Below are 144,179 nucleotides of genomic sequence, written 5' to 3' on the forward strand. Positions count from 1 at the left end.
CTGGAGGACCTTGCTAAGGTGTGCAGCAAGATCCTAACCTCCGCCTTTGGCCCTGCCCCACCCCCTGTGGTGGAGTCCTCCATCCCTGCACCCACGATGCCTACCCTTCGCCCTCCTGTCCCTGCGGTGCCTGGTTCTTCCCCCCCACATGATGCCCTCACCCCTGTGGAAGGCGACGGAATCTAACTGTGCAGGCAAGCTAGGGGACACGCATCCCACTGTGTCCCCCATCCAGCTGTGACTTCTGGACTGCCCTATGGGCTTTGTAAATATTGAACTTCCTACAAACAAGATTTTTTGGTTCATGCTGAATAAAGCAATTTATTTTTTTCCCTTGGAACACTACTGCTTTGCTGGTATTGCTATTGGTGGGGCTGCTACATGGTTTTGGGTGGTGTTCATGTGTTGGGTGTGTGGGAAATGTAGTAGTGTGCTGGTCATAGGGGGGACCCTGGGATCTGTGTGCCATCACACGGTGTTAGCTAGGTTTCTCTGTTAATGTAAGCAGTTGCTGCATGGTGAAATTGTCCCAAGGTGTATTCCTTCCTCTGTGTACCCTGACATCTTCCCTGCAGGGTGTTCCCAATATTTAGCGCTGAGCTGTGTGTACATTAGCTGGGTGTGTGACGGACTCCTTCAACTTTGCACATGCATGCTGAGCGATGTCTCCACCTGCATCGTTCGTGGCATCCTTGGTAGTCATTGTACTTGTGTATGTGGACTATTGACATGACTTCATGTGGACATGTTTTCTTTTCGGCGCTATGCATGCGTATACTCCCAGCCTCGCACACATGTGGTACATGTACTGCAGGGTCTTTGTGCACCTGACTGACATTTGTGGGCATGGTATCTGTGGCTACTCCACCCTTTGCGTTCCATGGGCACTGATGTGAGTGTTAGGCACACACCCCTCCTGTGTCTGGGCACTGCTGGGAGGACTCTGCACCCACCCCTCCTGCGTCTGGGCACTGCTGGGAGGACTCTGCACCCACCCCTCCTGCGTCTGGGCACTGCTGGGAGGACTCTGCACACACCCCTCCTGCGTCTGGGCACTGCTGGGAGGACTCTGCACCCACCCCTCCTGCGTCTGGGCACTGCTGAGAGGACTCTGCACACACCCCTCCTGCGTCTGGGCACTGCTTTGAGGATTCTGCACCCACCCCTCCTGCGTCTGGGCACTGCTGGGAGGACTCTGCTCACACCCCTCCTGCATCTGGGCACTGCTGGGAGGTCTCTGCTCACACCCCTCCTGCATCTGGGCACTGCTTGGAGGACTCTGCACACACCCCTCCTGCTTCTGGGCACTGCTGGGAGGACTCTGCACTCACCCCTCCTGCGTCTGGGCACTGCTGGGAGGACTCTGCACACACCCCTCCTGCGTCTGCGCACTGCTGGGAGGACTCTGCACACACCCCTCTTGTGTCTGGGCACTGCTGGGAGTGTTAGGCACCCACCCCTCCTGTTTCTGGGCACTGCTGGGAGGACTCTGCACCCACCCCTCCTGCGTCTGGGCACTGCTGGGAGGACTCTGCACCCACCCCTCCTGCGTCTGGGCACTGCTGGGAGGACTCTCCACACACCCCTCTTGTGTCTGGGCACTGCTGGGAGTGTTAGGCACCCACCCCTCCTGTGTCTGGGCACTGCTGGGAGGACTCTGCACACTCCCCTCCTGCGTCTGGGCACTGCTGGGAGGACTCTGCACCCACCCCTCCTGCGTCTGGGCACTGCTGGGAGGACTCTGCACACACCCCTCCTTCCTCTGTGTACCCTGACATCTTCCCTGCAGGGTGTTCCCAATATTTAGCGCTGAGCTGTGTGTACATTAGCTGGGTGTGTGACGGACTCCTTCAACTTTGCACATGCATGCTGAGCGATGTCTCCACCTGCATCGTTCGTGGCATCCTTGGTAGTCATTGTACTTGTGTATGTGGACTATTGACATGACTTCATGTGGACATGTTTTCTTTTCGGCGCTATGCATGCGTATACTCCAAGTGGTACATGTACTGCAGGGTCTTTGTGCACCTGACTGACATTTGTGGGCATGGTATCTGTGGCTACTCCACCCTTTGCGTTCCATGGGCACTGCTGTGAGTGTTAGGCACACACCCCTCCTGTGTCTGGGCACTGCTGGGAGGACTCTGCACCCACTCCTCCTGCGTCTGGGCACTGCTGGGAGGACTCTGCACCCACCCCTCCTGTGTCTGGGCACTGCTGGGAGGACTCTGCACACACCCCTCCTGTGTCTGGGCACTGCTGGGAGGACTCTGCACCCACCCCTCCTGTGTCTGGGCACTGCTGGGAGGACTCTGCACCCACCCCTCCTGTGTCTGGGCACTGCTGGGAGTGTTAGGCACCCACCCCTCCTGTGTCTGGGCACTGCTGGGAGAACTCTGCACACACCCCTCTTGTGACTGGGCACTGCTGGGAGGACTCAGCACACACCCCTCCTATGACTGGGCACTATTGGGAGGACACTGCACCCACCCCTCCTCTGTCTGGGCACTGCTGGGAGTGATAGGCACCCACCCCTCCTGTGTCTGGGCCCTGCTGGGAGGACTCTGCACACACCCCTCCTCTGTCTGGGCACTGCTGGGAGTGATAGGCACACACCCCTCCTATTTAACAATATGTACGCTTAGAACATACACGTGTGTGGGTTCGCTCCATGGGGGTACGTGTCGTACATACACGGTTGGGGTGGGGGTATGCTCCATGCATACGCGGGCGGGGTTACGGGTCGTACTTACACTGTTGGGGTGGGGGGTACGCTCCATACGTCCGCGGGTGAGGGTACGGGTCGTACTTACACTGTTGGGGTGGGAGTACGCTCCATACGTACGCGGGTGGGGTACGGGTCGTACTTACACTGTTGGGGTGGGAGTACGCTCCATACGTACGCGGGTGGGGTACGGGTCGTACTTACACTGTTGGGGTTGGGGTACGCTCCATGCATACGAGGTGGGGGTACATGTCGTACATACACTGTTGGGTTGGGGGGTACGCTCCATACGTCCGCGGGTGAGGGCACGGGTCATACTTACACTGTTGGTGTGGGAGTACGCTCCATACGTACGTGGGTGGGGTACGGGTCATACTTACACTGTTGGGGTGGGGGTACGGTACGTACATACACGGTTGGGGTGGGGGTATGCTCCATGCATACGGGGGTGGGGGTACGGGTCGTACATACACGGTTGGGGTGGGGGTACGGTACGTACATACACGGTTGGGGTGGGGGTACGCTCCATGCATACGCTGGTGAGGGTACGGGTCATACTTACACTGTTGGGGTGGGGGGTACGCTCCATACGTACGCGGGTGAGGGTACGGGTCATACATACACGGTTGGGGTGGGGGGTACGCTCCATGCATACGCGGGTGGGGGTACGGTCCGTATATATCCGTACCCATGCTGTGTAATGCTTGTGTGGGCCGTACCCAGGCCTTTGCCACGTGGGTACAGCCGTCCCGCCATTGTTGGGGTGACGTAGGTGTGGGCGTGGTACGACTCGTACCCACGCTCTTAAGGCGTGGGTACGGGACGTACCTGTATTGTTGTGTTGCCGGTTCGCGTCGTCAGGCACTTCCGTTGTGGCGGACGCTGGCTTTGCTGGACATGCCCCCACCCCCTCGTAGTGACCAGGGCCTGGGGGTCAGGTATGTCCAGGGCATGTGTGCTGTGTGACTTTGGTGGGGGTTTTGTGGCCTGCCCCAGGTCCTGCCCCCCCCTTTCCCCCCTCCCTTTGTTGTTCTGACCTTCTGCGGCTTCTGCGTCCGAACCTGTAGAGGAGGTCGACTGCTATGAGGGCCGGGATGACACGTAGGTTCGGGTCCATGTCTGTCCGTCGCGTACAGGTACTCCTTGGTCGCGTCGTACTGATTTCCCGGCAGTTTTTGGCAGCCGGAAAATATTGTCCGTGCGGGATGACGTCGGTGCGAATCGTAATTCCTGGTTCGTGAATGGCAGGCTGCGTGCGTCCCGATGTCACGTCGGCGCTTTCCCGGATCGCATTTGTATGTTTATTTTCGTCGGTCGGGGTTTTGTACGAATCGTACGGAAATGGAGTTTCCGTGCGAATCGTAATTCCATGTTTGTATATTGTTACAACCGGGTACGCGTCGGACGGACAATATGCTCCGTCCGACGGTTCGTACCCGGTTTTTACCGGATCGTAATCGGCACCAAAGTGTCCAGCATTTGTCACATTTTAGATAGGCAGTGTTGTCCAGATGTGGTGGAAGGACCATCATGGAAAATTATAGCAATTGCTACAAAAGTCCTTCCTGATATTGATAGTTGTGCTGCTACAAATTGCTTTATTAATGTATCCAATTTTCTTCCGTTAGCTGTACAACGCTGCATAATTAAAATTATGTATTTTCCATATTTTGTTAAGAATAATGTGGATAACATTCCTGATTTACATTGGCTACACTTCATGTTTTGATTTGCACCTTTAACTAATTTATTGAAAGACACTGATTTACAGTCTGGTAATGTTAAATACAGAAATCGCTCAGGGCCCAATTCACAGAACTAACTTAAGACAAAATCCTAAACTTACTACAATTTTGGTATTCACAGAAGGCACTTACTCATTTTGGTATTCACAGAAGGCACTTACTCATTTCGGTATTCACAGAAGTTAGGAGTCCTAACTTTAGGACTCCTAAATGCCTTCTGTGAATACCGAAAGTCTTAAAATTAGGATTTTTCTCAGTTTAGTAGTAGTATAGTCAGGACTCCTACCTTTAGGACTCCTAAATGCCTTCTGTGAATACCGAAAGCCTTAAAATTAGGATTTTTCTCAGTTTACTAGTAGTAAAGTTAGGAGTCCTAACTTTAGGACTCCTAAACTGAGAAAAATCCTAATTTTAAGACTTTCGGTATTCACAGAAGGCATTTAGGAGTCCTAAAGTTAGGACTCCTAACTTCTGTGAATACCGAAGTGAGTAAGTGTCTTCTGTGAATGCCAAAATGAGTAAGTGCCTTCTGTGAATACGAAAATGGTAGTAAGTTTAGGATTTTGTCATAAATTAGTTCTGTGAATCGGGCCCTCAGTGTCTACATTGGTGCTACATGTATACATGCAATTTTCACAATGATGTTCCCATTCGTAAGAAAGGCCAAAAATATTTTCTATTTCTACACCTTCATTTTCAAAAATGGTAAGCATATACATTAAAAATTCCTGAGCATCTTGTTGGATATTTTGTGAAAATTGGGTAGAACCAGAACACACATCCAAAACACTATGAACATCTGAAACAGATTGTATTTTACTTGTATCTGTTGTCAAATTTTCATAAACAGAATGCAACAGTGAACAAAATCTTTTTTGCCGATTCTGCATAATTTGTTCTCCCAAACCTTACAGATAAAAAACAACATTGACCACTACATTAGCATAGCAGTTGACACCTGAACTATTTTCAAACTGATCACCAACAATCTCTTCAACAGTGTCCAATTTATTTTTACCTGCAATCACAACAGTACAGATATTCTCAAACCTTCTTATTCGACCAACCACACGCTTTTCAAATACGGGATATTGACCTAAATTGGGAGCATACACCCTTCTTAACCTATTATAGTCTTTTACACAGTTTGTATATGCAGTAACCTTCGTCTCATCAAAATCAATCAAAAACAAACCAGATAATGTTCTGACTCGTGACAAAGCAACATATGCCATACCCTCTTTAAATACGGTAGATCCAATGTTCACCAATGCACTGTCTACACTTAATCCTTGAGATTTATGAATAGTCACTGCGTATGCCAGAGAAAATGGAAATTGTTTCCTACGGACATATAAATCTTTAACAAGCAAAAATCGAACTAAACAACGACCAATTTCTTTAACTTCATCAATCTGATCAAACTTAATTTATAAAAATTCAATTCCTTCTTTTTTCTGATAATTCACAAAATCCACCACTTTACCCATTTCACCATTAACTAAACCTTTCTCTACATCCAAATTACGCCTTAAAATTACCCGACAGTTTACACACGCATATAGTGTCTTTTCTAAACCAGCAGTTTTAGATATTTTTTTTTTCGAAACAATCCAGTTTCGATCTCAACTTTCCCGTCAAAATAATAGTGATTCCGTCATGCTGTATTTTATCGATGGCTTCCATTTTTTAAATTTATTCATTTTCCAGTTTGAATAGTTCTTCGTTGAATATGGAACACTCACGCAGTGTTGGCATTAAACAAATCACTGATTTATTTTTAGCAATTTCCACGTACACTTTTGCAGGAACTGCATTTTCATTTGGAAATACATTGCAAAGTAATCGACTCTCCAAAGCTTGTTTGTCTTGTTTTGAAAGAATTCCAATTCTTATATCTTGAAGAATACTTCCATATTCAGCATCATTTGCCTGTCGCATATTTGTTGTCAGTTCTTTTTATTCAAAATGAGTCCAAATGTTCACATTACCAACACTGCCAAGAGACTTTCTGGTATCTTCATGGGCTAATGTTTTAAATACCGGTTGTCCTTTTACCGGAGTCAGTTGCAGTAGATCTCCAAAAACTATGACGTGTTTTCCTCCAAATAACACGTCATACTCTGTTTTAAGAATTTGCTGCATTCTTAAATGCACAAAGGCAAGCATAAAGTTTGAGACCATGCTCACCTCATCAATAAGGAGAAGTTTCATTTTCTTCAGGACTCTTGAAACTTCACAACAAGCTTCTCCAGATAGCTTGTGGTATTCCAATTTGTTCTCATGCTCTACTGGCAGCATTAGTAAATGATGTAAATGAATTCCTTTAATGTTATGTGCTGCCAACCCAGTTGGAGTAGTGACAACACAAGACAAATGCGAATCAGTTGTTTTCTGAAGATAACTAGTAATTACTTTAATTAAGAAACTTTTTCCTGTTCCAGCTTGACCACTCACATACATTCGGATAGGTTGAAATTATGTACATGAGCACCCTCTCTTTTCATGAAGTAATCCATGGTCAATCTGTTCTTTCACTTGCTGATATATTTGTTTCTGTTCAACATTTAGTTGTTCTTCCAAGTTTCCTAACTGTATTGCATCTTCTTGAGCTTGATACATTGCTGTTTCCACCTCATTCATTGCAATCGCTGCTTCATTTTCAACAATTGGTTGTCCTAGTGGATCTTGACTCAGTGCAACAGAACTTTGACTGTCTTGAGAACTGTGTCTAGCAATCTCAGCTGCAATTGTAGCTTCTTGATCAATTTCATCATTCAACATTTTGACATATTTTGCGAAAGCACTGCATTGTATGCTATCTTTAGAAGCATTAAATGAATCTTCATAGCTGGGAAAATCTCCAACTAATTCCAGTTCTGAACGCCATGGTTTGAACATTTGCAAAAGTGCTAAATAGTAAAATTCCCTTTTGTCAGCAGTGACGCAACTCAGGTTTCTGTGATTAATTAAATTTCCTTTCCTTTGTTTCACCAGACATCCTTCGGAACCAATCACTGCATATTTTCCATCGTTGATGTTCTCTGTAGTATTCCGTTTAAAAGTGAAGTTTTGCAGCACTTCATAGAGACACATGTTCTCAAGATGATGACTTCTATTTGGGTAGTATGTGTCCAACATATTTGTTTTCAAAATATCTGTACTTTCTGGTTCATTTTCTGCTAAATATTCAATTTCTTGAACAGATTTCAGTACCCGATTTCGCATTCCTGCAAGACCTAGACTCACCCAAATGATTCTTCTACTTTTGGAATATAGACTTGCAGATGATAACCGATCTGAACATTCATATGCTCCAATTTCACGATGCGATAACATCTTCAAACTGAAACTGTATAATTTCTTACTTAGAGTCTTCTCATGAGAAATCTCTTCCCACATTTCTTTCAATTCAGTCTTTTCTGATTTAGTAATGTAAGATGTTACATATCGAGCAACAGCAATGGAATTGTCCGCAACATACTGAATATCCATGTTAGCGTTCCACATGGATAAAATAACTGGATTGTAGTCATTTATGTATTTCGATTCTTCGCTTCTTCTTAAGTTGTAGGTGTTTTTCGGAGACTTTCTTGTGATGGTATGTCGCAAAGCTGACATAAAACTGTTGACTCTTCGTTTGGATAATACAGGACGTGGAAATCCAAAACGACATTTCGTATAGAACTTATCCTTTGACTTGTACTTTCGTCGACAGTATTTTCCACACCTGTGGCTTTGAAATCGTAAGTCTTGTTGTTTTAAGTTTTTATCTTCTCTACTATTGGGAAGAGCACATGTAGCATAATCTTCAATGAAAGACAAAACAGTTTCATCTGAATTTGTTCCAAATTTGGGGGTGTCCTTGATCCATAACAATATATGTATGTGAGGAGCACCTCTTGCTTGATACTCCTTTCTCCAAAAGAAATCTACAACTTCTCCAAGAGGAGGATTCTTTTTATTGCAGATGAAAGACATCATAGCTTCAAATCTATGACTGAAATATCTGCATACATTGACAGGATCCAAAGAGCACAATTCTCCAGGTGTCTTGTATTCAATATTTTTTATATTGGAATTTGCTTCTCGAAGAAATTCAAGTAAATCATCCCAAGCATACTCAGCACAGCTTAGTGTAACAAACCATGTAGGAGTTCCCAAGTTCTGTAGCATACATTTCAGTTCTCCATGTCGACGGTACCAATATTCATTATTCCCACGCTGACATGCCATCAGATTAATCAACTGAGATTCTAAACGATCATCTCGCTGATGCACTTTATCCATAAAATCCTTTGCAGTTACATTTTGAAGATGCATTGCAGTTTTTAAAATGTGATTTACTGCATATGAAAGTCCAGACAAGTCACTTTCAAACAGAAGAATAAACATATAAGGGATACTTTGTCAAAATCTTGGATCTTCTGCATATAATCTTGTTGTCCGATATTCAGATGTACGAATCTGCACAGGACATTCATCATATCGTCCACTTTTTCCTGTTGGAAACAACTGCGGGAAACAACGAGCTTCCAAGCTCTCTTCCCATACACTCATGGGACTTCCTGTTGCTTTTTTCATTTGAAACAACTCAATTGTATTCCCCATCACCTCTTTGGAATGAAGAGGATGTACACTGTAATGTGCATAGATCTCTTCACATCTGGACACGTCCACTTTTTCTATTTGTCCACTTATTGTTTCAGTATCTTCTGCTAAATCTATTTCTTCTTCTCCAACAAACACATTTCTATAGTACTCATTATGTTTTAACAGATACAATGACTCCTTTTGCACTTTTCTAACATCCACTAACTCTTGCCAAATGTTCTTATTCTTAGTAGGAACACCATTAACTAGAATGACTAGTGGCTCATTTTCTGCATGGTCTACACCAATAGTTTCAATATTTTTCCTTAAATCTAACGGTAAATACACAACTCTTCCTTTCAATCCTCTTTACAACTCTGATGGAGGTAATTTGCCTGTTTTGGGCTCCATACGAAAAAAAGCCTGAAACGGGTGAACACATTGTATGAGAATAGACTCATACGTATTTAAATCTATCAGCTCTGATGGAATAGAAACCAACTGTAGAATATTATGAAAAGCTCTAGCAGGCATTTTATTCCCATCTAATTTGTATATAACAATATTTGCAAATACGCTGCTCAGATCCCAAATCAAAAAAATCCTCTACCAACAAATAAGTTGCAAATTCCATCCACTTATCATTATCTTCTATTTCACTTTTTAAATACAGATTGACACCCCTAGTCTGATTTTTATAGTGACTTCGCCGACAACAAATACAAGAAACATTTGGTCTTTCACCTGAAATTACCTTAAACTTTGTGATTTCATCCTCAAATTTTTCTGTAATTACGGGTTGTACATTGTCTTCAACATTTTGTTCTACTAATGTGTTAGTTTCTTCACTCTCATGTTGGGGACCAAAGTAACAAAACTCAATATCATCACAGACCTGCTTCACATCTGATACTGACCCACGCAAAAGAGCACTGTTCAACTCACTTAACTTTAGTGCTGGACTTTTTGCATAATACAAGCTTCTCTCTAACTTCCGCATTTGAGTATGATGTACTGCCAGCATTCTGAAATGGTGAAAAACACTTTGACAAACGTTCCTAGAAAGACAAGCCAGAGAATGACCTTGCAAACCAGTATGTTTTCTCACTCTGCAAGGGTATAGTCTTTGCAACAGCTTAATCTTTTGTTTTACACTTTTTTTAGTATAGGCTCGTAAGAAACTACATAATTTTTCAATAGATTCCTGTCGTACACTGCAAATACTACTGCAATCCCAAGTGTACACAGGGTTTTTTAGCACGTCTCCCTAAAACTTCATCAGCTATCACTTCTTCTGCATTTCTTTCAACCATTTTCTCTTTCTCAATTAGACAACCGTCTCTAACCTCATAACCTCTACCACTGGTGTCAACTGCATACAATAATTTTTCGCTCTGTGAATAACTCTCTTCGTTAAAAAAAGGCTCTGAACTGGAATTGTGTTTCCATTCTCCCCAAAAAAAATCAAAATTTTTTTTTTATTAATAACTCTTTTCCTCCTACTTTTGGCCTTCATTACATGGATTGGTTTATCTAGTGATCGAATTCTGTTTAATGCTAAAATAAACAGTTTCCTTTTTATTTCAAAAGCCTTTTCCACAATGTTTTCAATATACTTCTTCTTTTTATAAAATACAGCTCTCTTTTTATATTTCTTCACATCTTTCAGCAAATTATGCACTACTCTCTTGTAAAATATTTTTTGGCGTAATTCCTTATATTTATTTTGCCTTCTTTTACCATACTTTATCTCCTTTGACTGACCATTTGCTTTTTTGCTTTTCCTCTTATTTTGAATTTCTTTCTTAGTTGAAGCATTCTCAGTAGTTACAGCATTATCTACATTTTGTTTGGTCCTACAAACATTTTTAATAAATTGCTTTGTGATCTTACCAGAAGATTTTTTCCTTTTACCCACATTATCTTGTACAGTCAATACTTGTGGTTGATGTTTCTTCAAGTAATCCTCCTGTCTCTGTTCTTTTCTTTTTCTTTTTTTTCTGGCATGATTTCTCTATTTTAACGTTGAAAAACAGTATCTGTAAAAAAGAATCACAAATAAATGTATATTAATAACATTCAAATTTATACTATTCTATTACTGTAGAAACACATGTTATATAAAAACTGACTAAGAAACTAAAACCCTGAAGCACAAGTGTGACAATGGTTAAAACACTACATGCATAGTGCATACTACTTTGAAGCAGTTCATGCCCTAAAGCCTACCTCACTAAAAGACTACATGCTAACTGACTGAATGATTACAGTACTATAAGGAGACAGACTGGGTGAGTGACAGGGTGTTTGCCAGAAGTGTATGAATACTGACTGGGGAATTGAAGGTGTGAAAGACAACTGTGTAGGTGGTTAGAGGACTGCATGCAAAGTGGATAGGCGTTTGAAGCAGTCCATGTGCTAAGGCCTGGCTCACTGCATGAGTACTTGGGTACTGACTGAATGATTAGAGTACTGCAAGGAGAGTGCCTGGGTGAATTTATAAGTGGTTGGCTTTTGGCGCAGTGAATGGATTAGTACTTGGTACTGAATGGGTCACTAGAGGAGTGCAAAGGGAGTGACAGGGTGTTTACTGGAGTGTATGGATACTGACTAGCGAATTGAAGTTATGAAAGAGAAGTATATAGGTGGTTACAGGACTGCATGTATAGTGGATAGGGGTTTGAAGCAGTCCATGTGCTAAGGCCTGTGTTGCTGCATGAGTACTTGGATACTGACTGAATGATTAGAGTACAGCAAGGAGAGTGCCTGGGTGAATTTATAACTGGTTGGCTTTTGGCGCAGTGAATGGATTAGTACTTGGTACTGAATGAGTCACTAGAGGAGTGCAAAGGGAGTGACAGGATGTTTGCTGGACTGTATGGATGCTGACTAGGGAATTGAAGGTGTGAAAGACAAGTGTGTAGGTGGTTAGAGGACTGCATGCATAGTTGATAGGGGTTTGAAGCAGTCCATGTGCTAAGGCCTGGGTCGCTGAATGAGGGTACGGACTGAATGATTACAGTACTGCAAGGAGAGTGCATGGGTGAATTTATAAGTGTTTGGGTTTTAGCGCAGTGAATGGATTAGTACATGGTACTGAATGGGTCACTAGAGAAGTGCAAGGGGAGTGACAGGGTGTTTGCTGGAGTGTATATATACTGACTGGGGAATTGAAGGTGTGAAAGACAAGTATTTACGTGGTTAGAGGACTGCATGCATGGTGAATAGGCATTTGAAGCAGTCTTTGTGCTAAGGAATGACTCAATGCATGAATACTTGGGCACTGACTGAATGATTAGAGTACTGCAAGGAGAGTGCCTTGGTGAATTTATAAGTGTTTGGGTTTTGGCACAGTGAATGGATTAGTACATGGTGCTGAATGGGCCACTAGAGGAATACAAAAGGAGTGACAGGGTGTTTGCTGGAAGTGAATGAATACTGACTGGGGAATTGAAGGTGTGAAAGAAAAGTGTGTAGGTGGTTAGAGGACTGCATGCATGGTGAATAGGCATTTGAAGCAGTCTTTGTGCTAAGGAATGACTCAATGCATGAATACTTGGGTACTGACAGAATGATTAGAGTACTGCAAGGAGAGTGCCTGGGTGAATTTATAAGTGTTTAGAATTTGGCACAGTGAATGGATTAGTACATGGTGCTGAATGGGTCACTGGAGAAGTATAAGGAGAGTGACAGAGTGTTTGTGGGAACTGTATGAATACTGTCTGTAATATTGAAGGTGTAACAGACAAGTATGTAGGTGGCTAGAGACCTACATGCATAGTAGATAGACATTTAAAACAGTCCATAGAGTAACACTTGGATCACTGCAAAACTACCTGAGTACTGACTGAATCATTACAGTACTACAAAAAGAGTGACTGGGTGAATCTTTTCAAGTTTTTTGGTTTTGGTGCAGTGAATAGATTAGTACTTAGTGCCATATGAATCAGTGGATGTGTACAATTGAAGTGACAGAGTGTTTATTGGAGTTTATAGATACTGACTGGGAAATTGAAGGTCTGAAAGACAATTGTGTTGGTACTTAGAGGCCTCCATGCATAGTGGAAACACGTTTGAATCAATCTATGTGCAAAGGCCTGTCTCACTCCATTAGTACTTGGGTACTGACTGAATGATTATACTATTGCAAGAAGAGTGCCTGGGTGAATTTATAAGTGTTTCAGTTTTGGCGAAGTGAATGCATCACTACATGGTGCTGAATAGGTCACTGGAACAGTGAAAGGGGAGTGACAGAATGTTTGCTGGAAGTACATGGATACTGACTGGGGAATTGAAGCTGTTAAAGACAAGTGTATAGTATGTTAGAAGACTGCATGCATACTGCACAGACATTTGAAGCAGTCAAAGCCTGACTCATTTAATCAAAGCATAAGCAAAAACTGCCTTCTAATGCTACTAAAACTTGACAACAAGACAGGTTTTAAAACAGTTATCTGTCAGCAAATACACAATGTTACCAAATGCTTCTCTCACAGTGGTTCCCAAATGCACACAGACTCACAGTGTGATTCTAGACAAGCAACACTATCCCTACCAGTTTATCAAAACTCGTTCACTACTGTGCAAGGGGTAAGGGGACTGCACACAATCTACATATTAAAGTACAGCACATTACTGTCAAAGCACAACTAATTTTATCAATGCATAAGCAAAGACTGGCTTCTAATGCTACTAAAACTTCACAACATGACAGGTTTTAAAACAGTAATCTGTCAGCAAATACACAATGTTACCAAACGGTTCTCTTACAATCCTTACCCAAATGCACACAGACTCACAGTGTGATTCTAGACAAGCAACACTATCCCTAGCAGCTTACCAAAACTCATTCACTACTGTGAAAGGGGTAAGGGGACTACACACAATCTACATATTAAAGTACAGCACATTAATGTCAAAGCATGACTCATTTTATCAATGCATAAGCAATGACTGGCTTCTAATGCTACTAAAACTTGACAACATGACAGGTTTTTAAAGAGTTATCTGTCAGAAAATACATGATGTTACCAAATGCTTCTCTCACAGTGGTTCCAAAAAGCACACACACTCACAGTGTGATACTAGACAAGCACCACTATCCCTTGGAGTTTACCAAAATTCATTCACTACTGTGGAAGGGGTAAGGGGACTGCACACAAGCTACATATTTCAGAACTGCACTTTAGTGTCAAAGCCTGACTCATTTAATCAAAGCATAAGCAAAAACTGCCTTCTAATGCTACTAAAACTTGACAACAAGACAGGTTTTAAAACAGTTATGTGTTAGCAAATAATGATGTTACCAAATTGTTCTCTCACAGTGGTTCCCAAATGCACACAGACTCATAGTGTGATTCTAGACAAGCAACACTATCCCTAGCAGCTTACCAAAACGCATTCACTACTGTGGAAGGGATAAGGGGACTGCACACAATATGCATATTAAAGTACAGCACATTAGTGTCAAAACATGACTCATTTTATCCATGAATAAGCAAAGGCTGGTTTCTAATGCTACTAAAACTTCACAACATGACAGGTTTTAAAACAGTTATCTGTCAGCAAATACATAATGTTACCAGATGCTTCTCTCACAGGGACTCCCAAATGCACACAGACTCACTGTGTGATTCCAGACAAACAACACTATCCCTTGCACTATACCAAAACACATTTCTTCCTCTAGAAGGAGTACTACATTTTAGTGAAGAAACATAACTCATTACACAAATTCATAAACAATCACTGATTTCTAATTGTACCAAAATATAAAAACAGCACAGTTATCTCCCTGCAAACACATGAAAAACACAAATGCTCATCACAAAAGACCTCCTCTCAATTAAATAACTCACCTTGTCAAGTAGTTTTGTAGATTAAGAAGTATATCAGTCACACACCAGATTTTCTTATACAGAATCTCTGCACTGTGCACCTGTCAGCAAAACCAAAGAATGGCAAAGTTTCCCCTCTCTTTTTCCCCACATATACATGTAAACATCAAATCACATTCCTTCCCACATAAATTCAAAACCAAACACACATTTCCATTGGTTAAACATTTCAACCCTTTCCAAATGACATAAATTTGAACCCTTCCCCCAATCTGCCTTCTGCCTGTTACCATAGAAACAGGTCATGGAACACTGTACTGAGCACACAGGTCACAAGTTCAGCACACAATGTTGCTAATCAAGACAGCAAGTGTGCTTGACTTTTCAACATATCAGCTTATCATATATAATGTTCCTTACAATCAGTTTTTGTTAACCAATAAGAATCATGCGCTTAAAAAACAGAAATATGCACCCTACCTTTCAGTGTAGAAGGTTGTCAAACAACTAATGATTTCTTGTCTTTTTTCAAAACTGCATCTTGCCACCATTTTAGAAAAATCTTACTTTCCAAACTGCCATTTAATTTACAGAGACCATCTGAGTGCATCCAGACCTCCTTTCAAGATGCTTAGAGTGTGGATTGTGGGACACAGCTATATTTTCTGTAGCCAAAGGTATGCAGAAAACAAAGGCATTCACAAAGACCTAGTTTTGCCAAATGTAGACATTAAATGGATTGGACAGAGAGGGTTAAAGTGGCACCAATTGATGCCATTGGTGAAATACTTCATGCATATCCAACACCCTGACCTCATAATAGTGCACTGTGGTGGCAATGACCTAGGTACTTTGACTGGGGTAGGTCTGGAAATGCTTATGAAGGACACCTTTGTAGAACTTATTTCACTTTTCCCCAAAACTGCCTTTGTGTATTCTAACATATGCCAAAGGCAGAAATGGAACTGGTCCGATCATTTTTGTCCACAAATTGAGAAAGCTAAGAAACATGTGAATAAATCTGTTTCTGCTTTTCTCCGAGACTATAGAATGGGGTCCATTTTCAATAACAATCTGTGCTTTCATATGCAGAAGATGTATAGGAGAGATGGAGTACACTTTACTGATGAAGGAAACATAGTCTTCCTCAACAACTTTAGACTCTGTATAGGTACTTACTTATACGTACCAAAAACTCTCAATGAACACAACAGCTCTTTTTAGAGCCACTCAAGAACAAAACACTTAAGCTTGATGTTTATCTCCCAAAAATGTCAATTTTTTTTTCCTTGGATCCGTGCACCCACCGCGATAGGAACCGCTCACCCAACGCGAGAGAATCCGTGCACCCAACGCGATAGGATGCGCGCACCCTGCGCGCATTTTGCCGTTTAAAAAAAAATAAAAAGGGGGCCCCAGAGGATCTTTCTAGGACCCCCTAAGCAGATCTAGAGGGTCAGAGTATTTCCACTCTGCCCCCTTTATATGTTTTACACACTTATTTTCCTTGCTTCTTCAGCCTCGCTTCTACCGAGGCAGAAAATGGCCGCCAACAGTTCCTGGTTTCGAATGTAGACAGACACTCGACAGCCAATTAGCATTCAGCGCGTGATCATCAGGGTGCGCGCTCGGTTCGGGGAGGGTGCGCGCTGGGTGCGGGTAGGGTGCGCGGATCCTCCCCGGCCATAGATATCACTAACATTTTTACCCTAATTTTCTAAAGAACTACTGAACAGATTCACACCATTTATGCAAAAGGCACGAGTCTGAACTGAGGACTACCTCTTCGCCAAATTTGGTGTAATTCCGTTCAGCAGTTCGGGCTGTAGCTGCGACAACATATCCTATGGGAAATTGCATGGGGAAAATGCGTTATGGGACCCCCTTTTTTCTCGGCCCCCGCTTGACGAATCACCACAAAACTTTCAGGGTAGACGCAGAGCAGAGCTGGCCAAAAGTTTGGAAAATTTTGCGAAGATTCGTCAATCGGCGCCAGACTTATTTGGAATAGAATGTTGCGGATTTCCTATGGAAAATAGGTCCTACAATAACTATCTACTGGCGACCGCCAATAGATAATATATATATATATATATATATATATATATATATATATATATATATATATATATATATATATATATATATATATATATATATATATATATATATATATATATATATATATTATTTACTGGCAGTCACCAGTAGATAGTTGTAGTTAGGACCGAGTTCCCATAGGAAATCTGAAAATTCTATTTTGAATAACTTTGGCGCCGGTTGACTTATCTTTGTGAAATTTGCAAAACTAATGGGGCGCTCCACTCAGCTCCTACCCTGAAAGTCTCGGGGTGATTCGTCAAGCGGGGCTGAGAAAAAAGGGGGTCCCAAAACGCGTTTTCCCCATGCATTTTCCCATAGGACCTTTAGTCGAAGGTACAGCCCGAACGGCTGAACAGAATTACTTGAAATTTGGCAAAGAGGTAGTCCTCAGGTCAGGCATGTGCCTTCTGCATATATGGTGTAAATCCGTTCAGTAGTTCCTGAGAAAATCAAAAGTAAAATCACATATATATCTGGGTGGAGCCTAACCACACATCTCATTGTGAGATCTGATTGGCTGTCAGCACTTCATCCAAGAAGTGTTGGCAGCCATCTTGGGACCAATATACATGATAGCACCTCATTAAAAAGCATTGCAGTTAATAGAAGGTTTTAAGACTTTAGTTACATTATAAATCATTTGTTGATGGTACCATACTCATTTTAGGAATTGTGGTATGTTCTAAGGTGATTTTACCATGTGAAAAAGCCTTCTGCTGGGATATCATGAATCATGTTTGAGAGAAAACTATTTTCACATGCTTTTCCCACAGAGGTTTGAAAGGTGATCTATAAGCTAAACTGAGAGCATATTTTCTGTAAATTCACATTATCTTTCTCAGTCATGTGAGAATGAAGTCTGACATTCTCAGTAAAACATGTACATCCAACAAGGGCAGAGACTGTCAGTTGATTCCTTTGTGTTCTACTGCAGCTTCCCAGAGTGTTCCAAAGAACAACTAGAGCGCTACCACTCGTACTTATGATAAACGTATGGCACACCTGAAGCCATCTTGATTGGAATAAAGTGGTAACTCTTAAAACATTTAATTTAAAAAGGAACAAAATGAGAAGGTTCATTTTGCCATAGAATGTATGATTAGTGCTGCAGAAAGAAAAATTAGGGCACATTTTGAGTGACTTCTCAAATCCTCTTCTATTTCATTAAAGAATTCTGACATGCAGACTGAACCATGCACTTTCAATACCAGCAGCAGACTTCCCTGGTGAGCAGTAGCTTTACTACAGTGATCTAATGAGCAACTATAGTGCTAACATTCTGAATTTATGGCAAATGTGTGACACATCTGAATGCCTTCTTCATTGAATCAAAGTAAAAAACTGACAGTATGCCTACTGAGGAGACTGTAGTAAATGAGGAAATTAGGAAACTTCATAACAAGTCTCCCAAGATGGCCACCTGAGACAAAAGAGCCCAAATGTAGCACAAATATCATCGAGACGTAGCCCAAGTATAGCCCAATGACAGAAATCCCAGATTGTTTTAAAGAACAACTAGAGCGCTAACAGTCTTACTTATGACAAAAGTATGGCACACCTGAAGCCATCTTGATTGGAATAAAGTGGTAACACTTAAAACATTTAATTTGCAAAGGAACAAAATCATCTATACATGCAGTCATTAATTAATAGAACACTATCAAATGCACTTATACACATATATAGACATTGACACATCAGCAGTCATCTTAGTCAGGTCAGGCATGTGCCTTTTGCATATATGGTGTCAATCTGTTCAGTAGTTGCTGAGAAAATTGCATTTAAAAGTACATAAATATCTATAAGTGCGCACCGTGCGTGCACCGTGCGCGCACGGTGCGCGTACCCTAACGTGCGCGAGCGCAATTCTGATTGGTGGTTACCTGTCAGTCTACATTCGAATCCGTCGAAATCAGGAAGTGTCGGCTGCCATTTTGTGTGTTTGGTGTGTGACAGTGAAAAAGAAAGGTGGAGAATGTGAAAAGGGGGCAGGGTAGAGAGTTCCCGACCCGCTAGCCTTTGTCAGGGGTTCCCTGAAGGACCCCAAAGGATGAAAAAAACATTGTATTTTTTTTTCAAAAATTCGCGGGGTGCGCGCACGGTGAAAAACCTTTAAAAAAAACATTTTAAACGAGCCATTCCATATTACAGGATACAGTCAATCTCTAACTATATTCATAGGTAGTTTATTGTAAAATAAATATATACAAAATATAATAATACATACATAACTTAGCATTTAAAAAACCTTACAACATGTTATAGTTAGCTGGACATTTCACTCGTAAAAAACCAATGACATTCCCCCGTTATAGTTAGTTCAGATAACTATAACTCGCGCGACCGCCACTCTATCACAAGGATGATGTCATCCGTGATGTCATGAGTGATGCCACTGACCATGTCATGAGTGATGTAATATGTGACATCATGAGCAGTGGATTGCGGGCACGCGAGTTATAGTTATCTGAACTAACTATAACGGGGGAATTTCATTGGTTTTTTCCGAGTGAAATGTCCAGCTAACTATAACATGTGTGAAACCTATGGTTTTTTAAGTGAATTTGGAAGGTTTTTTAAATGCTAATTCCTAACTATAACGTGTGTGAAACCTATGGTTTTTTAAGTAAATATATATATATATATGTATATATATATATATATATATATAGATATTACCTACTGGCGGTCGCCAGTAGGTAGTTATAGTTAGGACCCTGTTTCCATAGGAAAACCGCAACATTCTATTTGGAATAACTTTAGCGCCGGTCGACGAATCCTCGCGAAATTTTCAAAACTAATGGGGCGCTACGCTCCGCTCCTACCCTGAAAGTCTCGGGAGGATTCGTCAAGCAGGGGCTGAGAAAGAAGGGGGGTCCCAAAACGCGTTTTTCCCATGCATTTTTCCATAGGACCTTTAGACACAGCTACAGCCCGAACGGCTGAACAGAGTTACTTGAAATTTGGCAGAGAGGTAGTCTACAGGTCAAGGAAGTGCCTTTTGTAGGTCTGGTGTAAATCTGTTCAGTAGTTCCTGAGAAAATAGCATTTAAATCAATATATTAGGAACAATTAATAGATTACCTTTCACAACGAAGCGCATAATATGTCCTCCGTGAGCGGACGGTGCGCGAAGCGCATCGTGCGTACATGGCCCATCCAGCGTAACGTGGGCACGGCACTAACTGCGTAAAGTGGGCGCGCGGTGCGCGAAGCGCACCGCGTGCTCACTGTGCGCGCACGGTGCGCGAAGCGCACCGTGCGCGCACGGAACGAACTGCGTTAAGTGGGCGCGCACGCCACGAACGGCGTAAAGTAACTTAGCATTTAAAAAACCGTACAAATTCACTGAAAAAACCATAGGTTTCACACACGTTATAGTTAGGAATTAGCATTTAAAAAACCTTGCAAATTCACTGAAAAAACCATAGGTTTTACACATGTTATAGTTAGCTGGACATTTTACTGATAAAAAACCATTGAAATTCCCCCGTTTTAGTTAGTGCAGGCAACTATAACTCACGCGACCGCAATCCTCTGCTGATGACATATGTTTTTTTTTGAAAAAAAAATATTTGTAATATATGTATAGCTAAAATCTAATGGAAGAAGACATGGGCAAATAAGTGTCTAAATACAGTATTAGCATCAGCAGAGGATTGCGGTCGCGTGAGTTATAGTTGCCTGCACTAACTATAATGGGGGAATTTCAATGGTTTTTTATCAGTAAAATGTCCAGCTAACTATAACATGTGTAAAACCTATGGTTTTTTCAGTGAATTTGCAAGGTTTTTTAAATGCTAATTCCTAACTATAACGTGTGTGAAACCTATGGTTTTTTCAGTGATATATATATGAGCAAAACTCCAACTTCCACAGAGACTCCATGGAAAAAGGCACGGACTCGAGGCAGTCAAGGTATGGCAAATATTTATTTTCTCAGGTCCTCCCTCAACCCCTGAGATAAGAAAGACGAGTTTTGGCTTGCTGGAAGCCTTTATCAATCTATATATATATTCAGTGAAAAAACCATAGGTTTCACACATGTTATAGTTAGCTGGACATTTTACTCGTAAAAAACCAATGAAATTCCCCCGTTATAGTTAGTTCAGCTAACTATAACTCGCGCGCCCGCAATGAACTGCTGATGACGTCACATATTACATCACTCATGACATGGTCAGTGACATCACTCATGACATCACTGATGACATCTCAAATGACATCACTGATGACCTCACTGATGACATCATCCAGTGAATGTGTGTTTTTCTGAAAATTAAATATGTTTTATATATGTATATCTCAAGGTTGATGGAAGAATAAATGGGTATATTACTGTCTAAATGGATGATTTCTTTTTGAAAAATTGATTATGTAACTGACTGATTAAGTGTATCATAGTGAATACATGGCTTAGTGAGTAATGTTTAAATATGTAAATATCTGTATCATTTTTTCACTTTGTGTATAAGTGGCTGCATGGGTTGGTGAGTAGCTACATGGGTGTCTATATAGGTTATTAGTTGGTTTTTTGAGTATCAGTCTGAGTGTCTGCATGGTTCGGTGGGGGGTATGACGTAGTGCATAGGTGCATGAATGAGTGACTCACTGTTTGTATGTGTTGAACAGAGCATGTGTGCAGGACTGCATGGGTGGATGAGTGTATGTATGGGTGTGTTAGTGAGTGAATGACTCTCAATAGTGTCTTTATGAGTAACTACATATGTTTAAAACTAGTATATGTGACTATTGGTTTATATATGTGAGTATATGTGAGAGTGAGAGATTGAAAGAGTTCCTGTATGAATAAGTATGTATTTCCATAAGTGATTGTTTAAAAGACTAAGTATGTGTAAGTTTCCGTAGAAGTAAGTGTGGTGGTGTGTGTATAACTGTATATGCAAGTAAATGTATGTTTGATTCTTTATTAGCATGAGTGACTATGTGTGTGAGTAGCTCTATGGATGAGTGGCATTGTGTTACAGGATGTATAGGTGTATGAGTACATATGAAAAGTGAGTACATGTATGAGTGACTGTATTGGACTGTTGGTGAATGAGTGGATGTGTATGTGGATCTTAGAATTACTGAAGAGGTTGTTGTAACTGTTATTGGTATGTCCATTGTTTTGTAAATTTTAGTCTCTATTTTTGAATGTGTGTATCAAAGGTTTTATTAGGGGAAGAGGAGGTCTGCCACTCTATCACAAGGATGATGTCATCAGTGAGGTCATCAGTGATGTCATTTGAGATGTCATCAGTGATGTCATGAGTGATGTCACTGACCATGTCATGAGTGATGTAATATGTGACGTCATCAGCAGTTCATTGCGGGCGCGCGAGTTATAGTTAGCTGAACTAACTATAACGGGGGAATTTCATTGGTTTTTTACGAGTAAAATGTCCAGCTAACTATAACATGTGTGAAACCTATGGTTTTTTCACTGAATTTCTAAGGTTTTTTATATGCTAATTCCTAACTATAACGTGTGTGAAACCTATGGTTTTTTCACTGAATTTCTAAGGTTTTTTAAATGCTAATTCCTAACTATAACGTGTGTGAAACCCATGGTTTTTTCAGTGAATTTGCAAGGTTTTTTAAATGCTAATTCCTAACTATAACGTGTGTGAAACCCATGGTTTTTTCAGTGAATTTGCAAGGTTTTTTAAATGCTAATTTTTTTTTTCTTCTATTTTTTCTAACATATTTTTATTTTAATTTTCTTACCTTTTATAAAGACTATGATTAAATTTTTAAAATTCTTAAATATGTTTTTTTTTATATATTTTTTAAAATAAACATGTAAAATTTATTTGCAGTACTTTTTTTCTAATTTTTTTTAAAATTTTTTAGTACGCGTACCGTAAGCTCACGGTAAGCGTACGGTTTACGCAACGTCCGTAATTTTCCTACGCTGCTTGCGTATAGTTACTCAATTTGCGTAGCCGCGCGTACTCCGCGTGGGACGCGTACGCGTGTACGCTACACGCGTACGTTACGCGGAAGTGCCGGGAGTCACTGTTATGCGCATGCGCGCAAGCGCGTGTCTTTTTTACGCGCATGCGCACTTTTGCCGTAAGCGTACTGTAAGCGTACGGTAGGTCATGTGATCATGAAACACAACTTTTGATTGGTTGAAACTACTTTCAGTTCTAGAACTCTCCTACACCACACCCATTCCCCTCATTTCTGCTTGTGATCCCTTGGGAGAAGGAGCTGGTTTGTCTTTGGGATACGATGGCAGAACAGCAGAGCTCTTCTGAGAGTGAGGCTAGCACTAGCAGCACTGTCTTGAGGCAGAGATCGAGGAAACAAAAGCCCTCTTATGTATGGGATTATTTTACTTTTCCTGAAGGCCATCAAAAGGTAAATGCACCCTTAGTGACTTGTAAGCTGTGTAAGCGTGTACTTTCTAGAGGTAATCCTAACAGGAAGTATTCCTTTGGGAATCACACCATGAAGAGACACCTCCAGGATGTACACAGAAGGACACATGGTCATCTTTTTGGAGGTAACTCTTCAGAAAGACGAGCCAGTACATCCACAGTAGCTCAGCCTGGACCATCATCTGCAGGGCTGACTCCTTCTTCTGCAGGTCAGGTGAGCCCTTCATCTGTGGGGGGAGAATCTCCTTTTGCTGGCCCTCTGGAAATGAACCCTCGATTTCGGAAGGTTGATATTCATTGCACATTTTGTAAAGATCTAATTTGCCATAGGGAGACCAGTGTTTCCCTAGTGAACAACAAAATAGATCAGCACATTTGTCGCTTTGAATAATTTTCCCATGCTTCCTTTCCTCTGTCCCTGCATGAACACAACGGTTCTTTTAAGAGCCAACCTTATCTTTCATCTTTTTTTTACATATGTTTTTAAAATCTTTTTTTTATTTTTTTTTACCGTACGCGTACGGTGCGCGTACTTTTTTTTTTTTTTTTTAAAAAAACAATAAAAATCATTTATCACATTACATTGTCCTTGAGAGACTACAATTATTATTATTGACTTACCATACTCACTGAAAAAATATTTATTCATTTGTTTTTTTTAAAAATAGTTTTAAAAATGTTTGTAGTTTTCGAAAATTTTCTATATCTATCTGGAAAAAAAGAAAAAAGTATTAATATTTTTAAAACATTTTATAATACAGTACACATATTTACATTTTTTTCCATAAAATATTTTTGCCTTATTTTTGCTGTTTTCAGAATATATTGCATTTCACTATAAATTGTGAAAGCAATTGCATTCATCATTTTACAGCGGGCAAAAAAAAATAACAATCACAAAGATTGTATTAAAAAAGCCCTGATTCTTTTTTTACTTAAACTTAACATTATAGAAATGCATAATATTCTAAAAAAATATCATCTAATACCAATACTTATTTCTTTAAAATACCGTCTGATATGTTTGTTTCAGAAGTATAATCACAATATTATATCTCAAATAACTCCAAAATACATCTGATTTCATTTCCTTTAGACCAAATAGTAATTTTAAAATTCTTTTTTGATTAAATTTCCAATGGTAATCCAATAAAATTCTAAAGTTTTATTTGTACAGATCTCACCGATTCTCTGTAACAATTCCTTTATTGTATTTAAATATATTACTACATTTCTTTTCACAATAGTCACAAAACGAAATTTCTATGCCAATTTGAATGCACACTAACTGCTCTTTTTTTTGGGCAAGTGAAAATCACTTTTACAAACTGTCACATTATGAAACCACTTTTCAGATTTTTTAAAAAGCCCATGTCCAGACTGCTACACTACAGCAAGGGCAACCAGCCTTAGTGATGCTGAATGTATTTGCATTACAGACTGAAACCTGAAAACCCCACTCGCTTGTAAATACTGTGCATGACTATACATGGCAAGCACATGGGTGTGTGCTAAGACTCTGCTTCTTCCCCCAAAAATTCGCTCCCCCTTTCCATCTAATGCAACTGTGAAATCACCAGAGCAAGACGCAATAAATCTCTGCCTATAATTCCTCTCTGCACACAGAGTCATGTTTTCACATTAGTCACAAAACGAAATTTCTTTGCCAATTTGAAAGCACACTTACTGCTCTTTTTTTTTTCGGGGCAAGTGAAAATCACTTTTACAGACTGACACATTATGAAACCACTTTTTTTGATTTATTTAAATGCACATGTCCAAACTGATTTTTCAGACCACCACCATGTGTATTCTCGGTGACTGCCTACACTCCAGCAAGGGCAACCAGCCTTAGTGATGCTGAATGTATTTGCATTACAGACTGAAACCTGAAAACCCCACTCGCTTGTAAATACTGTGCATGACTATACATGGCAAGCACATGGGTGTGTGCTAAGACTCTGCTTCTTCCCCCAAAAATTCGCTCCCCCTTTCCATCTAATGCAACTGTGAAATCACCAGAGCAAGACGCAATAAATCTCTGCCTATAATTCCTCTCTGCACACAGAGTCATGTTTTCACATTAGTCCCAAAACGAAATTTCTTTGCCAATTTGAAAGCACACTTACTGCTCTTTTTTTTTTCGGGGCAAGTGAAAATCACTTTTACAGACTGACACATTATGAAACCACCATGTGTAACTACAACAAAAACAATTTCCATTTCTATTATTCATTTCTTAAGTTACCACATACATCCCCTCTCAAACTGTAAACTCACCTTTAAAATTAGTTAGTTGTGAAAGAAATGTGACACTCAAACAGCAGATTATCAGAGCCAGGATCTCTGTTGTGTTCACCTCTCTCCTCTCAGCAGAACCAGATAATGGCAAACTTTCCCTCTATTTTTCCACACATATACTTGTAAGTTTCAAATCTCAGTGCTTCCCCCTTTTTTTCAAATGTAATCACACATTTCTATTGGTTGAAAACCAACCCTTTTCCAAAAGTACCCTTCCCCCAACTTGACTTCTGCCTAGTACCCTTCCCCCAACTTGACTTCTGCCTGCTACCATAGCAACAGCTCATGGAACACTGCTGTGTTGAGTTAGGTCAGAAGTTCGCCAAACAATGTTTCAATTCCACAGAGCAAGAGTGCTTGACTTTTCAAACCTAACAGCAAATCCATAGTACTGTTCTTTGGTTACACATTTTTTTTTACCAATACAAAACATGCTTCTATTAATTTACACATACAGCCTAGTTTTTGTTCTAGAATGGTATGAAACAGCCAATCAGTTCTTTTTGTTTTGTAAAAAATATGTATGCCTCCATTTCCAAACTGTCTTTCTTTTCATATTGCCATTCTACTGAAAGACACCTCCTGAGTGCATCCAGTTCTCCTTTGAAGATGTTCACAGTGTGGATTGTAGGGCACAGCTATGTCTTCTGGAGTGAAAAGTTTGCAGAGAAAACAGGTATGGTGAGAGACCTTGCTTTGCCAAATGTAGACATTAAATGGATTGGTCAGAGAGGGTTAAAGTGGCACCAATTGATGCCATTGGTGAAATCCTTCATTCAAATCCAACACCCTGACCTCATAATAGTGCACTGTGGTGGCAATGACCTAGGCACTTTGACTGGGGTAGGTCTGGAAATGCTTATGAAGGACACCTTTGCACAACTGTTTACACTTTTCCCTAAAACTGCCTTTGTGTTTTCCAACATATGCCAAAGGCAAAAATGGAACTGGTCCAATCATTCTGTTTCTGCTTTCCTCTGTGACTATGGTATGGGTGCCATTTACCACAACAACTTGCGTTATGACATGCAAGACATTTATAGAGGAGATGGTGTGCACTTCAATGATGAAGGGAACAGAGTCTTCCTCTTGAACCTTAGACTCTGCATCGGTACTTACTTGTAGGTACCACTTAAAAAAGGACTTCATAAACACAACAGCTCTTTTTAGAGCTCCCTAATATCTAAACTCTTAAATCTGCTTTTCATTTATTTATTTTTATTTTTTTTTACCATACGCTTACCGTAAGCTTACCGTACGCGTACCCCGTGATTTTTTTTAAAATCAATAAATGTTTTTTTTGTACTTTTCTGTCCTTCTTTGACCCCCTTACAAATGTTAGGGGGTCTGTAACTCTCCTCATTGCCCCCTTTCCTTGTTTTCACTCTTTTTTTTCCAGAGTGAAATACACAAAATGGCGGCCGCCGCTTCCTGGTTTCGACCAATTCGAATGTTTACTAAGATCTAAGAGCCAATCAGAATCGCGCTCGCGCACGCCACCGTACGCTTACCGTAAGCGTACGGTAAGCGTACCGTAAGCGGGCTCAGATATATATATTGATTTAAAGGCTATTTTCTCAGAATCTACTGAACAGATTTACACCAAACCTACAAAAGGCACTTCCTTGACCTAGGGACTACCTCTCTGCCAAATTTTGAGTAATTCTGTTCAGCCGTTCGGGCTGTAGCTCGTTCTAAAGGTCCTATGGAAAAATGCATGGGAAAAACGCGTTTTGGGACCCCCCTTTTATCTCAGCCCCCGCTTGACGGATCCCCCCGAGACTTTCAGGGTAGGAGCGGAGCGTAGCGCCCCACCTATTTTGAAAAATTCGCGAGGATTCGTCAACCAGCGCCAAAGTTATTCAAAATAGAATGTTGCGGATTTCCTATGGAAACGTGGTCCTAACTATAACTACCTACTGGCGACCGCCAGTAGGTAATATATAGAAAACACCAGTAGGTAGTTATAGTTAGGACCTAGTTTCCATCGAAATTTCTTTTTTTGATTTTGCTATAACTTTGACGTCATTTGATCAATCTTCATGAAATTTTCCCAAAAAAGTTTCAAAGTATGTTCTGTGTGTTATGGAAAGTTTGGATGTGATCTGTGCAGTGGGGACTGAGAAATAGGGGCGCGAAATAAGGGTGCGTTTGTAATGTTAATTTCCATAGGTATGTGTTGTCGAACGACCAGCCCGAACTGCTGGACCAAATGACATTAAATTTGGCAGATAGGTAGATGTTGTTACGCAGAGTGTGCTTTTTGTTATTTGGTGTAAATCCATTTCAGAGATTTAAGTTGAAAAGTATAGTGATATCTCTGGTTGAGAGTCCTTCACTAAAAAGGTGAGCTCGTGCAGGGAAATGCACTGCTCTGATTGGCTGCCAACACTTCAACCAGGAAATGGTGTCAGGCAAGTGAAAATAAACAAAAGGGGGCAGAGTAGGAATGCACTGACCCCCAAGCCAAGGTGCAGATATTGAGGTGAGCAAATTTAGAGTGTCGCTGGTGTTGAGGGTGCTCTATACAGGAGCTGCTTTCCACCTAAATTTGAGAACAATTCAGAGTTCTCTGCTTCCTTTTTGCATAATGTATGCATCACGCTAAGCCTGAAGGGGTATTGTTTTGACTTACACTGGGTGCTCCCTTGTGTCTTGGCAAAGCTCTACCTCTCTGAAGAGCTCTAATGAGTGCAAAACACATGTCAGGGTGCTTTTATTAATTGCAGGTTGGCTTGGTTGGTGTTTTACCAATTCAAAGCCGTAATACTGTGTCTGGAGTGGTGAAAGGCTTTTGTCATTTTACAGCTCAGCATGGATAGCACTGTGCGAGTACTATGCTTAAATACTTTGCTGTAGACAAGGCAAAAGCCTTTGATAGAAAAGCAGACATTTCAGGTAAGCAAATTTAGAGCATCACTGGTGTTAAGGGTGCTCTATTCAGGAGCAGCTTTCCACCTAAACTTGAGAACTACCCTGGGTTCTCTGCTTCTTTTATGCATATATATATATATATTATATATATATATATATATATATATATATATATATATATATATATATATAAAAGACGAGACACCAGACTTGGAGGCCGCACACGCTGTGTAGTACTTTATTCCTGCAGGCAGCCCTGCTTGACATCGGCAGATGAACAGAAATTTGTTTGCCAGAGTTCAAAATCCTGACGCGTTTCGGGCGTCCTTGCCCTTGGTCACAGGAGATCTGGCTGAAGTGCAACCCAAAACATACCGCAACTCAAAGTCACAAGTTTGTAGTCTCGCCCACTGGGCGTGTCTGCGCATTGCCTCTTGGGACTTGGAGTTCTTTTGTAAGGTAAGTTTTCCACTAATAGCGGTTGTCGGTTACACATTGCAATACTTAACCCCAGTGGGTTTCTGTGAAGCTGCGGGGTAAAGCAGGACTGTTCTTACCCTGTTGCAGAAACCACAACGCTCCTTATTGCGCTGTACAGTGACGACGCTGGACACCACTTCTTTCGTGGGGGGGCCTGCCGCGACCTTGGGTTGGCCGCAATTAATACAAAAGACGAGACACCAGACTTGGAGGCCGCACACGCTGTGTAGTACTTTATTCCTGCAGGCAGCCCTGCTTGACATCGGCAGATGAACAGAAATTTGTTTGCCAGAGTTCAAAATCCTGACGCGTTTCGGGCGTCCTTGCCCTTGGTCACAGGAGATCTGGCTGAAGTGCAACCCAAAACATACCGCAACTCAAAGTCACAAGTTTGTAGTCTCGCCCACTGGGCGTGTCTGCGCATTGCCTCTTGGGACTTGGAGTTCTTTTGTAAGGTAAGTTTTCCACTAATAGCGGTTGTCGGTTACACATTGCAATACTTAACCCCAGTGGGTTTCTGTGAAGCTGCGAGGTAAAGCAGGACTGTTCTTACCCTGTTGCAGAAACCACAACGCTCCCTATTGCGCTGTACAGTGACGACGCTGGACACCACTTCTTTCGTGGGGGGGCCTGCCGCGACCTTGGGTTGGCCGCAATTAATACAAAAGACGAGACACCAGACTTGGAGGCCGCACACGCTGTGTAGTACTTTATTCCTGCAGGCAGCCCTGCTTGACATCGGCAGATGAACAGAAATTTGTTTGCCAGAGTTCAAAATCCTGACGCGTTTCGGGCGTCCTTGCCCTTGGTCACAGGAGATCTGGCTGAAGTGCAACCCAAAACATACCGCAACTCAAAGTCACAAGTTTGTAGTCTCGCCCACTGGGCGTGTCTGCGCATTGCCTCTTGGGACTTGGAGTTCTTTTGTAAGGTAAGTTTTCCACTAATAGCGGTTGTCGGTTACACATTGCAATACTTAACCCCAGTGGGTTTCTGCGAAGCTGCGGGGTAAAGCAGGACTGTTCTTACCCTGTTGCAGAAACCACAACGCTCCTTATTGCGCTGTACAGTGACGACGCTGGACACCACTTCTTTCGTGGGGGGGCCTGCCGCGACCTTGGGTTGGCCGCAATTAATACAAAAGACGAGACACCAGACTTGGAGGCCGCACACGCTGTGTAGTACTTTATTCCTGCAGGCAGCCCTGCTTGACATCGGCAGATGAACAGAAATTTGTTTGCCAGAGTTCAAAATCCTGACGCGTTTCGGGCGTCCTTGCCCTTGGTCACAGGAGATCTGGCTGAAGTGCAACCCAAAACATACCGCAACTCAAAGTCACAAGTTTGTAGTCTCGCCCACTGGGCGTGTCTGCGCATTGCCTCTTGGGACTTGGAGTTCTTTTGTAAGGTAAGTTTTCCACTAATAGCGGTTGTCGGTTACACATTGCAATACTTAACCCCAGTGGGTTTCTGTGAAGCTGCGGGGTAAAGCAGGACTGTTCTTACCCTGTTGCAGAAACCACAACGCTCCTTATTGCGCTGTACAGTGACGACGCTGGACACCACTTCTTTCGTGGGGGGGCCTGCCGCGACCTTGGGTTGGCCGCAATTAATACAAAAGACGAGACACCAGACATGGAGGCCGCACACGCTGTGTAGTACTTTATTCCTGCAGGCAGCCCTGCTTGACATCGGCAGATGAACAGAAATTTGTTTGCCAGAGTTCAAAATCCTGACGCGTTTCGGGCGTCCTTGCCCTTGGTCACAGGAGATCTGGCTGAAGTGCAACCCAAAACATACCGCAACTCAAAGTCACAAGTTTGTAGTCTCGCCCACTGGGCGTGTCTGCGCATTGCCTCTTGGGACTTGGAGTTCTTTTGTAAGGTAAGTTTTCCACTAATAGCGGTTGTCGGTTACACATTGCAATACTTAACCCCAGTGGGTTTCTGTGAAGCTGCGGGGTAAAGCAGGACTGTTCTTACCCTGTTGCAGAAACCACAACGCTCCTTATTGCGCTGTACAGTGACGACGCTGGACACCACTTCTTTCGTGGGGGGGCCTGCCGCGACCTTGGGTTGGCCGCAATTAATACAAAAGACGAGACACCAGACTTGGAGGCCGCACACGCTGTGTAGTACTTTATTCCTGCAGGCAGCCCTGCTTGACATCGGCAGATGAACAGAAATTTGTTTGCCAGAGATCAAAATCCTGACGCGTTTCGGGCGTCCTTGCCCTTGGTCACAGGAGATCTGGCTGAAGTGCAACCCAAAACATACCGCAACTCAAAGTCACAAGTTTGTAGTCTCGCCCACTGGGCGTGTCTGCGCATTGCCTCTTGGGACTTGGAGTTGTTTTGTAAGGTAAGTTTTCCACTAATAGCGGTTGTCGGTTACACATTGCAATACTTAACCCCAGTGGGTTTCTGTGAAGCTGCGGGGTAAAGCAGGACTGTTCTTACCCTATTGCAGAAACCACAACGCTCCTTATTGCGCTGTACAGTGACGACGCTGGACACCACTTCTTTCGTGGGGGGGCCTGCCACGACCTTGGGTTGGCCGCAATTAATACAAAAGACGAGACACCAGACTTGGAGGCCGCACACGCTGTGTAGTACTTTATTCCTGCAGGCAGCCCTGCTTGACATCGGCAGATGAACAGAAATTTGTTTGCCAGAGTTCAAAATCCTGACGCGTTTCGGGCGTCCTTGCCCTTGGTCACAGGAGATCTGGCTGAAGTGCAACCCAAAACATACCGCAACTCAAAGTCACAAGTTTGTAGTCTCGCCCACTGGGCGTGTCTGCGCATTGCCTCTTGGGACTTGGAGTTCTTTTGTAAGGTAAGTTTTCCACTAATAGCGGTTGTCGGTTACACATTGCAATACTTAACCCCAGTGGGTTTCTGTGAAGCTGCGGGGTAAAGCAGGACTGTTCTTACCCTGTTGCAGAAACCACAACGCTCCTTATTGCGCTGTACAGTGACGATGCTGGACACCACTTCTTTCGTGGGGGGGCCTGCCGCGACCTTGGGTTGGCCGCAATTAATACAAAAGACGAGACACCAGACTTGGAGGCCGCACACGCTGTGTAGTACTTTATTCCTGCAGGCAGCCCTGCTTGACATCGGCAGATGAACAGAAATTTGTTTGCCAGAGTTCAAAATCCTGACGCGTTTCGGGCGTCCTTGCCCTTGGTCACAGGAGATCTGGCTGAAGTGCAACCCAAAACATACCGCAACTCAAAGTCACAAGTTTGTAGTCTCGCCCACTGGGCGTGTCTGCGCATTGCCTCTTGGGACTTGGAGTTCTTTTGTAAGGTAAGTTTTCCACTAATAGCGGTTGTCGGTTACACATTGCAATACTTAACCCCAGTGGGTTTCTGTGAAGCTGCGGGGTAAAGCAGGACTGTTCTTACCCTGTTGCAGAAACCACAACGCTCCTTATTGCGCTGTACAGTGACGACGCTGGACACCACTTCTTTCGTGGGGGGGCCTGCCGCGACCTTGGGTTGGCCGCAATTAATACAAAAGACGAGACACCAGACTTGGAGGCCGCACACGCTGTGTAGTACTTTATTCCTGCAGGCAGCCCTGCTTGACATCGGCAGATGAACAGAAATTTGTTTGCCAGAGTTCAAAATCCTGACGCGTTTTGGGCGTCCTTGCCCTTGGTCACAGGAGATCTGGCTGAAGTGCAACCCAAAACATACCGCAACTCAAAGTCACAAGTTTGTAGTCTCGCCCACTGGGCGTGTCTGCGCATTGCCTCTTGGGACTTGGAGTTCTTTTGTAAGGTAAGTTTTCCACTAATAGCGGTTGTCGGTTACACATTGCAAAACTTAACCCCAGTGGGTTTCTGTGAAGCTGCGGGGTAAAGCAGGACTGTTCTTACCCTGTTGTAGAAACCACAACGCTCCTTATTGCGCTGTACAGTGACGACGCTGGACACCACTTCTTTCGTGGGGGGGCCTGCCGCGACCTTGGGTTGGCCGCAATTAATACAAAAGACGAGACACCAGACTTGGAGGCCGCACACGCTGTGTAGTACTTTATTCCTGCAGGCAGCCCTGCTTGACATCGGCAGATGAACAGAAATTTGTTTGCCAGAGTTCAAAATCCTGACGCGTTTCGGGCGTCCTTGCCCTTGGTCACAGGAGATCTGGCTGAAGTGCAACCCAAAACATACCGCAACTCAAAGTCACAAGTTTGTAGTCTCGCCCACTGGGCGTGTCTGCGCATTGCCTCTTGGGACTTGGAGTTCTTTTGTAAGGTAAGTTTTCCACTAATAGCGGTTGTCGGTAACACATTGCAATACTTAACCCCAGTGGGTTTCTGTGAAGCTGCGGGGTAAAGCAGGACTGTTCTTACCCTGTTGCAGAAACCACAACGCTCCCTATTGCGCTGTACAGTGACGACGCTGGACACCACTTCTTTCGTGGGGGGGCCTGCCGCGACCTTGGGTTGGCCGCAATTAATACAAAAGACGAGACACCAGACTTGGAGGCCGCATACGCTGTGTAGTACTTTATTCCTGCAGGCAGCCCTGCTTGACATCGGCAGATGAACAGAAATTTGTTTGCCAGAGTTCAAAATCCTGACGCGTTTCGGGCGTCCTTGCCCTTGGTCACAGGAGATCTGGCTGAAGTGCAACCCAAAACATACCGCAACTCAAAGTCACAAGTTTGTAGTCTCGCCCACTGGGCGTGTCTGCGCATTGCCTCTTGGGACTTGGAGTTCTTTTGTAAGGTAAGTTTTCCACTAATAGCGGTTGTCGGTTACACATTGCAATACTTAACCCCAGTGGGTTTCTGTGAAGCTGCGGGGTAAAGCAGGACTGTTCTTACCCTGTTGCAGAAACCACAACGCTCCTTATTGCGCTGTACAGTGACGACGCTGGACACCACTTCTTTCGTGGGGGGGCCTGCCGCGACCTTGGGTTGGCCGCAATTAATACAAAAGACGAGACACCAGACTTGGAGGCCGCACACGCTGTGTAGTACTTTATTCCTGCAGGCAGCCCTGCTTGACATCGGCAGATGAACAGAAATTTGTTTGCCAGAGTTCAAAATCCTGACGCGTTTCGGGCGTCCTTGCCCTTGGTCACAGGAGATCTGGCTGAAGTGCAACCCAAAACATACCGCAACTCAAAGTCACAAGTTTGTAGTCTCGCCCACTGGGCGTGTCTGCGCATTGCCTCTTGGGACTTGGAGTTCTTTTGTAAGGTAAGTTTTCCACTAATAGCGGTTGTCGGTTACACATTGCAATACTTAACCCCAGTGGGTTTCTGTGAAGCTGCGGGGTAAAGCAGGACTGTTCTTACCCTGTTGCAGAAACCACAACGCTCCTTATTGCGCTGTACAGTGACGACGCTGGACACCACTTCTTTCGTGGGGGGGCCTGCCGCGACCTTGGGTTGGCCGCAATTAATACAAAAGACGAGACACCAGACTTGGAGGCCGCACACGCTGTGTAGTACTTTATTCCTGCAGGCAGCCCTGCTTGACATCGGCAGATGAACAGAAATTTGTTTGCCAGAGTTCAAAATCCTGACGCGTTTCGGGCGTCCTTGCCCTTGGTCACAGGAGATCTGGCTGAAGTGCAACCCAAAACATACCGCAACTCAAAGTCACAAGTTTGTAGTCTCGCCCACTGGGCGTGTCTGCGCATTGCCTCTTGGGACTTGGAGTTCTTTTGTAAGGTAAGTTTTCCACTAATAGCGGTTGTCGGTTACACATTGCAAAACTTAACCCCAGTGGGTTTCTGTGAAGCTGCGGGGTAAAGCAGGACTGTTCTTACCCTGTTGCAGAAACCACAACGCTCCTTATTGCGCTGTACAGTGACGACGCTGGACACCACTTCTTTCGTGGGGGGGCCTGCCGCGACCTTGGGTTGGCCGCAATTAATACAAAAGACGAGACACCAGACTTGGAGGCCGCACACGCTGTGTAGTACTTTATTCCTGCAGGCAGCCCTGCTTGACATCGGCAGATGAACAGAAATTTGTTTGCCAGAGTTCAAAATCCTGACGCGTTTCGGGCGTCCTTGCCCTTGGTCACAGGAGATCTGGCTGAAGTGCAACCCAAAACATACCGCAACTCAAAGTCACAAGTTTGTAGGCTCGCCCACTGGGCGTGTCTGCGCATTGCCTCTTGGGACTTGGAGTTCTTTTGTAAGGTAAGTTTTCCACTAATAGCGGTTGTCGGTAACACATTGCAATACTTAACCCCAGTGGGTTTCTGTGAAGCTGCGGGGTAAAGCAGGACTGTTCTTACCCTGTTGCAGAAACCACAACGCTCCCTATTGCGCTGTACAGTGACGACGCTGGACACCACTTCTTTCGTGGGGGGGCCTGCCGCGACCTTGGGTTGGCCGCAATTAATACAAAAGACGAGACACCAGACTTGGAGGCCGCATACGCTGTGTAGTACTTTATTCCTGCAGGCAGCCCTGCTTGACATCGGCAGATGAACAGAAATTTGTTTGCCAGAGTTCAAAATCCTGACGCGTTTCGGGCGTCCTTGCCCTTGGTCACAGGAGATCTGGCTGAAGTGCAACCCAAAACATACCGCAACTCAAAGTCACAAGTTTGTAGTCTCGCCCACTGGGCGTGTCTGCGCATTGCCTCTTGGGACTTGGAGTTCTTTTGTAAGGTAAGTTTTCCACTAATAGCGGTTGTCGGTTACACATTGCAATACTTAACCCCAGTGGGTTTCTGTGAAGCTGCGGGGTAAAGCAGGACTGTTCTTACCCTGTTGCAGAAACCACAACGCTCCTTATTGCGCTGTACAGTGACGACGCTGGACACCACTTCTTTCGTGGGGGGGCCTGCCGCGACCTTTGGTTGGCCGCAATTAATACAAAAGACGAGACACCAGACTTGGAGGCCGCACACGCTGTGTAGTACTTTATTCCTGCAGGCAGCCCTGCTTGACATCGGCAGATGAACAGAAATTTGTTTGCCAGAGTTCAAAATCCTGACGCGTTTCGGGCGTCCTTGCCCTTGGTCACAGGAGATCTGGCTGAAGTGCAACCCAAAACATACCGCAACTCAAAGTCACAAGTTTGTAGTCTCGCCCACTGGGCGTGTCTGCGCATTGCCTCTTGGGACTTGGAGTTCTTTTGTAAGGTAAGTTTTCCACTAATAGCGGTTGTCGGTTACACATTGCAATACTTAACCCCAGTGGGTTTCTGTGAAGCTGCGGGGTAAAGCAGGACTGTTCTTACCCTGTTGCAGAAACCACAACGCTCCTTATTGCGCTGTACAGTGACGACGCTGGACACCACTTCTTTCGTGGGGGGGCCTGCCGCGACCTTGGGTTGGCCGCAATTAATACAAAAGACGAGACACCAGACTTGGAGGCCGCACACGCTGTGTAGTACTTTATTCCTGCAGGCAGCCCTGCTTGACATCGGCAGATGAACAGAAATTTGTTTGCCAGAGTTCAAAATCCTGACGCGTTTCGGGCGTCCTTGCCCTTGGTCACAGGAGATCTGGCTGAAGTGCAACCCAAAACATACCGCAACTCAAAGTCACAAGTTTGTAGTCTCGCCCACTGGGCGTGTCTGCGCATTGCCTCTTGGGACTTGGAGTTCTTTTGTAAGGTAAGTTTTCCACTAATAGCGGTTGTCGGTTACACATTGCAATACTTAACCCCAGTGGGTTTCTGTGAAGCTGCGGGGTAAAGCAGGACTGTTCTTACCCTGTTGCAGAAACCACAACGCTCCTTATTGCGCTGTACAGTGACGACGCTGGACACCACTTCTTTCGTGGGGGGGCCTGCCGCGACCTTGGGTTGGCCGCAATTAATACAAAAGACGAGACACCAGACTTGGAGGCCGCACACGCTGTGTAGTACTTTATTCCTGCAGGCAGCCCTGCTTGACATCGGCAGATGAACAGAAATTTGTTTGCCAGATTTCAAAATCCTGACGCGTTTCGGGCGTCCTTGCCCTTGGTCACAGGAGATCTGGCTGAAGTGCAACCCAAAACATACCGCAACTCAAAGTCACAAGTTTGTAGTCTCGCCCACTGGGCGTGTCTGCGCATTGCCTCTTGGGACTTGGAGTTCTTTTGTAAGGTAAGTTTTCCACTAATAGCGGTTGTCGGTTACACATTGCAATACTTAACCCCAGTGGGTTTCTGTGAAGCTGCGGGGTAAAGCAGGACTGTTCTTACCCTGTTGCAGAAACCACAACGCTCCTTATTGCGCTGTACAGTGACGACGCTGGACACCACTTCTTTCGTGGGGGGGCCTGCCGCGACCTTGGGTTGGCCGCAATTAATACAAAAGACGAGACACCAGACTTGGAGGCCGCACACGCTGTGTAGTACTTTATTCCTGCAGGCAGCCCTGCTTGACATCGGCAGATGAACAGAAATTTGTTTGCCAGAGTTCAAAATCCTGACGCGTTTCGGGCGTCCTTGCCCTTGGTCACAGGAGATCTGGCTGAAGTGCAACCCAAAACATACCGCAACTCAAAGTCACAAGTTTGTAGTCTCGCCCACTGGGCGTGTCTGCGCATTGCCTCTTGGGACTTGGAGTTCTTTTGTAAGGTAAGTTTTCCACTAATAGCGGTTGTCGGTTACACATTGCAATACTTAACCCCAGTGGGTTTCTGTGAAGCTGCGGGGTAAAGCAGGACTGTTCTTACCCTGTTGCAGAAACCACAACGCTCCTTATTGCGCTGTACAGTGACGACGCTGGACACCACTTCTTTCGTGGGGGGGCCTGCCGCGACCTTGGGTTGGCCGCAATTAATACAAAAGACGAGACACCAGACTTGGAGGCCGCACACGCTGTGTAGTACTTTATTCCTGCAGGCAGCCCTGCTTGACATCGGCAGATGAACAGAAATTTGTTTGCCAGAGTTCAAAATCCTGACGCGTTTCGGGCGTCCTTGCCCTTGGTCACAGGAGATCTGGCTGAAGTGCAACCCAAAACATACCGCAACTCAAAGTCACAAGTTTGTAGTCTCGCCCACTGGGCGTGTCTGCGCATTGCCTCTTGGGACTTGGAGTTCTTTTGTAAGGTAAGTTTTCCACTAATAGCGGTTGTCGGTTACACATTGCAATACTTAACCCCAGTGGGTTTCTGTGAAGCTGCGGGGTAAAGCAGGACTGTTCTTACCCTGTTGCAGAAACCACAACGCTCCTTATTGCGCTGTACAGTGACGACGCTGGACACCACTTCTTTCGTGGGGGGGCCTGCCGCAACCTTGGGTTGGCCGCAATTAATACAAAAGACGAGACACCAGACTTGGAGGCCGCACACGCTGTGTAGTACTTTATTCCTGCAGGCAGCCCTGCTTGACATCGGCAGATGAACAGAAATTTGTTTGCCAGAGTTCAAAATCCTGACGCGTTTCGGGTGTCCTTGCCCTTGGTCACAGGAGATCTGGCTGAAGTGCAACCCAAAACATACCGCAACTCAAAGTCACAAGTTTGTAGTCTCGCCCACTGGGCGTGTCTGCGCATTGCCTCTTGGGACTTGGAGTTCTTTTGTAAGGTAAGTTTTCCACTAATAGCGGTTGTCGGTTACACATTGCAATACTTAACCCCAGTGGGTTTCTGTGAAGCTGCGGGGTAAAGCAGGACTGTTCTTACCCTGTTGCAGAAACCACAACGCTCCTTATTGCGCTGTACAGTGACGACGCTGGACACCACTTCTTTCGTGGGGGGGGCCTGCCGCGACCTTGGGTTGGCCGCAATTAATACAAAAGACGAGACACCAGACTTGGAGGCCGCACACGCTGTGTAGTACTTTATTCCTGCAGGCAGCCCTGCTTGACATCGGCAGATGAACAGAAATTTGTTTGCCAGAGTTCAAAATCCTGACGCGTTTCGGGCGTCCTTGCCCTTGGTCACAGGAGATCTGGCTGAAGTGCAACCCATATATATATATATATAAATAAAGTAATCCTACAAGCCAAACTCAATTGTGAAGTGAGGTAAATGCACATCCATTGTGATTTCGAAGATGTAATGACTACATATTTATAATAAAGTAACACTACAGGCCAAACTCACCTGTGAAGCAAAGGCACATCCAATGTAATTTTCCAGATGTAATGACTATCAGTGTGATGACCTATAAAGTTATTACACACATTCTCCATTCTTGCAAACCATTTTTTAAATCCAAGTGACTTTTACAAGAAAAAAATATCCAAATCTCAGTTAGCACCTCATGGAGCACTGTCAAACCTGTGAAGTTTCACAAGTTTATGCCCCCTTTTGGCTACTCTCAATAATACCCACCTAAGCAATAAAGGGTGAGCACAAAAGGGAATAATACAATAGGCATACACCAGACCCCTTCTTTCCTTTAACAAAAAATCCACCATATGCACACTGAATTTTAGATGGAAAAATGGCTCCCACAATCTCTGTTTCAGCTTGGTGACATTTACTAGCCAAATAATTTAGAACTTTCAAACGTCTTGAGCAGAAGCACAAATTGATTTTCTATAGTCAAAATAGCCTTCGAAATGTTCCACTGAATGTAGTTTTTGTCTATATTAATAATAATTTTGTTCTACATAGCACTTGTGTCATTGTAAGTGTTTTAGTAAGAGGTGCCACCATTACCCAACTTAATAGTACTCTAGTTAATCAGCCTTTCAGGATGGGTCACCCTTGATGTGATTTGAACCTGTGCCCTACAGATCACTACCTTTCTGTGGAATGCATGCTTAAATTAGTCAGCCCTTAGCTGTCCGACAAAAAGTACCAATATTCTATGTACAGGCACATCAATACCTGCTGCCGCAATGTTGAAGCATGGGGAATAAATCAAACTCACAGGGGATCTATTTTATGAAACAAAACAAAATTGTACACCGTACAAAATCTATCTTTCTCAAACAACGCATAGCAATAGTATTTCTTTATATTAATATTGGTTACCACAATATGTCAGACAAAATATCATTTGAATCTACTTTATTCTATAATTAAAAAACTAACATTAACACAGTTTAGAATTATCAAACACAATTCAAGAACACACTTTTTAACTACGACATCTGTCAAAATTCATTATATATTCCAACAACCAACCCTGGTGAGTAGTGCGTGTAAATAGTGGTCATCAGTGATGCCAATGGTTGGAAATGTGCCCTTTCTGCAAGGTCAACACAGATTATTTTGCCTCTGTGTTAGCTATAGAACTCTGTGCACTTTATCCTTGTTAACCCGAATTAAATTCCTTGTGCTCCTCCTTTCAACATGATGAAATTGGTATACATTTAATTGGCAAATGTAACTACCTATAAGTTCATAGTTTAGGTACAAAGGTGTACCCAGGTTCTGTAAGTTAAATGTTATAGGTGAACTGCAGCCCAGTTTTGCTATTTGATATAGTGACAATATGAACATGACTGCAGGCCTGCTACCATTTAAAAAATATTTCCTTTTAAATGACCTTAACCCCTCCTTTTAAATATGTATAAGTTACCTCTAAGTAAGCCTTACTGCCTAATAAGGCAGGATGCATGGTATTTAAAAGAAGGAAATATAAAGGTTACGGTTAATCCTATCTTTATAACCAACACCTCAAACTTATTTTCATTGTCACAGGGTAGGCTATTCTATAAAAAAAGCATTGCAATACAACATTACGTTGGACTTTTTGGACTATGTATTACAAGCCCAATCAAGTGATCAAGTCTGATTTTTTATAAATATTTTGAAAAGTTGACTTTTTCCTGCTAGAATTTCCTGGAAGCTAAATATGCATTTTTCTCCCTCCCTTCTGCTAGCCAGTAATTAGCATTTCAATGGCATGAATGTAGTGTGAACTTACTGTCAGGACAGAGTCAAAATACCTGTGGTGGGGGAAGGCGCTGTTGTGCCACTGACAGGACAGCCTGTGGACTGGGCCTACGGTATTGATTAACTTCAAAGAGGACTACCCTGTCACAAGCTAACACCCAGGCCTGCACCCTTCTTTTGTCCCTCCAATCAGACTGGCCTTCATCACAGTGGACCACTTGTTGACTTCACAGTGACACATCCTGCAGGACTGTCAAAACCTGCTTAACTGTTCTACTGTGGTTTTTCATATGACATTGGGAGTGCACTTCAAAAGTTAGAAACAATTTCTGTATATCCACTGTCTGGTTGCTGAAAGATCATCTTTGTCCTACCAGAATTCTGTCTCTGAGTGTGTTGTGGGTAAAGGGACTGGCTAAAACTGGATTTTAGTGTAAATGATTGGGGGGCACTAGGACTACCATCGTGCACCCCCCACCCTACAGCACAACCTTGACAGATAATCAAAGTCATCTCCAACTGATGAACAAGTACACTGGGCTAGGTACACCTACCTCCTGCTTACACCAATTTATTGCAATGTTTGCTGAAACCATGTTGTACACAGTAGGTGCTAGAGGCACCAGTTTTCAACTAAACTGACTTGAAAAAGAAGGAATCTGCAACCGGCCCACAGGAACCCGAATACAGGACCTGCTGCACACCTCATCTTATATTGCGTTAGGAGTATTTGTAAAGCACACTATCACTCAGAAGGGTATCCTGGCACTGAGAAGGTGAGCTTCTAGCTTCCTCTTGGGCAGACAGAGGGCTATTTGAAGAGCCAGGTATTCGTCTTCTTGTGGAGCTCAAGAAGTGAGGGGGAGACTCTGCTGTGTAATGGTAGGTTGTTCATAACTTCTAGCCTTTAAAGAGGGTTAGGCTGAGGTCCACACCTTGTTGTTCTCCACAGATGAGATTGCAGGCATCTGAAGCTGACTGCTTGTGTCCTGCTGGACAGGAGGGATCAAATCCAGTGGAGATTGGGTCTTAGGATTTGAATTTCATGTAGGAGTTGGATGAGGATAGGGTAGAAGACTGTGTTGAATGCTGCAGAGAGGTTTAAGAGGATGTCCAGAATCATACACGTGTTGTCTGTGGTGGTGATGAGGGCTGTGTGATGTTGAACAGTTGCTGAAATGGTTGGTGAGTTGTCTGTTGATGAGTTTCTGTTGGGGTTTAGATGGATGTGGAAGCAGAGAGATCAGTCTGTAGCTGACAAGTGTAGATGGGTCTGCAGAGGGTTTCCTGAATAGTGATAGATATGTGGTATGCTTCTATGTGTCCAGAAAGGAGGCTGGAGAGCTGTATGCATTGAGGGAGGTGTGAGTGCTTTTCTGATTGCAATAATTCCTCTGGTGAGGGAGTGATGGGGGTCTGAAGATAGAATTCATGAAGGCAACAGTCTTGTCTGAGGTGATGGCAGGACATGAGGTCAGGGTTGGGTTTTTGATCCAGATAGAGAGTTGGATTGTGGTCGTGGGATCTTTAGTGGCCAGTAGAGGTCCAAAGTTGCTATATATAAAGGTTTTCTTGCTGCAGAAAAATTCTGAGAGCTTGTTACAGAGGTCCTGTGAAGGAGTGATACTTTTGAAGGCATCCTCTGAAGAGGTGAAGTCTTTCACAATGGTAAAAATGTATTTACTGCTGTTGGTGCTGGCGTCAATGTGGACGATGAGTGTAGTGCACTTGGTGTTCTGGATCTTTTAGTAGTAGTGTCTCAGGGCAGATTTGAAAGTTGTTTGTCTGCAATGTCTTGGCTCATTCTCCATCTGCACTCTAGCTATTTGCAGTCGTACTTCTTCATCTTGAGTTTCTCCATGTACCAGTTGGTTTGAGGTCTGCATCTGTCACCACACCCCTTTGCACATAATGTAATTTTTTAGAGCTTCTGTGAAGTGAGTCCATTTTGACACATATACCCATATAAATCTTAGATATGAGTGAGGAGTGTAACTCTTCAATTCACAGTATCTCCATGAGGACTTTGTGTTGCCACACACAATCTGCGAGGGGGCGAATGCTAGGCAAAGAATGCCTCCCAATGTCAGCATTTTCGGAAGGCCGAAAACACTGCACTGCTTTGATTGCCTCATGCTTAGCGAGCTGCCAGTGAGCCGTAAGTGCTCCGACAAATAGAGGTAAGGCAGATGAAACATTAGAAGGTTCTTTTTTTTCATTTCCTTAGATACAATAGCAACTCTCCCTCCTTTTAATTCTAGACTGACAAAAGAAGAAATTGGATTGTTTTGACCACATTTGAGCAGACACCCCCTTAGACAACAGGTGAGGGAGTCTACAAACTAACTGAGCTACTTAATAGCGAGTAACCTGCCACTATATATCTTAACCAGTCAATGTATTTTGGGGGCATTTCCAGAAGTCACTCTGCACAAAGGACTCTCTACACAAAATATGTATTTTAGCTTTGGACTTATGATAGTTGAATGAAGCTCTCTCTGGGCACTTTATAAGAAGTCCCTTTTAATCTAATAAATACATGTTTCAATGCACCACAAGACTCCAAGTGAATCATGCCTGAATAACAATACATTTAGTTATACATATGAGGTCTGAGTCTGAATGAATATTTTAAACACAAAGGTTGCTTCAAACCCAGACCTGAAGAAGACCCACACTGATGTTTCATACTAAACATGATCTGAGAAATGTTAATGATTGAGCTAATGTGCCTGTAAGAAAAAAACCTTTGGAGGCAGCTAAAAGGACTTCTGCCTTCTCTGTCACAACAGACTGAAAAACCAAATCATTCTAGACAGGCTAACAACAGAGATATTGATACTCTGTTAAATACACATTGTGAAGCAAAATCTGTTTTATTTGTAGCGTATGGTTAGTCACATTGTTTTCAGTTGATGCACTGCACAAGCACTTTTTACTTTACAGGTATGTGAATCATTACAATCAAAAATTGCTTTGAATATAATAAACACATTGTAATCAATCAATCAAAAGACCTTTATTCGAATTACTTGAATTCATAAAAGTACAGACATAAAAACAATTCATCATTACAATATGCACAACACAATATCTCTAAAAGTTATAATGAACTAAAACAACAGTCATTCAGGGATTTTCCATCATATTGCGTACACGGTTTATTAATCTTAAAAAGGTGCTAGTGCGAAAAATCAGTTCCTCAGAGTCCAGGGAGAGTAACATTTGTCGAGACTCCATGAGAGAGAGGGGTCTGTGTTTTCTAAAATAGGGTGTTAAAAACCAGTTAATATATTTTAAATAAAATTTACAAAAAAATAAAAAGTGTAACTCATTCTGCTTACTGGTGCCATCACAGGGGCAAGGGTTGCGGTCAATAGTAGAGTTGTAACCCAAAGGGAAACTCAACATGAATTTTATGGAGCCTGCCCTTAATCGAAATAACAGAGACCTCTCCCAACTAGTCATAGGAAGAGTAAGATAAAGTGGGAGAGGTTGCCTGGGCAGGTCATTCTCAACATATCTGATAACCGTGGCTTTCAATGTTTCCCTTTCCAACCGTTCTGCCTCATAAAGTGCATATAGTGCTTGTTTGACCTCTACCTTATCTTGACATCCAATACTGGAGGGATCTACAAAGAGATCACCTTTATTCACGGTGCTTAATGATTTTGAAACACCAGCTAACCATGGGATTAAAAGCCCGTGATCACATTTAAGACAGTCTTTGATTATGTCTTGTGTTAGAGAGGCTGCGTTATTCCTCCAAATTCTCAACCAGAATAAAACTGGTCTGCTTCTAATGAAATCACAGACGTAAGGGAGGTTTAGCTCTTTGTGGCAGATAAATTCAGAGGACGAAATTGGGGCACCCAAAACTTTTCTGCAGAAACGTGTCTCTTCTCGTTGGATGCCGGGATTTTTAGCAGTAGCCCAAACTTCGGCCCCATAGGTGGCAACAGGAACACACTGTAATTTAAAAAATTTTAAAATAGCACTGGTTGCACCTAATTTCTTAGGGCGTGGGAGACTCAGTATTGAGTTGATGGCCTTCGAGAACTTGCTCGTGGCATGGGCAGAATGCCCACTCCACGAGTTGTTCGCAGCGAAGGCCACCCCTAAATATATAAAAGAATTTACAGAGTCAAGTTTGTCAGACCCGATATGGATGGTGTTGAGTTTCCGTTTACCAGGTCCGCATGACATAACAAAGGATTTTTTAAAGTTCACGCGCAGGTCTAGGCCCTCCATATGATGTACAAAATTCTCCACAAGCACACGGAGGGCGTTAGGAGTGCGGCCCATAAGGACCGCATCATCTGCGTATAATAGAACTGGCAAGGGGTGCCCCTGGATAGTTGGGACATATCTAGTTACTTGTTTTAAAGCCTTTGCTATGCCATTAATATAAATGATGAACAACAGGGGTGCTAAAACGCATCCCTGTCTGACCCCCCTGCCAATTTTTATAGCACCAGAAACTTCTCCTCCCGACCCAATCCTGACTTGTGCCCTGAGATCGGTATGGAGATGTGCCAAGAAGTGTACTAAGGGCTCGTCCAATCCATAACTGAGAAGCATTGACCACAATTTTGATCTGTTTACCAAATCGAATGCGGATGAGAGATCCATGAAAGCGAGGTATATAGGAGACGATCGGGCGACGGTATACTTATCAATTATTAATTTTAAATTCAAGCATTGCTCGACCGTGCCCACCCCGCTCCTGAATCCCATCTGACATGGATCCAATAGGTCAGAATCTTCAGCCCACTCTACCACCCTGTTGTAAATAACTCGCCCGAGTATTTTTAGAGTATTGTCCAAAAGCGAAATTGGTCGGTAGTTTGCTGGGTCTGACCTGTCGCCCTTTTTATAAATTGGAACAATAATACTAAGAGACCACGTCTCGGGGATGGGCGCTCTTGACAAACTATTAAAAACATTATATAAAATTGGTGCCCATAAATCTGAGCTGTGTTTTATAAAGTCTATAGGTAGGCCATCTGGTCCAGGGGCCTTGTTACCAAGGCTCTCTCTAATGGCTATCGCCACCTCAGAGAGGTCAAACCGTAAATCTCCCAACTGTCTCAGATCCGGGGTGATTATTTCTTCAGTGGGAGCAGCATAAATATTGGAGAAGTGGTCTTCCCAGGTAGGGCCAGTTATATTGCAGCCAATAGGGGATGAGTTTTTACCCATATCGCGCATTTTCCTAACAGCGGACCAAAATTGCCCGCTGCTCTTCAAATTGGCGCTATCAACCAGGGACTCCCACTGTTCCATCAAAAGTGCCGCCTTCCTTTCAGCTATTTTTTGTTTATAAAATTTCCTGGCTGTTTGTACCTCCACTATGTTCCTTGGTTTGGTGGTTAATGCCCTACGTAATTCCCTATTTGCCGTAGAGCAAGCCGAATCGAACCATCTAGGGTCCTTCGTCTCAGGGGGTATAGGGACTAACAAATAGTTTTTAATTGCCACGCATAATTTACCAAAATCGTTAACTATTCTGTGGCAATCCCCATCCATTGATAGACAGGAGTTTACCAATGCTGGGTGATCGATCTTTACGCGGTCAAGTAGGGCTTCACAGTCAATTCTCCTCCATTTAAGACGGAGACCGTCACCCGATGGCGTGATGTCTCTTGCGCCATTGAATTTAGCATATACTGGGCTAGGGCCCAAATACAAGGTGACTGTAAGGGGATTGTGATCTCCATATAGGGTCTCTACCACATTTGAATCAGTGACACAGTCTGTAAGGTGGGGGGATGTAAAAATGAAATCAATCGTCGATTTTGAATCTCTCCCTCTAAACGTGGGGGCGCGGGTCAACCTTGGGGATTGGCTTGCTTCCATGACATTACTGAGAATGTGTTCATTTAAAATCTTAACAAGCTCAGTACCTCTGCGATCTACTAGATCGGGGCAACTTTTTTCCTCTGATTGGTATTTACCTAAGATTTTTGCGTTAAAATCACCCCCAATAAGGATCCCTGACTTCTCGCCTGGGCCTATGTTCATGTTCGTATCAAGGTGTACCAATAAATTAGAAAGTGCTGCGTAGTTCCTATTTGGTGTCGAATTAAAATCATTGTTATAAAAATTGATTAAATAAATCAAGGTCTTTCGTTTATATTCGAGAACCTGAATATTTGGGTTCCCGAATGATAAATCCTTAAAAGTGCCACCAGCCAATATTCTGATCCCAATAAAAAGTCCTCCCATAGCTCGACCGTGAGCGGACTTAGAGGCGGGTACACTAAAACAATGATAGCCCTCTAGGTACACATTCTCTATAGCCCAAGTCTCTTGAAACATAATGACATCTTTGCCGTCCAATAGCTGGACCCACTGGGGGTCAGACAGTCTTGATTCAATGCCTGCAACGTTCCAGCTAAGGATAGACAGATCATAACCGCTTGGCCTGCCTAGATGCTTAACACTGGTGGTCTGCCTGCAGTTAGTTTGTGGCGTTAATGTTACGTCCTCACATACAACTGGGGATTTGACAGTGGTAGGCTGTGTGGCCATGGGTTGAGATGTGATAGTGTTAAAAAGTGTAATTCCGGGCTCCACTGAAATCGGGGATACTAACGTGATGCTAACAGTAGGGGCCGGTAGATCAAAAGGTCTGCTGCGGACATTCTCCACCAATGACGTGTCAATTGAAGTTCCAAGGGCGTTGGTAACATTAAGGGCCAATAAATTATCCAAAACAGCCCGATTGTTCAGTGGCCCGTCCAATTCAACAGCAGTCGAGGTAGGTAGCTTAGGAGAACTGCAAACACCACAATCCACAGCCATTGGCTTGTAACTAGGGAGTCAATCGACCCCGTCCAAGCCATTCAGGCAATTAAAACGATTAAAATGGAAGTAGGGCATGTCCTGCACTTGAAAATTTGGACGTTGTACACGATCCCTGTAACTATGTCTATGTTCCACCCTCACCCACTCATCTTGTGTCGGGATATGATGCATATGGGTAGGGGGGAAGAAAAAGGATACTGGCATGGTCTGGATAGTAGAGTCCAGTGACCTATTTATTCCTTTACAAATGTGCCGCACAGTGCCCGGGTCCTTAAAACTTGTCAGGATGCAGTCCCCTATTATTGATTTCCTAGTTTTACCTAACCAGGGGACCCTTCTTACCATAATAATCTCATTGTTAAAATGGGACGGTAGGGGTCGATTCCAATTCAGCCATTTAATGACCTTGTGTTTTAGTGATTGGTAATCCTCAATCTCCCCTAGTCTTAAACGGGGGACGCCTGCTAGGACCACCGTTAGACTATTAGCCTCTGGTGGCAAGTCTGGTCTCCGTGGACTTGGCGCCGGCCGACCCGGGGAGGGTAGAGAGATACCACCAGCTTCTAGGTTGCCGTCAATAGTCCCCGAATGGGAACTTTGAGAGGCAGAATTCAGTGTCTCTCTGGGCCTGTTGGATACATTGCAGCGCGGTGCATGGTCTAAAACAGCCATTAATGGTTGTAAAGGAGGGGCAGTAGTCACGCTCTGGGGGGAGACTTTGTTATTACCCTTCGTAATTCCCTTTTTAGTAAGGTTTCCTACGGAGGGATGGGGTTCCATATTATTGGGTTGCTTACTAACTAAGGTGTTCAGATTAGTAAAAGCTGTTTCCAATAAGGTGAGCCTACTCTCTACTTTTATCAGACTATCGCTAATGGGCTGTAGAAGAGAACGCAGTAGCGATTCTAGGCTCCCTATAGCTGTAGAAGGGTTAGGTATATCAGCCACTGGGATGTTTAGAATAGGAGTTCTAGTTGGACTAGAGACCTTTGAGAGAAGAGCAGTGGAAGCAATCTTATTATCCCTCCCAGGCTGGGGTACAAGTGTGTGTTTTTTTCCGAAGTCTAGATACGACGGTTTGACTTTCCCCCTGCCCCCCGTTGACTTTTTACTACGTTTACTCGGTGGGGGCCTGTGCAACTCTACCTCAACCCTTTGTTTGTGCTTGCTTTTCTTGGCTGCATGCGAAGGTGGGGTTTGGGTGACCAGATTAACAAGAGTAGGACAAGTCCCAGAAGAGGTTATATCTGGGAGTTTTCCAGGGGCCAACTCAGGGGAGGTGGGGATGTCCCGCAATAAGAGAGGAAAGTCCTCAGGGGTCAGAGGTTTTAAACTAAATGGGGGCGTGCCATCCTCTTGGGTAATAGGATACGGGATGATCTCTGGCAGGGGCGTATTCTTCATGGAATCAATGGAGCGCCGCCGCTCAGCCCTGCGTTTCTCCAGTGATTTTTCCTTACCTACATCTTCTTTGGTAGGTTTGAAGTACTTGTCCAATGTCCCTGCGTTGCAGCCCCTTTCCCTGGCAGTCACTTTGCAAAGTCCTGGAGAGGACATCCTCCTGGGCTGGTTGTGTTTAAGATGAAAGGTGTATGGCCCGGCCCGGCCTCCTTTGGCCCCGGACGGCCACAGACGGCCCGCCCTTTGCCCGAGCTTAGCCCGGCGGTGCCCGCGCGCGTGCCCGCGAGGCGGGGGCGCTCCTCAATTTCAAGCGCCGCCTGGCGCGAGAATCCCGCTGACGGCTTAGCGCCGCTGAGCCTCCTGGAACCTGTGGTCCACCCCTCTCGTCAGCCGCGTTGTTGGAGTGGCGGTGACGAGGGGAGACCAACACAGTGGGCAGCAGCAGAGGACAGGGTCAGCAAAGGATGGCCGGGTAATTCCCCAACGGCAAACAGCAACTGCAACAGGAGCCCCCGCTCTGCCGGGGCGCTCCTCAATTTCAAGCGCCGCCTGGCGCGAGAATCCCGCTGACGGCTTAGCGCCGCTGAGCCTCCTGGAACCTGTGGTCCACCCCTCTCGTCAGCCGCGTTGTTGGAGTGGCGGTGACGAGGGGAGACCAACACAGTGGGCAGCAGCAGAGGACAGGGTCAGCAAAGGATGGCCGGGTAATTCCCCAACGGCAAACAGCAACTGCAACAGGAGCCCCCGCTCTGCCGGGGCGCTCCTCAATTTCAAGCGCCGCCTGGCGCGAGAATCCCGCTGACGGCTTAGCGCCGCTGAGCCTCCTGGAACCTGTGGTCCACCCCTCTCGTCAGCCGCGTTGTTGGAGTGGCGGTGACGAGGGGAGACCAACACAGTGGGCAGCAGCAGAGGACAGGGTCAGCAAAGGATGGCCGGGTAATTCCCCAACGGCAAACAGCAACTGCAACAGGAGCACATTGTAGATAGACCCTAGTGTGTTGCTGTTCTTTAATTTATTGTTTTCGTATTTTTCTTTTCCCGTCCTTTCTTTCTAAAGAGATTGATGCTTTATTGATATAGATACTAATCTACTGTCTATTCAGCACTGTCTTTTTCTAAAGAGATTGATCCCTTGTTTATATAGCTACTAATTAACTTGAGAATGAAAATGTATATTCAGCATTGTGTTTGTACTAACAGAACCAATTGTTTCTATATAATAAATGATACACAGGTTCTGAGGAATACATGGTTACCCCGTTGAAGCTTGATGTGGTTGGGGATCCAGGCAGGGTTAATGAGTCATGAATCGAACCGAGTGTTCCAAATATCTAACTCACCAATAGTAAACACATTATTCAGGCCAGAAGAAAGCACCTGCATCAGCCCTGCCTGCCAAGCCTGGTAGATTCAGGCAACCGTAAGCCAATAATGCGTGATGGGAAGAAAGCACACTGAGTTCGCAAAGAAAATACTTACTTTGATTAGTGCACTGGAACCTTGTGCAGCAGCCAAAGACTGAGACTGCTACCACACACTGAACTGAACCATTCAGCAAAAGACTAGACCAAATCATCAGCAAACCTCGCCTAGCTCAGACAATAAGGGCAACAGCTAGCTCCATATGCCACATGTTGTCTTACCAACGGTGGACCCAAATGACCTGATTCACAAAGTTAACTCGCTTTTGCGTAAGTTTAAACTTTTGAGTAAGTTTACTACTTTTAGGTTTTCACAAACTGCGCATTTTTAGTAACTTACACTTTTGTAATAACTTACAATTTTGTGGTAAATCCTGCGCTACACATGACCAACTACTGGTACTACAACATCCTCCCATAGAAAATAATAGCAGTAGGGACTTGGAACAAACAAGTAAGTTACTAAAAAAGTGTTACTGCAAAAGTGCAGTTTGTGAATACCACTTTGTAGTATGTTTTGTAGTACTACTATAGAACTACAAAACACACTACAAAGTGCAGTTTGTGAGTTAGGCTCCGCAAGTAAAGTCCAGGTTGGACCCAGCCATATGCAAATTAGTCTTGACCCTGCACTCAATGGGAACAGTCCAGCCCGAACTGCCAGGCCAGGTCTTCCCAGGACTGGAAACAAGCATCCTCGGACCAGTTTCGGGGTTTCACCCCTCCTCAGCCAGGATAGCTTGACTCCAGTGGCATGGCAAGCACGGTACCCACGTCTGGGCATACCTGTCCCACTCGGGGTAACAAATGAAAAAAGAACAATTGATGGGCAGAATGCAGAACAATGTCACACATTCACCCAAGCACAAAGATGTGGGCCTAAATTCATTGTTTTATTGCTCACCATGCCATTCCAGTTTGGACCCAGCCATATGCAAATCAGTCTTGACCCTGCACCCAATGGGAACAGTCCAAAAGTGCAGTTTGTGAGTTAGGCTCCGCAAGTAAAGTGAAGACACTTCACAAATCCTGCAACGAAAAATCTACTCTAAAAAAAAGCGGTAAGCCTCCCATGGTCAATATTGTGCAGACAAACCAAGGAGATAGGCACATAACCACTCTAACACGGCACAACACAGCGGCGTCAAGCAACATTTCCATACCTAACAGGGAGATGAACAATAGTCCATCTGGGTGCACAGTAGTGTATAGATTATCTTCTATTAAAATTGTCTTGCCACACCTGTTCATGAAAAGACAAAAAACAAAGGAAGATTCTTTTCACTCCCTCAATATTGTGGGATGCGGTGGGGTTGGAGCAAAGAAGAGGATTGAAAAAAGTAACGAAAAAAACTGTAGAGGAAGTAAAGTGCTTTGAACGTATTTATCTTCGGTGCAGCATGCTTCATAGAGTAACAATTGGTACAAGGAAAAGCGAGACATTATGCAAATTTGTATGACTGAACTTTCATGCCAAAAGAAAATTCAAAACACTTCAATAGCTGTAGCTCGCAGTGGAGCATAATCTAATTCAGGATACTGCTAATCAAGCACAAAGCCTTTTCAGCTATAATCCTTTGATACATCCTAGACCTAGCACCGAACATTGTACCAGATATGCTAACATTAGTAATAGTGATTTCCAAATTGCGATTTTCTCAGAATTGCAATTAGGAAATCGCTATTCCTAATTTATGAGACATTTATATTTAAATTACTGATTCTTAGTGGGTCGCAAATCGGTTGGCCTACCTCATGAATATTAATGAGGTAGGTCGCAAATTGCCATCCATTCGGAATCGTAGCCATCACAGTAACCGTGGCCTGCTGGGGTAAGCAGACCACCATGTCTGTGATTGATTTACATAAGACAGCATTTTTTAAATGCAGCCTGCTCGCCTTATGCATTTCTAAAAAAATGAAAAGTATAATTTTCACTTTTTAGGAGTAGGCAGGCGACCATTGCCTAATCTTAAAAAAAAAAAATGTCAACACTCACAAAGGGGAAGGGGCCCCTTTGCGAATGGCTTACCACCTAATTTGCGAAAGTGGTAAAAGATTAATGTTTTGCTGCCAGAATTCAGCCTCAAAACATTACTACATAACATTCCAAATTGGTATTTGGCCTAAAACCCAAATTGTGATTCTGTACATTATTACTGAATCACAATTTCAATTCGGTATTACTGAATCGCAGTTTAGGTTTGATACATCAGAAAAAGATTTTTGAAGCCACAAACAACCCTATTTGCAGAATCGGTCCATTTGTGACCGCAGTAATGTTCGGCACAACTAGCTCATGGTCTCTAAGAAACCCTAAATGTAGGTCATAACTTTTCTAATGCCCAAGTCAAATTACGATGAAAAAAAAGAGATTTAAATCCTATGGACGACAAGAAATTTGATTGTGGAATGCGCATAATCAGTTGATGAGACTATAAAACAAATGGCACACCTTAAGGAGGGACTGGAGGATTGCTCTGTTCAAGGGAAACCTGTAGCTCCTAGACACACAACAAAACCAACTCTCCTGCTGTTGTAGAAACCTGCAGGATACATAAGACCAAACCTGATCAGCCAGTGCACAGATTCATCTATACAACACATAAACATTCACTTCTACACACACTAACAACTGGGAGTGAATTAACACATGAAAATTCCACGTCCATAGATCTTCCCCACAAACTAATAGAGAGAGCTAATGGATTCATTCTAGTTTGGTAGATCCAGTACATTCATCAAAAATTGGCCCTCATCTTCTCTAACCTTTTTAGAACCTATACTAGACCATACGCTTTAAATACAGCAGACAGAACTTCCACCCAAAAAGTAGAGGCCCTCCCCCGATCCTCTAACCTCTAACGTTCTCCATTACTGTTAAATGGTAAATGATAAGGAACAAAAGCGTGAGCAGAGTGACTTTTAGGTAACAATTGTCCATCTTCAAAAATACATGAACTATGAACTAAATATAAATGATGCCTGGGACACTTTATTCAACCATCAGGTATCATAGATTCTGGGGCTGTTCCCGCCCTTTGTTTTACCGAGAACGACGGCTTACAAATAATAAGACAGTCAAAGAGCCAACTATGGGCCTGATTAGGATGTGGGTCGGACTGCTACTGACAGGCCATCGAAAGCGGCCCCACCGACATCCAGCTGAGAGGTCCGACTGCCCCATTATGATGAAGTCGATCGGGCGACACTTTCGACTGGCTCAAGGAGCCCGTCGTACCATTGGTTGGATCCCTGCAATTGGGGCAGTGCCAGCTCAGGCATCACCATAGGGATATTACACAATTCAGAGCACTACACAGGTAGCGTAATTTCGGTCTGTCAATCTAGCAGATGCAGCATTAATTTTCAAACAATCCAAAGTCCGTTGATTGCACACTGTCCTCAACTAAATACGAGGGGAATGCTAACACTATTTAGTAATGGAAAAAGAACAATTGATGGACATAATGCAGAACAATGTCAAACATTCACCCCAGTACAGAGATCTGGGTCTAAATCCATCGTTTTTTTGCTCACCATGCCATTCCAGTTTGGACCCAGCCATATGCAAATCAGTCTTGACCCTGCACCCAATGGGAACAGTCCAGCCCGAACTGCCAGGCCAGGTCCTCCCTGGACTGGAAACAACCATCCTACGACCGGTTTCGGGGTTTCGCCCCTCCTCAGCCAGGATATCTTGACTCCAGTGGTATTGAGAACACGGGACCCACGTTTGGACATACCTGTCCCAATCGGGGTGACAGATGCAAAAAGAACAATTGATGGACAGAATGCAGAACAATGTCATACATTCACCCCAGTACAGAGATCTGGGTCTAAATCCATCTTTTTTTGCTCACCATGCCATTCCAGTTTTAACCCAGCCATATGCAAATCAGTCTTGACCCTGAACCCAATTGGAACAGTCCAGCTCGAACTGCCAGGCCAAGTCCTCCCTGGACTGGAAACAAGCATTCTAGGACCGGTTTCAGGGTTTCACTCCTCCTCAGCGAGGATAGCTTGACTCCAGAGCCATGGAGAGCATGGGACCCGCATCTTGGCATACCCGTCCCATTCGCGGTGACAAATGCAAAAAGAACAATTGATGGACAGAATGCAGAACAATGTCATACATTCACCCCAGTACATAGATCTGGGCCTAAATCCATTGTTTTGTGCTCACCATGCCATTCCAGTTTGGACCGAGCCATATGCAAATCAGTCTTGACCCTGCACCCAATAGGAACAGTCCAGCCTGAACTGCCAGGCCAGGCCAGGTCCCTCCTGGACTGGAAACGAGCATCCTAGGGTCGGTTTCTGGGTTTCACCCCTCCTCAGCGAGGATAGCTTGACTCCAGTGGCATGGAGAGCACAGGACCCACATCTGGGCATACCCGTCCCACTCGGGGTGACAAATACAAAAAGAACAATTGATGGATAGAATGCAGAACAATGTCATACATTCACCCCAGTACAGAGATCAGGGCCTAAATCCATCGTTATTTTGCTCACCATGCCATTCCAGTTTGGACCCAGCCATATGCAAATCAGTCTTGACCCTGCACTCAATGGGAACAGTCCAGCCCGAACTGCCAGGCCAGGTCTTCCCAGGACTGGAAACAAGCATCCTCGGACCAGTTTCGGGGTTTCACCCCTCCTCATCCAGGATAGCTTGACTCCAGTGGCATGGCAAGCACGGTACCCACGTCTGGGCATACCTGTCCCACTCGGGGTAACAAATGAAAAAAGAACAATTGATGGGCAGAATGCAGAACAATGTCACACATTCACCCAAGCACAAAGATGTGGGCCTAAATTCATTGTTTTTTTGCTCACCATGCCATTCCAGTTTGGACCCAGCCATATGCAAATCAGTCTTGACCCTGCACCCAATGGGAACAGTCCAGCCCAAACTGCCGTGCCAGCTCCTCCTATCCATCATCTCCATGTGTTTACTTTGTTTACCCTAAGTTGGCACGGTATGCCCAGACGTGGGTTTCTTGATCACTTTGCCACTGGATTCAAGCTAGCCTGGCTGATGAAGGGTGTTACCCTGTAACCGGTCCCAGGATGCTTGTGTCCGGTTCAGGGAAGACTTGGCTTGGCAGTTCGGGCTGGCCTGTTACCATGAGGCACAGGGTCAAGACTGATTTGCTTATAGCTTGGTTTGAACTGAGGTGGCGAAGTGAGCTAAAGAATGATGATGGATTCAACCCAGATCTGTGACTGAGGGTGAGTGTCTGAAAAGTGTCTGCGCTCCGCCCATCATCTCCTTGTGTTTGCAACATTATTGAGTAAGCATTTTGATCCAGAGGTCGTTTGAATTGAAGACCTTCTCTTTGTATATATTGGTCCTTGGCACTTACACATGAGGGTCAATTTCTTTACTATTTCCTCATTTTGAAAGATTCATGGGCCTTGAAAAAGTCTTCATTTCGACGAAACATGTGTCAGCTGTATATATCCATCTACTGACCTGCGTGTCAACGGGCTTTGGATTGTTTGAAAATTAACGCTGGATCTGCTAGATTGACAGACAGAAATGACTGTACCTGGGTAGTGCTCTGGATTGTGTAATATTTTGCTAGTATATGGTATCCTTGTTTTCATATATTTATATACAGTATTGAGGTGGCATAGTGTCGGTCCATCTGGGCACACGATAATTTTGCATTACTTGTACTTGTCATAGATTGTTATTAAATGTGCAATCATTGCAGTATTACCACTGCCATCTCTTTTCTCTGCTCACCCTAAGGATTGCGATGTCTCTTTCTGACAGCCTTTCCGTGGCAGTCCGACCGCCATAGAAAGGCTGTCCGAAAGGGCTTTGGGGCCCCCTGTCCCGCCAGGGCCTCCGCTATGAGGCCCGGGGGGCACCTGTGTTGCCCCCTCAGACATCCATGTCCTGTGTGCCAGACAGAGATGTTTTTAACCATGCCATTTGCCATTGGGGCTTGTGCTGCAGCCTTTTCCGGGCGGCACCACAAGCCTCAATGGCTAAAAGCATGTTTATGACCGCCTACAAGGTGGTCAAATCATAATTTGGTGACAAGGACCGCTGACTACCTGTCGGCCAGACCCGCTTCTGCACCGATAGTGGTCGGATACTTGTCTGACCACCATCCTAATCTGCCCCTATATTTGATTGCAATGTGCTCCAATGAAAAACTCAGAAAACACTCTTGTGAATCTTAATCGGGACTTTGAATTGAGTTTTTCTAGCGATGGTTAACACATGCAAAGACAGTGCTCGAGAAGTTAACGCTGTCACGAAGAGCGTGGCATTTCCACAAGACTGTAAGGCCTTTTTTCTGGGGAAATTTTCCATAACAAAAGGAAACATCAATTTGAGTGACAAGCATTTTGCGAACAATGCAAGACATTTTTGGGTAATTAGCTAGAGTTTTAACCAATGTTCTTCATATTTTCTGAGTCAGTGCGTTCTTTTCATAAAAAATGCTCCCAGGAGTAGCTTTAATTATAAAATGATACCTCTTTTTGAAAAATGACAGATCTATCGCTCTAATAAATGTAACCAACAGTACAGTCGAACTCATTCTGAACAACATGGAGCATAAACCACTGGAATTCAGACTGGCACCGTTGACCTACAAAATGGTAATTTTATGATATTTGTGACTCATTTCAAGGTGGTTCTTTTGTTTCAATATCATGCCACGGACCTTGAGTAACACTGCATGAAAGAATAAAAGCAGGTTATATGTGGAGTTTGCTTACTGGCGCAAGCCAATTTTTCACAAAAATGTATAATGGCAGATACATAAAATAGGGAGTGTCATACAAAGTGAAAGTGCAGGGAAAGCAGAGCGTCTCTTCAAGTGTTCATCTGTGCGCTGAGTAAGTAAGGAGTCTGTGTTGCAGAATATATGTGTTTATGCGTGCCTGTACGTATGTACAAGCTTGCATGCATGTGTAATGGATAGAAAGCACTGCCTGCTCCCTCGTCAGCCAAAAACTTATGAAATATTCATTAAAAGAATGTGCTCTGCTTCTCTTAGTAGAATGTTTCCTGTTATTGTCCGAGGGCAGATTAATCTGGGATATTGAATATTGACGTTATTGCCCTTATTGAAACATGGAAGATTTTGTCCTAATGGTTTCCAATCGTGAGGAAAGCAAAAAACGCACAGTTTGATCTGGAATTGTTAATATATGTTTGTAAAATATGTTTGCTGCGTCCAGCAGGAAAGGACTATATTTAGCTAGTTTTGCTCTCAGCAAAAACATCTGTGTTAAGGAACATCAAAGTCGCTTGCCATAATTCCAAGAGAGTATTTCAGAATATTGTTTTAATCTATAAAGAAAGGTTTCCTGGGATATGAAAACATTTAGTAGTTGATAAAGAGCAGGAGGTAGCACTGCTTGCAGTCTTCGTTTAAGCAACTGAGTAATGTTAACATAGGGCCTCATTTATGAAAAGTGACGCATCACTGCGTGAAAACAGTGATGCGTCACTTTTCACTGCGCCCTCCCTGCGACTCCAATGATGCGTCATATTTACAGTATGACGCATCATGTCGCAAGGAGTCACAGATACGTCAGTATTTCTGACGTATCTGTAGGCGCAAAAGTGACGCATTGCTGGAGTGTGTCAAAAAAGTGACGCAACTCCAGCAATGTATCCTTTCACATGGGGTAAACCCCATGTGAAAGGGCCTGCGTCAGTCTTACGCCTGCTGTGAGGCAGGCGCAAGATATTGACGCATTTGCACCCTAGAAGTGGCGCAGTGAAATCTCGTAGATTTCACTGCGTCACTTCTACGATGCTTACTTACGTGGGAACGCCCACCCTGCATACATTATACCTGACGCAGGTATGATGTAGCGCAGGGGTTTACAAAGTGACGCATCTAGGTAGATGTGTCACTTTGTAAATATGGCGCATCATGGCGCATGTTTTACGCTACTGGTGCGTCACAAAAAGTGACGCATCGGTGGCGCAAAAGTGACGCAGGGGCTCATAAATGAGCCCCATAGTCTTTTGCAGCAGTGAGTTTGTACGGCTCTCGGCAGACTGCAGAAGAGACAGTTCCCAGTCAAACATTCTCCATTCTAAATCAAGAGTTTGGGGAGTTCACAAACTACTACATAAAAAGTGCACTTCTGGTAAAAATCTTGTAAGATCCCACCAGAATTCCTTTCGCACACAGGTGAAATCATGATGACGAAACCACAATCAGCCGTGGCCGCTACAGGTAAGAGTGATGAGGCAGTGGGGCCTGGTGGGGGGAGATTTCGAGAGACGATCACAAGGGAAAGTTAAATATTTATATAATTTTCCCTCATGGGGGCATATTTACAAGGGCTTTGTCTCCGCTTTTTTGGCTTAAAAAGCCAAAAAAGCGGAGATAAAACGATCTCCCTATTTACAAGAGGGTGCAAACATGCATAATCGCATGTTAGCACCCTTTCTCCCAGCGCCTCCCTTTGCATCTCGAATGAGATGCAAAGTGGGCGTCACTGGGTGTACCCCGGATGGACTACCTTTCAAATATCGCTGATGTTCACATCGCAATATTTACAAGGCAGCCCACAGGATTTTAGCAGATGTTAGATTTTGGCAAAAATGTCAGTTTTCGCCAAAATCTAACGTCTGCTAAAATCCGGACTTACCTATGTTTGACATAGGGGGTGGGTTATGCTGATACGACCACAGGGTCGAATCAGCAAATTTATTGCCGTTTTGCAGGGAACATCGCTGGAAAACTAGCGATGTTCCCTGCAAAACGGCGATAACCGCGCTATCTCTGGAATTGTTATCGCCCTGCAGAAACGCGTTGTTAATAACGCGCTACCAGGGCGATAAATTCCAGAGAAAGCCTGCGATAAGAAATTTATCGCTAAGCACGGTCAGCGATAATTATCGCTGGCCGTTGATAATATGCCCCGTGGTCGTCTCTCAAAATCACTTCCACCCGGCCCACCGCCTCACCCCTCCTACCTGCAGCGGCCGCCGCTGACCACAATGGCGGCACAGTCTCTTCAGAGTTGGTGTGGTGCAACAATATGCACAAATACTGATTGCAAACCGGTCGTATTCACAATACTAATAGACAATCACAGGGGCATATTATCAAGGATGGCGTTAAAATGATCGCCGGTTTAGTGGCAGAAAACTGCCGCTAAAGCGGCGATAATGGGCTTGATAATATGCCCTGAAGAATTCCCATAGAAGCCCATGTTCACACCAGAACATGGGCTTCTATGGGAATTCTCAAGGGCATATTATCAAGCCCATTATCGCCGCTTTAACGGCAGTTTTCTGCCGCTAAAGCGGCGATAATTTTAACACCGTGCTTGATAATATGCCCCTTAGATTTTTGAGGTAACTGAGCACTGAGCTTGACATTAGGCCTTAACTGAAAATTTTTGCTTTAACGCTGCGACTATGCTCTTTTCTCTCCTTTGCAGGTGCAATGTCATGCTTCTTGTTAGCTAGGGAGAGACTTACTTTATTTATTAGACTGCTGATAATGAGTCCTGGGAGGAGAAAGCTGGTAACGAGAACAGAGCAGTGATGGTGAGAGAAAGCCTTCTGTTCACGGTGGACGAGGAGGATGAAACATCCAAGGCTAACAGCTGCGCACCTGACTGTGAGGAGATGGGAACTTAGGGAGTATGTATTGACTTCCCCTCTAATGCGGTTGTACGATTGGCTCTTAATGGTGGAAATTAGAAATGGATTTTCTGGTAATTGTTAGTTGTACTCTTAATAGGTGTTGCATAGCTAGTTAGTCAGATTTCTTCCTGACATCAAGATGGAACTGATGGTGGGCTTCTCTGTGCGTGAAACTTCATGCTGAGCACTCTTCTTAACTCTCAGAACGTCTATTGAATGTTGACCCTATGCTGACACCTTCTATGATCCCTTGTAGAAATCCCTTTTGAATTTGTCTTAGCATATGTTTACATTTGAAAGGGATTGTTTCTTTATGGAACATCTGATTGCATCAATCTGTTTCCTTTGCATAGTAGCTGTTACTATTTTGTATATCATTTGATTACTTCTAAATTTGCTGGCAATTTAGCCTTCTTATTGTGCTGCTACACCTTCTGAATTTGTTTTTGTTCTGCTTATATACCAGCTGGATTAATGTTCTAAAATAAACCTTCATGGTTGAATTATTTGATCTTGGGCCTTTATTGTGAGGTCACATTGACTTTGTTGAACGTGTATTGTATTACTGATGTAAGTTCCCATACCATGCTTCAAGTCGACTAGCAAAGGTCCATACAACCAATGTAGAAATAGATTTGATAATTTCACTAAGGGACGGAGGTTCAGATATCTGCACTCTGTCATGACCTGGGGGATCTATCTGATTCAGGCATGAGGCTACTCATTCGGGAGGGACCAGCCTTGATGATCATGTGAGGTAGAGAAGTCAAACAGAGAGCAATGAGTTCAATCCTTAGGCACAAAGACCTTCACTGGAACACATAGAGGTTTCCTAATTAATTTAGCTAGAAATCCTACAAGGTACTAGACCACCACCAAGAATAAAATATCAAAAGGGTGCACAATGTGGATGTGCACATTAGGCAGAGCCCTCAATCAGTTGGTCTGTACCCTTAGCAATAGTTTCCTGCTCGATGGGTACTGTTGGACAGGTTTTCTCTATGGCTGCCCCACTTATTTGGTCGAAGCTTGAATGCAGATTAAGCATTAATGAACGTGCTAGCTGGTAGAGCTTCAGCAAAGGCATTGAGTCTTTTACCTTGCTAGGAGGCAAAATATAGCACTCATCTTCATGTTCTGCATGCAACAATAGCATTAAGGGCCATTCATGACTGTGCCCTATTAGGTGTTCAGTTATCTGGGGAAAAATCTGTGTTTATGTTTAATTTCAGGCTGTTCGGCTATGACCCATTGCTAATCAGAGTTAGTGCATTCTCCAAGATTTAGAGGTCCAAACAACAAGGTTCGCCAATGTTTTCTCTTTCTGAAGGATTTCTGGGAATTACAATTCCTGAGATGCATTGCACTTTGCACTTTCAATCTGCAGTCCTGGTGCTTCTTCTAGGGTCTGGCCCACATCAAACCTGTGTTTGATCTGTCCAAACAGCCACACTAAGAAAGGAAAGCATTTTTTTTCAGTGGGACGTTATTTTAAAAAACTTAAACCAAGCAACAAGTGCACCATTTGCGTTCCCAGGCCTTTACAATGCTCGCATGTTTTGATGTTCTCCACTGATATTGCTAAACAGATGTCTATCATGTTTGCAAAAATCTCAAACACACAAAAGTAAATGCCAAAAAAACAAAGTTTCCCAAGCTTCGGGGCTTAATATTCAAGCAAACGTCTCTCCCATGATGCAGCTACTGCACCCTAAAAAGTATGAAATGCTAACACGCTTCTGCATATTGAGTCAAATGGCCTTCCTACTTTGAACAACACATTTGGTGTACCAATGGAGGGTCTCACTATCTCTGGGTACACAGTGTACACAGTGTACAGGTCATGGGCCTCTGCACAGGTATATAAAAAAGGAAAATAATGAATTGGGGAATGGGATGCAGCAACTAAGCACAGTTGAGCAAAGGCTACTGCTGAGTCTATAGGGGTGTCAGGAGAGAGAGGGAAAGTATGCAGTAATATTCAGCCAAATGTTAAAATAGTCACCAGACATCAGAAGTGGAAGGATACTACACATCCAAACAAAAGCATGCTAAAAAAGAATTGAGACAAAGGAATGCTCCAGTACTGGGACAAGCACAAGAATATGGAGCAAAGCCAACAACCTAAAAACATCTAATTGAGATTAAAAATAAATCTCTCAAATTGTGAGCAAAAGGCTGACCCAAAACCCACACTATGGATTATTCTATTGTATTGGAGACAATAGGACTTAAACAACAGATAGCTCAAGCTATTTGTAAGTATGGCCTATGAACCCCACAACGGGCAAGTTTATAAGACATTGGCATCCCCGAAAAATATGCTTGAGGGAAAAATAACACCTATGATCTACTACTTCCAATATGCAAAACAGATTATCAAAAAACGGCTACCACAAGCAAAAAGAGTAGAGGTTCCATTGTGCCTTTCAGCATCTTCTCGGTTACAACCTTAAACTATATTTAAGGCTCGAATAGTCCTTTTTGTAAAGAATGGAACTGCAAATCAGAAACAATACCTTTCCTCTTGTCTTTCTGGATTTACCACATGTTGTAACCATGGGGAATGTATATGGCTTAGACAATTTTTCCACATGCAGTATTTCACAATGACTTACCAAACATAGAAGCAGTGTGATCCCACATTGGTTTCCTGTTTAAAAGGCTCCCTCAAGCCGGTTGAGCTGACGAGCTCATGGAGAGGCACCTGCGCGCCTTGAGAGGTACTGTGACCGGAGAATACTTTGGCAGTCTGCTCAGCAACCCCAAATATTTGATGCCTAATCTCTACTGATGACGGATAATGATCCAGAAACACGTGTATAGAGATGGCCAGTACAACTTTGTAATTACTCGAGACAATCCTGCAAGCACACATGCTTGGTGAACTGCATTGACCACAGTGCTCAGGGGCGACCCGCTGGAAGGTGAAGCAGTGTGATCCCACATTGGTTTCCAAACATAAAATCTACATTCGGGCTAAATTTATGAAAAAGTGATGTAGCTCAGCAAGTCACCTTGCTGCGCTGCATCACAGGGAAAGGGCAGGAATGCGCTGTATTTACGGGCAACACAGTTCATTCCTGTCCTTTTGTCATACGGTTCCTACTAATTCAGTAAGAATGTGCATTTGGGCTACATAAGTGTCACAACCATGGGGAAGGAGCACTCTCATATCATCAACATATGTTATCCTAGTTCCTGGCTAGGCCACAAGGCACCATCTGGACCTGTAAACCTCACAGGGTGCCTAATGGTAACTGCAAGCTCAGAACATGACAACCCTAATTCCCCCAAGGAAATCATGGATACAGATCTACCCTTTCAGTTTTTTAACTTAGGCATGTCTGAAGTGAGACACAAGAAATATACAAATTGGCATTTCAAATATTAATTGAAGCAATTGGATTCTTGTGTAAAATAAGTGTGCTGGAATTATTAGTAGAAGAAAACAGAGCATAGAAACCAGCATTACAGGAATGGTGAAGAAAATTAATAATTCAACCATTATAATTCTTGCATTGATTATATGAATACATATAATTTGTACCACTTCCTAGCACTGCCTATCCTAGAGAGCATAGAGTGGATGCTTATTCTCCCTGATACCTCAGAGTGGCCTAAATTCACATTTACCAGCGTGCGTAGGTCATCGGGTAGCCATTCTTGGTGTAGAGCAGGGCACTGTCCCTCTCAGGGTAGTGATGAAAGGTAGTTGTGCTAGAATTCAGGCCCAGTACAACTGTGACAATCCATCAAAGTTCTCCTCTTTCGAACAAAGGCTTGTGCAGTTTGTATAATAAAACTGGATGCATTTGTTCTGTGTTTGAGCTCTGGTCCGGATATCATTGTTGATTTTACCCACCCAGAGTTGGTGCTGAACATGCAACAACAAACAAGGACAATTTGGCAGTGTACGGGTGCTCAAGCAAATGTGTGCTCAAAGTCACCATTGAAAAATATGTCAACTTTAAACATGAACATGTAAAATGGAAGTGTTTGTGCACAGAGGCTAGTAACTTCACAACAAACACTCCTTGTCTGTAAGGTGACTAAGAAGCTTCATAATAAACCTAAAAATATACCAAAATCAAAGGTTAAATTGCTCATGAAACCTAAAAGTCTAAAAAAAAATGTGTTTCTTTAATAACAAAGCATAAAGAGAGCCAAATTGCATTAAAAGCTAATTTTAAAAATACGCAATTGAAATCCGCATAAAAAAATACATTTTTATATTAAAAAGTTGTTCAATTAAAAATTTCTTGAAACTGCATGAATGTTTATATGTTCTAAGAGTAAGTAGAAACAATATTGTTCTCATCTTCCACAGACAATGTTTCTTTTGGCAACCCATTCACAAGTTCCAAAGAACAAACATGGTTGTATCCAACCCAACAGCAGCCGCTAAAGGTGTGACAGCCAGTAGTTCATCTGCAGTGGATGAGCCAAGATCGGAAAATCCAGGTTACTGAGGCATTCAGAGAATGCTCAGGATATGCATTTAGCAGTAACAGCATTCGCACACGACATTTTTGCAAATTGATTCTTAACGAACCCATCAGCAATTCCACATCTGTAGATTGGCCCAATTGTATTTCAAGGCATTTATCCAAGGCACACTTGAAAGTGCACAGCAAACAGGGGAACACAGGGTGTATACAGTGTAACCATACAGGTGGAAAGAACAAGGACCAGTCGTCATTCAGCTCCTGAAGTAAGGGTGCGCCAAAATACTGCATCATGCGTTCATGACACATTTGCACATGTGGTAGTGCTATTCCCATTTGGCTGTGTGGCAGAACATCCATTGTGAAGCAGCAAAAATAGAAACAGGATCCCCAACATTCAGACATAGGACAAGTGGTATGCTTCTGAAGATGCTGGAAATCAGGGAGCGTATGAAAAATGGAATCACTCCGAAGACAGTCTGGAAAGTGATAATAAACCCAGACCAAACTGCTTTAAAAAAATGTCCTTCTCCTGCAGAATTTGAAGCATTAAATCTAAATTAATAAATAGTAGATGGAATTTGTAGAGTGCAACTGATCATCCATGCGGGTATGGGTATCCAGGTGCTGTCCAGATGCACCAGGGAGATTAATTGATTGGCCCAGAATCACAGGACGATGAGCCAATGCAAAGACTTGAACCTGGATCCCCAGCTCCAAAGTCAGTAGCTATGGCTGTACACCACATCTACATCCTAAATATGTTGTGCACATGTTCTCCAGAGTGTTCTGGGAGGTTGCTGCGTAGTAGTAATTGAATTTCAGAAGATGACCTTGCAATTTGCAGATCAAACGTCACTTTTGCAGATGTTAAAGAAATTTCCTTCGGAAATAACAAGGCTTTTAGTCTGCTCAGACTACTAAATTTCACATTAAAAAAAGGAATTGAAGGCCAAACCATCACTACTCTAACTATATGAGCCGGCCCAAAAAGCACATTTGTACAATGGGTCATGAACCTGAAAACCGTCACCACATGGCGCACTCATGGTTTCATCCCACAGCAACCTTGGTCAATCAACATCATGGAAAGTAATCTGAATGTCAGATGAGTTACAGCAGCAGGGGAACTCTTCAGATAACAATCTAAGTTTCCCTTGGATGCATTATATGCTCTGTGAAGTGTAACCTCCCTACAAATCAAAGAATGACCGAAAGTATTCTCACAGTCTGTATTGCTAGGAAAAACCCCAGTGTCTCTATTCCTACACCTGTAATCGAAAGGTAGGACCAATGTCTCATGTACAAATCTCTCCTCTAATGCTTTATACCTGCCCACCTTAAAGTGTTTTAAACATGACCTTCAGTGGAATGTTGAAACAGGCAGAGAAATAAATGCATGAATTTTCTGATTGGCTGATGGAGATTCCACCACAGTGACTGGTAATTTCTCTAGATGTTCTATGTGTACATCATGTATGTCACATCCTTATTTGCCATTATTTTCTGCTCTTGTGTTAAAGTGAATGGCAGAAATAAATCATTCATGTTCAAGTGCATCCAGGCCATGTGACAATACTTAAGAGTTTGTAAAGTCTAGCTTGATAGATCAAAGCTGACTTTGTCCATGTTGTAAGAGGGACATATCACTCTGCATGATGGCAATTGCTGACAACACAATGTTACTCAGAAAATAAATTCTAGTGGATAAGTAGTCATACCATTGTCAACTACTGCTGGAGCCTTTTCTAAATTCACTCTGTCAACCTCACGTATAAGCTCAACAGCTTCCTGCTATGCCACCTTCCAAAATTCGTTGTACACAGCATACAAAAAACATTTATGATGTGGCTTTCTAGGACCTACCAAAAAATCCTGTAAATCCATGTCATTTGAAAGGAGAGACAAGTGTTTCACCTCGTTGTACGTGGAATGTTGTAACTATTGAAGGCATAACTATTGCACATGGCACATTGTTACCACCCACAATTGTTCTGTCTGCACATAACGTGGGTCTGACCTGTTTATTCTAAATCCCTTTGAGTTGTTAAAAAAATGTGCATGACAACCATTAAAATCTAATGGCCACGCTAACCACCCCTTTGGACTGGAATGTGAAGAATTTTATGTACTATTCCTTAGTATACTGTTGAGCTTTTTCTCTGTGTAGTTTGTGAATTGTTGTCAACTTTCAAAATGTGCAAATGTGGGAATATTTGGTGTATTAAAATCTCTTGTCTTGGCCAAGCCTAGGCAGGATATTTGTTGTACAGTTTTGTTCAGAAAAATCATTAGTCTTGGTATTATACATGTTCTAAACAAAGCCTCATTGCCTTGAACTTGACAGTCTTTTGTTCCCAAACAGATTTTAATCAATATTGTCTTTCCAAAAGTTATACCCTTGTATCAATAAGTGGGAAAAATTTGTGCGAATAACTTAATTTTGTGTCGGTCATCATATTTTACTTTTCTGGAGCAGGGGGAAGTTTATAATATTAGGACTCTGGGTCTGCGGGGTTGTTGCTTGAAAAATATGCAAACTTCTGTGAGTATCTTTTTAAACTACCCAAAGGTGATGTAGGGCAATGTTCCCATTGTATATAAATAAATACTGCACGTGGTGTACTAGCTCTGTGTAAGTAATGGTGCACATAGTAATGGTAATAAAACATTTCATCATAGTTATATGGCCTACTATACATATCTTCACTCTCAGATACAGTATAACATTCTAGCTCAGACAGCATAGATCTTACAGTGTTAATATCCCAATCGTCAGAGATGCTGCCAGGAGTGATAAAGTCATTGAGTGAAATTTTGCATTATATGATGGTATCTGTAAATTTTCTGTAGGACCAAACATGTCAAATGGTACTTTATCCTAAACATTTCAATCGATTACAGAAACCGCTGAAATGTTCACGAGGGACAGGTCTCTTTGCACTTTGTGTGATGAAGAATGAGACTTCAATACTTCTGCAGAGCGTTCTGGGAGATAATGTCCATTTAAAGGCAAAAAGAATACTTTCACAAAACCAATCCTTATGAAAAGGAAAAGCAACGAAATGGAAATTCAAACGCAAATCCATGATGGAACAAAATTTGTCCTTTTAGGCCAAAATATAAATGGATGGTATCCATTCAATGGTGGGTCTGATGAATCTGAGGAAAAGTCATCAATGTCGGTGAAATAGCATGAGGCAGTCTGTGCAAAAACAGGGAATGTACAGGGCAGTGTGGAACTAGTAGATAACTCCAATGGTGGTTCATAATAATCAAACTCATTGTCAGCATGTGGTGTTGAAAACTGTGAATTTGCATACAGTGTTTGTATGGTGTCTGTAGATGTAACAGGAAGTAGCAAATCTTCAGTGTCAGGTATCCCTCGCCAGGAAACAGAAAACTCTGTGTTGGTTAATGCTTGTTAACGTTTTTCTCCTTTTTGGGAGTGAGAGGATGCTGGTAATTACCAAGGAGCCTGCATGGCCCACTGTGCAGGTCTGGCCACTTGGTGCGATTTGATCAGGTCAATCAACACAAATCGTTTGTTTTTACAACCAGCAAGAGATGGTAAAAGTACAGTTCTTGTACCTTCAACTTGCACCAGTACTCTGTAAGATGGGTCAAACTCCTTCTTGTCCACAATCTTCGCTCAGACCAAATCCTCTATCCTTGCAATCGAGCCAGGAGTTGCTAGTTGCACCTTCACTTCTCAGTAGCAGAATGCTTCTGGAGCTCATTTGATTACTCGTACTAGAAGTCTTTGAGTTCTTGTAAGACCACCAAACGTTCATTGACATCAAAAGGCATCTCCACGGACATTGTGCTAGAATTGTCGAGGTCTGGAATCCAAATCTGTACTTCAAGGAAGTCTGACCATCCAAGGATCTTCTATACAGATTTTTAAAGCTCTCTGGACCCGTGCAGGTGGTGGATACAACTACGACCGGAACAGTATACTCTAGCTGTTAAAGACTGCTTTAAATCACGGTTTTTCCTCTCTAATATTGAATGTCCCTAAGGATGATAGGGGGAAGAATAGTGCACAGGTACACCCAAGGCACCCATGGAATCCCGGTAAGCCTTAGAGGTAAATGCTGGGCCCTGCTCCTAATGGACTGCAGCTACTGTATATGTCGAGATGAAGACTTGTAAATCTTTTATGACAGTTTGAACATCCGCGGGTCGCTGTGGACATACCCATAGGAATCAAGAACATGAATCCAACTCTAACAAAATGTATTTAAAGGAGCTGTCACTGTGTAACGGTCCATAGTTGTCCAGATACGCACAGAGCAGAGGCTTGTTAGAAAACAATAGTGGTGTTTGTGGTGGCAGAGCTGTTGTAGAAACCTTTATTTGTTGAGAAATGTCACAATGAAATCTTTAGTCTGTTTATACAGACATGACCACCAGTAACTTTGCTGTAGCAGTGAAGCTGTGGCCGTTACACCTGCATGGGCAGAGACTAACCCCTCATGAGCTGCCATGATCAATTCTGGTCTGCGATCTGAATTTTTGAGTTATTGTATCCCCCACTCCAGGAGTAAGAGCAAAGAAAATGTTTTGCGCACTCAATAGGTAAGAGTATTTTTTTGCTGGATATGACTTTGGCAATTGGGTGTTACAGAGTGAAGCTGTGACAGCCACCATGAGGTGTTTCTCTACCCTCATATGGGAAGGAGTTATTGCAGAAAGGATAGCAGTTTGCACTGCTGCCTTTGCAGCTTCATCAGCCAATGAAATCCCTGCAGCGTGAGCTCCTACACATTAGTAGCTGAGTGCTTGAATAAAATGAGCCAGTGGCAAACTTGCTTTAAAATTTGTCACCTTTTCCCAAAGCAACTTGTGCTTGATTGCCTTTAGAGTTTTTGAATCCATTCTGGCTCCAATAGTTTAAATAGCCATTGTAAGACTGAACATAATAATACAAATCACCGAATGACTGTGTAAATGTTTTGAGAGGCTGGAAGATTCCATCCTTCATTTTACTCCTTACCGCTGCCCATGCGGCAGTGTATTGATGTTTTGTTCCAACTGCGGGCTGGGCTGGGCTGAACCATCAGTGTAAACTCTGAAGTCCTACTGTTCTAGAGGTACATTTCAATAGTCACAGGGTATTTTTGTTTATATTGTAAGTATGCTTGTGTTTGTAATGTAGAATGAAAGACATAGTCTATGTCTGTTGCTTTTATTGAATTTGACAACTGTATCGATCTAGAATGTAAGGCTTTCACGTTCAGAATGCTGGTCTTTGTGACAGCCTCTATGGCTGGGATGGGAGTCCTGAAAATTATACGTTTCCCCTGAGCCAATGATCTTTCCTTCATAACAGCTGTCTGTAGGAGACTGGCTGATTAGTGAAAAACTAACTCCATGGGAAGCTGTCCAAGATAAACTCCCAGTGTCACGATCTCAGAATAAAAATTCCTGTATCTGCAAATCAGATGCACCCTGCACAAATATCTTCCACTTCAGGCAGAATCTGTGAGGGAAGTAGTTGAGGTTTTATTCAATCCTGCTAACATTGAGAGAAAGAATAGTCAATGGGCTCAATGGCTCTGGTTCTTGCATTTAAGCTTCAATTTGTTTTTTAAGTCATGCAGGATAAATAAGTAAACAGGTAACAATCTGAGACAGAGGAATGGGTGGAAGCTTCTGAATTTAATAGTGGAGGGTTGAGAGGATTCAATTTTCAAAGAATGCAGATCAAATGCACAGTGGTTGGTATAGTACATGCCATCATTATTACATAAATTGAACCTTCTTACTCCCAACCTCTGTCCTAGAAATTCAGAACCAAGAACCTTTGTTCATGTATTTGGGAGTGCAGCAGACTACGAGAATTTTGGAGAAAGGTTTATTTGCACACACAAGCCTCATTACAGCTGAGGTTACACCAGAAATTAACTCAATTCTTCTGGGCAGCTCCAAACATCTGACTAAAAGGTGCTCATATTTGGTGGTTTATTTTCAATATTAATAGCATGCTCAGTGACTACCACCTGTAGGAGATCATTTGGACCCCCATAATTTCAAATGTGGTTTACTAAGCCAAACAAACATTACATCAAATTACAACTTTATGAAAACCGTGGGGGAAGTTCCTTAATATCTGGAAGTGTGCTATCCACTTTATAAGCTATCGATATGTTTGTTATACTGTGTGTCAGCTATCCTAATCATTGGTTGATTGCTGTCTTTTATGTCTAGAATTAGTTCTTTAGGCCTCATTTTTGAAAAGTGTTGCATCACTGCGCTAAAACATCGATGTGACACTTTTCACTGCACCCTCCTTGCAACAGTATGGACACACCGTATTTACTTTATGGCATTCCATGTCACAAGGATTGACGTATACATCAGGAATCCTGACGTATCTGTCGGCGCAAAATTTACGCATTGCAAGAGTTGTATTGTAATCATGATGCGACTCCAGCAATGCATGGGGAGGCCTATACCATTGCACTGCGTCACCCTTATGTCTGCTATGAGTCAAGCCTAAGGTTTGATGCAGTGGCATCCTAGAAGTGGTGCGGTGAAATGTGATAGAGTTCACTACGCCACTTCTACAAGACTTTCTTGCGGGGAACACCCACTCTGCATACATCATAACTGATGCAGGTATAATCTGGCGCAGGGGTTTACAAAGTGATGTATCTGCCTAGTTACGTCACTTTGTAAATATGGCGCAATGTGGCAAATTATTTTTGCCACTGATGCGTGACAAAAAAAAGTGATGCAATGGCAGTGCAAAAGTATTGCAAGGGGCTCATTGGGCTAATAAATTAGCCCCTTTGTATTTATGAATGATGAATTGCTTATAATATAAATGTAACCATATATGATCAATTCCAGTTTTTTTCTCAAATATTCTATTAACCTGAATATGTTTTCTCTAAGTTATCAGAATATCTAATAAAAAAGTGATGCTGATGTGAGCAGGAATATTTGTCCGAGAGAAGGAGAGACTCTATTGAGCATTAGACAAAGGCTGGCTAAGAGCCTAAAGATTCTGCAAGCAGATGTATAGGTATGGACATGATGAAATAAGTCCTTGCCAATGTAAAGACAATTTTAGGGCACCCACAATCGGTTATATGATCTTCTGGTATCTAGTATGCCACGCCATGACCAAGATTTTCTTAATGGTTTGGAAATAACAGAATTCATGACTATTTCTGCTTCCTCATGCAGAAGAACCTATTATAATGGAAACAAGTAGAGATATAATCTGTCATGTTCATGAAATCTATTGGCGCTACTGAGTCTGATGAGGAATTTTCAGGTGGCTTCAGAAAATGCCTTTAATTTGATTACATCGACAATAGATGCATGATTAAAATGGGTCTATACCACTCTACGTTTCTCCATCATAGATGAGAATATTCCAAATGCTCTACTAAGTCAGTCCTAGTGGAATTTTAACAATTATTGGAGGCAGTTAACACTGGGGAGTAACTATTCTGCATTTTTGATAATGAAGGAGAAACAGATAGAATTGTCGTATTATCTTTCCAGTCACAGGATGAAAGCTTCAGAATTGGCAACACATTTCACAACCTTGGCCCTGATGGTTTTTGGGTCAGCAATAAGGAATGGGTTTCAGGTGGTCTGGCAATACTAATTAAATACACTTCAAGGATCTGAAGAGACATTGTTCATGACACCAAGCACATGGTCTATCTAACAAAATAGTGGAAAAACTTAAATGGCACTATAATCATAGTGAATGTTTAAAGGTAGCCACAAGATAAGGATTCCTAAAATAATCCCCCCAAAAATGCTTGATATGTGAGGGAATAGGTTTGCTGGTATTTCTTGGGTTTTAGGTGGTTATTTGAAATGAAGATTCTCAGGTGTATTTTCTGAGTATTTGATTTGATGGGGGCAGTGTCATTCTAAATATAAAAATAGTGGTGTTTATAAAGCAGGAGCCTGTTATAGGAGGAGAATAACTTTGGGTTAAATGATTTTAGGGGAAAATTAGGAACATCACAATTACTAAGGCATCAACAACACAGGACAGGAATTGGATGTACAGTAAGAAAGTGTGGGACTTACCTGGTGCAAGCAGAAGAGACACTGCGCCATACCCCAGACTTCGCAGAAGATATAATTAGGGGTGGGCTGTGATCTCTGCTCCATTGGCAGAGCTTGCAAAGTTTTGTCACTTCACTTGGAGTGCGGAGTTTGGCAAAAACTTTGCTTTCCACCGCCACATAGCGGAGTTTACCAGCGTTGGCCTACCCCTAGTAAAAACCTTTATTCAGAGAAGTAGCTGATAGCTGGAGACCAAAGGGTCCCGGAATGCATCTCAGTATTTTCGAAATCTGGTGCTCACACTGCCGGTTAATTGCTTCCCAGTCAGCGGAGCTTGTTAATTTCCTGAGAGTGGGGTGGTCTCTTACGCAGCATATAGTTTGTTTATTCCGTGGGCAGGAGTTTTTTTAGCCATTGTCAGAATATTAAGTAAGGGTTTAGTCAATCATCCTATTCCCCCTATCACCATCACCAAGCCTGCCAATCAGCATAAACTGGCTTTCCAATTGCTCCTTTTGCTTCCCTTTTTTTCAAGTGGTTTAGCCAACAGACATGGTGAGCTATAGTAGAATTGGTGAGCATGAGCACCCTGAGTTATGCTGAAGGATTTTCTGCTTGAGGTACACAGGACAGCTAGAGGAGACCTGGGTCACTCCCTACAGATGGGAAAGTGTGAGCCTGAACCAACCTGACCCTCTGTCGGGCTCCTGCACCTCCAGGTGGTGCTGCGGCTTCTGGACACCCAGCTGATGCACTGCTCCTGTTCCTCTGAGCTGAGGTGGGTAGCTGCTCCCACAGGAGGATGGAAGGGCTCACTGGCAGCTTAGGTAAGAAGCCTGTCTCTGCACCAGAGCAGTGCTTTGTTAGTGGGGCTGCTAGCCTCAGTCTGCACCGGCATGTAAGTGGCGCTTAGTGAAGGGCTTTCAAATAACATAATTAATTCCCCATGTGTACATTCAGAGCATGCAAAATCAAACACCAGTATTGCATTTCAATCTCAAACAGCTGGCAAAGAATACACTGAACAATTCATTGCTAAAGAAAAGGCATGTTTGAGAGGGGCTGGAGAGGGGAGAGCAGGAGAAGAACATTTTACAGGATTTGACTTTGCAAATATTTCCTTCAGCAGAAATAGAGGAAAGTACATCCAGTTTTCTTTTGCTTCTTCCCAGAGCTGAGGTGAGCACACCTATGATTGCAGAGGTTAATTTCAAGCCTTTGAGCTGTTGTCCCTATGTTAATGTCCATAACTCGTTATTGATTTCCGTGCACTTTCTGGTGAGAGAGAATGGGTAATCTTTAGCCTAACAAATGAACGGCATTGTGAAGCATCATTCACTTTTGCACCTTCCAGTCAGTAGCGGCTGATGAGAAATAAATGTGGTGGGGGGCAGGGCAGGGGTGAATGAGGGGGACCAAGGGGGAGGGAGCAGCGCAAGGGGGTCAAAATAATTTTTAAAGAGAATGTACCTGCTAATCTTCTGCTCGTCACTCTGCTCCCCGGGCTTCTCCTCTTCACACAGGCTGACACCTCCAGCTTCCCCTGCAGCCAATCCTGATGCTACTCTCACCATGAGAACAGCGTAGGGATTAGGCAAAGTGCACTGGTTTTGCGCTCCAACTGGAGCTTGAAACCCCAGCCTGCTGATCTCTCCACCCAGCAATGCAGCTGGGTCAGAGAGATGTCAGTGTGCATGAGGGTTTGGCCTGCTTGAGATGACCTGCCAAACACTCATACAAACTGCAGCAGAGCCCACAACTGACCACCACTCCTCCTCTGCTGCAGTGCTGAGGCCTCGCCCCCCCCCCCCAAGACTCAGCCGCAGGCCAAAAAATAAAATGACCTGCATTAAGATCATTTTAACTTTTCATTTGCCTCTGTGGGTAGTGGGGCGATGCGCCTCCGACATAGCGGAGGAGCCGCCCCTGCTTCCAGTAATGCACCTTTCCTTCTTGCAGGCTCTTAGCATCTATGTTAGAAGGAAATGCATAAGGCTCAAAGATAAATGCATAATGCCAGAATAATTTGGGGGCTTTGCAGTGTTTTGACTAATGTCATTTCCAACTGATCATAGTGCACGCGAGGTATCAATATGTTCCCTGTATTACTAAGTTAGAGACAGTTTCTAAGACAGTAGCAAAGTTTGCATGTTACTTTCTATGATGTCACCACAGAACAAAAGGACTCCAAATCAATAGCGTTAGGGCAGAGAGGAACTCCGTGGAATTCCGCAGAGTTTTTATGCAACTTAGTGGAATTCAGCATAGTGCAACTCTGCGAGCTCTGCCCATCCCTAGATAAAAAGCAAGGCTGCACTAGAAGAGAGGTGACCAGGGCAAGGGCAAAGGGACAAGAAGATAACGAGGAAGGAATCACACACAGAGTATAAGGAAACTAGATGATCGAAGGGAAGAAAATAATATGGGTTAAGGAACAGAATGCTCAAATCAAACACTCAACTTCTTCCTCACCACACCATTCCAGTTTGGACCCAGCCATATGCAAATCAGTCTTGACCCTTCTCCCTTTGGGAACATTCCAGACCGAACTGCCTGACCAGATCCTCTCTTGTCTGGAAAAAAGCATCTCAGCACTCGTTTTGGGGTATCATCCCTCATCGGCCAGGATCACTTGACTCCAGTGACATAGTGAGCATGGGAACAATGTCTGGGCATACCCATTACACATAGGGTGACAAATGCAAAAGAACAATTGATGGTCAGAATGCTGAACAGTATGAAGCACTCACCCCCCGTAGAGGGAACTGGGCATATATCCATCACTTTTCTGCTCACCAAGCCATTCCAGTTAGGACCCAGCCAAATGCAAACCAGTCTAGACCCTATTCCGCATGTGAACATTCCAGACTGCACTGCAAGTCCAGGTCCTCCCTGGGCCAGAAACAAGCATCCAAGGACTGGTGTTGGGTTATCACCCCCAATCCGCCAGGATAGCTTTACTTCAGTGACATGGTGACCACGGGTCTCATGTCTGGGCATACCTGTCCCTGTTATGGCTACAAATGAAAAAAAAAAACAATTGATGGACGGAATGCTAAACAATATCAAACACTAACCCCAGGTACAGAGGACCCTGCCTAAATCCATCAATTTTTTGCTAAATGTTTGGTAGATATATGTGCCCTATGGTTTGCGTATCACTGAGGAAGAAATATAGATTTGCAAAATGACTATTATTAACATTTCTATAGGCACCAGAAATTGTGCGTGTCACTGAAAACTATGCATGCAGAGGAGTAAAAACTTGACCAGTGAAGTCTTACAGATGGTGACAAAATTTATGTTGGATAGTTGAGTGGTTTAAGGTGTGCGCATTACCGAGTGTAATTCGCTGAATGGTTGACACAAATTAACCCCAAAAGATGTTCTTAGGTGTGCTTGTCACCGTAGTTTAACACGCTGTATCCAGAGAACTGATATTTCCAGGTGTGCGTGTCACCGTAGTTTGACACGCCGTAATTAGATAAACTGATGCTTCCAGGTGTGTGTGTCACCGTGGTTTGGCATACTGAACGGAAATAGATGATCTAATGCATCAGGTGTGCGCATCACTGAGTGTAATGCGCTGAAAGGAGACACAAAATCACATATGATTCTAAAGGAGTGCGTGTCACCGCAGTTTGACTCGCTGTGAAGTGCATGTCTCCGTGGAAGGATTTATTGACAAAATAACAACCCTCCTTAATTTTACAATATGGCTGTGTTGCTTCTGATCGCTGTTATACGCATGGGTTTGGAAAATTTAGCATCAGGATTGCCATATCTGGGATTCTTAACACATACCCAGTCTCCCACCCTCCATTGTGGAATATTTTGGTTCAATGTTTGGTGTCATAATGAGTTTTATATTTGGTTTGGTGTGTACTTATCTTGTCTTTAAATGCTTGAATGTCATTCGTGATGTGGGATCCCCCTCCCAACCAGTTCGGAAAGAATTTGGTACAGGGTTTCCTTCCTTTTAAAGCAGAAAAAGGGGAGATGTCAGTAATTAGGTTAGGAGTGGTGTGGTAAGCCCACAACATTTCTTGTATTGCCTGTTCTGTGGGAATTCTGTTGACACTCGCTAACTGTATACAACCTTTGATCATACGGTTCATTCTTTCTACCAGACCATTTGTCCTGGGACAGTAGAGAGGTATTTTCAAGTGGGATATATTCAATTTACTAAGGAATTCTGTCATAGCGTGAGAAGTAAATTGGACTCCATTGTCTGTGATTATGGAGGATGGTATGCCTTCCAGGACAAAGGTATCTTTGAGAAATTAAATGACAGATACCGTTGTTATTTGGCTGACCATTTTCACTACAGTCCAATGTGAATGGTAATCTATTAAGACCAGTGCAAAATGTTTTGTTACTCCTCTGAAGTTGAAGGGACCAATTATGCCCAAGGCAATCTTTTCCCATGGTTTATCTGGTACAGATACCGGGGAGATGGGAGTTTTCCTGGTTACCTTAGACTTGTCACTACTAGCACATGTTAAACAACTCTTCACTTTTGCTTCCACCATCGAGTCCATGTTGGGGAACCAGTATCGTTCATGCAGTCTAGCTTTAGTTAAACTCCTGCCTAAGTGGCCCTCATGAACAAGATCAATTATCTTACCTCTAAGAGTTTCAGGTGGAATTATTTTGTTGTTCCTAAATAAAATACCTTGATCCATGTTAAGTTCATGACGTACCTCCCAGAATTTCTGTATGTCTGCACCTATAGAATCAGAAGAATTGGGCCAACCTTGTACTGTGAAAGAAAGAAATTGTGTCATGGTGTTATCTCTGTTCATGCATTCTAACCATTCCTGAGAAGTGATGGTAGTGAGATTGAGTTGAAGGATGGGGTACTCAGGGGTTTCAAATTGTTCTTCCTTACAGATAGGACTTCTAGAAGGAAAATCTGCTGCAGAATTTTGTATACCTGGAATATATTCAACTCTAAAACAGAAACCCTCCAACTCCAGTATCCATGTATCTATGCGAGGAGTGTTGCAAGAGTAATTTTTAGGGTTGAACATAAAAATTAGAGGTTTGTGGTCTGTACGTATACAAAATTGAATGCCCCAAAGGAAGAATTTAAAATGTTTCACACCCCAAAAACAGGATAAAGCTTCTCTTTCCACCACAGAATAGTTCATTTCTGCTTTAGTGAGAGTTTGTGAGGCAAACGCAACAATTCCTTCTTTACCATCAATAATTTGTGAGAGGGTTGCCCCTAAACCTTTGCCGCTAGCATCTGTAGTAAGAATAGTCTTAGGGTTGTGTTCAAAGTTACACAAGTACGGAGCTGATAGTATGCCCTCTTTTACTTTTAAAAATGACATCTGATGTTCAGCTGACCATTGGAAATGAGTGTGGTTCTTTGAGAGTTCTCTCAGATTGGCGGTTAGGTCAGCAAAATGATTAACATATTTCGCCTTATATTCTGCCAAACCTAAAAATGACTTAAGTTCATCTTTGTTGGTAGGTGCTGGAGCATCTCTCACTGCTTCAAGTAAACAATGTTTAGGTTTAAATCCTTCCCTAGAAATGCAGTGCCCTAAGTATTCTACAGATTCCACGCCCAATTGGCATTTTTCTTTTTTAAGCGTGAGTCCTGCACTTTTGAATTCGGAAAGAACTTGTCTTAGGATATCGTTATGTTCGTTAATGTTGGCACCGTAAATTAATACATCATCTTGAAAACATAATGTCTTGGGTACATTTTCCAAGACATGCTGCATGATTTTTCTGAAATACTGCCGCTGCTGAGGCCAACCCGAAAGGCATGCGACGGAACATGAATTTTCCCATACGCGTATTGAATGCAGTGAGTCTTCTAGAATCAGGATGTAGCTCCACTTGATGGTACGCCATGGAGAGATCCTGAACACTGAAATGAGTGGCCTCTCCCATAGTGCTTAGCATCTCATGGATGTGGGGTAACGGGTGCCCTGCCACTAATATGTTGTTGTTTAAGTCACGTAAGTCAATACACATTCTGATGTCTTGGCTATGATTTTTCTTTGCGATGACAATGGGGGCCACCCACTCAGAGCAATCAACGGGTTGTATGATGTTTAATTTTTCTAATCTGGATAACTCTTTTCTTAAAGGTTCCCACATAAGATCAGGAATAGGTCAGGTTTTGTGAATTACTGGTTCAGCATTCTGTTTTAACTGTATTTTGTGTTAAAAGTCTTTCAGTAATCCTTAATCTTCTGAAAAGACCTCTGGAAACTCGCTAACAATGTGCTCACTGTTACTTGAAGGATTTACAGTTAAAACTTGTTCCGGATTGTTCGGGTCTAGCTTAATCCCCAGTTCCCTTTGATGTTGCCATCCCAATAAGTTGGATCCATTCTCTACAACATATACTTTTCCCACTGTGGAACGGTCTTTGAAAGAAATAACCGACTTGATCATGCCCTTCATAGGTATGGGGTCTCTATTGTAACCACTGGGAGATATGTCTGCTTTAGAAAGTTTATCTTGTTCTTTGCCCAAAATAGACTTAAAGTCCGAAAAGTTCACAAGAGTGGAGGGAGAACAAGAGCCTGCAAACATTTTTCCATCGATAGAAACATTGCATTCAGGATACCTTTGGTGGTCATTATTGCCAACTTAATTAATCTGTAGAATGATTTTCTTGACTTGGGTTTTGTCATCAGAGAACCCATTTCCCCCAGTTTTCTTTGGAAAACACCCCCAAAACTCTTGCTAGGTACCCTTTTTTGTTACATTTCCTGCAACAAGCTGATTTGGCTTGACAAATGGGGTTATTGGCCAAATGATTGTTGCTCCCACAGCGATAGCATTTTAATTTAAAATTCTCTGAATTTCCTGTTTGGTTGCACCAATTATCATTTTTGGTTTTAGGTGGGTCATTCTTAATTTTGCAAACTTCTGACTCTGTTTCTAGGTTGGTGTTAGACCTGGCACCGTTGGCGTGGGTCACCCTTCCATTTTTGTTTGTGCCTCAATGTATTTTTGTGCTGGTGTTAGCTGCTCAGGGCACTGTGCCACTGCCATCCAGTGCCACAGTGCAAGTGCTCCCTATGGTAAAATGTATTATGTGAATTGACTTCCATGTTTGGCTTATTTGGTTTACTATCAGTCCCTAGTAGAGTGCACCAGGGGTGTCAAAGGCTTGTATTTCCAAATGCTGCTAGTGGGCTTGCAGCACTGGTTGTACCACCCACAGAAGCAGCGGGGTAAAATGTGTCTAAGGTCTTCCATTGCAGAACCTGCATGCAGTCTGGTACTGTCATGCTGACTGGGCAAGTGTCCCCACTTGCCAGTCCCTAAACCTTCCCTTACCTTCATATTAGTCACCCCTATGGTAGGCCCTAGGGCAGGGTGCATGGTAAGGATAAGGTAAGACATGCCCTGAGGTGTGTGGCATGTCCTAATAGTGAATTACAGCCATTTTCGTTTTTCACTATTGAAGGCTACCTGCTCTCCATAGGCCAGAATGGGCTGCTAGATTATAACACTCTATAATCCTAGCAGGCTCAGGAAGCATGGTAGAAATTCATGTTTAGTATGCCTGAACTCAGAATAATAAAATACATCTTTTAGTAAAGGTTATTTTAATATCCTGTGTTTGCAAATGCTACTTTTAGAAAGATAGCATTTGCTTGCTTAACCATTTCAGTCCGCCTCTGGAGGGGAGGGCTATCTTCTTTGTGTGTAGCTTGAGTGACAGGGCTGGGAAGTTCCAGGAGACAGGCTCGGGCTGCCAGGTGGTTAATAGAAAGATTACACCAGGATGGGTGGGAGGAGTGCACCTTGACTCTGAATAGGACAGTGCTCTGCCTCCACAATGCTGGCTCCACCCCCTGGGGAGCGTCTGAAGTCTCTGCCCTGCCTGCTGAAAGAAGAAGCCAGAGTCTCAACAACAAAGTGCTCCTAACTGAAAGGAACTGGACTGGGATTATGCAAAGGCCCCCCTGGCCTGTAAAGACAAAAGAAACTGAGTATAAATGTAGGAGCCCTGCTCCTAAGAAATCAGATCCTGATTGAACCACAAAGGAACTCTGCCTGACTAGAAGGACCTGGAAGAAGCTGAAGGAGGAGTAACTTTCCCCGACCTGGGGGAATGGCCTGCAGTTGGTGCCTTGCTGAGAAAGGAGAGGAAAAGACTGAAAGAGACTTTGTACTTTGTTTTTCAACTATCTCCAAGGGCTTGGAAGAAGAGCTTGCCCCCTGAACTGAGTCCCAGGACCATTAGACTCATCTGCCTTCAAAAATTAAGTTGCCTGGACAATTCTTGCTTGTTTCCCGCTGGATTTGGCCCCAGTACGCCTCGTACTACATCCGCCGCGAAGCCGTGTCTTTGCCGCCCGGCACCGTGTGTCTACGCTGAACCAAAAGCGTTAGTACGCACCGTATCCCTCCCGGCTGCATTGCACCTCACCTTCCCCGCCGATGCGAGATGTACATCCCTGGCTGCCGAACCCTGTACGCCGGACTCAAGCTTCCCTGTCCCGCTGGTACGGTCCGCACGCTGCCAATTTACTGCACCGTGCCGTACTCAGAGCCGAGAAGCCGCTGTACGCTGATCCTCCCCGTACGCTGTACGGTGCCGAGAACTGTCGCCGCCGATCCGCACCGAAGGTACGGCCCGAACGCCGACGCCATGGACTCTGCAAGCTGATCCGGCTCATCCGCCCGTACCCCTGAAGGTCCCGTACCAACGCCGCATCCCGACGCCGCGACCGGACCAGACCGAGTACGCTGCCGAACTACGACCCGGACCCATCAACTTGTCCCGCACTGTCCGTCGCGGACCCCACGAACTTAAGGTACTTTATTCAGTTCGCACCGCCGTGTGCCCGTCCCGGACCCCGGAGTCCACACCGATTGTTTGACTCGTACTTTCTTTGTTGAGTAAAAGAAGCCTATTTTTGCATTTTAAGCCTTTTTGCAAGAACATTGAACTTTGAAATAATACTGTGGTCATTTCTAAACGTTATTCTGGTCTTGTGCTAAGCCTTATATAAAGAGAACTATTTTTGATATAACCTTGACTGGTGTCCATTTGTGGTGTGTCATTGCATTACTGTATGTGTTCTCAAATGCTTAACCTATAGCGCCCTGAGAATAGTCTTGACTGCTTGCGCCACACTACCTGAAGGGTGAGCAGGGGTTATTTGAAAGGGTGATCCCCTTATCCTGACTTAGAATTGAGAGTCCCTGCTTGTCACAAGTGCATACCTGTGCCAACTAGAGACCCCCATTTCTAACATTGGTGGTCAGCGGTGGGATTTGAATTTGCATTTGTGATTCATGTACAGTGATTGAGTGAACGCCACGTAGTGAGTTCAGACCGATAACACAGCCACACAGTATTGATTTTTTTTGGTTTTGCTGAAGAATCTCCACTTTAAGAAACCATGCCTAGCTCAGTCAATGGAGGCGGAGCGTCCTCTATATTCTCTGGAGTTGATGACATAGATTGGGAACAGGAGGCACTGAGGAAGTGCACAAATGAAGTCTTGAAAGGATATCTCTCCAAGTACAGAATTAAACAAAGTGGATTAACAAGCAAGGATCAGTACATAAAGGCGCTGAGGGCCTGGTACGAATCCAAGTTCCCAGAGAATGCACGGGAGGTGATACCCCCAGAAGGTGTTTCTGAGCCTAGCAGAGGCCTGTCGCCAGAGGAGATGGCCGACAGGAGTGCTGCACGAGCACATGAAGTGGAGATGGCAAAACTACAGATGGAAATGGAAAGACAAAGGCTGGCCATGGAGCATGAGGTAAAAATGAGGGAGTTGGATCTCCAGGCCAAGAGTTTAGACCGCCCTCCCTCTGGTGGCAGCAATTCAACAGAGTCAAGTGTGCATATTCCTAAAGATGTGGTGAAAGAGTATTATAAGCAGGATGATATTGGGCAGTGGTTCAGGGCCTATGAAGTAGCCATGTCCTCCCACTGGGTCCCTGAGACAGATTGGGGAGCGGGGTTGTGGGGAAGGTTCCTGAGTGAGGGGCGGGACACATTTCTAGATCTCCCCTCTGATGTCCACACATCCTATCCACACATGAAGGAAGCTCTGATGACAAGGTATGGGTTAACTCCTGAGTTGTACAGGCAGAGATTTAGGGATTGCACCAAGAAACCTGGTACCACTTATGTAGAATATGTGACTTTTTTTTCCAGAGCGCTAGATGGTTGGGTGAAGGGTAGCAAAGTGAATGATTACCAAGGGCTGTTTGATTTAATCGCACGGGAGCACTTGTCTGGTAATTGTTTTCCTGAGCTACGCCAGCACCTGATCAATAGCAAACTGACTAACCCTAGGAAGCTTGCTGAGGAGGCGGACCGCTGGATCAGCACCAGGGTCCACAAGGGTCCCATGGGAGGCCCCGCCATAGGTGTTCAGGGTCCCCAGCAGAAGAGTGGGGGGGACAAGGGTAAACAGAGGGAGTTCTACAGAGGGCCCCAAAGGAATTCCCAAGGGAACCAAGGGAAAGGTTCTCAGCCTCCCCCACCCCCGAAGCAGACCGGGGCCCTGACAGTTAACCCTGTTCAATGAGGGCCACCCCCGATGTTACAAGTGTAACATCCTGGGGCACTATTCCATGAATCCCAAGTGCCCCATGTATGGTAAACCAGCACCCTCTGGTGCTCCACCCCCAAGCAGGTGAATAGTGTAGCCTTTGGGAGGGAGGTAGATGTCCAAGGGGCGGGGGATCCCGTACAGATGACCCTAGTCTCATTAGGAGACAGTGAGATGGTCGCTGAGGCCCAACTGCCCCCCAATACTCAAAAGTATGGGCAGTGGGTGACCATAAATGGCCGAAGGGTGGGGGCTCTTAGAGATACAGGAGCCAGTGTGACTGCTGTCAAGCAACACCTGGTGTCTCAAGAGCAGGTTGTCCCACACGCATTCTGCCGTGTTGTCAACGCCGACAACACAGAGAGTCAGTGTCCAATGGCTCAGGTTCCCTTTGAGTGGGGGGGGGTCTCTGGTACTCTGCAAGTGGCTGTGAGAGAGGCCATGCCTGTTGATTGTCTCCTAGGTAACGATTTGGAGAGCTCCCCTTCGGAAAAGGTGGAGAAGTCAACTCACCTGAGGATGGTGGGTTTACCTGATTGGGCGTGTGTGACCACCCGGTCGATGGCAGCCAGTAGGGGTGTTGAAGGGACCCTGGAGCCTGAGGGAGAGGCCCAGGAACCGGCCTTAGGGAGAGGGTACAGGAGGCACGGGAATCCGGCTCCTGAAGTTCCCACGGCCCAGGAGGAAGCAGACCTTGAGGGGGATGCCCTGGAGCCTACCGGGGAACAGATAGCCGAACTGGGGGACCTGCCTGAGCTGACCCATTGGCAGCAAGAAGGAGGCCCCACCAGGGAGGAATTCTGCAGGGAGCAGAAGGAGTGCCCCTCTCTAGTGGGTATGCGGCAGCAGGCTGCAGCCCAGGCCAATGGTGATCAGTCTGGTACTCACTTGATCTACTGGGAGAACGACCTCCTGTACTCAGAGCCTAAGGTTGCTGAACCTGGGTCAGCCCGTGCGCTGGTGGTACCCCAGAAGTTCAGAGGCTTCCTACTGGGGCTGGCTCACGACGTTCTGTTAGCAGGGCATTTGGGGCAGGACAAGACCTTTGAAAGGCTTGTCACCCACTTTTATTGGCCTCAAATGCGCAGGAGTTCTGACACTCACTGCAGGACATGCCAGACTTGCCAGGCAAGTGGTAAGAGTGGAAGGAAGCTGCGAGCTCCACTCCAACCTTTCCCTGTGGTCAGTACCCCATTCCAGCGAGTGGGGATTGACATTGTGGGGCCACTGGACCCCAAGACAGCCATGGGCAACAGGTTTATCCTGGTCTTGGTGGACCATGCCACCCGGTACCCTGAAGCCATCCCTCTGAGGACAGTGACGGCCCCCGTGGTGGGACGAGCACTGATGGGAATTTTCTCACGAGTAGGATTCCCTCTAGAGGTGGTGTCTGACAGGGGGACCAATTTCATATCGAAATATATGAACTCCCTTTGGCAAGAGTGTGGTGTAACCTACAAGTTCACCACCCCTTACCACCCCCAAGGAAACAGGTTGGTTGAGCGCTTCAACCGAACCCTAAACGGCATGATTATGGGTCTTGAGGAACCCATGAGGCGTAAGTGGGACGTCCTCTTACCATGCCTTCTCTTTGCGTACCGTGAGGTGCCACAAAAATCTCTGGGGTTCAGTCCCTTTGAGCTTTTGTATGGCCACCCAGTACGAGGACCTCTTAGTCTGGTCAAGGAAGGCAGGGAGCAATCTCCCAGGAAACCTCCCCAGAATGTATACAGTTACATGCTGGCTTTCCGGAACCAGACTAGGCGTTTCAGGCAACTTGCTGAGGCAAACCTGGAAGCCAGCCAGGAGGAGATGAAGCGGTGGTACGACCAGAATGCCACTCTGGTTGAGCTTCAACCTGGCCAAAAGGTATGGGTCCTGGCCCCTATGGAGCCTTGTGCACTCCAGGACAAGTCGACAGGACCCTTTGAGATTGTGGAGCGCAAGAGTTCTGTCACCTACTTGGTGGACTTGCAGTCTCCAAGGAACCCCTTGAGGGTCCTCCATGTCAATCGATTGAAGCCCCGCTTGGAGAGGTCCGAAGTGGGCATGCTCTTGGCCACAGATGATGGGACGGAGGAGGAGTCTGAGCCTCTTCCTGACCTCCTGGTAGCCTCAGAGAGAGACGGGTCAGTGGATGGAGTTAACCTCTCACAAACCCTGACCCCTGAGCAACAGGATGACTGCCGCCACCTGCTGGGGCAGTTTCCTGACCTGTTCTCCCTGGTTCCTGGTATCACAGATTGGTGCGTCCATGATGTGGATACAGGAGACAGCTTACCTGTGAAGCACAAGGCTTACAGGGTAACTGACAGGGTCAGAGCTTGCATCAAAGAGGAGGTCTCAAAGATGCTTGCTCTTGTGGTGGTTGAGTCCTCCAGCAGTCCTTGGGCCAGCCCAGTGGTCTTGGTCCCAAAGGCTGCCTCGCCGGGTGCCACACCCGAACTCCGGTTCTGTGTGGACTACAGAGGACTCAATTCGGTCACGAAGACTGACGCACACCCCATCCCCAGAGCTGATGAGCTCATCGATTGGTTAGGGGCTGCACGGTACCTCAGCACGTTTGATCTAACGTCTGGGTACTGGCAGATCGCCTTGACTGATGGGGCCAAAGAGAGGTCCGCATTCTCCACACCAGATGGGCATTTCCAGTTCCGGGTTATGCCCTTTGGGATGAAGAATGCCCCTGCCACCTTCCAGAGGTTGGTCAATCAGGTGTTGGCTGGGCTGTCCGAGTTCAGCGCAGCATACCTGGATGACATCGCAGTGTTCAGTGGCACATGGGAAGAACACCTGCGACATCTCTGGGAACTGTTGATGGCACTGCGCAAGGCAGGCCTCACGATCAAGGCAAGCAAGTGTCAGATCGGGCAGGGTTCCGTGGTGTACTTGGGACACCAAGTAGGGAGCGGCCAGGTGGCGCCCCTACAACCCAAGATAGAAACCATCCTGGCTTGGGAGCCCCCAAGGGCCCAGACAGAGGTGAGGGCCTTTTTAGGACTCACAGGGTACTACAGGAGGTTTGTCAAGGGGTATGGCAGCATCGTTGCCCCCTTGACAGAGCTGACTTCGAAAAAGCAGCCCAGAAAAGTGATATGGACTGACACCTGTCAGAAGGCCTTTGACACCCAGAAAACTGCCATGTGCACGGCACCCGTGCTCTTGGCTCCTGACTTCTCCAAAGAGTGCCTTGTACAGACAGATGCATCAGAGCATGGTGTAGGGGCTGTTCTCTCACAGATCACTGAGGAGGGCTTTGACCAACCCGCAGCCTTTATTAGTAGAAGGTTACTTCCCCGGGAACAAAAGTGGAGTGCGATTGAGCGAGAAGCATTTGCGGTGGTCTGGGCATTGAAGAAGCTAAGACCCTACTTGTTTGGGTCTCACTTCCGGGTTCAAACAGACCACCGGCCCCTCAGATGGTTGATGCAGATGAGGGGTGAGAATCCTAAGTTGTTGAGGTGGTCCATTTCCCTACAGGGGATGGATTTCACGGTGGAACATCACCCCTGTACAGACCACGCCAACGCTGATGGTCTTTCCAGATTTTTCCGCCTTAGTGATGAGAACTCCCTGGGGTAGGGTAGTTCTCCCCACATTTCAGCTGGAGGGGACACGTGTTAGACCTGGCACCGTTGGTGTGGGTCACCCTTCCATTTTTGTTTGTGCCTCAATGTATTTTTGTGCTGGTGTTAGCTGCTCAGGGCAATGTGCCACTGCCATCCAGTGCCACAGTGCAAGTGCTCCCTATGGTAAAATGTATTATGTGAATTGACTTCCATGTTTGGCTTATTTGGTTTACTATCAGTCCCTAGTAGAGTGCACCAGGGGTGCCAAGGGCTTGTATTTCCAAATGCTGCTAGTGGGCTTGCAGCACTGGTTGTGCCACCCACAGAAGCAGCGGGGTAAAATGTGTCTAAGGTCTGCCATTGCAGAACCTGCATGTAGTCTGGTACTGTCATGCTGACTGGGCAAGTGTCCCCACTTGCCAGTCCCTAAACCTTCCCTTACCTTCATATTAGTCACCCCTATGGTAGGCCCTAGGGCAGGGTGCATTGTAAGGATAAGGTAAGACATGCCCTGAGGTGTGTGGCATGTCCTAATAGTGAATTACAGCCATTTTTGTTTTTCACTATTGAAGGCTATCTGCTCTCCATAGGCCAGAATGGGCTGCTAGATTATAACACTCTATAATCCTAGCAGGCTCAGGAAGCATGGTAGAAATTCGTGTTTAGTAAGCCTGAACTCAGAATAATAAAATACATCTTTTAGTAAAGGTTATTTTAATATCCTGTGTTTGCAAATGCTACTTTTAGAAAGTTAGCATTTGCTTGCTTAACCATTTCAGTCCGCCTCTGGAGGGGAGGGCTATCTTCTTTGTGTGTAGCTTGAGTGACAGGGCTGGGAAGTTCCAGGAGACAGGCTGGGGCTGCCAGGTGGTGAATAGAAAGATTACACCAGGATGGGTGGGAGGAGTGCACGTTGACTCTGAATAGGACAGTGCTCTGCCTCCACAATGCTGGCTCCACCCCCTGGGGAGCGTCTGATGTATCTGCCCTACCTGCTGAAAGAAGAAGCCAGAGTCTCAACAACAAAGTGCTCCTCACTGAAAGGAACTGGAGTGGGATTATGCAAAGGCCCCCCTGGCCTGTAAAGACAAAAGAAACTGAGTATAAATGTAGGAGCCCTGCTCCTAAGAAATCAGATCCTGATTGAACCACGAAGGAACTCTGCCTGACTAGAAGGATCTGGAAGAAGCTGAAGGAGGAGTAACTTTCCCTGACCTGGGGGATTGGCCTGCAGTTGGTGCCTTGCTGAGAAAGGAGAGGAAAAGACTGAAAGAGACTTTGTACTTTGTTTTTCAACAATCTCCAAGGGCTTGGAAGAAGAGCTTGCCCCCTGAACTGAGTCCCAGGACCATTGGACTCATCTGCCTTCAAAAACTGAGTTGCCTGGACAATTCTTGCTTCTTTCCCGCTGGATTTGGCCCCAGTACGCCTCGTACTACATCCACCGCGAAGCCGTGTCTTTGCCGCCCGGCACCGTGTGTCTACGCTGAACCAAAAGCGTTAGTACGCACCATATCCCTCCCGACTGCATTGCACCTCACCTTCCCCGCCGATTCGAGACGTACATCCCTGGCTGCCGAACCCTGTACGCCGGACTCAAGCTTCGCTGTGCCGCAGGTACGGTCAGTACGCTGCCAACGTACTGCACCGTGCCGTATTCAGAGCCGAGAAGCCGCAGTACGCTGATCCTCCCCGTACGCTGTACGGCGCCGAGAAGTGTCGCCGCCGATCCGCACCGAAGGTACGGCCCGAACGCCGACGCCACGGACTCTGCAAGCTGATCCGGCTCATCCGCCCGTGCCCCTGAAGGTCCCGTACCAACGCCGCGTTCCGACGCCGCGACCGGACCAGACCGAGTACGCTGCCAAACTACAACCCGGACCCATCAACTTGTCCCGCACTGTCCGTCGCGGACCCCACGAACTTAAGGTACTTTGTTCAGTTCGCACCGCCGTGTGCCCGTCTCGGACCCCGGAGTCTGCACCGATTGTTTGACTCGTACTTTCTTTGTTGAGTAAAAGAAGCCTATTTTTGCATTTTAAGCCTTTTTGCAAGAACATTGAACTTTGAAATAATACTGTGGTCATTTCTAAACGTTATTCTGGTCTTGTGCTAAGCCTTATATAAAGAGAACTATTTTTGATATAACCTTGACTGGTGTCCATTTGTGGTGTGTCATTGCATTACTGTATGTGTTCTCAAATGCTTAACCTATAGCGCCCTGAGAATAGTCTTGACTGCTTGCGCCACACTACCTGAAGGGTGAGCAGGGGTTATTTGAAAGGGTGATCCCCTTATCCTGACTTAGAATTGAGAGTCCCTGCTTGTCACAAGTGCATACCTGTGCCAACTAGAGACCCCCATTTCTAACATTGGTGGTCAGCGGTGGGATTTGAATTTGCATTTGTGATTCATGTACAGTGATTGAGTGAACGCCACGTAGTGAGTTCAGACCGATAACACAGCCACACAGTATTGATTTTTTTTGGTTTTGCTGAAGAATCTCCACTTTAAGAAACCATGCCTAGCTCAGTCAATGGAGGCGGAGCGTCCTCTATATTCTCTGGAGTTGATGACATAGATTGGGAACAGGAGGCACTGAGGAAGTGCACAAATGAAGTCTTGAAAGGATATCTCTCCAAGTACAGAATTAAACAAAGTGGATTAACAAGCAAGGATCAGTACATAAAGGCGCTGAGGGCCTGGTACGAATCCAAGTTCCCAGAGAATGCACGGGAGGTGATACCCCCAGAAGGTGTTTCTGAGCCTAGCAGAGGCCTGTCGCCAGAGGAGATGGCCGACAGGAGTGCTGCACGAGCACATGAAGTGGAGATGGCAAAACTACAGATGGAAATGGAAAGACAAAGGCTGGCCATGGAGCATGAGGTAAAAATGAGGGAGTTGGATCTCCAGGCCAAGAGTTTAGACCGCCCTCCCTCTGGTGGCAGCAATTCAACAGAGTCAAGTGTGCATATTCCTAAAGATGTGGTGAAAGAGTATTATAAGCAGGATGATATTGGGCAGTGGTTCAGGGCCTATGAAGTAGCCATGTCCTCCCACTGGGTCCCTGAGACAGATTGGGGAGCGGGGTTGTGGGGAAGGTTCCTGAGTGAGGGGCGGGACACATTTCTAGATCTCCCCTCTGATGTCCACACATCCTATCCACACATGAAGGAAGCTCTGATGACAAGGTATGGGTTAACTCCTGAGTTGTACAGGCAGAGATTTAGGGATTGCACCAAGAAACCTGGTACCACTTATGTAGAATATGTGACTTTTTTTTCCAGAGCGCTAGATGGTTGGGTGAAGGGTAGCAAAGTGAATGATTACCAAGGGCTGTTTGATTTAATCGCACGGGAGCACTTGTCTGGTAATTGTTTTCCTGAGCTACGCCAGCACCTGATCAATAGCAAACTGACTAACCCTAGGAAGCTTGCTGAGGAGGCGGACCGCTGGATCAGCACCAGGGTCCACAAGGGTCCCATGGGAGGCCCCGCCATAGGTGTTCAGGGTCCCCAGCAGAAGAGTGGGGGGGACAAGGGTAAACAGAGGGAGTTCTACAGAGGGCCCCAAAGGAATTCCCAAGGGAACCAAGGGAAAGGTTCTCAGCCTCCCCCACCCCCGAAGCAGACCGGGGCCCTGACAGTTAACCCTGTTCAATGAGGGCCACCCCCGATGTTACAAGTGTAACATCCTGGGGCACTATTCCATGAATCCCAAGTGCCCCATGTATGGTAAACCAGCACCCTCTGGTGCTCCACCCCCAAGCAGGTGAATAGTGTAGCCTTTGGGAGGGAGGTAGATGTCCAAGGGGCGGGGGATCCCGTACAGATGACCCTAGTCTCATTAGGAGACAGTGAGATGGTCGCTGAGGCCCAACTGCCCCCCAATACTCAAAAGTATGGGCAGTGGGTGACCATAAATGGCCGAAGGGTGGGGGCTCTTAGAGATACAGGAGCCAGTGTGACTGCTGTCAAGCAACACCTGGTGTCTCAAGAGCAGGTTGTCCCACACGCATTCTGCCGTGTTGTCAACGCCGACAACACAGAGAGTCAGTGTCCAATGGCTCAGGTTCCCTTTGAGTGGGGGGGGGTCTCTGGTACTCTGCAAGTGGCTGTGAGAGAGGCCATGCCTGTTGATTGTCTCCTAGGTAACGATTTGGAGAGCTCCCCTTCGGAAAAGGTGGAGAAGTCAACTCACCTGAGGATGGTGGGTTTACCTGATTGGGCGTGTGTGACCACCCGGTCGATGGCAGCCAGTAGGGGTGTTGAAGGGACCCTGGAGCCTGAGGGAGAGGCCCAGGAACCGGCCTTAGGGAGAGGGTACAGGAGGCACGGGAATCCGGCTCCTGAAGTTCCCACGGCCCAGGAGGAAGCAGACCTTGAGGGGGATGCCCTGGAGCCTACCGGGGAACAGATAGCCGAACTGGGGGACCTGCCTGAGCTGACCCATTGGCAGCAAGAAGGAGGCCCCACCAGGGAGGAATTCTGCAGGGAGCAGAAGGAGTGCCCCTCTCTAGTGGGTATGCGGCAGCAGGCTGCAGCCCAGGCCAATGGTGATCAGTCTGGTACTCACTTGATCTACTGGGAGAACGACCTCCTGTACTCAGAGCCTAAGGTTGCTGAACCTGGGTCAGCCCGTGCGCTGGTGGTACCCCAGAAGTTCAGAGGCTTCCTACTGGGGCTGGCTCACGACGTTCTGTTAGCAGGGCATTTGGGGCAGGACAAGACCTTTGAAAGGCTTGTCACCCACTTTTATTGGCCTCAAATGCGCAGGAGTTCTGACACTCACTGCAGGACATGCCAGACTTGCCAGGCAAGTGGTAAGAGTGGAAGGAAGCTGCGAGCTCCACTCCAACCTTTCCCTGTGGTCAGTACCCCATTCCAGCGAGTGGGGATTGACATTGTGGGGCCACTGGACCCCAAGACAGCCATGGGCAACAGGTTTATCCTGGTCTTGGTGGACCATGCCACCCGGTACCCTGAAGCCATCCCTCTGAGGACAGTGACGGCCCCCGTGGTGGGACGAGCACTGATGGGAATTTTCTCACGAGTAGGATTCCCTCTAGAGGTGGTGTCTGACAGGGGGACCAATTTCATATCGAAATATATGAACTCCCTTTGGCAAGAGTGTGGTGTAACCTACAAGTTCACCACCCCTTACCACCCCCAAGGAAACAGGTTGGTTGAGCGCTTCAACCGAACCCTAAACGGCATGATTATGGGTCTTGAGGAACCCATGAGGCGTAAGTGGGACGTCCTCTTACCATGCCTTCTCTTTGCGTACCGTGAGGTGCCACAAAAATCTCTGGGGTTCAGTCCCTTTGAGCTTTTGTATGGCCACCCAGTACGAGGACCTCTTAGTCTGGTCAAGGAAGGCAGGGAGCAATCTCCCAGGAAACCTCCCCAGAATGTATACAGTTACATGCTGGCTTTCCGGAACCAGACTAGGCGTTTCAGGCAACTTGCTGAGGCAAACCTGGAAGCCAGCCAGGAGGAGATGAAGCGGTGGTACGACCAGAATGCCACTCTGGTTGAGCTTCAACCTGGCCAAAAGGTATGGGTCCTGGCCCCTATGGAGCCTTGTGCACTCCAGGACAAGTCGACAGGACCCTTTGAGATTGTGGAGCGCAAGAGTTCTGTCACCTACTTGGTGGACTTGCAGTCTCCAAGGAACCCCTTGAGGGTCCTCCATGTCAATCGATTGAAGCCCCGCTTGGAGAGGTCCGAAGTGGGCATGCTCTTGGCCACAGATGATGGGACGGAGGAGGAGTCTGAGCCTCTTCCTGACCTCCTGGTAGCCTCAGAGAGAGACGGGTCAGTGGATGGAGTTAACCTCTCACAAACCCTGACCCCTGAGCAACAGGATGACTGCCGCCACCTGCTGGGGCAGTTTCCTGACCTGTTCTCCCTGGTTCCTGGTATCACAGATTGGTGCGTCCATGATGTGGATACAGGAGACAGCTTACCTGTGAAGCACAAGGCTTACAGGGTAACTGACAGGGTCAGAGCTTGCATCAAAGAGGAGGTCTCAAAGATGCTTGCTCTTGTGGTGGTTGAGTCCTCCAGCAGTCCTTGGGCCAGCCCAGTGGTCTTGGTCCCAAAGGCTGCCTCGCCGGGTGCCACACCCGAACTCCGGTTCTGTGTGGACTACAGAGGACTCAATTCGGTCACGAAGACTGACGCACACCCCATCCCCAGAGCTGATGAGCTCATCGATTGGTTAGGGGCTGCACGGTACCTCAGCACGTTTGATCTAACGTCTGGGTACTGGCAGATCGCCTTGACTGATGGGGCCAAAGAGAGGTCCGCATTCTCCACACCAGATGGGCATTTCCAGTTCCGGGTTATGCCCTTTGGGATGAAGAATGCCCCTGCCACCTTCCAGAGGTTGGTCAATCAGGTGTTGGCTGGGCTGTCCGAGTTCAGCGCAGCATACCTGGATGACATCGCAGTGTTCAGTGGCACATGGGAAGAACACCTGCGACATCTCTGGGAACTGTTGATGGCACTGCGCAAGGCAGGCCTCACGATCAAGGCAAGCAAGTGTCAGATCGGGCAGGGTTCCGTGGTGTACTTGGGACACCAAGTAGGGAGCGGCCAGGTGGCGCCCCTACAACCCAAGATAGAAACCATCCTGGCTTGGGAGCCCCCAAGGGCCCAGACAGAGGTGAGGGCCTTTTTAGGACTCACAGGGTACTACAGGAGGTTTGTCAAGGGGTATGGCAGCATCGTTGCCCCCTTGACAGAGCTGACTTCGAAAAAGCAGCCCAGAAAAGTGATATGGACTGACACCTGTCAGAAGGCCTTTGACACCCAGAAAACTGCCATGTGCACGGCACCCGTGCTCTTGGCTCCTGACTTCTCCAAAGAGTGCCTTGTACAGACAGATGCATCAGAGCATGGTGTAGGGGCTGTTCTCTCACAGATCACTGAGGAGGGCTTTGACCAACCCGCAGCCTTTATTAGTAGAAGGTTACTTCCCCGGGAACAAAAGTGGAGTGCGATTGAGCGAGAAGCATTTGCGGTGGTCTGGGCATTGAAGAAGCTAAGACCCTACTTGTTTGGGTCTCACTTCCGGGTTCAAACAGACCACCGGCCCCTCAGATGGTTGATGCAGATGAGGGGTGAGAATCCTAAGTTGTTGAGGTGGTCCATTTCCCTACAGGGGATGGATTTCACGGTGGAACATCACCCCTGTACAGACCACGCCAACGCTGATGGTCTTTCCAGATTTTTCCGCCTTAGTGATGAGAACTCCCTGGGGTAGGGTAGTTCTCCCCACATTTCAGCTGGAGGGGACACGTGTTAGACCTGGCACCGTTGGTGTGGGTCACCCTTCCATTTTTGTTTGTGCCTCAATGTATTTTTGTGCTGGTGTTAGCTGCTCAGGGCAATGTGCCACTGCCATCCAGTGCCACAGTGCAAGTGCTCCCTATGGTAAAATGTATTATGTGAATTGACTTCCATGTTTGGCTTATTTGGTTTACTATCAGTCCCTAGTAGAGTGCACCAGGGGTGCCAAGGGCTTGTATTTCCAAATGCTGCTAGTGGGCTTGCAGCACTGGTTGTGCCACCCACAGAAGCAGCGGGGTAAAATGTGTCTAAGGTCTGCCATTGCAGAACCTGCATGTAGTCTGGTACTGTCATGCTGACTGGGCAAGTGTCCCCACTTGCCAGTCCCTAAACCTTCCCTTACCTTCATATTAGTCACCCCTATGGTAGGCCCTAGGGCAGGGTGCATTGTAAGGATAAGGTAAGACATGCCCTGAGGTGTGTGGCATGTCCTAATAGTGAATTACAGCCATTTTTGTTTTTCACTATTGAAGGCTATCTGCTCTCCATAGGCCAGAATGGGCTGCTAGATTATAACACTCTATAATCCTAGCAGGCTCAGGAAGCATGGTAGAAATTCGTGTTTAGTAAGCCTGAACTCAGAATAATAAAATACATCTTTTAGTAAAGGTTATTTTAATATCCTGTGTTTGCAAATGCTACTTTTAGAAAGTTAGCATTTGCTTGCTTAACCATTTCAGTCCGCCTCTGGAGGGGAGGGCTATCTTCTTTGTGTGTAGCTTGAGTGACAGGGCTGGGAAGTTCCAGGAGACAGGCTGGGGCTGCCAGGTGGTGAATAGAAAGATTACACCAGGATGGGTGGGAGGAGTGCACGTTGACTCTGAATAGGACAGTGCTCTGCCTCCACAATGCTGGCTCCACCCCCTGGGGAGCGTCTGATGTATCTGCCCTACCTGCTGAAAGAAGAAGCCAGAGTCTCAACAACAAAGTGCTCCTCACTGAAAGGAACTGGAGTGGGATTATGCAAAGGCCCCCCTGGCCTGTAAAGACAAAAGAAACTGAGTATAAATGTAGGAGCCCTGCTCCTAAGAAATCAGATCCTGATTGAACCACGAAGGAACTCTGCCTGACTAGAAGGATCTGGAAGAAGCTGAAGGAGGAGTAACTTTCCCTGACCTGGGGGATTGGCCTGCAGTTGGTGCCTTGCTGAGAAAGGAGAGGAAAAGACTGAAAGAGACTTTGTACTTTGTTTTTCAACAATCTCCAAGGGCTTGGAAGAAGAGCTTGCCCCCTGAACTGAGTCCCAGGACCATTGGACTCATCTGCCTTCAAAAACTGAGTTGCCTGGACAATTCTTGCTTCTTTCCCGCTGGATTTGGCCCCAGTACGCCTCGTACTACATCCACCGCGAAGCCGTGTCTTTGCCGCCCGGCACCGTGTGTCTACGCTGAACCAAAAGCGTTAGTACGCACCGTATCCCTCCCGACTGCATTGCACCTCACCTTCCCCGCCGATTCGAGACGTACATCCCTGGCTGCCGAACCCTGTACGCCGGACTCAAGCTTCGCTGTGCCGCAGGTACGGTCAGTACGCTGCCAACGTACTGCACCGTGCCGTATTCAGAGCCGAGAAGCCGCAGTACGCTGATCCTCCCCGTACGCTGTACGGCGCCGAGAAGTGTCGCCGCCGATCCGCACCGAAGGTACGGCCCGAACGCCGACGCCACGGACTCTGCAAGCTGATCCGGCTCATCCGCCCGTGCCCCTGAAGGTCCCGTACCAACGCCGCGTTCCGACGCCGCGACCGGACCAGACCGAGTATGCTGCCAAACTACAACCCGGACCCATCAACTTGTCCCGCACTGTCCGTCGCGGACCCCACGAACTTAAGGTACTTTGTTCAGTTCGCACCGCCGTGTGCCCGTCTCGGACCCCGGAGTCTGCACCGATTGTTTGACTCGTACTTTCAGAATTGAGTAAAAGAAGCCTATTTTTGCATTTTAAGCCATTTTGCAAGAACATTGAACTTTGAAATAATACTGTGGTCATTTCTAAGCGTTATTCTGGTCTTGTGCTAAGCCTTATATAAAGAGAACTATTTTTGATATAACCTTGACTGGTGTCCATTTGTGGTGTGTCATTGCATTACTGTATGTGTTCACAAATGCTTAACCTATAGCGCCCTGAGAATAGTCTTGACTGCTTGCGCCACACTACCTGAAGGGTGAGCAGGGGTTATTTGAAAGGGTGATCCCCTTATCCTGACTTAGAATTGAGAGTCCCTGCTTGTCACAAGTGCATACCTGTGCCAACTAGAGACCCCCATTTCTAACAGTTGGTAATATCTGCTACTTTATCATTAGAATCTGAAGAATGTATTTCTTTTAGGCAAATAGCTGTGTGCTCAATGGATTTGGCTATTTTAATTGCCTCTTGAAGGTCAGGTTATTTTTCTAACAACTTTCTCTGAATTTCTTTAATTGTACAACGTACTAATTGGTCTCTGATTAATGAGTCATTAAGTTCATGGAATTCACAGTTTACTGAGACCTCTGAGAGTTGCTATGTAAGTAGAAACACTTTCTTGCTTGCTTTGAGAGCGACTGAAAAACTTGTGTCTTTCTAATACTATGTTTACTTTGTCCCCAAAATGAATGCGTAGTTTTATCAAGGAAGTGTTGTAAGTATCCTCATAATCTTCCTCATCTGTGTTCACCTCAGGTTCTGGTAATGATTCAAATATTTTCCTTCCATTAGGACCCAAATTGTGTAATAGTATGTGCTGTTTCCTAAAGGCACTACATTTTTCTCCTCCAATTGCTATGAGGTATGATTCGAAAATGTTCTCCCATTCTTCCCATGGGATGCTGGGTTCTCCAAACTCATTCAAGAATGGTGCAGGTTGGGACATGCTTGCAGCAGCCATCATAGTAAAAGTGGTAGCTATAAGTGCCCCATGGTTTGCATATCACTGAGGAAGAAATATAGATTTGCAAAATGACTATTATTAAAATTTCTATAGGCACCAGAAATTGTGCGTGTCACTGAAAACTATGCACGCAGAGGAGTAAAAACTTAACCAGTAAAGTCTTACAGATGGTGACACAATTTATGCTGGATAGTTGAGTGGTTTAAGGTGTGCGCATCACTGAGTGTAATGCGCTGAATGGTTGACACCATTAACCCCAAAAGATGTTCTTAAGTGTGCTTATCACCGTAGCTTAACACGCTGTATCCAGAGAACTGATATTTCCAGGTGTGCGTGTCACCATAGTTTGACATGCCGTAATTAGATAAACTGATGCTTCCGGGTGTGCGTGTCACCGTGGTTGGCATACTGAATGGAAATAGGTGATCTAATGCATCAGGTATGCCCATCACCGAGTGTAATGCGCTGAAAGGAGACACAAAATCATATATGATTCTTAAGGTGTGCGTGTCACCGCAGATTGACACGCTGTGGAGTGCGTTTCTCCGTGTAAGGATTTATTGACAAAATAACAACCCTCACTACGAATGTCAAAGCAGTAGAATAGGAGTGCAAGGGGAAATGGTTCAGCAACCCAATAAATAAAATAACATTGACGAAAGAAATCCTAAACGGAACGCGGTACTGTTCCTTCAGCGTTCCAGTGTTTGGGCATTGGGAGACAACGTAGATTCCGCCCCCACAGCTAAGATTGGGTTAAAATTAGTCCCGCCTAGGAATGCGGAACTGCCAATATGTAAATCCATGTCTACAAGGAAGGAAGGGCGGTGGATGAGGCGTCGAGGGTGGTGCGCAAAGAAAACACCTCAGCGCTTCTCAGAGTTCGAAAACACCTCAGCGTTTCCGAGAGTCCGCCTTAGAATGTTCAGGTGTCCAGTGTTCTGCGTAGGAAATCCTTCAGCGCCCTTTTTCCCCAGAGTGGATGAAAACACCTCAGCGCTACCGAGAGGCCGCCTCAGCGCATCTTAGAGTTCATCTTGGAATGTTGAAGTGTCATGTGTTTTTCGTTAGAAACACTTCAGCGCCCTTTGAGAGCCCCCAAACAAATCAAGAGATGTGCTCGGAGTAAATGCACAGCACCTCTAAAAGTTTGCCTATAAATGGTTAAGCGTTAACGTAATTGTCCTCGTAAAGAATTACGGACTGCCTCTGTAGCGTTACAGCAAGATGAGGCTGGTTGTTATAAAGAACATATGGGAAGGTCCTTCACAGTTCGTAAGCTGTGGCAGTAGAGCATTAAGTTTAAACTGTCCTGACCAAGGGTTACGGACTGCCCTTGTAGCGTTAAAACCAAGAAGAGACGGGTTGTCATGTAGAACACATGAGGAGATTATTCATGGTTCATTTGTTGCGGCAGAAAACCAACGAAGAAAGGAGGCAAAGCGAAGGATCTATCAATATAGTAGATGTTCTCACACTGCCTCAATATAAGTCTTTGTTGAAGAAAACGCTGACAGTCCCCCACAATACATAGAGTCACCTCGCCAGAATATCTTCAAAGGCGGTCTCGCTTACAGCTGAGATGAAGCAGGTATTCAAAGTCTTCATAGGGTGCCAGACAGGAAAAACAGACCTTGATGAAGAACTGGTGGAGTAGCATACGAAAAGGGGAGGAGCGGTTACATCTGTCACCTTACACAGATCGTCGCCAGTGATAAAAAGACCAAAATTCTTCAGGTAAGACCTTCTCTTTATTTTCAGACTCCTCTCTCCACCAACAACTCAGCAACTCAATACCTGAACATTCTAAGGTAGCCTACAGTGGAACAGAGGCAGATACCATAGTGGAATAACAGGGGTGAACATGGAGGAGCATACTATTACATGTTAATTACAGAATTGAAGTAGTGTTTCCCAAGGGTGAGTGAAAATACACATTGTAACACATTCCACCCATCATCTGTTCTTTTTGCTTGATTTTTCTGTGGCTGCTAGTAGCGCAGTTTTGGTGCTACTACCAGGCCTGAACCCTGTTTGTGTTGACTGTAAATTAGCGTGTGTCTCTAGAAGCGAGGGCAAATGTTTCTGGACATATTTTTTTAGAGCTTTGCTAGCCCCTGGGTAGAGGAAGATTGGTTTATAATTCTGCACTCTTAGGGGGGTCTGCAGAGGGTTTTTTCAGTAGGTGTCTGACCATTGCATGTTGCCATGCAGAGGAGACACTCCCAATTTCCAGGGAGTGATTAAAAATATCCTTCAAACTGAACAGGACTATATCACCCCTTTTCAGAGTATGTCATGGGGGGCTGAGTTGAGCAGGGAACCTGATTTGATTGATTTAAGGATCTCCTCAATGGCCTCTTTGCTAATAGCTGGGAAAGCTAGTAGTTTGTCTTTACCTGGACTTGCTGCAACAGAAGTTTTGTTGCAAATAGCACCTCTTGGTATGGAGAGAACAATGCTGTTTACTTTTCCCAAAAAGAAGTTGGCCAACATATTGCAGCCCTCCTCTGAGGGAGCAGGGCAGTTTGACACTTAACTGTTTTAATAAGACTGTTAACTAGCTTAAATAACACTTTGGATGAGTTAGGGGCAGTTTTTATGTTGGCGCTAAAATAAGAGACTGTTCTGTTATTGCATACTGCCATTTTTTATGGCTTTCTTGTACAATGCCTTACTAGGCCCATCGTACATTTTCTTCCATGCCCTTTCTAGCTTTTTTGCTTCTTTTTTTAGTTCAGCAAGTACAGATGAGAACCATGGGGTGTGTCCAGCAGAGCTACTGAGCCTATGCGGTTACAGAGGGACCAGAACTTCTAAGGAGTCAAGAAACAAGCCCACAAACTCTCTATATCTTTCTGCAATATCCCTGTGGTATGCTGCTCTTATTCCTATGCATTTCCTCCTTTGTATTCTTTGCCCTGCTGCTCAGCTGAGGTGTGTGATGTCTTACAGTGTTTACATGTGCCTTGTTGAGTGAATGTGAGTTGGAGTGTGTGGGCTGAGCACCTATTTAACTCTTAACTGTTTTAACGAGACTGTTCACAAGCTTAAATAACTCTGGATGAGTTAGGGGCATTTTTTTTTATGTTGGCGCTAAAGCAAGAGACTCTTCTGATATTGCATTCTGGCATTTATTTATGGCTTTCTTGTACAATGCCTTACTAGGCCCATCGTACGTTTTCTTCCATGCCCTTTCTAGCTTTTGTGCTCCCTTTTTTAGTTCAGCAAGTACAGATGATAACCGTTGGGTATGTCCGGCAGAGGTACTGGGCCTGTGCAGTTACAGTGGGACCAGAACTTCTAAGGAGTCACAAAGCCAGCCCTTAGACTTTCTATATCTTTCGGCAATATCCCTATTGTATCCTGCTCTTATTTCTATGCATTTCCTCCTTTGTATTATTTGCCCTGCTGCTTAGCCAGAGGTGTGTGATGTCATACAATGTCTACATCTGCCTGCTTGAGTGAATGTGAGCTGGAGTGTGTGGGCTGAGCACCTGTTGGAGTGGTAAGGTTTAAAATACTTGCAGCCAGCTCACTATGCCAGGATTGATGGAAAAGTATTCCAATTTTTGAATGGAAAAAGCGAGTCTGCATTCCTCTCAAAGAGGAATCCTTGACAAATAAACTGGTCTGTCCTATACAGGCAGAATTACAAGAAGTGGCAATCTGATTATTTTTTTTAAACTCAGTCACCGTGCAGTCAAGTTCTAAAGGGGTATTAATGGTGCATCTTTGGCAGAAATATTTGCAAAGAGCAATCAAAAGCCAGATGTGTGAAAATCACAGCGAGAACAGGCAATAATGGCTGCAAGAGAGGCAAGGAATACAGAGCAATAAGAGCAGGATACCACAGTCCCCTTCCACTATAGGGGCAGAATTAGCTAAAGAAATGTCCCACCTTGCTGTGTCAAGTTATGACCAGCAGCGACTATACATGGGTGGAAGGAGATGATTACATTTGTCCTCAGTGCAGTGTAGGTAGAAGGGCACTACGTGGTGATCTGACCAGTATATTGTAATGGGGCATCGGTGGTCATGTCCACCAAATGGCCTAATCTGTGAGGGGGGTGATTAACAAGATAAATCATAAGGATGGCGGCCAGATCCTGAAGTACATTTTTAGCATTTTGTAGTGGGCTGGCACCACATGTTCAAGTGATGAAGTAGACGTAGCCGAGATGATTTTATGTAGTTTATTAAGTTCATAAGTAGAAGTTACAGCAAGATAGAACAGGCCCCACCAGGAGCAGCCTCCTAGATGCACAGCCCATCTTCCAACTGACACAATCACACACCAGGCACCCAAGCATTCCACTCATGTCACTCACACCAACATTCTACATGGAACACTCACACTGGCTGAGCAGCTAAGTACAGGATGAAAGGGAACATATTAACATGAACTGAGGACACTACACATCCTCTCCCTTTTACACTGAAAATGAATACGACCCAAACTAAAACAAAGACAACTATACACAGAAATGTACAAAAAATGTAAATAGTCAATAAACCCTGGGATGAATGGTAAAACCACACCACGAGAGGGAATATAGACAAGCAAAGAAGGAAAGAAGGATAAAAGGATATAAACACACACTAACAACATCCTCCTCCTTTAATAGTGAACAAAGAAAAGTTAAATAGCTTAAAAAGAACTCACATAACAAGTGAGCAAAAATCACGTGAAAAGAGTAAAGGGAGAAACGTACTCCAAGACTCCACACAATGGATGGACGACACCCAAAAAGATAAATTACTCCTCAGCAAAGGAGACTGTGGCCCAAACGCCACCCCTCATGTAAGGGACACTGACCCCAAACAGAAGTAGTGTAACAGGCAGTGTTGCATGGGACTGACACCCAAGTGAAGCATAAAACGTTACATGGGACTGGCACCCAAGTGAAGCATAGAACGTTACATGGGACTGACACCCAAGAACTTGTGCAGCAAAAACAACACAGTGTGACACATGCACACATAACATCAAGGTGAAGCACAGGGTGACTTACACACACACATGACGACGTAAATGAGGTTAAACGTGTAAATGGGACTGACACCCAAAACACACATCCAAAGGAAAGGATGTACATCAAACCCAAGAAGTGTAAGGTATGACGTATAAAGAAATATATGTCGAACATGGTACGAGAGCCAATGACTTGGAAATTGGGCTAAAACCCATACCAAAAGTAAGGAAGGTAGACACTCCTTAAACAATGACAAAAACGTTGAGAAGGGACATGGGACTGTAACCCACTCCCATCCCAATTTTCGGGATAAAAACATCTGAATCGTGAAAGAGCGTGAAAAAGAGACATGGGACTAACACCCACTCCCATCCCTTAAGCAGGGATACAATATCTGAAACAAGGGGACGTGGGTCTAAAACCCACTCCCATCCCATAAATAGGGATAAGTACATCTGAAACAAGAACATGCGTGAAGAAGGAAAATTAGACTAAGACCCACTCCCATGCCAACAAAACATAAACGTGTGGAATGCCATTCAAAAATGCTGACATGTAGCAATAACAAATCACACTGTAAACCCATAAATGTCTTTTTCCTGTGAAAGAAAACATTTTTGCGTTAAATTTTGTAAAACTACACAACAAACTTGAATTTCAAAAATGACAATGGTGTGCCTGTCACCGCGATAATAAGGAACAGGCGTTCAACAATTCCAAGAGACTTGCCACCAGAAAGTACCTCGCAGACTTGCCACCAGAAAGTACCTCGCAGGCTTGCCACCAGAAAGTACTTCGCAGACTTGCCACCAGAAAGTACCTTGCAGAAAATACAGTGCCCACTGGAGACCGGAAGGACAAAGTACTTGGCAGCAGATAAATGTACTAGGCAGCAGAAGAAGTACTTTGCAGCAGTTTACATGGCTGTTTTAACTCACCACATGATTCCCTGAAGTGTTCATGCCCAACCAACTCAAAACACATTAAATACGAAGAAACCTGAAAGTCTACTCCACTACAGATGACGGTTGGGCTCAGGACGATCCTCACATTTCGACGCTGGTACTGGCTTCAAAAGCCTTATTTATCACAAACAACGTGGTTGGCAAAGCAGACTTGAAAAAGCAATAGATTTGTGTATGCATGAGTAAGACAATCCTAAGATGGCGGCACGCTGTCACGCTGGTGCCCGATGGCTCACCGTGAATGTGTGCGCCTCACGATGTAGGACAAAGAAACGCCTTCATGAAACAGGAATGGCAGGCACAGAGGCACGTCACAGACGATCAGGAATGGCAGGCACAGAGGCACGTCACAGACGAAGATACTCAGAGGTGCAAGAGGTAAGAGCGCGCATAGGCAAAGACACGCACCTCATTTTTAAATCTAAGCATGGCGGTTGAACTGCCCATAGTCAAAGTGCCTTCCCAGTGCAAATTAATTAAAATGAATACTCATAAAAAGTCCCTCATTAGCCTGCGTAGATGAGTAACCTTCAGATATACACCTGTAAAGATTTGAATAATATTCACCCGGCAGAATGAAGTTGTAGGCTTCTTTTCCAATGTCTATGAAAACGTTCTTGTGTGCGGCATATTAAAATCCATAATGCACATTGTGATGACCTCAGCATTTTCCTTGTGACGCGAAGCTGTAGAGAGTGGCAGACCAGGGCTGACAGGGAGGCACACTGAGTAGAAAGCACACTACAGCTCCCACTTTTAATAAAATCGTGTCTTCTTTAAATGCCATCTCTTTTAAAACATAAGAACTTCACTCGCACTAGAAACATCAACTTAGACAGTAATAGGTTACCTTGCTTCTTCAGACACTAAGTCTGCTTCCTGTGGCACAGCTGACGTTTGTTGCCCTGTAGATGTTTGTTGTGGCACAGGATCTTCTGAAAGATGTAGGTAACCTTTCTTAATGTATTCAAAGATGTTTACGATGCCGTGATCAAGACACAGCACGCCTTGGCTGGTCTGTCCGGTGTAGTGGACACTGGTGGGGCTGCAAGGCATGCTTGAACAGGTACTTTTCGCTTTGTTACTTGATTCTTGTTGCTCTTCATCGCTACATGTAGTAGGTACTTTCCTTCGCATAGTCTTGCTGTGCTCCACATCTTAGTTGGCATCAGACTACCTTTAGTGCGTGAGATGAGCTCCAGATCGTCGCCAAAAATGTAGTGTGCTGGCCCCATATGTTCAAGTGATGAAGTAGACATAGCCGAGATGATTTTATGTAGTTTATTAAGTCCATAAGTAGAAGTTACAGCAAGATAGAACAAGCCCCACCAGGAGCAGCCTCCTAGCTGCTCAGCCCATCTTCCAACTGACACAGTCACACACCAGGCTCCCAAGCATTCCACTCATGTCACTCACATCAACATTCTACATGGAACACTCACACTGGCTGAGCAGCTAGGTACAGGATGAAAGGGAACATATTAACATGAACTGAGGATACTACACATTGTCACTGCTGTCTCTGTCAATATGCATATTTAGATCTCCTTGTAGCCTGAAGTTAGCCTTCTGAAGGCTGAGTTCTGCCACTATATAAGGTAGCACTTGGATGAATTGAGTGGGATACATCTATAATCCTGCAAAGGTGAAGATGGCCAATGGTTCCAGGGAGAAAAACAGGCTTTCACTCCCAGGAAAGCCCATAGGTGTAGATTTTCCTTTTAGCTTGTCCCTAAAGATAATGGCTACCCCCATCTCTTTTCTTCACAATTGCACCTTTCAATTGTGTAACTGTGGTGTTCCCACTTCTCTTTCTTGTTCTTATGAGCTTATGTCATTATAGAATCTTATGCATGTAACAAAGAATGTTAAGCATGTAATGGTTGTGACATGTAGAACAAGTGGTAACCAGGACAGAGTGTCAGTTTATGCCTCTGCCTGCCAGCTGATGGATGAGATCTTCTTTCTATTGAATAAATCTACAATAACTGCCTTCCTGTGTCCAGTCTTTCATTTCTGGAATGCTTCACTAGCGTAGTCGGCAGGACTCAGAAGAAGATCCTAACCCAAAGAGTTGGTGGGAGATAACCTGTGTTTTTTTTTAAAGAGTTATCCTCAAACTGTGACTTGAATTAACTATTTAAAGATTTATCAAAGCGCGCTTGGGTGTTAAAGAAAATAAAACCCTGCTCTGCTGCTATACTCAAGATTCATTTTGATGGATTATTGGCTCGGAATATTGATGGAGTATTGGTTCAGGATTGTTAATTTCAAGTTTTTAAGCGTCGTGGGAATTTCAATTTAAGCCTGGGATTGGGAGCATCGCCACATGTTTTCTCCTCGCATTTACTGTAAGGTTTGGGAGATTTTGTTGTCGTTGCGGGCTCATCCTGTCAGACGTTTACCAATAGATAACATTTTGAATTAGCATTGGTTCGTTTGGCTTGAACCGAGTTACGCATTCAGAATTTAAAATTAAACTTGTTTGTGCCCCGCGACTTTTAGAATGTGAAACTTACTTGGTTCTCATCTCGCTCCTTCATTCCACGTCTTTATCTTCTGTGGAAAGACTCATCGCCATCTGGGCTACGTCACACGTCTGTACGTAACGTGTGCATAGCAGCCATTTTGGATCTGTTCTTTATTGTTTGACGTTGCTTGGTGACTGATTGCTTCAATGTAGCGTCTCCTGGCAACGTTGGAGACACTGCGTGTTACTTCTGTGACACGCACACTAGCTTTGCATTTAAATGCTGCTTGTGAACTGCTTGCTTCTCTGTGGCTTTTCCTGGAACGTCAAAGACGCTGCGTGTTGCTTCAGTGACGCGCACACTAGTTTTGCAATTAAAGACTTCCAGCCTCATGCATCAACCCAAAATCCAGTCGGTAAAATACCGATTCGCTAATAGCTCCCGGTATTAAGTTAAAAATACCCAATCCCAATGCATCAACCCAAAAGCAGAAATCGCTATTTAAGGAATCCTTAAATAGCGATTCTTTAAATAGGGATTCCTTAAATACCGATTCCTTAAATAGGGATTCCTTAAATACCGATTCCTTAAATAGCGATTGCATTTAAGGAATCCCAAAGTGAGATTCCTTAAATGCAATGCATCAAAGTTAAAAAATTAGCGATTTCGCTAATAGGGGGAGCAAATTACCATGAAGATAAACTGCATGGTAATTTGCAAAAACTTTGAAAAATGCACTTTTGTGCATTTTTCAAAGTTTCATGTTGCGCACACACATGCCCTTAGAGCATGTGTGTGTGCAACATATGTGCACATATCATTTTCAGGGGTGCTATAGGGTGTCATTTTGACACCCTTGCACCCTTGAAATTGCATGAGCAATTAGCGAGAACCTACTGGTACTCGCTATTTGCTCATGCAATCTCCGATTCATTCCTATGGGCCTGGAGGCCCATAGGAATGATTGGGACGGCATTCCTTAATTGCTACTCGCTATTTGCTAGTAGCAATTAAGGAAAGTTAAGGAATCGCTATTTGAATAGCGATTCCTACATGCATAGCCTTTTGCTATTCCTTATTAGCGAATCCTTATTTTTCGCTAATAAGGAATCGCAAATGCTAATGTTGATGCATATGCCCCTTCATCTTTATTCAGTTATGCGCACTCTGTTTTTCATTAAGGAATTCGTGCTCATTCAGTGATGCGCACAAGTAATTCATTTTACTCTAATCTTGGTAATGGTTTCAGGCAACGTTCAAGACTCTGCACGCTATTTCAGTGACGTGCACACTATCTTTATATTATAAAGTCATCGTGTTCCAGTGATGATTTAGCTGTTATTTTTGAGTCATTAAATATTATTTACGTGATGCGCTCACTATAAAGGATATATTTATCCACTGTTTAGTTTATATTGCATGTTACTCAGTGATGCGCACACTGTGATTTCTTGTACATTACAAGTTTCTTCAAAACGTTATTGTTGACAGTTATTTGGTTACAAGCTACATGTTTCTTTATTTCATCAGAGACATGCTGATCATTTCTTGAATGTTTGATATAAACTACAATACTTTGTTATTTCTGTCCACTCTGTTATTGTAATAATTTGTACAAGGTTTACAACATGCAAAATGTAACTGCTACTCCTTTCTTCTTATCAAGTCCAGGAGTTCCTCCTATACAATGGAAAAAATGGAAAGTGGTATTTGAAAGGTATGCTAGAGTCTGTGGTCCCTCTCTCAGTGCAGAGAGGAAATCTTCTTTGCTTCTTCATTGTCTAGGATCAGAGGGGCAAGATGTTTTTGATCATTTACCTGATCTCTCTCCAGTGGAGGCTAGGTATCTTAATGATAGGTATCTTAATGATTATGAAATCTGTATAAAGAAACTTGATAAACACTATTTGCCTAAGGTGAGCAGTATCCTGGAAAGGTACCAATTTGCAAATAGGATGCAAGGAGAGGAAGAAACTGTTGAGGGGTCTGTGACACTTTTAAGAAAGCTCGCCTCTTCGTGCAAGTTTGATAATTTGTCTGATGAACACATTTGTGATCAGTTCATGTTTGGATGCAATATGAAGATGATTAGAGAAGAACTTTGATTATGTGATAAACCTACTCTTGATGAGATTCTCACTGTAGCTAAAAGAATTGAACACTCTTTGAAATGTGTTGCAGTGATAAAAAAGGACAGTGAGAAGGATTCTATGGTTTACATGGTTAAAAACAAAAACCAGAAAGCAGTTGGAAAAGGTATAAATAGTACTTCTGTTGATAGAGAAGAATTTTTTTTTTTTTTTTTTTTTTTTTTTTTGAAAACCTTTATTGACAGTTCAATCACGAACAGGTATGGGCCTACAACCCCCCGGGGCCGGCCGCTAAGCAATCAGAGCAAAAACAGGCAAATGTAAACACAGGCAGCACTTCGGGGAGGAGAATCGTAATGCTAATAGTGTGAACAGCGTAGGTAGGGCACCAGGAGAAAAAGGTTTTCATTTTATGATAAAACAAGGCAGAAGGATCAGGTGCCAGACAATTTTCAAACAGCAATTACAGTTATGCAGGGTAATAGACAGAAACGATTTACAGCAATCTGTTAGGTCAATGGCGCAAACACAAGAACATCAGGATGGGGAAGAATATCGTAAGCAGTGGCGCCTGCAGTCCCCCGCCAGAACTCCCGGAAAGCACCCCGGAATTTGTGGTACACATGAAGCGGCAGCGAGTCATAGCAAAGGAAGTGTATCACGCTGATCCCAGAAAAAGAAAAACAGAAAGAAATAGAGAAGAAAAAGGAGGCCATGGAAAAGGAGAAAAAAAGACTAAAGAATCCCCTCCCCCAACCCCCCACCCTGCACCTCTGCAGATGAGTACGCCCCCCCCCCCCAGCAGTGTGCCTGTCGCCCTGGAACCAGACCCGAAATATAGGAGAATAGGGAAAAAGAAGTAGGAAAAGAACCCCACCAGACGGGGGGGTAGAGAGGGTATTAATAAACTGGAGGAGGGCCTTCAAAACATACCCCCGGCTTCTCCCTCCCGCACGGCAAGTTTCCCCCAAGGTGAACAATAAACAGCACAAAATCGATCTTCTCAAAGAAAGATGGGGAGCATTATGCACCTATTATGCTGTTAGCTATGCCAGGAGAGCACGCAACCCCTAAGCCCGCCCGTCCACTAGATGACCACCCCTGAAGGATCAGCCTTATCCCTGACCACTCTTTGGAATTCTGCCCATGCCTACCCCTTGACCCAGCACCATATCCGATGTTCCGAGGTAGAGGATTGTCCAAAAACGTCCGAGAAGCGACGCATACAGGTGGGATGGAAGTCTCTGAGCATCAACACAGTCCGCAGCGTGGAGAAACAGGCTTCCCAGTGCTGCCCCAGGATATGCACTGCACTCAAGGTCCAGGAAGGCAGAAGCAGCCAAAGCAGACAATAGTTGCTGGAATTGTCCTTGGGTCGCAGGAGGGCACGTACGGGACGAGGCTACCACATCCCACTCAGGGCCAGCGCCTCCGGGACAGATCAGGCCCTCAACTGGACGAACACACTGTAGCATACTGGCCGGAGTGTCCAGCTGTGCACTAACCTCAGGGGTGGCCGCCAAAGTTTCCTCCTGTGCGCAGTGTGAGTAGTCCCTGTGTACGTGCGGACAGGCGGGTCGCCATTGCTCCAACGCCGACGCCACACCGTCGAGCTTACTCCCCAAGACCCCGACACCATGGATCAAGGAGGAGTGAAGAGCACCAAGGGCCTCGAGGAGGTCGCCGTACCCCAGCACAGCTCTCTGGTATCGCGCCGCCACACTCCCAAAAGTCGCACTTTCACAAACCCTCTGCGACCCAGCGGACAGGATGGTAGGCTTCATCGCAACAAGATGGCTGCCAAGTATGCCCGACCCTCACCGGGGCCGGGACCCCGGGACAAGCGTCTCGATGTCCACGTCGCCGGCGACCTGGTTCCGGGGGCAGGCAAAGACTATCCGTTGCGTGGTCACGGGCAACAGTCGTCCCCACCACGGACCGGCTCCCGTAGAAATCCGGGGGCGGCCCGCAATGATCCGGGCAGGATACGGGCGACGGCCGGGCAGCTCACTATCAAAGGCAGGGTCAGCCACCGGAGGATCTGAGAGCTGCACCCCCGGGCATGCACCCGGTCCGTTACGCTTGACAATAGAAACGACCACGACGAAATGTAGGCCGAGTTTGGCACCGCTCCGGTGGACCGACTCCACCCAGTCACAACAGACCGCTGTTGTTGACCTGCCACCCGGCCACGGCGTCCACTCGAGGTCCCGGCCCCGGGGCCGCACAGGCCGCAAAGTTCAGATGCTCATTTCTCCGGCGGTACCGCAGCCAGAAACCTCGGAGTCACTCAGTCGGGGGCCACTCTCCTTCAGAAACACGACCGCGTAGCACAGGGTGAGGATCTCGTGCAGGATATCCGTGCGGGATGCGGAGGTTCACGGAGCCGGGAGTCTACGCTGCCGTCCCGGTCGCCATCTTGGCTCCTCCCAGGATAGAGAAGAATTTAAAGGAAAACTAGTGGAGCAAAGATGCTACAGATGTGGTAAGCTGGGTCATCTTGCAAATGACAAGAAATGCCCAGCATTGAACCAAACCTGTACTAGATGCAAAAGAAAAGGTCACTCTTCTACTACGTGCAAAAGCAAACCAATTCCAAGAGTTAAAAAAGTGGAAGTTTATGGGGGATTTGTGAGATCTTTATGCACCTTAGGATCTCACGAATCCCCCAGGCCGACCCATAGTCTCCGGCTGTGGTTCGGTTTTGGAACTTTTATGTAAATACATTGATGTATTCATCAAAGAGTTGGCTCTTCATACTCGGAGTTATGTACAAGATAGTGGTGATATCATCTACCAATTAGAACAAATGCAATTTGACCCACAAAAGAGTTATTAGTGTGTTTGGACATTGAGTCCTTATACACTAAAATACCGCAATTGGAAGGCATGGAAGTCATTAGACATGCTTTGGAGACTCGACCTGACCCAGTGACAGTACTAAGAGATTTTAACATTGAGTTACTCACAATTTCCCTTACTCTGAATTATTTTGAGTTTGATGGGTCCTTATATTTGCAAATCAAGGGTACATCAATGGGGGCTTCTTATGCCCCCAATTTTGCTGTCTTGTATGTCGATAACTTCGAACAGACATACATTTACAATCAGGCTAACAATCCCTACTTTCTGAACGTGCACCATTGGCGCCGATATATTGATGACTTTTTTTTATTTGGACCGGTGATACTACCACTTTGAATGATTCTCTAAATTGATTTAACACATGTTCTCCAGATCTCAATTCCACTTCTCAAGCCAGCAGTGAGAGTGCTGACTTTTTAGACCTGACTATTATTCCTAAAGACAGGATGTTGGCTACTAAGCTCTATACAAAACCAACGGCACGCAATACTCTTTTGGAATATACCAGCCATCATCCTAGGAGCCTAAAAGATGGCCTCCCTTTTGGTCAGTTCTTACGTATCTGCAGGAACTGCCAATTTCGAGAGGACTATTTTCTAGATGCAGATATACTTGCTAAAAAATTAGAACATCGTGGTTATCCAAAGCGATTGATCAAACGGTCGTTAAAGCGGGCTTTGTATAACCACCGTGAGTTTTTGTTGACCCCCCGTGTTCCAAAGACATCTGAACGTGTACCCTGTGTCACCACCTTTGGTACGAAAAGCAATCAAATCACAAAGATCATCAAACGCCATTGGCCACTGGTGCAGGCAATTGGGATTACTAAAGAACTGCCCCTTTTCTCTTTTAGACAGGGAAAAATATACGTGATCACTTGGTCCGTGCTCCTTTACCTGCCAATAGTTCACCTGATTTGACTACCCTATGGGGCCTTAAGAAGATCTTAGACCACTTCCGATGTTGAAATTGCCTTATGTGTGATTCTAATATGAATACAAAACAGTTTATACATGGCAATATAAAATATGACTTACGTGACCATACCAATTGTAACTCTCAGAAATGTGGTATACGTCATTTGGTGCCCTTGCAACCTCATTTATGTGGGACAGACCACACAATGCAGCAAGAGTTGTCTCTCCCAACATAAAAGCCGAATTAGTTGCAGAAATGAACATGCACCTCTGGTGTCCTTTTTTTGGAACATAACCACGCACCTTCTGATTTAAGATGGTAAGTGATTGAATTGGTAAAAACTCCATGTAGGGGTGGAGATAATGTGAATCTGCTAAATCAAACGGAATGTTGTTGGATGTTCCGCTGTGATAGTATCAACAAGGGGCTCAACAGTTTGGAAGAATGTATGGATGTACTATTCAGTTAAATTGTTGGGTAACCGTAGACCAGAATTCGCCCCTTGATAAAGTGAAATCCTTTTGCTATCTATGCTGTTTCAAACTGTTTCATATACATGAGATCAAAGCAAGCATAGGCTTTCTATTGTAATGATATTTCTCATTTAACGAGGGTCTGTATTCATGACCATATATCATAATATGTCTGTGGTGTGGTTATGTTCTTGATCCATTACAGGTTTTCAGTTTTGAGTTTCTATAACCTGTATCATGATTTCTCACACCAGTTAGACACTTTTGTCAACTTCATTATATTGAAATGATTTGCTGAAATGTTTAAGGTTCTGTGTTAAAAATAAGCTTGATTTTGGCTGTTGGTCACAGGTTTTATCCTTATGAGCCGTTTTTTAGTAGTTCGGTATAACATTGAATGTTCTGAAAAGTACATGTAGGTGTTACAATGAATTGTATCAGATAATGTAATTATGTTGTTTACCAATTTTTTAACTCACACTGTACAAATTGATATCTGTAGATATAATTGCTAATAATGATGTTATTCCTGAAATGGGAGCATGAATAACACTATTGAACAATTTATGAGTTTTTGTTTAAGGTCTTTTTCTTTTGTGTAACTCTCTAGTCTTTGGGTAATGGGATTCTTTTCTTCACATTCTTCTGAAATTTCTACAATTCCAAGATGGCTGCGGTTCCTTTGGCCTGTCTATAATTGGAGAAGTTAATCTGTTTATAAATACACGTATGATCATTGTTTTACAGGCCCAAATGATAGGGTTCGTGTATTATACTTTATGTAGTAGATTAAAACTCGTGATTGCCCCTCTATTTAATCTAGCTAAAAGGCTTGTTCCTTTTCACGAGACGAGTCCACTTTTTACTTCCATGAACGGCACGTTATAACATCTACGTGCCGCTGTTCCATTTCCTGTACTGGCCGCGACTTCGTTTTGAGCCGACATGCCAACCTGACACAGTGGATCTAAAGTTATTACTGAAGTAAGTGGGACTTAGATATACCTTGGGAAGTATCATTGGTTATTGGGTTAGGTTGATGCAGATATTCTGTAACGAGGATTAGATTCTAGGTGGGTGTTCTGTCGGCAATCAGTTCCGTATTGTTTGTTAGGCTCGCTCATGTAGTGGGTCTTACACTCGGTAACTGGCTGGTTGTTAAACAACAGCGTTATTATTTTTCGCCTCATAACTCTGGTTTATATTCACCCATAATTTAGATCTTTCTACTAAGGACGTAGCATACCATTCACGTTCTGTGTGAAGTTGGATGGGTTATTTTTACATGGGATTCTATCCCGTTTTTTGCCCATATCGATTTTTGAGTGAATTGGGTCCTTGTAGTTTTAAATTACTGTGGGGAGGTTTTCTTAAAGTTATATTCACGAGTCCGAGGTAGATACATTTTATCTCTTACTGTACTCTTTCTTTTTTGCAGCATTAATTGTTTGTATTGACTTTGATTTTCTATAATAATATGACAGTTGGTACCATCATTTCTTGAATACCCATTTGGATCCTATAGCCTTCGTTGGCACATATCTTCACTATTTTGTATTTGAGGACCTTCTGGTGAATCATTCTGGCATACCTACAGGTATGTGGGCTGTTGGATTTCTCCATATCAATTAGAGGCGAGACTTACAGTTCTTGCGTTTACAATTAGTAATTTATTTATTGACAGATTGGGACTCGATCAAATTCCGGTTTAAGTGCCCGATGCATGAGGTATGGTGCCCCTTCTTCGTGTTCATTGAGGTGATTCATTGAGGTGATTATTCATTTAGACTCCCTTATAATCTCCTGTTTATCTTTCCTTTTTCCCCTTCTTTGTCTAGGGTGTTCTTTCAAATACTTTGACTTGGTCTTCCTTCAGCTCTTTTTTTTTGTCACTGTTTCTGATCTTTGTCACGTTTTCGGTGTGGACCAAAAACCCTAAATTACCTGCTGCAATCCATGTACATATATTTCATTTTGTAGAAAATACAGTGGATGATCCTACATATTATGCTTTTGTCCTGAAGATGACCCTTAAAGTACCCTTGGATCAAAACGCCGTCAACGCTTGTAACGTGACCTAAATAAGATAGGACACATTTGTTGTATTGTTTATTTTTGTACCTGTTTCTCTGTGTTTTTTTATCTCTGCCATTGTCTGTTCAGTTTACACTTGTCATTGTCCATTATTTAACATTGTTTGTGCAACTGTATGAGCGCCATTAATAATGTGTCTATGTTTTTTTGTTCATTTTACATTAAATACTAGTTTTTGATATAATTACTGGTACATGGGTAATGTGAAATTTAGATAGCACTGGGTTTTTCTTATTCTAGGTTCTTTTCCATATTCTATACATAACCAATTTTGTTAGTCTGGCTCACAAATCACTGTTTGGATTAGAGCATGCATTATTATTTGGGTCACAATATAACTGGTGATGGTGTCAGACCTAAAAGTGATTTGGTTAATACTATTAAAAATATGAGTGCTCCCACAAACAAAAGTGAATTGATGAAATTCTTAGGAATGATAGAATATTACGCTAAGTTTGTGAAAGGATTTGCAGATTCCACTGTGAGCATGAGGGGCCTGTTACTCAAAGGGGTTGATTTTGTGTGGTCGGAACTTTGTGAAAGAGAATTCACTAGTATTAACGAAAAGTTGAATAATGCTCCTTCTCATAGGAGCTACGATCCCACTAGCAAACCTATTCTTATCACTGATGCTAGTGAGAAAGGATTGGGTGCAGTTTTGCAGAAAAATGGTCCATCTGAGTTGCGAACTGTTATATTTTTGTCTTGCAGTTTGAGGGATGCCGAAACATGTTATTCTGTTGTGGAAAGAGAATCCCTTGATGTATTTTGGTCCATTAACAAATTAAAGACATTTTTGTGAGTAGTTAACTTTGAGGTACATACTGATCATAAGCCTTTAGTTGAAATATTTAATAAAAAGGGACTTGATTTAATTTCAAGTAGAATCACGAAGTAGGTCATTGCTCTCCAAGAGTATTCTTTTTCTCTTAAGTATATTTCGGGAGTTGACAATGGGGTGGCAGATGTGTTGTCACGTCTTGTCCCCATAGAAGTTATTCAGGATGAGGAATCTGAAACAGGTGATGAGGAACTTAATGAATGGGTGTATGTGGTCTACCATGATGTCATTTCTGAAAAGAGGTGGAGTGAGGAGTTAGCTATTGACTCTACATTGACTGAGGTAATGTCATTTGTTCAAAATGTTGGACAAATGTTTGATTGATTGACAAACAGTAAGGTTGAATCTGAACTTATTAAGCCATTTTGGAAAATGCGGAATTAATTGTCTGTTGTAAATGGTTTGTTGTTTAGAGGTGCAAGATTGATTGCTCCAAGCAGTCTTAGAGGAGAATTGGTAGATTTGGTTCACTCTGCTCATACAGGTCTTACTAAAAGTAAAGAGAGACTGCGAATGTCATACTGGTGGCTTGTCATGGACAAGTTTGTTGAGCGTGTGGTGCGGGACTGTGTTCCTTGCTCAGAGTGATAAGTCTTAGTGTTCTCGGGTGCAACCTATGATTGTAAGAAGGTGTCCCTCGAGTCCTTAGCAGGACATTGCGTTGGTAAACAAACATAATATCGAATAAAAAATATCGCCAGGACAGAATATCGAGTTTTTGATATAGAATGGACAGAATATCGAATTGCCAAAATATAGTGGTGAAGAATATCGAAAATCAGGTAAGAAATATCGAATTAAATAATATAGAAGTAAGTAATATCGACAGTCATAATATAGTTGTTAAAAATATCGAATTTTTTTATAGTGTTTTAAGTGTTAGTATATGTGTTAAAAGTATGTATTAATTTTGGAATGTATGTATGAATATTTTTAAAGTAATGAATTTTATGTTATTTATTTTTTGTGTAATTTAATTCCGTAGCGGGTTGTGGGTTTATAGGGGATTAGGGTGGGAAGTAATTTAATTATAGTACATTAAATAATAATTTTTAGGAATTATTAATTATTTTTAATTTAATTTTGCGTTTTACTTCTGTAGCGGGTTGTGGGTTTATAGGGGAATAGGGTGGGAAGTAATTTAATTGTTATTAGGTAATTATTAATTGGTATTGAAAATTAATTAGTTGTTGATTAATTATTAATTGGTAAATAATTTGTATTAATTGGTAATTAATTTGTATTAATTGTTTAATTGATAATTATGTTAATTGTATTAATTTATTATTTGTAGCGGGTTGTGGGTTTATAGGGGAATATGGTGGGAATTAATTTAATTGTAAATAATTAATTATTGAAATAATTTTTGTATATTGCTAATTAATTTATTCATAATTAATTATTAATTGGTACTAATTGTATTTATTAATTTTTGTGTAACGAAAATTAATTGGTTATTAAAATTAATTGGTTATTAATTCATTATTAATAGGTAATTAATAAAAAAAATATTGGTATTTATAATTAATTCATTATTAAATATTGTGTGATTGGTAATTAATTGTAATACTTTTTTGGGTATTAATAATTTATTTATTTTTAATAAAATATTAAATTATTATTTTCCCTACTATTGCACTCACTGGAGTGGGAATAGTAGTTTGTACCCCTACGCTATCCAACGCTTTCCCTACTATTGCACTCACTGGAGTGGGAATAATAATTTTTACCCCTACGGTATCCAACGCTTACCCTACAGTTGCACTCACTGGAGTGGGAATAGTAAATTTTACCCTCCCGCTATCCAACGCTTTCCCTACTGTTGCACTCTCTGGAGTGGGAATAGTAATTTTTACCCCTAAGCTATCCAACGCTTTCCCTACTACTCCACTCTTTGGAGTGGGAATAGTAGTTTTTACCCCTACGCCATCTGACGTTTTCCCTACTGTTGCACTCACTGGAGTGGGAATAGTAAATTTTGCCCTCCTGCTATCCAACGCTTTCCTTACTGTTCAACTCTCTGGAGTGGGAATAGTAATTTTTACCCCTACGCTATCCAACGCTTTCCCTACTGTTGCACTCTCTGGAGTGGGAATAGTAATTTTTAACCCTACGCTATCCAACGCTTTCCCTACTGTTGCACTCTCTGGAGTGGGAATAGTAATTTTTAGCCCTACCTTATCCAATGCTTTCCCTACTGTTGCACTCTTTGGAGTGGGAATAGTAATTTTTACCCCTACGCTATCCAAAGCTTTCCCTACTGTTGCACTTACTGGAGTGGGAATGTTCATTTTTACCCCTACGCTATCCAATGTTTTCCCTATTATTGCACTGTCTGGAGTGGGAATACTAATTTTTACCCTCCCGCCCTACTGTTGCACTCTCTGGAGTGGGAATAGTAATTTTTACCCTCCCGCTATCCAACGCTTTCCCTACTATTGCACTTACTGGAGTGGTAGTAGTAAATTTTACCCGCCCGCTATTACGTTAATATATATGTATTTTTTTTTTTTTACTTACATTAATTATTTATTAATTTTAACGTTTTTTAAGTATGTTTCAGTTAATTATATGTATTATTTCATTAATTTTACATTAATTTTAAGACATTTAAAAAATTCGATATTTTGACTAACTATATTTTTTACAACGATATTTTGGATTCTATATTTTTGTACTTACCTGTTTGGAGATAGGGCTTCGATATTTTGGCATTCTATATTTTTACTTCGATATTTTGGCAATTCGATATTCTCCTACTCGATATTTCGTCAGTGATCCCATTGCGTTGGATATTCTTGGACCCATACAAAGTAATGGTTCACAAATATTTCTCTTGGACATAATTGATATGTATTCTCACTGGCCAGAAGTTTTTTTATTATAATTGATAGATTCCACACACGTCATTAAATGTTTGAGGGAGTTATTTGCCAAGGAAGGTATGCCTGAGTCTATTTTGACTGATAATGGGGTTCAACTAACTTCAAGAGAAATGGAAGAGTTTTGTCTTCAAGAGGTATTGTGCATAAAACTTGTGCTCTTTATCATCCTGGATCAAATGGTATGGTTGAGAGATTCAACAGAGTAATTAAGGAAACGATTACTTTAGCAAAGTCATTGTCTTTGGACTGGAAAAATGAAGTTAACAAAAAAGTGGAGGAGTACAGACTATCTCCTCATGGTACCACTGGCAAAACTCCTTTTATATTATTCAGGGGTAGAGTGCCGAATACATGTTTATAACCTTCTTAGGACAACAAATATGAACTGGCAAAGGGAAAGGAAAGCATGTGTAATAGTAGTGATGTGCAATAGAGGGAAGAGATAAAAACTAATGAAAGGAAAAAAATACTTTGATTCAAAGAAAGCTGTAAAAAGAATTGAAGTAAAGGTTGGTGATTGGGTCATGATTAAACATCCCGGTCTTTGCAGCAATTCTATCTCCAAATTTATGAAACCCACCATGGGTATTAAAGTCTTTAAAAACACTACTAAAACACAAGATCATCGTATTTGGAATTTAAATAGAGTTGTTATTGTTAGAGGAAAAACTCATGGAAGTTTAAATGCAAGTATGGGTGATGTTGGTAATACACCCGTTTGTCCTTCTTCAAGAATGGAGGAAGAATCTAATATTCGGCGTTCTTCTAGGATTGTTAAACGTCCTGCACATTTTAATGATTATGTTTGATGTTTTTTTTTCTATTTTTCTTTTTAAGTTATTTTGTTAAGGAAGGGATGTGTGTGGTGCTCCCACTTCTCTTTCTTGCTCTTATGAGCCTATGTCATTATAGGATCTAATGCATGTAATAAAGAATATTAAGTATGTAATGGTTGTGACATGTAGAACAAGTGGTAACCAGGACAGAGTGTCAGTTTATGCCTCTGCCTGCTAGCTGATGGATGGGATCTTATTTGTAATGAATACATCTACAGTAACTGCCTTCCTGTATCCAGTAACCTTAGAGGAGCAATATTGCGACATCTGGCATGGAATCCTCTCTAAGCCATGTCTCAGTAATAAACAATACATTCAGTTGTTTATCTTCCAACAATATATACAGCTCAGAGCTGTGCTTTGGCAGTGATCTGCAATTAAGCAGATACATCTGCCAGTTGCAGTTATTCTTGGTCATTTTAGATTGCCTAGTTCTGTTGCCTGATAAGTTAAAATTCCCCACGTTGAGTTTGCACCCTTTGCAAAAGAAAGGGGGCAGTCTGGCAAGATTGAGTGTTTGCAAACCCTATTTATTTGCTAGTTATTTCAAATTGATGAAGTTGTGCTGTGGAAAAAGCAACCCGCTTTGTTGACATATCGGCAGGGGTTCTGGCCCCAGAGTGCATTAAGTATCAGGGTCTGACTCGACAACTAGAGCACTGACCTAAAATGGCAGTTCTACTTGTCTAATTGGGAAAAATGGTGCTGAACACGGACTAAATCCCCAGTTTCTATGGCCAACACATTTTACATTTTACACAATTAATATAAATGGCCCCTGCCTTCCCATGGCCAACTCATGACAATAAAACTTTTAAAATCAGGGAATAAAGTGCAGAGTGCAAAACATAGTAGGGCGATTTAGGAAAATTGCAGAGAGAACTGAGTCAGCTGTTGTTACCTGCGCTTCTGTGCCCCGGAGTGCATTAAGTATTCGGACAAGACTCGACAAATAGAGCGTAGACCTAAAGTGTTAGCCCCAGTTGTCTAAGTGGGAAGAATGGTGCCAAACACAGTCAAAATCCCCGGTTTCTGTGGCTAACAAATTTTACTTTTTACACAGTTAATAAAAGAAAGGATGCATCATTCAGTGGAGGGTCTAATGGACTGAAGACAGCAATGTCTGGTCTGGAGTTAAGGGTACGTCGCACAGCAGCGGTTCCGATGAAGCAATCAATGAGGCTTTCAATTCAAGGCCCTGTGTCATCATTGAGGTGGCCATTGATAGAGGTTTACCATGTGAAGTCCAGCATTGTGGATGCTTTGTGTAGCAGCAGTTCTGAGGAGCTGCGGGCTGTGATATGAGGTCCTACATCAGGGATGGGTCATGCCGTGGCGGTCCCTAAGCGGAGCTGCAGTCGAAACACCAGCAGTTCCATCCCATCTGTTAATACTGAATCGAGAACCTTAATATAGTGTGGGGCCTGTAAGGCTATAGCCAAGCCACCCCTCCTTTTGTTCACTCTATCTAATCTTGTGACGGTGTACTCATCAGGGAACGCAAAGGCCAGGACTGGGGTGGAATGACTTTACAGCCAGGTTTCAGAAATGAGACATATGTCCGGCTTCAGATCCTCCAGCAGAGCCCACAGTTCCATGAAATGTTTCGAGATAGATCTAGCATTAATATATAGTGCCCGAAAGGACTCCTGGTTTTCCTTCCCCTGGGTGATGTTACCCATCCTTGGTGCAATATTGATCTTATTAGCTTGCTTGCCATAGGTCTTATATAAGGTCTTTAAGGATCTTATCTTCTAGTACTGTTAGCATATATATTCATGAGGAATCGTCTTCTGGGATCAAATCAATTGTGCAACCATGATGACAATGGGGATGAGGGCAGTTCATCTCCTCTTTTTCTAAAAACATCTTCAAAATCCTTATATGGCTCTGGAATCTGAGTTTGTTCTTTCTCCTTTAGTGCTATACAACAATTTCAGGGAGATGTACACTCTAATCCTTTCTAAGGAAAACAGCTCTTATGGCAATCTTGGGACGAAAAAAAAGATATTTTGTTCTTGGTAGCCAACAGAAGGGTTATGTTTCGAAGCCAAAGTGCAGTCAGTATAATGCCAACGCTAGAGGTTCAAATAGGTCAATTTGCATGGTCTAAAAAACGTCCATTAGTCGAAGCTATTCTTAAATAAGGAGTTTCCCAATAAACTTCACCCTGAGATCAGTGTGTTCCCATCTATTCTTCCAAAAGGTTCTGGAATCTCTTTTTCCTGTTTCGGTGTCTTTAATTGAATCTCCGAACCATAAAGCATACCAAAACACTATAGTCAATGAGAACCAAGGTGGAAAGTGGGCTTTGGTTGGTAAGAATGTGTACCAGGTTTTGGAAGTGCACTCTGCCAAAATCTACTAATGGGGGTTCATTTGAAATCTTACAAGAACGTGACTAGGTTTTGACCTTCATAGTTAAGGTCTTAGAATTTCCTGTGAGGCTGGGACATTCCTTAGCAAGGTGCCCTTGCTTCCCACAATAAATACAAAGACCTTTAATTTTCTTGTGATATTCCCCTCTGCCGCTAACTTTCTGCAAATGTTTTTTTGCATGACTTCATTGGTGGATCCTATGTTTTCTTTAACTGTTTCATCAGAAACAGGGACTGATCTCTTTTCTGGAATTCAATGTCTTCCTTGTCTTCTCTGAGTTTGTTGGGCATGAGTTTGTAAGGTGTTATCAATGAATGCAGTAATGGATGTTGGTCTATTTACAAGTAAAAATAGAGCCTCTTTTAAATCTTCATGAAGGCGTTAATAAAAAAAGATGTTGCGGCAGATTTATCTGTCCAAGTTACCTCAATAATTAACTGCTGAAAACAGATACAATAGGGCACCAGGTCCTCCTTACTGTATGACTCCCTTTGCTTGTCTCTTGCCAAAAAACCCATAAACTGATGTATGAAGTCTCTAATGGTTGAAAAGAGCAGGCTTTGATTTAAAATTAAGGGAGAGGTCTAGGCTAAAGCATCCTCACATAAATATGATAGCACAAAGTTTACCGCAGCCTCATCAGTTGTGATTTGCAGACATTTCCACAAAGTTCAAATTACATTGAGCCATACACAATTATAAGTGACGTTGATCTCCAATGAAAATTCTGGGTGGCTCCGCGTGTATCTGGGCGTTTCTGGCGAATCTCATTTGCAGCAGCTGATTTAGACTGTGGGAACTCATCCCCCTGTATTTCTGTGACTTGTGTGCTCTTAATTTTAAGACCTTTAGTCCCCCGCCCAGCCATTCTTTCTTGTTTTGTTACTGTTGCAGCTGACAAAACACAAAGTATCTTCAGGATCTGAAGGGACCCACGCCTCCTGCGTGTCAGCGTTAACGTCTCTCTCCCCGTCTTTGGCAGGCTTCTGAAGGTCTCGAAGAACGCCTGCAGCGAGCATGCCGTGTTAGAGTCCCGCTGCAGGGCAGTAGCAGCCGATGATGCGGGAGCAGGATCAGGAGCAGAGAGCACGTCGAGCGCCGAAAAAAACCAGGATAGGAGCATCAGCGTCTCTGCAGCCGGACAAGATTCTCCGACAAGTTTCTCCGATTCTTCGCCCGGCGAATGCCCGGCGAATGCCCGTCTCGGCATCAGAGTCAAATGAGATTCACCAGAAACGCCCAGATACACACGGTGCTAAAAATAAAGTGCAGAGCGAAAATTCTAAGTCCGCAGAAAAGAGTGAACAGACTGCCAAACAGATTAGAAAGATACAAGCAAAGACCATTAAGGGAACAGCAAAAGGTGTAACAAATGGTCAATCTACCCAAAGTGTGCAAGGCGGACAGCCACTTATAACAAATTTTTTTACTCCAGTTGAAGGGAAAGTACATAATGTGAAAGAGGGGGGAAAGGCCGATTCAAATGGCTTAGTAGTTCTACCTACTCCCTTAATAGATGTGCAACCCGCAAGGAGCGTAATGGAGATTAAAACGCCAGTCTTCCACTCAAGTCCAACCATTTCCCCTGGTGTAACTCAAGAAGATGAGGGGAACAATTTGCTTTTAGTGTGCTCCAATGCTAACGCTAACGCACATAGCTCACAAGCCCTTAATATTACACCAACTGAAATTAATGAGGATGTAGTGAGTCGGAATAAATTAGACATTGGTAAACACTTCGCTCTTCCACCTCACACACCAGATAATATGGATACATTTTACTCACTTACGGATGAGTCTGAAATGTCGGATGGAAGCATATCTGATGCAAGTGAAGACGGAAGCCAAAATTGGGATAGCAGTATTGACCTAGATCTATCTTTGAGAACTACTGCGCAAAGGAAAAAGCTGAGAAAGAGGCTCAACCGTCATAAAAAATCTGAGACCTCGGACCAAGGCAGCACGACGGACCTCAAATGGGACTATTCTGCATCACAACTGTTAACAGTGACAGAATCAACGATCTGTTCAAGAGAGTAATACATCTATTGTTGATGGTGATGCTGAGTCTAAGGGGGAGCCTACGCTATCAGATGTAATGCAATCCATTAAGAACTTTCAAGAGGAAGTCAAACTAGATAATCAAAGGTCACGTCTGGCTGCGAAAAAGCTACAGGGCACCATCAGGAAAGTGGGCAAGACTTGTTTTGAGATTGCTGACAGGATGACTTCAGTTGAGGTGCGTCCCGAGAGCCTAGAGAATGACATTGTTACTTTAAAAACACATGGCGATGAACATGATGGGATAGTCAAAGATCTTATGCCTAAAATCGAGGAGCAGGAAAATAGACTACGCCGCAACAACTTACGCGTACTAGGTATTCCAGAGGGGGCTGAGGGGGATGATCCCAAGACTTTTATGATCACCCTCTTTAAGGGAGCTTTCCCGGATTTACACTTGTGGGATTGGGACAAGGAACTACAGCGGGTTCATCGCTTCCCACTAATGCCATCTAAAAAATCAGCCACCCCTTCACAATATCCTAGAGCTATGCTAATCTACTTTGGCAATTTTCTTCTGCGACAATCATTATATGATCTTGCAAGACCCACAAACAAAAAGGAATTTAACGTTATTACTTTCTTTACACTACCTGATTTTGACCACGCAACGGTGGAGCGTAGATAGAGACTGAGACAACTTTTTGCACCCTTTCAACAACTGGGTGCAACAGTTTATCTTCAGAACCCAGATCGCCTAAAGGTTATTTTCAAGGGAACTACATGCAGTTTTGTATCGGAAATTCAAGCCCAGGCGTACCTGCAAGAGATTTCAGTTCATAAATAGTGATATTAGACAGCGGAATGAGAGTTAGAAACTTGAATCTGCTGCTCTTCTCTTGAATCGAGTTTTACAATAGTTCTACAACTGGAATAAAAACACTTATCTCTACTTTTCCTCTCTTTAATAGGGCTGCTTCTCTTTTTTGGGGGGTTTTTGGTTTTTTTCTTTTGTGTCCTCTTTTTTTCTCTTTATTCTAAACCAAAGGAATCATGTGAGTAGTTTAAAGACTGACAGAAACAAATGAGATGTATTATTTTGATCTGTATAGGGTAACGTAATGGTATAGTAGCGAGAGCAAAGGGACTGACTGGAGGAGTCATAGGCTTCAGAGTGCTTGGATGCCATCATCCTGGCTTCTTCGACGCCAGTTAGCCTCAGTAGTAGATGGGGGGAGGGGGTGGGGCCTGAGGGTTGGAGATCAAGGGAAGAGGGGTTTGAGGGGGCTGAGGGGTTGGTACGTGGGGGGTTGAAAGTAAGTTGCATGGCTTTATTTGATTGGATGAAATATTTTGTAATAATGAATTATTTGCGTATTGCTACGATTAATATTTGTGGTTTGAATGATGCCAAGAAACGCCGGAATACTGCGATAGGACTACGCCTATTAAAAGCTGATATAATCTGTATGCAAGAAACCCATATTGAAAGAGCACAGATACATTTATTAGAGACTCTTGGATATAGATTAGTGGGGGTCACCACCCAAAATTCAAAGACCCGGGGGGTTGCAATATTAGCAGCTAATCAATCCATTCAATTCTCCCGAACAATAGCGGATCAAAATGGGTGGTGGGTAATTACACAAAGTCATAGGGATAATGGGGACCCAATTACTATATGCACTATCTATGGAAGTTTTATGGATGATCCTACAGTGTTTGATTATATAAATAACTAACTACCTAATTGGCCACTACCTATCATTATGTGCGGGGATTTTAATATAAACTTGCTTGCTAGTCAGAATGTATCTTTTGGCAAGGGATGGAAGTATAGTGGACGAAATCCTAAAGTTTTTAGAGCCCTAAGGAAATTATGCTATGAACAAGCACTCTCCGATATCTGGAACTGGCAAAATCCCAATGATCCGGGTTTTACATTTTTTTCTTTTACACACCAAAAACATGTTAGACTAGATTTTATGTTTATATCACACACTATTCTTCATGATTGTGTTATTGAGAAAGCTCCACGCATATTATCAGACCATAACCCACTAATAATGGAACTTAAGTGGTTTGGTAGTAGAACTAAGGATAAGCCTAGTTGGAGTTTTCAGCGTGCGTTACTTCTCGATGAGGAATACTGTTTACATATGAGGAAATGGATATCCCAATTTTTAAAAGAGAATATAGGGAGCGCTGGGTTGGAAATAGTTTGGGATACGCTGAAAGCTGGGATACAGGGCGAGACACTCAGCTTTTCATTTACTAGAAATAAGGAAAAACGCTGCTTGATTAATGACATGCAGCGTAGTCTGGTGGTGGCAGAGGAAAATCTGGTTGAAATAATTCATGAAGGTAGGGATGCCTCAGAAGCACATTTGAAAGTACTACTAGCAAAATCAGTAATTCTTGAAGTCATTACAGAAAGAGCTGCAGATAGACTAAAAGTATGGCAAGAAAAGGCATATGAATGCAGCAAACAAGTAGGGCACCATCTTGCTACCAGAGCAAGGCAAAGGGTGATGCAAAATACAATAACTGAGATCAATGATCCTGTAAAGGGGAGAACTAGAGACTCAAAGGGTATTAGTAAAGTATTTTACTCATACTATAAAATCTTATATCATGAGGACATCAATGACAGCTCGAAAGAAATCCCATCATATCTTAATCAATGCTATGCGAGACGACTCTTAGAGGAAGATCAAGAACAACTTGAGGAACTTCCCCAATGGACGGATATTTTGCTATGCATTAATAGCTTACCTAGTGGTAAAGCTACTGGACTGGATGATATACCTTTAGAATTTTATAACAAGTTTGCCCTACAGCTGAAAGAGATAATATTACAACTGTTCATACAGGTATTTAAGGGAGGGAATCCCCCACAATCCTGGACCCAGGCTAAAATTATAATAAAAAAAAAAACATAAATCACCATTGGAACCTGGCTCTTATCGCCCCATCACTTTAATAATCGCTGATAGTAAAATGTACTCAAAAATTTTAGCTAGTCACTTAGCTGCTGTTATTCATAAAGTGGTCCTGGTATACACATGGTTTTATACCAGGACGTGGAACGACTGACCATACCAGGAGAGTTATCTCATTGCTTGACGCTGCCAATATAACTGGAGCACCAACAGCATTTATAGTCTTGGATGTGGAGAAGGCCTTCGACAGGGTCTCCTGGTCCTTTTTATGGGCGGCTCTGTCGAGGGCTGGCGTCAGTAAAAAACTTGTACAGGCCTTTAAAATGCTGTATTTTAATCCCAAAGCAAGGCTCTCTGTAAATGGGGCTCTCACAGATTACTTTGAAATAACTAGAGGTACTTGACAGGGCTGTCCAAGCTCCCTGCTTTTATTTGCTCTGTACATAGACCCTTTTTTACAACAACTTGAGCGAAATGAAAGGATTAGGCCTATTGAATCTCCGGGTGGGAACACTTAAACTTTAGCCTACGCATACGACATTGCGATAGCTACCCCTGACCCTGAAATTGCTATGGCCGAGATAGAGACAGAGGCAGTAAGATTTGGGCAACTTTCAGGGTACTCCCTTAATTGCAGTAAAACTCAAATTATTTGTTGTAATATAACCATGGCTAATGAACCTAGACTGGTAGAAAAGGCCATATACTTGGGGGTTGAGGTCTCGGCAAATGTTAATAGGATCGCTGAAAATAATATTGACCCCTTGATTGAAAAAAACAAAGTGGATTTACTGAGAATACACAATTTACATTTATCGATTATTGGCTGTTGTAACATAATTAAAATGCTTTTTTCCCCCAAATTTTTGTACTTCTTAAGGGCAATTCCTTTAGAATTTTCTGCCTTTTGCTTGAAAAAGATTGAAAATTTAGTTTCTCGTTTTATTTGGGGATATAATAAACCGAGAAGAGCTTACAAACTTTTATCATTACCAAGAGAAAGAGGTGGTGTAGCATTGCCAAATATTATATTATATTACTGGGTTACTACTTTATTAGCCAATTTAACCCTCATATCAGAAAAACCACTGAGTAGCTTGTTGGAAGAAATACCCACACCAATAGAACTTATTATGGGCAAAGACGCCTGGGGGTGGCTTTGGAGATTAATGATAGCCATTACAAGAAGGTTCGCTTTAAAACAATTATAGGCAGTTACAGAACTATGAAGTCAGTTCGGAAATTGCTGGGGCTGGGCCGACTGAATTACTACACACCAATAGATGATAATCCTAACCTACCGGAAAATTTTAAAGAGTCTATTATCAAAAAATGATGTAAGGCCGGTCTATCCAAACTTGGCGATTTCTATTTTTTATATGACATAATCAGCTTTAATAATCTCAAGGAGATGTATTGTTTAGATTGGAGAAACTTTTATAAATACCTCCAGGTCTGAGATTTTCTGAGTAAAAAAGGTGGAGGCTCTGCTAGATTTGCTAATAATAACATGATAGACAGATTAAGGCAGAAAAATAGATTGCTCTCTATTGGGGATGGATATAGCTATTTTAATTCATTAATGCAGGATGATATGGACGCCAGAGCAACAAAATGGAAAGTAGAGATAGGTATTCAAGAAAATCAATTTTTCCACTCAGTTGAGTTAGCACAGAAAACTTTAATCCCAGCACGGCTTCAGGCTCAATTTTATGAATCCTGCTTTTCACTCTACTATACACCAAAGGAAACTTCCAAATGGGGGTTGGGAAGAGGAACCCTATGCCCCCGCTGTTTACTGTACCAAGCGGATCTGGATCACATGTTTAGCTCATGTAGCATATTAAGTGGCTTAAAACAGAAAATCTCAAACTTTTTTAAGAAAGTGCTAGGGGTGGACTATGTTCTTACTCATCACTGGTGGGATTGGGGGTTGACCCACAAACTCAGGGGAAGCCAGGTGAGCAACTGGTATTTATTGGTATGGCGATTCTGCGCCTAAGCTTGGCAACAGTGTGGTTGGACCCAACACCCCCAAGCTTCCATCAATGGCTTTCCCGTTTATTAGCAAATTATACTTTTGAGAAAGCTATTTATGCAAAGAGGGAAAGGCAGGCTCACTCTAAAGGCTTACAAATGTGGGCACCACTGACCAGATGGATTGAAAATCATCAGTGAAGGGTTCTCTTTTCTGGGTTTTTTTATGCTTACTGTACAAGTCTAACCCCTCAGTTGGTGGGTGGGTGGGGTAATATAATAACTATAAAAAAATGGGCATGATTTATACATTTACTGTGGATATTTATTTTCTGATGAATCTTTACTGCTCTTTGTGTAAATTTTTGCTTTTTCCTGCTTCTCTTACATTTATATATGTTTTCTTTTTCTTTTTTTTTTTTCCAAAAGGAATAATAATTGTTGTTAATTGTATAACTATGCACAATAAAAAAAAAATATTTAAAAAAAAAGAAAATTCTGGGTGGCTGCAAAACTGAAGACACAAAAGGTGCAGGTCACGCTTGGGATATCACTGGATTACTGCCTCCTGTATCCAGAGTGGTATTGATACCAGTCGCGGCTCCTCGTGGGAGTGCTGCGGGGCGGGGAAGGGGCAGGGTGGGGGTAGTAAACTCCGGCATAAGGCCGAACGGAGTTCAGTTAATAAATAAATACATAAAACGAATGTCATTGCACGCGCTGCATTGCAGCATGCGCAATGAAATTCGTTGTGTTTATTTATTTATTAACTGAACTCCGTTCGGCCTTATGTCGGAGTTTACTACCCCCACCCTGCCCCTCGCTCGCCCCGCCCCAACGCCCCGCATCACTTCCACGAGGAGCCGCGACTGATTGATACTAATAGAAGTAGCAGGATTTAATCCTCCCCCTGGATGTGCTGGGAGGGTTGATCGCCTGATTTAATTTTTCCAAGTGAAATGCATGCTCTTGAGGAGTGTCTTTAGGATCATTTCTGATCTTATGAATTTTATGTGTAATTTTGTGTGTGTGTGAGAGAGAGAGAGAGAGAGAGAGAGAGAGTGTGAGAGAGAGAGAGAGAGAAAGAGAGAGAGAGAGAGAGAGAGAGAGAGAGAGAGAGAGAAAGAGAGAGAGAGAGAGAGAGAGAAGAGAGAGAGAGAGAGAGAGAGAGAGAGAGAGAGAGAGAGAGAGAGAGAGAGAGATAGTCTTGCAGGCTGTTGGTAGGACATTTGGGAATGACTTTAGAAGGCACAATGTCTCAGGGATGAATTAAAAACATCACAGTCTCCACCTAAAGGTGAGACTACAAAAAAATAAAGGGATCGACAACATAGGCATGAATTAGACATAAGGATAATAAAGTGAGGGACTTACATGGTGAAAACAGACAGGATGCTGTAACTAACCTGGCATAGTGGTGGCCATGCAGAGGGTCCTAAGATAGAAAGCCCAAAAACGAAGAGACATGGAAATGGGGATAAAAAGTAAGAAGGCAGGAAACACAAACAGAGAGTATGGAAATTAGATTTTCACTTTCCTGTGTGCCATTTCTTCAAATTTCCAAGTCTCCTGTGTCTAAATATGTCTTGGGGCCTGATAATAAGATGGTTGCCTGCTATCATGATTACACAATAAGTCGCTGATATTATATGTTGAGTTACAGGATATAACAAGTACAAATGATGTTTGTTCAATGTGTACCAACATTGGAGTGTTAGATGTGAGGATGTTTGAGAATAGAGGAAGGTGGTGTCCATGGCAGTGAATACCATGACAAAAACAAAAGTAACTTGAATATTGTGGAATGTGGAATTTTAGATATGGTGGCTATACTGGATTGTGATTGTTTAAAAAGAGAGTGAATTTAAATTCTTGTCACTTCCCAAAGCCTTTCATGTTTGCCAGCTATCAGAGGATCTTTGTGGAGCTAGTGTACTGCAACAGGAGTGTCAGATTGGAACCTTTACTTCATACTTTTGCAATGTCTTGTGTACTCAGATCATTCTCACAATCAATACCATTTCCAAGGCCTCGAATAATTGTACCTAATGTGCGCGTACTATTTTCTATCATGATTTTTATTTTTTTGGAACTTTCTATTTTGCTCTTTGTGTCTCTCCTGTTCTCATTGTAGAAATTGTGCATATACTATTTTGGGGGGATTTCAAAGGCTTGAATTCGTTTTGAACTTATGTGGATTGAACTCTCTAGGAAGTCCTTAAGAGTCATACGCAAATACTACACCACAAAGATTTTCAAGAGTTTAAATAATAATAAGAACCATTTCTTCTATTTCCATTGAGAGAACCTCATTCGTTTTAGAGACTTAGGTGCCGATTACGATCCGGTAAAAACCGGGTACGAACCGTCGGACGGAGCATATTCTCCGTCCGACGCGTACCCGGTCGTCAAAATTTACAAACAAGGAATTACGATTCGCACGGGAACACCATTTCCGTACGAATCGTAAAAAAGCCCGACCGAACAAAATAAACCTACAAATGCGATCCGGGAAAGCGCCGACGTGACGTCGGGACGCGCGCAGCCTGCCATTCACGAACCAGGAATTACGATTCGCACCGACGTCATCCCGCACGGTGAATATTTTCCGGCTGCCAAAAACTGCCGGGAAATCAGGACGACGCGAACAAGGACCACCAGTACGCGACGGACAGACAGGACGACGCGAAAAAGGAGGACCAGTACGCGACAGGACGACGCGATCAAGGAGTACCAGTACGCGACGGATAGACAGGACGACGCGATCAAGGAGGACCAGTACGCGACGGACACACAGGACGACGCGAACAAGGAGGACCCGTACGCGACGGACAGACATGGACCCGAACCTACGTGTCATCCCGGCCCTCATAGCAGTCGACCTCCTCTACAGGTTCGGACGCAGACGCCGCAGAAGGTCAGAATAACTAAGGGAGGGGGGAAAGTTGGGTGGGGTGGGGGTGGCAGGACCAGGGCAGGCCACAAAACCCCCACCAAAGTCACACAGCACACATGCCCAGCACATACCTGACTCCCATGCCCTGGTCACTACGAGGGGGTGGGGGCGTGTCCAGCTAAGCCAGCGACCGCCACAACGGAAGTCCGTCACCACGCGAACCGGCAACACAACCAGACCGGTACGTCCCGTACCCACGCCTGAAGAGCGTGGGTACGAGACGTACCACGCCCACACCCACGTCACCCCAACAATGGCGGGACGGATCGTACCCACGTGCCAAAGGCTTGGGTACGGCCCGCACAAGCATCACATAGCGTGGGGACGGATATGTATGGACCCTACCCCCACCCGCGTATGTATGGAGCGTACCCCCACCCCCACCAGTGTAAGTACGACATGTACCCCCACCCCCGTAGGCATGGAGCCTACCCCCACCCCACCAGTGTAAGTACGACTCGTACCCTCACCCCGTATGCATGGAGCGTACCCCCACCCCAACAATGTAAGTACGACTCATACCCTCACCCCGTATGCATGGAGCGTACCCCCACCCCACCAGTGTAAGGACGACTCGTACCCTCACCCGTGGACGTACGGACCGTACACCCACCCCCACCAGTGTAAGTACGACACGTACCCCCACCCCCGTAGGCATGGAGCCTACCCCCACCCCACCAGTGTAAGTACGACTCATACCCTCACCCCGTATGCATGGAGCGTACCCCCACCCCAGCAGTGTAAGTACGACTCGTACCCTCACCCCGTATGCATGGAGCGTACCCCCACCCCACCAGTGTAAGTACGACTCGTACACTCACCCGCGGACGTACGGACCGTACCCCCACCCCCACCAGTGTAAGTACGACACGTACCCCCACCCCCGTAGGCATGGAGCCTACCCCCACCCCACCAGTGTAAGTACGACTCGTACCCTCACCCCGTATGCATGGAGCGTACCCCCACCCCAACAGTGTAAGTACGACTCGTACCCTCACCCCGTATGCATGGAGCGTACCCCCACCCCACCAGTGTAAGTACAACTCGTACACTCACCCGCGGACGTATGGACCGTACCCCCACCCCCACCAGTGTAAGTACAACACGTACCCCCACCCCCATAGGCATGGAGCCTACCCCCACCCCACCAGTGTAAGTACGACTCGTACCCTCACCCCGTATGCATGGAGCGTACCCCCACCCCAACAGTGTAAGTACGACTCGTACCCTCACCCCGTATGCATGGAGCGTACCCCCACCCCACCAGTGTAAGTACGACTCGTACACTCACCCGCGGACGTACGGACCGTACCCCCACCCCCACCAGTGTAAGTACGACACGTACCCCCACCCCCGTAGGCATGGAGCCTACCCCCACCCCACCAGTGTAAGTACGACTCGTACCCTCACCCCGTATGCATGGAGCGTACCCCCACCCACACAGTGTAAGTACGACTCGTACCCTCACCCCGTATGCATGGAGCGTACCCCCACCCCACCAGTGTAAGTACGACTCGTACACTCACCCGCGGACGTACGGACCGTACCCCCACCCCCACCAGTGTAAGTACGACACGTACCCCCACCCCCGTAGGCATGGAGCCTACCCCCACCCCACCAGTGTAAGTACGACTCGTACCCTCACCCCGTATGCATGGAGCGTACCCCCACCCCAACAGTGTAAGTACGACTCGTACCCTCACCCCGTATGCATGGAGCGTACCCCCACCCCACCAGTGTAAGTACGACTCGTACACTCACCCGCGGACATACGGACCGTACCCCCACCCCCACCAGTGTAAGTACGACACGTACCCCCAGCCCCGTATGCATGGAGCGTACCCCCACCGTGTATGTTCCAAGCGTACATATCCAGAAATAGGAGGTGTGTGTGCAGAGTCCTCCCAGCAGTGCCCTGAGACAGATGGGGTGGGTGCTGAGTCCTCCCAGCAGTGCCCTGAGACAGAAGGGGTGGGTGCAGAGTCCTCCCAGCAGTGCCCTGAGACAGGAGGGGTGGGTGCCTAACACTCACAGCAGTGCCCTGAGACAGGAGGGGTGGGTGCAGAGTCCTCCCAGCAGTGCCCCGAAACAGGAGGGGTGGGTGCAGAGTCCTCCCAGCAGTGCCCTGAGACAGGAGGGGTGGGTGCCTAACACTCCCAGCAGTGCCCTGAGACAGGAGGGGTGGGTGCAGAGTCCTCCCAGCAGTGCCCTGAGACAGGAGGGGTGGGAGCAGAGTCCTCCCAGCAGTGCCCTGAGACAGGAGGGGTGGGTGCTGAGTCCTCCCAGCAGTGCCCTGAGACAGGAGGGGTGGGTGCCTAACGCTCCCAGCAGTGCCCTGAGACAGGAGGGGTGGGTGCTGAGTCCTCCCAGCAGTGCCCTGAGACAGGAGGGGTGGGTGCCTAACACTCCCAGCAGTGCCCTGAGACAGGAGGGGTGGGTGCAGAGTCCTCCCAGCAGTGCCCTGAAACAGGAGGGGTGGGTGCAGAGTCCTCCCAGCAGTGCCCTGAGACAGGAGGGGTGGGTGCCTAACACTCCCAGCAGTGCCCTGAGACAGGAGGGGTGGGTGCAGAGTCCTCCCAGCAGTGCCCTGAGACAGGAGGGGTGGGTGCCTAACACTCCCAGCAGTGCCCTGAGACAGGAGGGGTGGGTGCAGAGTCCTCCCAGCAGTGCCCTGAGACAGGAGGGGTGGGTGCCTAACACTCCCAGCAGTGCCCTGAGACAGGAGGGGTGGGTGCAGAGTCCTCCCAGCAGTGCCCTGAGACAGGAGGGGTGGATGCAGATTCCTCCCAGCAGTGCCCTGAGACAGGAGGGGTGGGTGCCTAACACTCCCAGCAGTGCCCTGAGACAGGAGGGGTGGGTGCAGAGTCCTCCCAGCAGTGCCCTGAGACAGGAGGGGTGGGTGCCTAACACTCCCAGCAGTGCCCTGAGACAGGAGGGGTGGGTGCAGAGTCCTCCCAGCAGTGCCCTGAGACAGGAGGGGTGGGTGCCTAACACTCCCAGCAGTGCCCTGAGACAGGAGGGGTGGGTGCTGAGTCCTCCCAGCAGTGCCCTGAGACAGGAGGGGTGGGTGCCTAACACTCCCAGCAGTGCCCTGAGACAGGAGGGGTGGGTGCAGAGTCCTCCCAGCAGTGCCCTGAGACAGGAGGGGTGGGTGCCTAACACTCCCAGCAGTGCCCTGAGACAGGAGGGGTGGGTGCAGAGTCCTCCCAGCAGTGCCCTGAGACAGGAGGGGTGTAACACATGTGTGTGAGGCTGGAAGTACACACATGCATACTGCCTACAAGGGAACATGTCCCCATGAACTCATGTCAACAGACTCCACACACATGTACAGTGATCACCAAGGATGCCACGGATGTTGCAGGTGGAGACATGGCCCTGCATGCATGGCAAAAGTAGAAGGGCTCCGTCACACACACAGCTCATGTAGACACAGCTCTGCGCTAAATATTGGGAACACCCTGCAGGGAAGATATCAGGGTACACAGAGGGAGGAATACACCCTGGGACAATTGCACCATGCAGTAACTGCTTACATGAACACAGAAAGTTAGCTAACACCTTGTGATGGCACACAGATCCCAGGGTCCCCCCAATGAGCAGCCCACTACTACATTTCCCACACACCCAACACATAAACACCACCCAAAACCATGTAGCAGCCCCACCAACACCAATACCAGCATAGCAGTAGTGTCAGAATGAAAAAAAAAGTAAAGCTTTATTCAGCATGGTCACAGTGTCCGTGGATCGCAGGCAGTTCAATATTCACAAAGCCCATAGGGCAGTCAATAAGTCTCAGCTGGATGGGGGACACAGTGGGATGCGTGTCCCCTAGCTTGCCTGCACAGTTACATGCCGTCGTCTTCCACAGGGGTGAGGGCATCAGGGGGGGGAAGCACCAGGCACCGCAGGGACATCAGGGCAAAGGGTAGGCGTTGTGGGTGCAGGGATGGAGGACTCCACCACAGGGGGTGGGGCAGGGCCAAAGGCGGAGGCCAGGATGGCACTACACACCTTTGCAAGGTCCTCCAGGGAGTCCCCTGCACCCGAAGGATCCACAGGCCCCAAGGAGGGGGGGGGGTCAGAGGGATGGGTCGCAGCGCCACTGTGGGAGGGTGTAGACAGGGGTGGGGAATCAAGCACCCTGACCGGGGACCTCCTTGACCGCTTGCGGGGTGGTGTCACTGTGGGGCTCAGGGACAGAGCGGCCATGAAGGAGTCTTTGGGGGAGAGGTGGCCAGGAGAGCTGAGGGGAGGGGATTTGGAGGGAGTGGACTGGGTGGAATGCGGACTCCCACTCTGGCTGCATGTCACACGTTTGCCCCCCGACCCAGTGGGTGTGCCTACCTCACCCTGTGTGTGCGTGTCAGGAGGAGTGCGGTGGACCTTCCCTGCTGGTGTGGTGCCTGTGTCTGTTGATGTGGGTGCATGCCGACGTCTGGGTGTACGTGGGACAGGCATGGGAGTGGGAAGTGTGGATGGGGCAGGGGTAGGTGGTGGGAGGTCGCGCTGCAGGAGACCCACTGCTGCAGTCAGTGTCGAGTCTATCGACCGAAGCAAGCTGCGTTGGTCAGCCTGCGATGAATGAATGCCCTCCAAGTATGCCTCGATGTTGTTGAGGGTCTGGCCGTGGGCATGGAGGACATTAAGGATCGCAGCCTGACCAACCTGCAGCTGCCGCTGGATGTCCACAGACTCGGCATGGGCAGCAGCAGTGGAGACAGGGCAGGGGGTGCGGTGACTGGCATGAAGGAGACATGCGGTGACCGGGCACGCTGGGAAGGGACACGAGCAAGTGGGAGGCGGCTGATGGGAACGGAGGGGGCGGTGCGAGGTGTTGTTCCGCTGTCAGCTGCTGGTGCAGCCTCCGCCCACTCGGAGACATCCTCCTCGGACCTGTCAGCTTCGTATTCTGACGTGCCAGTCGACAGGTCCTCGGCCACACTCTCCTCCGCCTCTGTCCCACTCGATGTGCCGGCCTCGATGTCACGGCTGGCACTGGTGCTCGGTCCCTCCGCCTGGTCTGTGTCCATGTCTCCCTCTGTGTCCCCCGACGATGCTGTGGGCAGGGTGGAGAGACAGAAAGTAATCAGACACCTGTACACATCTGTCACATTAGTCCAATCTACATAGGTTACATTGCATAGCCTGAAAAGGAAGATCCCTAACATCTACTAAACAAGGTACCGATGTAGGGCATGAAACACACAGTTGGTTGAGCCACCATGCCACTGAAATACCATGGAGAGCATGAGACAATAGCAAATGACAGGAAACGGAGTCTGACATAGCACCCAGGCCCTGGGGACAATCCAGCACTGCATCTGCATTACACAGCGTTGGCGAAAATGGGGATGACCTGGGACCATATCCATGAACTTGAGACACATGCTGCCTAGGTAATGCTGAAAACATGCCCAACATGACTGGGTCACTGCACCTTGAGTGTATGTCCAGACAAACATCACACACTGCCCAGACCCAGCAAGTAGAAATCAGGATTTGACATATAGGCTTTGCCCGCCCCAACCACCCCCTACACGAGGCAAATTGTTGAGACACAGGTGGCACCAACATCTCATAGTCTGGGTGATAAACACAGGGGCAGGCAAAATGCAAGATTGGACGCCAAACACCCAAGGTGCGCCTGTACAAATAATGAGGTACCAGTGCCCATCCTCAGATGAGTATAACAAGACACACAGGCACTGGCAACTGTGAGTATGAAGAAGGACATTCAGGTCAGGCTGCACAGTGGACACCTGTACTAAATGTAACGTCTATATACATGGTGCCAGGGGACAATGGCACAGAGCACAACCTACGCTGTAGACACTGAGAGTGTCCACGTTTTGGGATGACACATACAACACCGAGGAAAAGGTGCCCCAGGGGACAGTAGTGGCCACACAACTCCATGCTCCTGAATGGTAATGACTGCAACACACGCCACCATCCCTGCACTATGCGTATCGCACACTCATGCACATCATGTCACAGGCCACTACATAGGACATGCGCGCTGTAAGGCATGACACTTGAGAGACTAACTCCCATGTCTGGACTCAGCATCAGTGCCAACTGACATGGAACCCACATGCAGTGAACTGGACAGGGCACAGGCAAGGTCCCAAAACCTGTTACACATCACCCCCACACATGATGCTACAGGCATCGTTCTCGTGGACAAAGCGCCAGCCTACATTACCTTGTGAAGGAGTGACTACACACAGACCAGGGAACACATTGCAAGGAGGGGAAGGGTGGCAGGAGCGCAGCGCTATACTGGGGCAAACTGGATCTGCACAGCACCTTTAAACCCTGGCAGTGAATTCATGCTACTGTGCCCTTACAAATGCCGGTGACACACAACAAACACACATGTACCTACCCCCTTCCGGCTGCTGCATCTCCTGTAAGCGCCTCTCCAAGTCTGGAAAGACCACCGGCAGCACACGCCTGTGGAGGTGGCTCAGACGGCGGCGCCCGCGGTTCTTGTGGCTCACAGGTGAGTCCCCCAGCAGGACCCGTGCGATCCTCTGCGTCCAGCACCGGATATCCTGCCAGCGTTTCATCACCTGGGACAGGCTCCGCCTCCGACCATCCACACCCCTCACGGCACTGACGGCGGTCAGCCAGATCTGCTCCTTGGCAGTGGCGCCTACCTGTGAGGAAGAACAAGTGACACCACATCAATACACCAGCCACATGTCACAGAGACACATATGAGAACAAATTAGCTGGTTACAACAAGGCATGTCATGCAGCCAACGCATTGCACCTTTGTCATAGGGACATGATCCTCTGGGGAGGGAAGAAGCAGTACGTGCCATTGTAGGTACACAGGTGGAATGATGGCAATGTCACAATCAATGATCAAGGCTCACACTGTGCATCACACCCACCCCTCCTGGCTCAGGGCACTGCTGGGAGGACTCTGCACCCACCCCTCCTGTCTCAGGGCACTGCTGGGAGGACTCTGCACCCACCCCTCCTGTCTCAGGGCACTGCTGGGAGGACTCTGCACCCACCCCTCCTGTCTCAGGGCACTGCTGGGAGGACTCTGCACCCACCCCTCCTGTCTCAGGGCACTGCTGGGAGGACTCTGCACCCACCCCTCCTGTCTCTGGGCACTGCTGGGAGGACTCTGCACCCACCCCTCCTGTCTCAGGGCACTGCTGGGAGGACTCTGCACACACACTTCCTGTGTCTGGCCAGCACCTCAAAGCAGTCACATGCCACAGGCCACTGACGCCACCTCAGCAGAGTACACAGACACAGGACATTCACCTGCCATTGCCAAATGCAGATACAAACCTCACAACACATGTGCCACTAGATCGGGGGGGCTCACAGGTGTGGGGCTGGCACTGCACGTCAGACACACAGCACTGCTCCCTGCTCACATGAGATGTGCAGGGCATATCCAAGCCTCATGCATCTGGGGTGGTCCACTACACATATGCACCCACACAAATGACATTGGACTTACACACACAGATGTCCAGGGGACGAACACATCATGTGGACACTCTCAGCATAGGTACAGTGGACAAACACGCATCTGTAGGTACAGTCACCTGTCACACTGGGGTAACCACAGAATCACAGGAGGACTGTAGTAGCTCCATACCCTGGAGGATTGGACAGGCACAATGTGTAATGCCACATGCAGTGAATGTCACAGTAAACACAATGCAAGTGAGGAGAGCAGACATGCACCACAGCATGCTCTGGCTGGGAGACATCAGGCATCCCCCCCTGGGACCCCTCCCTACAGTACATAGCATGTGTGTCACACCAGGACACAATGCCAGAAGTCACAGTCACAACAAAGGGACAGTCTGTGCCAGTGGCCTATGCACTCACCTGATACCCTGGTCGCCCATACAGAAGGGGGTACTGTGGGAGGATCACATCCAGCAATGCCAGGTTCTCCTCCAGGGTGAATGGCTGTGTCCTCTCCACAGCCCTTGACATGGTTCCAGGGAATCAGTAGCAGCAGCTGGGTCGACGAATTCAAAGATGTGCAGGCAAGTTCTCCCTCATGGGACCTGGCTGCCTTATATCTGCCTTTCTGCCCTGTCTCATGCACAGGAGTACAGAGTGATTGGTCACTCACATTTGCATCCTATGTTTCCACCAATCCCTTCAAACCTAGCAGTCTGTGTGTACTCTATCGGTTTCATTCTCCTGCATGATGTCAGCCCCCCAAACACATTGCAACAAAGTAGATTAATTCCAACTGACTTCTGCTGTGCACCTTCCAGAACAAATTCAAAATTTGAACTTGGTCTCCAGGACAACCAGCATGCATGTAGGCCTTAATACTTGTCCCTCATGTGTCCCCTATGTAATTTGGAGCTTCACACACAGGTACGGTGCGTTCCGGGGCCCTAGGGCACCCCAAATGCATTGCAACGGCCCGTACACGCGTGCCTACGTTCACTATCACTATGGGTGTCCTCGCGTATGCGTACTCGTAGTGGTACGGGCCGTACACACGCCTGTACGCTCACTATCACAACGTGTACGCATACGCGAGGCCACCCATAGTGATAGGGAGCGTACAGGCGTGTGTACGCTCCCTATCACTATGGGTGGCGTCGCGTATGCGTACTCGTAGTGGTACGGGCCGTACACATGCCTGTACGCTCACTATCACAACGTGTACGCATACGCGAGGCCACCCATAGTGATAGGGAGCGTACAGGCGTGTGTACGGCCCGTACCACTAGGAGTACGCATACGCGACGCCACCCATAGTGATAGGGAGCGTACAGGCGTGTGTACGGCCCGTACCACTATGGGTGTTCTTGCGTATGCGTACTCGTAGTGGTACGGCCCGTACACATGCCTGTACGCTCGCCATCACGATGGGTACACATACGGCAGCACTCCCATAGTGAAATGGTAACGTACACAGGCCCTCTTTGCAGCAGTACAGTGGTTTTCACACATCACAGTGGTGACAGGCGGCACACAGGTAGGGATAGGGCGGACAAACTTGCCCATGGATGGACAGACTTGTCCATGGATGGACATACTTGTCCATTAGTTGACATCGAGGCATCGTCTGTGCATTACTACATGTGTGGGGCACAGGTGTGAAGGCCTGTGATGTGGAACATGACCCCTGAGTCGAGAAGGCACCAGATGTATGATGAGATGTGTACAGATGTACTGTGTGATGGTGCAATGTGTGCCAGGCATGCCCTTGACTCCTTTGACATGTGTGCATGTCGTACTGCACACTTGGGGTGAGCGTCACTGGCATGGCACGGACACCAACACATGGAAGTGTCCCCTGATGCCCGGTACAGGGGTTACCACACCTGACTTGTCACTACCCACGGTGCACAATGTGACTATGTCATGTATGTGTGGGGGCTTCCCATCAGGTTGATGTTGGAGCACCCTCAAAAGCTGCAGCCGTTGCAGCAACCAACATGTGTCTGTGTGTAGATTGACATTGCACACTGTTCCGCACACCATGCCACATGTGGTATCGGATGTGAGGTGCACATGTATGCATGGGACACGGAGTAGCGTGACAAGGACATGTCTGCATCCTCACAATGAATGTGTGGTGAGTCATGACATGTGCACCTTCATGGCAAGGTGTGTGGGCTGTCCTAGTGTGATGTCATGTGACCTGTGGCTCTAGTGTTCCGCTACCTGTCTCTGCAATCGGCATCCTACTGCTGCTGATGTGTGGGCGTATGTCACTCCTGTCTTGCGTCTGGCTGTTCACTTGCACTGGGACACAGCTATTCCCATGGCGTGGCATGGGGAGGTTCTCAATCTCCGTGTGTAGCTGGGTCTTGGTAGGAGTGTCACCTTGCATCCATACGTGTCCTGGGCATGTAGCACATACCTGACTCCCTATGTAGCATATGTGTATTGACAGATTAACATGTGCTCAGTACATATGAATTGTTGTCGTAGTGCACTCACTCTTCCTTGTCACTTCCAAATTACTGCAGAGCCCCGCCTCTTGCACGACCAATTCCGGACTTGGCTGCCATGCAGGAGAATGACAGCATCCGGCTCTACCGCTTCATCCAACCGTTGATTCTGGAGTTGACGGCGAGACTGGCACCACACCTGCAACCGCAGCACAGGTATCCTACGGCACTGACACCCCAGCTGAAGGTAATGGCTGCCCTACATTTTCTTGCCACGGGTACCTTTCAAAATACCATAGCTCATGTTGGTGGCATGTCCCAGAGCATGTTCTGCCGTGTGCTGCATGATTTCTTAGAGGCCATGTTGATTCACCTGGATGACTTCATGAAGTTCCCAACCCCTGAACAGATGACTGCGGTCAAGCGTGGATTCTATGCCCTGGGAGGGATGCCCCATGTCATTGGGTCCATAGATGGGACACATGTAGCTTTGGTACCACCACACGCACGGGAGGTGGCGTACCGCAATCGAAAGCACTACCACTCCATTAATGCCCTTGTGGTGTGTCAGGCCAACATGGTGATTTCACATGTCTGTGCTCGTTTTCCAGGATCAGCACATGATGCCTACATCATGAGGCGTAGCAGGATGCCTGAAATGATGATGCAGCTGCGCAACGAACGGGCATGTGTTGTTGGTGGGTACAGTCTGTCTGTCCTGTAATTTTGCATAACCTACCAGCACGACCGCTTCACCAGTTCTAACGATGTCCATGTACTTCCCATGTAGGGGACGCTGGCTATCCCAACATGCCTTGGCTGCTCACACCTCTCCGCAACCCCATCACGCCGGCCCAGCTCCGCTACAACACCGCCCATGGCCGGACAAGGCGAGTGATCGAGAGGACGTTTGGCCTGCTGAAGAGCCGTTTCAGGTGCCTCCACAAGACCGGCGGTGCACTCCCATATGCCCCGGCGAAGGTCTGCAAGATCTTCATGGTCTTCTGCATGCTGCACAACATGGCAGTTGAAAGAGCTGTGCCACTCATCCTGAATCAACATGACGAGGACCATCCACCCGTGGAGGACGAAGGGCTTGGCAATGGGGCTAGTGATGTGGAGGATGTGGAGCCGCAAGAGGACATCCGGACTCGGCTCATACGCAACTTCTTTGCTTAGTGGTGAGTACCAGTGTCTGAGTGTGCACGCATTGGTCCCCGTGTGGCATGTGTTGTGATGTGTGTGTCCACCTGCATGTATGGCACGTGAGTCAGAGGTGTGTGTGGGTGTGTCACTGGAGTGATGGTGGCAGTGATGGTTGTATTTCCCCTGTCATAATTGTGACCTAGCATGTTGTCATCCATACATGTGTCGAGTAAATGCACATGCAAGTGGCTGTGCTTTTTGTGGCTGACTACTTGTGTGTCTATCTTCCCCAGGTACTTGCGCATGCCGTCTGCTGCTTGCATTGTTGTGGCACTGCTATTCCTCATGGACATGACATCGTGGGCTGACTCAGCGTTACAGGCACGGACACGTTTGGAAGTCTCCATAGGGTAAGGGATGCATCTGGGGTGTATTGGGTGTGGCAGTTGTTCACGATGTATGCACACTGCCCCTGTCGATGTTTGGTTCCTCTGCAGCCTTGTGGCATCACCATGGGACACGACATGCAGCTGTGTACACCTGAATAGATGGTCTGCCTGGTTGACAGTCATCAGTGATGGGATAGGGGATTGTGATGATGGCATCAATGTGTGTGACACTGCCCTCGGACACATACGGTTGGCATTGGCTTGACATGGTGTGGGACTTCCACATCAGCGGATCTATGGTGTATGGCAGGCTCTCCGTGAGCAGCTGTGGGTGTTTAGCTGTTAGCCGACGCTTGTGTGCCAGTTCCATGGCAAACACGCATTTGTGCTGCAGAAGGGGGGTGCCAGTGTTGGACCCACATGTTACTCCACATGATGTGTTCATGTGTACTTCAAGTTGCCTCTGCAATCCCGAAAACATGACTAATAAAGGTGTCCCTATGCCTCCAAGGTGCCTCTTCTCAGTCAATGCTGGTGTGTTGCCACGGTGCATCCAGCATGTCTGGCATGGTATTCCCTGATTGTGGCTATGTGTCAATGTGTCGAGTAGCAAGATGCAAGCTGTGTGTGTGGGCTGAGACTGTGTATTGGGCATGATGTCCATGACTGTGTGGGTATTGTGACATGTGCCATCCCCATGCATCCAACGTTGTCCAGGACCCCATTCTCTGCATCCACCGGACTCAAGCTTGCAGGACATGGTTCTGCCACCTGTCTACACATACCTGGATGCCCCCCAGGACACTGGACTGGATCCCTGACCTCTGCGCATGACTGTTGCTGTACTCAATGTGTCTGTCAGCACGGTTTTTCGGCCACCCCCTCAGCTGGTTGGGCCCATCACGGGTGTGTATGGTGCTCCATGTCTGTCTTGCCTAATACACTGTGACCCATGTGTCCTGTGCCAGACTCAGGCCCCAGGGTGTGGATGGTTGAAGACAAAAGATGACTCAGGCATGTTTAGACTTTACATGACACATGTTAGGTAATAATGCAACCAGCAGGCATCTACTCTTCATAGTGTGATTTATTATTGGGGGGGGGGGGACAAAGTGAGGGGCTTTCCGGGAGTTTGGAATCCAAAGTTCAGTAGGGGAGTTGGTGTCCTTGCCATTGGAAATCCTCAGAGTCCATGCCACAGTCTTTGTCAACATTGGTCAGCCAGTGACCAGCAGGGCCATGTGGCAGATAATGTCTCTTGATGCTGTGATGCTGGTGCTCCAGTGGGCCAGGTGCCAGGCCAGGTGTCCTGGGAGTTGGTGATGTAGCGCCGACCCTCACGGTCCTTTCCGTGGACGACCCGGCCTCCTGCGGGGACCCTCAGCAGCAGGCCGTGACGACGTCTGGGATGCTCCGTCGGATGTTTCCTCCTCCTCCTCCTGATCCCTCCCTGTGGGTGGTGATGTTCTCCGCCTTCTGGCACAGGGAGGGTCGGCCATGTTGTCGGCCATCCGACGGAGTGTATCGTGAATCCCCTGGAACGCCGTTACTTGCTCAGCCTGTGTGGCCTCCATCCTCCGTTGGTGTTGCAGTAGACAGGCATGTAGCTCCGCATGTTGCTGGGCCTGCTGGGTCTTGATCCCCTCGAGGACAGACACAACCTGGGCCAGGCCCGTGGTGTCCTGCCGGTATGTGTCCAGGATGTTACGGACATGGGAAAATACCGGTTCCCCAGCCAACTGGTCAGGCTCGCGCCTCCGCCGTCCTCCACTCCCACCACCCCTGCCCACTTGCACCTGGCCTGCCCTTGTGGGTACATCGGGTCTCCCGGACCCCTGAGGGGTGGCATTGGCGTTGTCGCCTGCCTCCTCCTGGGTGCCCGGGACACCGTGTCCCTCCTGGCCAACCTGGCTGCATTGTGGTGTTGGGGCAGGGATCCTGGGTGTCTCCTGGGATGTGGCAGGAGTGGGGGTGGTAGTTGGCACAGTTGTACCTGACGCAGGTGCTGCAGGTGGTTGGACACCAGAGGGGCCAGGTCGGTCGGGGTCGTCCACAGAGTGGTGAGAGTGGTCGCTGCCGGTGGGATCGGGCTCCCGCAGATCCGGGTCCTGTGAGTCTTCCCCCCCAGTGT

The sequence above is a fragment of the Triturus cristatus genome, chromosome 5_2, assembly GCF_964204655.1.
Source record: "Triturus cristatus chromosome 5_2, aTriCri1.1, whole genome shotgun sequence".
NCBI classification, from domain to species: domain Eukaryota; kingdom Metazoa; phylum Chordata; class Amphibia; order Caudata; family Salamandridae; genus Triturus; species Triturus cristatus.